The sequence below is a fragment of the Eublepharis macularius genome, chromosome 4 (genome assembly GCF_028583425.1).
Source record: "Eublepharis macularius isolate TG4126 chromosome 4, MPM_Emac_v1.0, whole genome shotgun sequence".
NCBI classification, from domain to species: Eukaryota; Metazoa; Chordata; class Lepidosauria; order Squamata; family Eublepharidae; genus Eublepharis; species Eublepharis macularius.
The window spans coordinates 101118847-101231427 of NC_072793.1; the positions used below are offsets into that span (position 1 = coordinate 101118847).

The window sequence follows — 112581 nt, forward strand, 5'->3', positions numbered from 1 at the left end:
TCCAGGACAACTGATCTTGGTAGTCTGGAGATCATTCGTAATTCTGAGAGCTCTCAAGGCCCTACCTGGATGTTGGCAAACTTATTTAATGCACAGGGAATTGCAAAGCTTGGATGACAGCTGAAAAGGCACAGTCTGGTATCATCTTACCTGTGGAAAACACTTGAAACTGATCTCAGAGCCTCAGCAGGCCCATAGGAGTGGAGGCACTCCTGATTCTAATTCAAAGCCAGCATTTCAAATTAGTCCCAGAAACAAATTGGCAACAATTCTCCTGGAATGACCACAGCCGTTAAACCAGTCAAAGCTGATTCAAGTTAGATTCCTAGGTGTTGCCACCACCACTACCACCACCACCTGCTTCTCAGGCTAGAGAAATGGATTCAGGAGTAGATATGGGCACAATCCAAAAAAATTAACGATCCAGCTGTTCATGGATCGGTGCCGGCGACGATCCCAAATTAATGATCCACACCAATCATCTCCCATTCCCAAGCCGTGGATCGTGGAGGCCAAAGCAGGCCGCGCTGCTATTCCCAGCTATGTGGGAAGGTGGGTGGTGGTGGGGGCCGCCGGGCCTGGCGGGCACGGGGAGGCAGCGACGAGCCACACTTCTAACAGCTGTTTCAGGGGGGCTTCCAGCAGCCCATGTTGGGGCTCTGTTCACCCTCCCTCACAAACACGGTTTGTGTTTGGCCATCAGAGCTGACTATCAGGATTTGCAGGGATGAGATTGGAGTGCCCATGGCTACAGAACACCCCCTTCCCCCTCCCTCTCCTGGGTGTCTTCTCCCAACTTGTGACTGCGTTGCTGCTCCGTGGTTGGAAGGAAGCCCTGCTGATCAAGGAAAGCTGGGCTTCCATTCGGGTTTCCAGGGCGACAGAAGGAGGGCAAACAGAGCTCAGGCTTTCCCCTGGCTCCGTTGCCAGGGGAATAGATTGCTGGCGCCTGAGTGTCTGGATCCCCGATCCAAGCCCAAACGCAACAATCCAAGCCTCTCCTGATCGCTGGATCGTTGGCCGTGGACGATCACGATCCGCTGGGTCACGATCGCGCGATCGCCATTATCGTGGTTTTTTTTCCGATCGTAATGTGGATCGTGCCCATCTCTATTCAGGAGTAATCCTGGGAACTAGGTAATTCAGGGACAGTTTCATAAAAATGTCTTGCATTCTTTTTTCAACAACATGGAGCTTTGCCACCCCTCAAAGGCCAAGAGGTATATATTGTTAGTTTTCCAGCAGTTCCACCTTCTAGAATCTGCCATCCAACAAAACTGACTACTAAACACTGCCTTCAGTCCCATCTCTGCTTACTCAGTTTTTAAATGGCTGAGATTTCCAGGAGAAATAACTGACTTGCTCCCCTTATCAGCTACCCCACAAAAATTATGAGCAAGGAAACTGATTTATTTCAGTGTTGGTATCATGCTTTCTCCCCATAGACACTCAAAACAACTTACAATAATAAGGAAAAAAAACAGGATAAATCAACCAAGCAACAAACTCTGCCTCCGGCTGTTCCTAGAATGCGGTTGGCTCATTCAAAGTTGCAGACCATCAGGGGCTAAGAGCAAAAGGCTAACAATGAAATCCTAAGCAGAGTTGCTCCAGTCTAAGCCCATAGCTTAGGATTTCACTATAAGAGCGGTTTCTGTTTCCTAACTCGGATGGAAGCCAGAGAGCTGGTCCAGATAATTAGTGTCATCCCAGAATTGCTTGTATATGCAGAAGACAAGTCACAAGAATGAGCCTGAAGTTTTGCATGTTGCTTTTGCTTGCAAAGTTCTCATCACCCAGGAGATGGACACAAGACTCTCCTGCAGTGGGAACTGTTCCGGCAGAACTGGCAAGTGAAGCTGTGGCAATTTGCTGGACGTACTCGCTCACACTCAGGTGCACATATGGCTTCTGTCAGCTACATAGTTTACTTTGCTCTCTTCTGAGGTAATAGCTCCTGCAGAGTTCCAAGAGAAAGCGACACCTGTGGAATAACAGCAGCAATTAAAGTATTTTGGTTATGTAAATGCTTCCTGCAAACCTTGAGGGATGTGACATATCCCTGCATTGATTATCAGCCCTACTTTAGAGAGTCTACTCTGACATTTTACAGAACCAATTTCACTAGGCCATAGCTATTTTTTAGACCAAGCACTCACACAGAAGCCACTAAGCTCTGAGACAGGGTACCATGTGCCTAAACCTTCCACAGCAGAAGAATATCGAATCCTTTCCCCTCCCCGCCTGTGGAAGTATAATCATGTCCACAGGCTATGGGAACTGACATCCCAATATAGAAATGGAGGTACAGTGTTCGGCTAGACCTCTTGCAGATCTGGCCTGCTCAGGTGCTTTCTGCATTGCTTTTCCTCACCTGGAGGAAAGTTGGGCTGCCAGATAGATAGTTTGGGCAATGCTCCTGTAGAGAAAGGAAATTTGGCAGGCTCAGTAAGTCATGCAGCAATAGGAACAGCTGCACCTGCCAAAATCCTCTCTTCTGCCCACTTGTTAAAGATCCTGGGACATTGTCATCTTCTGTAGCTGGTCTCTTGAGAGGGAAGAGATCTTTCCCCCTAATGCCTCTTTTGGGCTAGGTTTAAATTACAAGGAAAATGTATTGTCGAAGGCTTTCACGGCCGGAGAATGATGGTTGTTGTGGGTTTTCCGGGCTGTATTGCCGTGGTCTTGGCATTGTAGTTCCTGACGTTTCGCCAGCAGCTGTGGCTGGCATCTTCAGAGGTGTAGCACCAAAAGCTACACCTTTTGGTGCTACACCTCTGAAGATGCCAGCCACAGCTGCTGGCGAAACGTCAGGAACTACAATGCCAAGACCACGGCAATACAGCCCGGAAAACCCACAACAACCATACAAGGAAAATATTTGAAAGTTTTGGGTACCAGGTAACTTTCACTGACACAGAATAAAAAGCTGAGTTCACTGCAGCATGAAAAGTGCATCCTCCCAGCTGGAAAATTTCCCATTTAATGGTAGGACAGAAGGATTTCAGTTCAACTGAGGTCCATATGGGTTAGGATGTGTATGTTACATGAAAATGGGAGTGACAGATTTTTTCCCACAGGGTGGGACTGACTTGTGGCTTTTTTCCATTTTCACAATTTTAAAGACAGATTTGTGTACTAATAAATCAGTCCTTGAAGTATTGTTAATCCTGCCCCTCCCAGCCATGCTTCAGGTGAGCTAGCTGCCAGTTTTTAAAAATCAAGCATTAAATATATGTTTATTAATGTAAACATTAATTGGTTTTTTTAAAAGAGCATAATCAATTTTTAACGTTGCAAAACTACTACAGGGAATTGGGATGTATAGGGGAGATATGGGTTTGTGATGTCACAGATGCCAGCCACTCAGCATTATTACACTCAGCATGCTGCAGACTCATGGAACTCTTTTCCCCCCTACACCTGCTTTCAGTCCTGGAGAGAAGATGGTTAATAATGTACAGTCAGTATGCTTCCAGACTGACCTAACACTGAAATAATATTGGGTGCATATACAACTTCAGTCACTACTAAGTCCTATCAAACCACTTTCATTGGGCTGTATTAATATGCATGCATAGCTTTAACTGAGCCCTCAAGAGCACTTAATTCCCCCCAGAGACTTGTAGGGGGGCCTCATTTTAGGCTTGTGCTTGGCATTGTATGTGTAGTGTGTGCTAAAGCCTTGAGGCACATCAATATTTCTATTTTACCACTAAATAATAAGGATGTTAGAACACCCACCAGTTTGGCTCATGCTTGGGAACAAGGAGACAATTTTTTGCACATCCTCACATGGCCCAAATGAATTCTATTGCCCGCCCCCATCCTTAATGCATAACTACTCCATTCAGCAGGAAATTGTTTAAATAGACCATTAAATCAGTTACAAATCATATAAATCAATCATAAATAAATGTTGCATCTTAATAAAATCCTACCATTTGGTGTCTGTGTAATTAGTCCATAGTGGCAGTAAGAACTGCTGAACAGAGTGAATCAGCAGCATTTGTTTGGCAAGTGTATCTGGCTGTTTGGACTGAACTAAACAGGGTGGGTAATTGGCTCACCTCTGATCAACACCATCAATCACAGTAAGTGTCAAGAAAGAAAGAAAGAAAGAAAGAAAGAAAGAAAGAAAGAAAGAAAGAAAGAAAGAAAGAAACCTGACCTCCCCTAAACTTGCCTTATATGCTACCTGTTGTTTTAAATGCGTGTTCCTATGAGCTACTTGTGCTTCATGTGGTCTGATGTCAGCCCTAGAATTGCTTATGTTCTGTTTCAGCATTTCTTCAACTCTGTATATGATTCTTACTACTTTGTAAAATTGTGTTTATTTATCCGATGGCATTGTTTATGGAAATGTCTTCAAAACTGACTGTACTAATCTTACACTGTGTAATCCACCTTGAGTCTCAGTGAGAAAGGCCGACTATAAATGACATAAAATAAATAAATGAAAATGACCTTCCGAGAACCACTGAGAAAGTACAGACTGATCAGAGTCTGAACACAGGTCCTCTCAGTTCCAAAGATTAAAATCATCTAGTGAATTGGGATGCTTGGTATGAAGGACCCCCCTTCACTCTCCCCACTGTGAGGTAGATTTTCCCACCAACACTCAGTTTCTCTGCTTTGACTGAGCAGCCCCAAGGAACGTGTTAATATTTGTGATTTTGAAAGTCTGCCTGTCCCACCCTGACATGCAGATTTAATTTTGGCTTTTTAGCCCAGCCCAGGAACTTGATGAGGAAAAGCTGGGAGCCCTCTTCCTTTTTGCTGGAAATGGCACTAGAAACTGGATAACATTAAAAAAGAAATACCAACTTTATTTAACAGGCAGAAATTGAGTGAGTATAGTTAGGGGATGGAAATGAGGAAGTAAAATGTTGTTGGTGTTACAGAATACACTTCTTGTATCAGGCAAAATAATATCCTTGAAACTGGATAGGAATTAATCTCCTCCTCCTCCTCAAAGACACAACCCTTCTTCTTTTGGCTTGAAAGAGTCCCAACCCACTACCCAATCACTCTCGCCAAAACACATGCCCAGTTCTCTGATGTCTATATAAAGTGTACTTCAGCTTATGCTGATACTTAGACTTTGAATTTTTAGATAAAATTCTTCCTCAGGGCAGTAATACTACAGTTAAGGCAGAGAAGTCTCCTCCCTTCACTTGAAAGGTGAACTTGTCTGACTTTTCTTGTCAGACTCACTGATCCCAAAATCCTGTCAGAAATCAACTGACTGCCTTCAGAGTGGTTCTAATTGACCAATCAAAGAAGAGGGAGCAGCCTGTCACTCAAACTCTCCATTCTAGGGGATAGTTAACCCTTCTCCTCCCAGCTTTCTGATTTTGACCTTGGAAACCTGCTGTTAAGTGCAGTCTGGGTACTACATGTAACAAATAAGTACAGGACTGTTATAAAGATGACTGAGATAGCTAACATATGCAACACACTATGAAAAGGACTCCTATGGCATGGAGTGCCTTTTATCAGCTCCTACTGGTTGATCAACTATGATTATTCCTCAAAAAGCGTGATCTGGCCATGGTGATCCACACTCTGATTACCTCCACATTAATTTACTAAAATGCATTCTAAGCAGGGTTGCTTTTGAAAACAGTCCAGAAACTTTAATTGGTCCAAAATATAGTGCCTAGGGGGTTGGTTACAAGGACTGTATCACTCCAGTGCTAAAAGATCTGCACTGGTCACCCATCTGTTTCCAGGTATAATTCAAAGTGCTGATTCTTTCCTTTGAGGCCCTAAATGGCTGAAGGACTCCCTCCAGCCCACCAGTTATGATATATCTCTCAAGCCCTGCTCTCACCTTCAGAGATGAGGTTGTTGTTGGTGACTAGAGAGACAAGGCATTGTCTGTGGTGGCACCTTGTCTCTGAAATGCCCTTCCCCTTGAAGCTTGCCTAGCATCTATTTTACTTTCTTATAGGTGCCAGACCAAAATACATATTTTTTACCCAAGCTTTTAATTAAAGTTTTTAACTTATCAGCTTTTTGAATGGCCTGCTTCTGTTTTATGGATAGTTTTTATACTGTGTATGTCCAATGGCTTGTTTTTATATTGTTAATGTTGTTTTAATTGTAAGCTACATTGAACAGGACTCTGAAGAGGGAGCATAGAAACATTATCAATAAACAAACAGTAAATGAGAGGTAGTCTTTCAGTGCAATCCTAAGAAGAGTCTTTCTAGTCTAAGCCCATTGGGCTCAAACTGGAGTAACTTTTCTTAGGATTGCACTATTTAGTGTGTTTGAAGAACTGTGGCTGTGCACTGTCAGTCAGAGTGCTACCTATGGTCAGGCGTCAACTTCAGCTTGGGAAATTTCTGGAGATTTGAAGTGATACCTAGTGAGACCAGAGTCTGGGGATGAAAGGGAGTTCAGTGAGGGTGTGATCCCATGGAGTCTGCCATCCAAGGCTGCCATTTCCTGCATGGGAACTGATCTTTGTAGTCTGGAAATCAGTTGTAATTCTGATGGAACTGCAGGACCCACCTAGAGACTGGCAACCCTACAAAGGCCCTTCCACTCTCCCATCCCTCTTTCTTAACTGTATCTCTTTTATGCTGCCAGGAGGGAAGTATGATAGTGGGTATGATTGTTAGATCTCAGGCTTTGGCCCAGTAACTCATATGCAGGGAATCATTTTCATCATCTCAAGACGGCTGTTTGAAATCTCAGGGTAGTCTTCCAGCTCATACTCGTTCTGGTTTCCCTTAAGGCTTCTGTGCTTGCCTTCTTGTGGTAACAAATGCACACGCAGATTGCGGATGGGAGGCAAGGGCCTGGCACTAGTGCCTCAAATATCATTTATGTTTAGCTAATAATTAATTTCCACATAGCTTATAATGTGTTTATTTTTTATGTTTAAAAATGTCCTGCTCTTCAAAAACTACTCATGTTCATAGATAACACATGATACAATTCCAAGTAGTTTGTGGATTTCTACCATTAGTACTGCTGTTCGATGTGACATCGCCCGACCTTGCCCCCATTAGTCTGGGATGAAGGGGACCAGGCAACCCTAGCAGTGGGCGTCATGCGTTTTCGTTCGAAGCCTCTTCATTACTGAGTGCTTTGCAAACATTTCATTAACTGTACAAACAGAAAGGTCTGGAGGAAAACCCTTTCTTACATGCAATAAGTGATACTAAAAAGCAGAAGAAGCAAATGAGGACAACTGCTTCTTGAATAAGCTAGGTCCCAAAGGGTGGCTTGGGAGACAATGGAGGGAGAAAGAGCAGAAAAAAAATCTTTTGGCAGTGTTAAGTTGCCAATACAGGATTGCACTGGTACAAGGAAAAAGGAATAATAGTTAGGGCTGTGGCTCAGTGGTAGAGCATCTGCTTGCATGCAGAAGATGCCAGGTTTTATCCTTAGCATTTCCAGTTAAAAGGCTGACTACTGATTTGGCTCCTCATTTAGGGCAGCTCTGTATTGTTTCTTTTCCAAGCTCCATCGAACCTGGGCCTGAAAGAGTCTGCATGCGGAAAACTGTCTGATTGGGAAGAAAACTCCATTTGAGGATTGCATGCTATGGACCTTGGCGTCACATAAAATACATTTTTGACAATGTTAGCAACATTGATGGCATATCAACAGTGATATTACCTAATGGTGAGAGGTTGCAGATGAACAAGATCTGCACCACTGTTAGTATAACTATAGAAGCTGCTTTGGGTGGTTTGGTGAAAGGTGGGGTATAAATATTTTAATAGATAAATAATGCTTCATAATGAGAGGATTGGGAATCCATTCACACCTCTACAAAGCACTAACCCCTGTACAAAGATCTTGGCCCATAGACATAAAGTTGGTGTTGTTGAGTCCTACTGAGGACAGCCATCATAGTTCAGCAAAAAATAGGTGACAATAGTTCTGCATAATTAACATGCACAACTGATTAAGTTTATTAAAAGTAATTTAATTAAACTGTACTATACTGCCTCCATGTCATGCAACATTTATTAGGGTGGCCAATGAATGGCTGAGAATGTTTGGGCCATCCTGTAGCCTAGGCTTAGTTAAGTTCCATCGAGTCCAGTTTTCCATTCCATTCCCATCTCAAATTAGTCAAATGCCTCTCAAAGCTCACAGAGTCCTCTCCATTTTTTGTCTGCAGTACCTGTAATTCAGAGAGATGCTGCCTCTGTACATGGAACTTACAATTCATTCTTATGACTGATAGCCATTACTAGACAGTAGAGATGGGCACAAACCGGAAAAAAACCAAACCATGAGGTTCGGGGTTCATCAAATTTCAGCAAAAATCCTGCCCCTGGTTCATGAATCAGTTCATTTGGTCTGTGAAAACGGCACATCCAGGCCAGAAAATCATCACTTCCAGGTCAGCAGAAGGTCACTTCCGGGTCAGCAGAAGGTCTGCAGGAAGTCCATCCCCTGTTGCCTAGGAAACTGATTGATTGGCACCAGGCTGTCTGCAGTCACCAACCAAAGAACGAACCAAACGAACCAGCCTAGAGTTCGTGGCGGTTCGTCAGAAATGGGATCTGACGAACTGCGTTTCGCGAACCAAGAACCAGTCTGGTTTGTGCTTAATTTTGGTTCATATTTCGGTTTGTGCCCATCTCTACTAGACAGTAATTGTTATGCTAACATTTAAATTCCTTTGGGTATGGGTCTTGCCAAGCAATGAGTCCACAAGTTTACAAGACTTGGGCCATTGCTGTGGAAATATTACTATTGTGGTGTCAGAGTGGTGGTAGAGACAATACCGTGACCCTGCCTTCTTAGCCCCCCACATGGTCAAGCCCAGCAGTCACCAGGCCTAGTGGGGTGACTGAGGCACCTTATAAAGAGCTGCTCACTGGCAGCTGTCCCTTTATTTATTTTTTATTTATGCCACTTATAGTCCGCCTTTCTCACTGAGACTCAAGGTGGATTACAATCAATTTCAAGGACATTTCATAAACAATACCATAGGGTAAATAAACACAATTTACAAAGACATAGCATTAGTAAGAATCCAATACAGAGTTGAAGAAATGTTGAATCAGAACATAAGCAATTCTAGGGCTGACATTAGACCACATGAAGCACAAGTAGCTCATAGGAGCACATATTTAAGACAACAGGTAGTAGGTAAGGCAACATAGTGTTGAAGTCCATGGTCCTTAACTCATTAGGGAAGCATTTGAGAGCCCCTCTCTACAGTACAAAAGCCTTTTTCTATTATTCGGTTATGCATTGTTTGCGGAAAACTAGGAGAGTGGAGGCTCTCCTGACCTCCTCAGGCAGGCCATTCCACTGGGTAGGGGCCACCACACCACCGCCACTTTAAAAGTTAGGCAGCCTCTGACAGCTGACTTTTAACAGCAGTTGTCCGACAATCAACTGTTGGAAAGCTCCACCTTGGGGGGCAGGGAAGTGGAGTAAGAATTGCTCAGGAGGCACTATTGGTCCATCATAGGCTGGCCCACCCCCTCATAAGGCCTCTGGGCAGAGGGCCTGCCTATGCTAGAGGCCTGGTTAAGGCCTTCAGAATGTTTGAGGGAGAAGGTAATGGGGGACAGACTAGCTCTGGCTCCCAGCTCAGAAGGGAGTAGAGCAAGGGGAGAAGAGATGGATTGAGGTGATACCCAGCCCCTCTCTGTCTGAGGCCAAGAGAAGGACTTCAGCCAAATTAGGCCCTGGCATATGACAGCTTGGGCCAGGATTCTTACAAGTGGTTTACATGTAGATTCTCTAGAGAAGTGTACACAAGACTGGCATGTGTGTAAATCCTATTGATCTTGTTCCCCTACCTTCAGAGACTGGGGTTTTCTGTCACCTTACATTCAAAAAGAGAACACCACACTTACCATCAAAAGAGAGACCATATAACCCCCCCCCCCCACTTCAATTTGTAGAGAAAGTCCCTCATGACATCTGGGTTGTACTACAAGCCAAACACTATAATACTGTTGCCAAGAAAGAGCCGTCACATATTTGCTGTGTTAATTCATGTAAATGTATGCACATTTATAATTGCCCACATCTACCTCAGAGGCTCTGTGTGTGTGTGTGCGCGTGCTCGCACAAATGACTAGCAATTTGTAGATTAAAACTGCCCTGTCTCCTTTTAAATTGGCCAGGCAGAAGCCCTGCATTTAGCAATGCAGCCTTGGTGAGCTGACAGGGAGCTGTCTTTGCTCTGCATTCACTGCAGGGAAAAAGACCTCTGCATCATGCTTCTTTTTATCTCCGAACTAATGCTCGTTCCATCTGAACAGGCCAATCCTCACCCAGCAGAGAAGAATTCCTGCAGGGCAGTTCTACAGTCCCCTTCCCTAATCAATTGCATAGTGGCCCAGGGTCGTCCGGTGTGCATCATAGTGCGAGTTGCTTAGGACCCAGTAGAATTCTCCATGTGAAAGACAGACAGTGCTTTAAAAGGCCAGGCATAGCCCAGATGTGACAGCCTGTGCCATCCACAGTGAGGGAATCAGCCAGCAGTCATTTCTGCAGCAGCTTCTCAGCTCCATTCCAGGTGTGAAGAATCTAACGGTAACATCAGGACAGGCAACACCCTCCCTGGGATTTTGTGCCTCTCAGCATCCTCCCCATGTTGAATTAGCCTCAGGATGCAATAGCTACCTCTGCCTAGGCGCTCTTCTTTGTACAACAGGAAAGGACTTTGATTCCACAAACAAAGCCGGTCATTGTAAACAGGACAATAGTCTCTGCTGTTCCTGGGGCTGGAACAAAAGCAGGAGGGCATCACCAGCTTGCTGTCCAGGCACATTGGAGCATGGAACATTGCTAAGACTGCCTTGGTTAGCATGAAGGGGCAGATCTGCCCATGCAGGGAAGTTATGATGAACTCGCTGACCAGGAGGAGAAAACAGTTGGGGTGGCTGCTGCTGGCCACTGAAGAACCTCCAGGTGATCTTGAGTCAGGTAAGTTACTTATTTGTAGGAGTTTCTGGGGAGGGGGCAAATATGAACAGAATTGTGTTGTAGGTCAGAAGAAGTGCAGTACAGCCTCTTTCTGATGGATGGGCCCAGGTCTTCCGTGCGAAGCCATATCCTCCTCTTTGCAATTCCTGGATGTATCAGGGTGTGGCATTCCAGAAGGAGAAGGGAAATAGAAATGCTCTTGTCAAAGGGTGCCGCCAGTTGAAGTGCTGGGTTGAAGTTTGGTCACCTTGTTCAGGAAGGGACAGCTCACATGGAAATGAATGCAAAGAAGGGAATGAACTCTGTGGTGGAGAATCTGACTCGTCACAACAAAATGAGGAAGGCAGCTTGGGACTGGTAAAAAAGAGTTTGCATTCTAAAAATATATTTCTTAGTACAATAGTTCCAATTAGTTGAAAGAATGTGAAGCTTTAGTTTAGCTTAATCTTTGCAGTTCAGGAAAAGGGTCAATGTAGCATGGAATATAGTGTTCAGGGGGCAAATCTGCTCTTGTAGAAGTTACAAAGGTGTCTCTGATCAGGAGACCACAGTCATGGTTGCTGCTGCCCACAAAAAACCTCCAAAGGCACCTGTTTTATTTTAGGCAGTATGCCTCTGGACATGAGTGGCTGGCAGGGCAAATAGCGCAGGGAAAATCTATTGTAGGGGTAAGCAACCCTTCATGTGCTGAACAGTGGTATGACAAACTGTTTTGCTCAGGTCCCAGAACCAGCAGTCTGCCTAAGGCGACAAGATGAGCCCCAGGGCAATGGCAGTATTACAAGGGTCTTTGGCATGGAAGAAGAGATGGGCATGACTTATGTCCATCATGTCCTGGATTTGAGCAGCCACCAGTAGGGTCTGAGGTGAGCCCCTGTGGTGCTGGTAACACTGCTGGTGCTTGGCTTGTCCCAAGTATGTCTAGCCAATTATTACCTCCCTCATCCATTCCCCCAATTCTGCTGCCATACCAACAAGTGTTGTGGTTCTTTTGGCATTTGGGCCTATTCCTGGGCTGTGTGTTTTAATTTTCTGCTTCTGAGTTTCATGGAAATATCAGGCTAGCTATTGTGTGAGGAGCAGGGTGTGGGATTAAGCAGGCTGTGGTTAGATCCAGCAAGGCTATTATTATTTAAAAAATGATATTGGTACAAAAATTATTTCCTATAAGCAGGCAATGAAAAGAAGGGTTCTAATAGAAGTTGTAAAATATCACAAACAATTGCCTTGGACAGCTGCAAGAAGAAAAAAACCTTACTGCTTTCAAGAGAGCTAGAATTAGGGCTTTTTTCATGGGTACAGAGTACTAGAACCCCACCCCGCTTTTTAAAGAATGAAAGCGGCAATATTATTGATTGGCTTACTTCAGGCTTGTTGGAATTATGTTTTCCCCTTTCCTTCATATTCCTTACATTCTGTGTGGAGAGCAGTTCTGCTATCTTTCTTCCAGTATTTGAGCTTTAATTTTTTGTACTTTTATAAGGGTGTTTGCTTGTTCTTTGTGGACAGCCCCATTTCCTGAACTTATACCTATCAGGCAGGAAAAAGCTTAAAAGGTTTCTGAATTTAAACTCACATTGTCCACTGTGGTTGCAGTTCACCAAGGCTTTGTGAATGTAATAGGGAGAACTGTATATAGAACAACTGGTAAGAACAACGAAAAGGGGAGAAAAAACAATAACCCTGCAAACCACGGTTAACCAAGGAGGTTGGAACGAAAGAAAAAAATTGTTAAAAAATAAAAATATGAATTAAAAACACTGATATAAAATTTAATAATTTGATTAGAAATACATAAATTGGATTAAAAGCATCAAATAGTTCTACATATATGCATTAAAACCTTGTATATAAACAAAATAAAATCACTAACAGAGGTATAATAGTATATTTCATTGCCATAAATACAAAACCAAACAAAAAAAAAAAAACTCAGACAACTTTCGACCCAAAGTCCTTCCTCAGTGGTATCACAGATAGCACTCCATCTATAACATACATAAATGAAACATGCATGACCTAGCATACAATGAATGCTGAGATGAAATATATGATAACTTTGAGTGAGTTCTTTAGAATTCTGCCCCATAACAGCATGAAATAAAGTCAGGGCAATGTGTTTTAATAGAAGTTGTAATTCCTTTGCCCATAAATCTTATGTAGCCAGGTCAAGATGGAGTGCTGGATACCGACCAAAGATAAAACTGAAATGTTTCATCTTTGGTTGGTATCCAGCACTCCGTCTTGAATTTTGTATTCTAGAACTGTATAGACAACCAAGGGTAGTTTCAGCTACATCTTTTACTGCTGTAGAGGCAAGCTGATTTTCATTTTAAATTTAAATTGAAAACGAGCTGCCTTTTCAGTGTGTGGTGGAAATGTCAAAGAAAACTCTGGTTCTTCACTACTTAATTCTCTTATTTTCATTTGGTCAGGGACTACCACCATTTAATATGGCTCTGAAATCTTCTCCATGTGCACAGTAAGCAACATAGGAGCCACTTTCATGTCTGGCCATTCCCTGCTCCATTTGAACTGTGTAACCAATGGAACCAATGTGAGTGGGATCAGCTGCACAAGTTGTTCAACAGGGTTGTGTTTTTCACAAAAGTGGTCCTGCAGCATCATGCAGGAGTGGGTCTCACGCTGGAGGCCATTGTTAACCTATCCTTAGGCTCTGGAGTTTCTCCTGGGCCATTAAAGGAAGCTGTGGTGAGGCCTCTTTTAAAGAAACCATCGCTGGACCCCACCGACCTGGTCAATTACCGCCCAGTTTCAAACCTCCCATTTCTGGGAAAGGTGATTGAGCAGGCGGTGGTGGAACAGCTGCAGGGCTTCCTGAAGGATGTCTCAGCCCTAGACCCCTTCCAGTCCGGGTTCCACCCAGGACATGGGACGGAGACGTTGCTGGTTGCCCTCACAGACGATCTTCGTAGACATCTGGATCAAGGTGGCTTGACGCTGCTGATATTATTGGATCTGTTGGCAGTGTTCGATACAGGTGATTATGATCTTCTGACTCACTGCCTCGCCGATGTGGAGATACGAGGGACTGCCTTGCAGTGGCTTGTCTCTTTTCTTCTTGGTCGGGGACAGAGGATGGTGCTTGGGGAGAAATTGTCATCCTGCCACTCTTTGGTGTGCAGGGTCCCACAGGGAGCAATACTCTCCCCATTATTGTTTAACATCTATATGCGTCCCCTTGCCCAGTTGGTGTGAAGTTTCAGACTTGGGTGTCATCAATATGCAGATGACACCCAGTTGTATCTGATGATGGATGGCCGGCCTGACTCAGCCCCAGATGTCCCGGAACATGCTTTTGCAGCCATGACTGGTTGGTTGAGGCAGAGTCGGCTGAAACTGAACCCAAAGAAGATGGAGGTCCTGTACTTGAGCCACGGGGGATTAGGTTCGGGACTCCGGCTCCCAGCCCTCGATGGGGCTCCATTAGTGCCAGTTCCAAGGGTTAAGAGCCTAGGGGTGATCTTGGATGCCTCCCTAAAAATGGAGGCACAGGTCACAGCAGTTGTCAGGTCCTCTTTTTTCCATTTGCGGCAGACCAGGCAACTTGTCCCTTACCTGTCAACCCATGACTTAACTACAGTGATCCAAGCAACGGTCATCTCTAGGCTAGATTACTGTAACTTGCTCTACGTGGGGCTGCCTTTGAGCCTGACCCAGAGATTACAGCTGGTACAAAATGCAGTGGCATGTGTTATTATGAGAGTGCCAATTAAGGCGCATATAACACCATTCTTATGTGAGCTGCATTGGTTGCCAGTGGAGTACCGGATCAGATTCAAGGTTCTGGTATTGACCTATAAGGCCCTGTGTGGACTGGGTCCAGTGTATCTACGGGACCGTCTCTCCCCATATATTCCCCGGAGGACACTCCAACCAGGGTACAAACAGCTGTTGGTGGTCCCTGGCCCCAAGGAGGCCCACCTAGCCTTGACTAGAGCCAGGGCCTTTTCGGTCCTGGCTCCCACCTGGTGGAACGCTCTGTCTGCTGAAATCAGGGCCCGGCAGGACCTACTATCTTTTTGCCGGGCCTGCAAGACAGAGTTGTTCCGCCAGGCACGTGGCTGAGGCTGGGCCTCCGATGGCCTGGAAAAAGGGGTGTATAAAATTCTAACCCTCCCTGTGAAGGCTGTCCACCATCCTGTTTTAAATGTGTATTAATAGAAATACATTTCTGTTTTAATGATGCCTTAATGTAGATGAATTTTTATTGTATTTTAATATGTTGTTATCTGCCCGAGCCTGCCCACGGGGAGGGCGGAATAGAAATTTGGAATAAATAAAATAAAATAATAGTTGTACAAATGAAGGAGGCCTCAAAATATGGAATAATACTGGGAGCAATGAAACGTAGCCACAAAAAGAATGGATGGATGCTCTTTGTGAAATGGCTTTCTATTAACCTTGCCAGGTCTCCCGCTTCAGCAGGAGAAAACAGGAGGGAATGTTCCATTCTCTTTTCTACCTGAGAAAGGAGGTTTTCCAGGCCAGTGCTGGCAACCTCTGAAGGATGGGGTGCTGAGTCTGGATGGTCGGCATTGCACGGGTGTTGCAGTTTCACTTCCAGCATGTACCCAGAATGGACATGACCACATTGAGGCTTCCAGGTCCTCTCCAGAAGTGATGTTGTGGCACTGGCACAATACCAATTGCTCAGGACCCAATACCATTGTGTCCTGGGATTAGCAGCATTGGACTAGCAACTCTACATTCTATGGTAGGAAAGAGAAGGGAATAACTCCTCCCACAGTCTGGCTGCTAGGGGGATTCACAATCACTTGCCATAGCAGACTCAGTAAATTACAGTTCAACATTTACAAAGGAGTACAGAGAGATGGCTATAGTCAGGCCCAGTGGGAACAGGGGGACAAAAGTTGGGATGCTCTGTTTTCCCTCAGATTCTGACAAGGTGTGTAAGTCTGTAGTAGCAAAATAGAAAAGAGTTCAGTAGCACCTTTAAGACTAACCAACTTTACTGTAGCATAAGCGTTCGAGAACGACAGTTCTCTTCGTCAGATGCATCTGACAAAGAGAACTGTGGTTCTCGAATGCTTATGCTACCATAAAGTTGGTTAGTCTTAAAGGTGCTACTGGACTCTTCCTCTGAACTGTAGAGACGTTTTCCATATAGCAAGGTAAGTTCCAAAAGACACTAGGGTTTGCAGTACACTTTAGCATGTAAGGAAAAAAATCTATCCCTAGAACAACAAAGACAGAGCTAAAACTCTGCAGAATTTGCCATTCCCTATGTGATCTATGCTTGGCATTGGCTGTTCTTGTGGGGTCACAGGAACAGTGGAGGTCACGCAGTAGGAAAAAAGTACTGGCTTTCCCGAGCTGTGTGTTCTTATCCAGACAACTTTACAATTTATCCTGCCTTCCCAGGTGGTTGCTCTTGGAAAATCCTGGGATTTGGGAACACAGCTATTGCTCTAAAGATGCACAGGAAAATAAACTATTTTTCTCTTTCTCTTTTCACCCCAGAAATCCCCAAGTGTACACTCTGGAAAGCACTGCTACCTATGATTGTGGCCATCAAAATATTAGGTCTCAAAGGCAACAGTGGGTTGTAGATCAAATCAAGCCTGAATTCTCCCTAGAAGCTAAAATGACAAAACTGAGGCTATCGTACTCTGGTCACTTCATGAGAAGACAAGACTCACTGGAAAAGACAATAATGCTAGGAAAGGTGGAAGACAATAGGAAAAGAGGAAGACCTAAAATGAGATGGCTGGACTCAGTAACAGAAACCACAGCCTCCAGTTTGTAAGATCTGAGCACAGCTGTTAACGATAGGACATTTTGGAGATTATTAATTCATAGGGTCACCATACATCAGAAGCAACTTAATGGCACTTCACACACACAGCAATAATGGTCAGCCTCAGCCTTTCCACTTGTCTGGCTTCTGCTGCTTCACACAGTGTTAATGTTGCCCCTCTTTCTCATTTCCCCTTTCCATGCTTTTGCTTTGAGCTCAGGTCCCTTTTCCACACACCATCAATGAGGGATTGGGGAAAGCTTTCTAAGGGGCAGGTGTTCCTTCCAGGGGGATTTCCAGGGAAGGTGCATACAGAGTTGTGCAATGGGCCTAGCTATAAAAGTACAAACAGAAGCTGCTGGTGATGCTTTCAGAGCTGCTGGACTGTTTAGTTGCTGGGGTGCAGCTCCCATATAGCCTTTTCAACAACAGTGGGGTTGCCCGGGCAACTCAATCTAAGGAGGAATCTATTGCTGTTACCAGGGAAGGAAGGAGGAAGAACACAGAAAGTGTCCTCATGCTTTTCATGAGAATTATCCTGTGGATCAGACCATCCGCCATATGCCTCTTCTGCATGGGGGAGAAGAATTGTAATTTTATCCTGTGTGTCTGCCTGTGTGTTTAAAATAGAAGCATGCTGATAATTTTAGAAGCATGCTGATAATTTTAGAGGAGGTGGGAGAGCATGCGTATAACTGTAAATAAGCAATCATGCTTCCATGTACGTCTAAAAACCTGTGCTATGAGTATTAGATAGTATGCACCTATCTCAGTGGCAGAGCACATTCATTGCATGCAGAGGGTTCCAGGTTCCGATTTTCCCTGTTGTCTCCAAGTGTTGAGAAAGACCTCTTGAGTACTGCTTAGTATACTATGCGGGGTAGACGATCTGACTAAGTGGTTTCCATCCTGCCCAGAATTTCTGTGGGTACAAGGGGAGTGAGTTCTGCCAATTCCTCGCTCCTGCAGGAGACCCACGCTTTCCCCAAGTTACTTCTGGGAAGTCCCCTACCCCCCGAAGCAGCATTTTAGGAGGTTTGGGGGTTGTCACAGAAGGGGGAATTGACTAAAATTGTTGCCTTTCCTGCACCCATGGAAATCTAAATTGGGTCCAATCCTATATAAGGTAGCATTTATTTATCTATGTATATCCTTCCTTTCTTCCATCATGAGACTTCAAGGCAGCACATACACATGATCAGGCAATCTCCCTTCCAGGCACTAATCAAATGCAGACTTGCTTTATTTGTTTTTTTTAGTCCGCCTTTCTCATTGAGACTCAAGGCATATTACACAGTGCAAGTCAGTACAATCAACAGCTGGGACATTCAATTAACAATACAATAAGGTATGGGATGCAGAAATTCATAAACAAGTAGAAATCCAAATACAGAGATGAAACATTTAGTTTCAGCAAGGAGGCTGAATCAAGTGCCCTCCAACCATGCCCTGCTTCATTTATGGCCGCATACATGTGCATGTCTGTACATTTTGGTGCAATCCCACATGATTATAAAATGGGCAGTATGTTCTTCAGGCAATAAGCAATAATGAGACTGAAACATACAGTCGGAATGAGCTTTCAGATCATAACTAATCAAGAACATGCCCTTGTTCCTTGTTCATTAATATCAGAAGGGCAACTAATCCAAAGCGCCCTTCTGAATTCTCTAGGCTAGATCCAGCTGTTTTTCTGGCAGTGCTGCTGCACTCAGTTTTCTGTTTCCCTCTGCTGTCCTTAAGTTACTGTTTTCCCCAAGGGCAGAAGAGGTATACTTAGCAGATGTATGCCTGACAGGCACACTGACCAACCAGAAACTTAGCCCATGTTCACACAACATGGCATCAGTCACTCCTGACTGACATTTCCATGCACAACACTTCCCCCCAATTTCGTTATTGGCTCCATAGCTTATGCTGTACAAGCTGGGAAGCACTGCTTGGCTGAACTATTCCAGCAATTGGGTGTCCTCTGAGAGTAGCAACAGATGCTCTGCTTGCACTCTCTTGGGAGGGGTGGGATTGAGGGTTCTACATCTACCAGGACATTCCATCAAAGACTTAAAGGTCACTGTAGTTCAACAGAAACCTTTCAAAAACAAAATCCAACGGCAGGCTGCTGAACTCGTATTCATATGCAAATTTGACTCTGTCAAGCTGGGACTGAATAGGGACTATGAATGGTTATCACATTACCACAGGTAACAGATTTCCTTTACAGAGGTGGGGTCTGGGGGAGCTCAGTGGCACCTGGCGTGGGCTTTCGGGAACCACAGATCTCTTTGTCAGATGCATCTGGCAGGGAGAGCTGTGGTTATCGAAGGCGCATACTGCATTGGAATTGGATGGTCTAGCTGTTTGGCTGCTACAAACTAACAGGGCAAACTCCTTTGAAGCCAACTGATACACACACTAAAAGGAGATGTTTACATATACTAGCAAAGGAATGTTTTGATTGCACCCTCCCACTTCCTCCCCCTAATTGCCTCTTCTCTCTCCTCCTCTTCTGTATTTGACCAGTCTCTGTATCAGGCATCTGACGAAGAGAACTTGATGCTCGAAAGCTTATGCTACAATAAAATTGGTTAGTCTTAAAGGTGCTACTGGACTCTTTTTGATTTTACATCCTTCTCTAAAACCGTCCCCCACACCTGGCACCCTCACTCAGGCTTTGCTCTCATAGTCTACAAAGGAAATCAGGGCTGCTGTCCTGCTTGGGATGGGGAGCTGGTCCTTTTGTACTCTGTCCTCTCTCCATTGCAAATTGATTGGCCACCCACTTTGCTTTGCAGAGCACACTTCCACCCAATAGCAAAGAAAGACAGACATGTACACACCCACAGGGCAAGGCAAAAGATGGAACAGGTTTCTCTGTGTGAGAGGATCTCTCAACTCATCTAAAAGCAGCTCGGGGAGAATCCGGTTGTGGTTGAGTTCACTCATTTGAGTGTAAAACAGGCCAGTGATTTTTATTTACAAAGTCAGATCATATAGGTAAGGGGAGGCAAGCCCTCCACGTACACCTCTTACCTTGCTGTGCTGAGTGCATGAAGCATTTCCCTCCAACTGTGGCCTCCATGAGAATTTTAAATGTCTTTAGAACAGGGAGGCTTTCTCCTGCCTGTCTAAGTGCTGGGGAGGGAGCATCCTTTATCCAAGTACTGTTAACCACTCTGAAGACAGAAATACTAAAGTATTCAAGTGAAATATGTAATGAACATAATGAGCCAAACCCAATAAAATTTCTGTATGCATCCCTAGAATTCAATCCAGGGAAGTAAAACCTGTAGCAACCAATGATGTCACTGTGCAGAACAAGTAGCACCATTTCCTCCCAGCATGCTGAATGCTGAGAAGACGTATTAGGGAGATTCCTCTCAGGGGGATGAAATAAGTCCAGGGCGGTTCCCTTAGTATCTCCTGGATTTATTTCTGCCCTTGAGTAAGCAATGATTTCATAATGCAGGCTTCTTAGGTTTCGTTTTCTTTCTTTAGCATTTAAAGGGGCTGGTCCTGCAACTGTGAAAGTCATTCTCCTCTTCACATCACAGAGTAAGAGGCTTAGATGGGATCAAATTGTGGAGGGAGGGGCTACCTTTCATTGTCTTTATTAGGTATGGGGTTAACCTTCTAGGAGTAATGAGAGCCAGGAGAACTACTCTGGAGAATGGGCATGGGGAGCTTTAGACCTGGAAGATTTGGTTCAAGGGACTTTGTTGCCTTTGGAGAAGTGGAATACAAGTATTAGTATTATTTTTACTGGTACAGATGACTTGGGGCTATGTCTTCTGAAGATCGGATATGCTTTGATCCCTGCACCTTGCACTCAGCATTCTGAGATAGATGCCTATCTCGTCTCCACTACCAACAGGAATGACAACAGAGCGAAGTCCACTGTCCTCATCATCTCTCATGTTATCAGTGTGGAAGATTTTCCATCCATACCGTGTTGTGGTATGCCCACCATTTCAAGATCTTCTACCCTGCATGTTCAGTATAGTGCTAAAGGCCAAACTGGGAAACCAGGAATTTCCCAGACACATGTACCCCTAGTGCAATTAGACTGTCATTTTTAGTGCTCTCATTAAACATAGAAAGGTAGAACTCAGAGGCTGAATGGTATGGCCTGTCTTCAAAATAAGATCCTTCTCATGATTCTGGAGCATAATGGGCTAGCTGCCCTCCGAAATCTAATAATGATGATATTCACCATGTTCTAGCCCTTTATTTGCCTTAAAGTGGGACTTTGAGAGCAATCACTGTCGTCCTTATTATGACTGGGGAGACCTGGGTTCAAAGCCCCACTCGGAGTCTAACTACAAGATACGCTGCTTCCACACCTGTTGGTGAAATGTGTATGTACCGATAGTCTGCACATGTACTAGTGGGCTACACATGTTTCTCCGGCATGGCAAATAGCAGAACTCCTGTCCTGGGCCATTTCAGTTTGGGAAAATGGTGTGAAGGCTCCTTCTCCCCATTTCTCGCAGTCCCAGTCTAAATTGGCCCCCACATACCTGAGAATCTAACTTTCACCCAGGAACTCACAGAGCAGCTCTGTTTGACAGGACCTAGAATGGACCTGGAGATGGACCCAGAAGCCCTGTATTGTGTAGTTAAGCCCCAATCAGCCACGAAGGTCACTGTGTGGGCTTGTGCAGCATTCTCTTTCAATCTAATCTTATTTTCAGGATGAAATGGAGGAGGGGGAAATGCATAGAAAGCTATGCAGCATGAGCTTTTAAAATGAAAATATACTTTTGTATCAAGGTAAGCAAAATTCAATGCCAAGAAGAGCTTGATTTTGAAAGATGCATACCTGATGCTGAAACATTTCCCAACACAGCCTATGTATTTCCAATGCCACAGCTTCCAGATTGTTGTTAACTCTGAATGACGTGCTATGGTCTCCTTGTCTGTTTGCTCCTAGCACATAACATTCATCCATTTCTCATTTACTAAGTTTTACTTATCTTTTTTTTCTCTGCAGGGATAAAGAACTACCAAAGAAGATGGCAGCCATGACAAATTGTACAAGTATCCCTTGTCAGTCCATACAGCCAAGAAGGCACTGACCACTTTGAAACAGACCTCAGGGACAATGCTCAACAGAACTCAGATGAATTCTAGCCAGGGACATGATATATTCCTTTCAACCGAGGTGTCCCAGTTCCAGGAGGCCACTGGCATTTTCTTCATGGTCATGCTAAGTGTCATTGCCTTGGTTGCCAACACAGCAGTCATGGTTGTCATCCTCAAGACACCTCTTTTGAGGAAGTTCATCTTTGTCTGCCATCTCTGCCTAGTAGATCTATTGTCAGCCATTTTTGTAATGCCACTGGGGATCATCTCTAGCTCCACCTGCTTCAATAGAGTATTATATAGCATTGCTGAATGCCAGACGTTAATCTTCCTGAATGTCTGTTTCATCAGTGCCTCCATCCTCACTGTCTCTGTCATCAGTGTGGAACGGTATTACTACATTGTTCATCCTATGAGGTATGAAGTCAAGATGACAACTGGACTAGGGGTCACAGTGGTGGTGTTCATTTGGATTAAGTCCATCCTGGTTGCTGCTTTGGCACTGGTGGGCTGGCCACAAGACAATGGTGCCAGCAGTGCCAGCAAATGTACTGTCTACTGGAGCCCTGGAGCACACAAGAAGATATTTGTGATTATCTTCAGCACTCTGTGCTTCATATTGCCCACCTTAATAATCTTTGCAGTCTATGGCAGCATCTATAAAGTGGCCCGGATTGCTTCCCTGCAGCATGTCCCTGCCCCATCCTGGACTGCCACACCCAGACAAAGATCGGACTCCATTCACAGCCAAGTAACTATTATCACAACCAGGAATGTGCCTCCCAGACTGTCACCTGAACGTTTGTTTGGTGGGAATAAAGCTGCCCTGACATTGGTCTTGATTGTAGGCCAATTCCTCTGTTGCTGGCTGCCATTCTTCTCCTTCCACCTACATTTCTCCATCAACTCCTCCTCTGTGACCCCTGGCTATGGTGAGATTGTTGTGACCTGGCTTGCCTATTCTTCTTTTGCTATCAACCCATTCTTCTACGGGCTACTGAACCGTCAAATCAGGGAAGAGTTAGCTAAGCTGGGGCGACACTGCCTCAATAAGCCTCTGAGTCAAGAGCTGTGTGTCTCTAGCCCAGAGGGATCCATACAGGAGAACTTCCTACAGTTCCTGCAGAGGACCAGTTGCACAATGGAGACCCGTTCCAGTTTCATTAATTCCAGCCCCAGGAACACTTTGGACCAGACTGCAATGGGGTTCAGAATTCCAGGCCAAATCCCAGAAGAAACTAACTGAGGAAAGGAAAGTAGGCTTAAGTAATTTCCACATCTCTTCCCACCTGACTCTAAATTAAGAGGAAGAAGAAGAGGCTCCATCCACTAAAAGAACGAACAGAGCCTCCTTTATTGGAGGAGTTGGTAGTTTCTTTTCTTATGAGTGTGGAAGTAAATGTAATGAAAATGGATAGTCTCTCTGTGGTTGACTGGTTGTTCCTCTGCTGAGATCAGAGCTAGTTTTAGGCAGCCATAGCCTGGGTTACCAGGAGCAGTGCTGTACACAGCCACCCTTTAAACAAGATTTGGAGACTGTACTTTGTAAGAAAAAGCATTACGAGTAAGGGCCTTTCTAGACAACCTCAAGAGTGCTAAGTATTGTAAGCACTAATGTACTGTTAGCCCCAAGCCAGCACCAATGGTGCTATACCTTCCTCCACTGTGTAGTGGAAGGGAGCAATAGCCAGATTTGTCTTCTAAGTTTATGCACCAGTGCCAGAGAGGAGTGCACAAACTCTTGAAAGGATTGAGCGCTGTAAATCTATTAGAGCAGTTCAGATGTGGTGGTGGTTATGGTACTTACGATGAACATCCATAACCCACACAATTCACTATTACAATAGCTGCAGTTGCCAGGAGAAATTGGATTTTTCCAGCAAGTCAACACTGCCGTTTGAATCCAAGGAAAATTTGATTCCTCCAGCAACTCAGGGGTAGGTAAGATATTGCTATCTGGATCATACTCAGACATTAGGGTGATTTCTGGGGGTGGGTGGGTGGGTGGTAATTAATATCTTCTTTGCACCTCTATGGCAGCACAGAGCCCTCCCCCAAGAGATAATCATTTACAATTGATCCATAACTGCAAAGAGAAAATCAGTCAACTCATAAGAGAAACAGGAGTTAATTAATTAATTAAGATGTAAGAAGAAGGCAGAGAAAATTCAAATGGGCAATAGTCCTAAGAAACTTAAGTGATTCTTTTGTTATTGACAGGCAACTGCTTTCAAAGTTCTTTAAAAAATCATTACAAGTATGTATGTGTTTGAAATCTTTATATCCCACCTTTCTTATTTAACCCAAGGCAGCTTACAAACATTACCACAAGGCCAAGTTGAAACCATGATACAAAAATACAGTATAAAGCCACAACCTCCAAACAGAGTAACAAAGCACTGACTGCACGTCAGAAACATTAGCTCATGCCTACTTTGGCTTTCTCTTGACGGGTACATGACCTATTAAAAAAGAACAGTCTTGAAAACTTTACAAAAGCCCATCAGATACAGGGCCTTGTAGACTGCCTCTGCAAGTCCATTTCATAATACAGGAATAACGGAAAGAGCCCAAGATGCTTGTATGCAAGACATGCCACACAAGAAGGGGAGACTGACAGGAGACAATTCTGTGAGGATTCGGAATGCATGAGGGGAGAAGTGGTTCTTTTTACAATTTAAAAATGTACACAGAAAGTACTTGAATGTAACAGGTAGCCAATGACATTATCTGGACTAACTGTTAACTCAGTGAACAAATAATGGCAACTGCAAACTAATTGGCTAGGGATAATATAGTAATTTTCTATATTATCAGGGTAGAATCCACAGTATTTGAGAGTGCATGATTAAAGGTTAGTATGTGTAGCATCTGTGTATGTACACTGAAACTTTTCAAGGGATGTTTAAGGAAAGTTTGTATTCATTTTTCATTTAAAACTTGAATGAGGGCAACAGTAAGGAGAAAGGAAGGCCCATAGTAAAGGAGAAAGACAACAAAGACATTTTGAACCAAATGGAAAGGAGGGGTATAAATGTTTTAATAAAAATAATTTTTTTAGAGTCAATGCTGGTTTTCTCATATGAGTTTCATAGAGTTTTTGTTAAGAACATAAGAAGACCCTTGCTGGATCATCCAGTGATACATCTAATCTAGCGTCGTTTCACACATTGGCCAACCAGTTGCCTTGGAGGGGAAACAAACAAGGCCAAGAGGCCAAAGCCTCACCCTGCTTTGATGTTTAGAGGTTTGCTGCTTAAAGCAAATATAAGTAACACCAGGGCTTTTTTCTGGGAAAAGAGGTGGTGGAACTCAGTGGGTTGCCAGCACAGGGAGCAACTCTTGGTGGGAGGTAGTACCCCTGGTACTACATGCATGTGCGCAAAGTGCACACATGCTCCCAGGACCACACAATGATGTCACTTTGGGTCACCTGGAACAAGGGGGAAGTTTTTTAAAGTTTAAATTGCCCTCTGTGAAAATGGTCACATGGCTGGTGGCCCCGCCCCCTGCTTTCCAGACAGAGGGGAGTTTAGATTGCCCTCCGCGCCACTCCAGCGGCGCGGAGGGCAATCTAAACTCTCCTCTGTCTGGAGAGCAGGGGGCGGGGCCACCAGCCATGTGACCATTTTCAAGAGGTGCCGGAACTCCATTCCACTGTGTTCCAGCTGAAAAAAAGCCCCGATATAATACATGCCTTCAAGGGAATCTGCACTCTACCCTGGCCTCTTAGCTAACCGAAGTAGTGGGGCCATAAATTGGATTAAACTATACTTCATCCAGATGAAGAGAAGAACAAACTTTTTGTCACCTATTCATGTACTCTCTGGCAAACTCTGCCAATGCCACTGTCATTATAAAGTGGATGGATATGATTTTATACAGTCACAGATTCCCCCAAAGAATTATGGGAACTGAAGTTTGTTTAGGCCTCGGAGGCAGCTTGACACAGGGTGCTGACTGAGGTTGCCACATCCTCTAAATGGAATAGCTAACACTCCTTCCTTTCCCATCTTCCAAGCATCTTTCGGTACAAGAAGGCAAGCCACGTATGCCCAGATGCTCACAAGATTAATCTCATGAGAATTTGGGAATCTGTTGAGCATGTGTGTCTAGTTTAAAAACACCTGAGGGAGAGAGGATGAAAGAAGCATTATTTGCTCTGGCACTAAGGGCAGGCACAGTGACAATGAGGCAAGGGTAGCAGTGAAGCCATGTACCATGAGTCCCATCTGAGGCTAACACCTCACTCCACCTCATCATACAGCCAGCCCTGTGAGGGCTTGAGAATTTTTTTGTTTCCTTCAGAACTACAGTTCCCAGGATTCTATAGGAAGAGAGAATGACTTTTAAACCAGGTTAAGCCTGTGGAGTTAATATGCCCAGTCCTGGCTGCCCTTTGTTTAGAATCAGGCAATTTCACAGATAGCGTTCTTTCAGTATTCTTAATTGTGGATGAGTGGCAGGTGGCCACTGATGGTTTCTGTGGAGAGGAGTGTTTCCATGGCTGCTGTATATAATCCTGGGATGATCAGAGATAAGGCCATTAAGGGGGGAGGGGGATAATGAGGAAGCCGTCCTGCAGGTCTTGTTTCCCCACTGAGGCAGAAAGAGAACCAATTAATTCCAACCGAGCAGAGCTATTCGTCCTCTGTAGCCCTATCACTAGGTGCATTATGACCTCAAAGAAAGTGCAGATGAAATAGACGTGGAAAACTGTGACAAGGGAGACTGCACACAGCAGTAGGCAGTGGTGCACACAGTACCTGCCTGCCTGAAGGCTCTTCTAAGGAGTCAACCTTAATCTAAAGTGAAAGTGACCTTTTGACTGGCTTGATGCGACAAATACAGGCTGTCAGAGTAAGATGGAGAATTGTTATGCCAGAGCATTACTTGGGACTTGCTTAGCTGCAAGGGGCAGCTCAATTTATTTCAGGGGCATGCTTAAAAGCCCTGCAAAATAGAAGTGGTGATATATACAACAAAATAATACTGCTTGGTTGAGTTCTGCTGAGTTTCACTCCAGCAATGAATTTTCATAACCTGTCTCAGGCAATGGCTAAGATTGTAATTGTTGTCTAGCTTACCTGGAAGTAGGATTTAGTAGGATTGGCTTCTGTAACATGAATAGGACAGGGCTCCAGGCAGACTGCTATAGCATAAAGTTGAGAGGATTCTCTGTGAGAAGAGCCCACACTGAATATGAAGTCTGTTTCAGCAACAGTATCTACATTTGTAATTCAAGAAAGAAAGAAAATCCTGGTATTTTTCAAATTCTAATTATTTAAGACAACATTCTGTTAATAGAAGAAAAAAGTTGACATACTCTGAGAGGCTACTGTTTGGAGTTTCTGTGTTTAAGGAGCCCTGTTGTCCCAATCCAGCCAGAAGATCTGAGTAGAGGCAAATTTATGCGTGCATGGTTGATATGTATTGGTATGTACATCATCGCTGACATGACCATGTTCACCCATATCTTATGGGCCTGCATATTTGCACCATAAGGTATGCATCGTCGTTAAGAAGAATGACATTGTATATAACTAGTTGCTCACAAGCAAAGCTGAATTGGAGCCAGTGTTCCCATGTGATGGTTCTATTCCAACCACTGGAGTGAATCTTGATGTTATGGGAGAGAAAGGAATGAATGTTAGGGCTTTCTGTATGGCAAGGCCCATCAACCAGCCTCATCAGGGGCTTGGAAACATAGAACAGTTACTGTCTCTCTCTCTCTTCTTACTCCCCCCAAAATGCTACTGATAGTGTAGTTTCTAGTGGAATTTGTTTGGCACCTCTTGAGAGGGGCTTAGCAAGACCAAATCAGCATAATTCTGTATTAAATGGTATTTGAGCTAACTAACTTACATGGAACTTGGGGCCCAGCTATGATTTCAGCTGTTTTGGTGGAGGTGGGTGGGTGGGAATAGTTGTGGTTAGAGGAGAGCAGTATCCCAGATTCCAAATAGGAAGCTTTACCAGCTGCTGTGACAGCAAAAGTAGGGTGGAGCAGTGATAACAATATTATTGAAAGTTGATAGTCTGCCAAGGATCTTCAACAGTGGTGAGATTCCTCCCACATCCAACCATGGATTTAACTAGTCCTCCTGGGCCATTAGCAAGCTGGTTAATTTTTTCTTCCTTAGTAAGCTGGGACTGTGCCCCTCACATACCAAAGCAGAGTCCCTTGTAGGCTAGATATGAATGGAGTCTTATGATGTGCATACAAGTGGCGTTCTAAGAATCACTTTCCTTGCTTCATATGTCCATGTCTTCTTATCTAGGTTAGGTACAATCACCAGAGTGGCATTCTCAGAGAGAAAATAATATGTGTGCATTTCACTGCTTGACTAGGTTGGCTGAGTAGCAAGCAACTAAGGTACAAAAGGAGGGTGTAAGGGTCCAACCACAAAGTGGCTTCTATGCTTAGTTCTACTTCTTATGTACTAAACCGATAGCACAAAATGCCATTTAGCAGATATCTCTTTCTTGCAGCATCATAGCATAACTCCTGCCACCCAGGGCACACAGTTGCAAGCAAACAGATAATGTAGGTAGATCTCCCCCTTCAGAATTGCCGTGTGGATGGGCCCTTGAAGTCTGTGCTCAAGAAGCACTAAGGACGTTTTGCCTTGTAACTTTGAATCACCCTAGGATACTTTCTATATACACAGATGTACAGGAGGAACAGGGAATGGAAGAAGGATGCTGTTAGTTTGCTAAGGAATGGACTATATTATTACACTGCAAGTAGATTCGCTTTGAGTTTGATAGGCATCTTAACTCCCAATCAGTGATTGCCTTTGAACCTTTTAAAATGAGAAATCTAATATCTCTAAGAAACATTTAACAAAAGGGAAAACGCCAAGCAAAAATAAACTTCCAATGTTTTTTAAAATTAAGCTGAAAATATTGAGTGATTTATTTTTTTAGTTGAACTCTGCCCCCGTTCTTTGAAAGCTGTGCAACAAAGGGAAGGGTACCCAGTTGAGAATGTCCCCTGGCACATTTAAACCACAATGACTTCACTTCTTCCATTACTAATCAAATAAAAAAGAGATTAGATAAGAAAATCCACTGTATCTCTGAGCTACTGGATATCCTATCAGATCTGTGCAGAAAAAACTAAAGTGACAGCTGCTGGTGCCCTTGCATTGAGGATCATGTAGACTCATAACCAAGGATAGAAAGCTCACTGTCAATAGAATTTTCTGTGTGAATGGCCACATGTGTATGTAAATCCCATTCCACGCAAATTCTCCACCATTTTGTGAGGTTGTGTAGGTAGGACATATATACGCAGAGATGTGCACATGGTCATAGCTGATCGCACTGCCTATTCTGCCTACAAGGGTGAAGGGTAAACTTGAGGCTCACTTCCGTGTCTCACCAAGAACACAGTGTACCTTCCAGGTCAGTCCTTGCTTTTATGAAATATGTTTAGATTTAGGGCAGAAGGGAAGTAAAAGTCAATTATTATTAAGATCCTTGGCATATTGTAGATTCCTTTTACTCCAAGATAAGTTCAGGCATGAAATGATGTCTCATACTCTCTCATCATTTCACCCTTTCACATGATGTGCATCCATTTGAAGATCCCATATTGGGGGTGGGGGAGGTAATTTCCCCCCAATGCCTTTGATTATAAACAAGCAAAATTGCATTCTCTGTCCTCCACTGCCCATGAAGCTTTTTTGTTCTAAGGGATTCAGCCAATGTAAGTGGTTTGATCAAAGGAGTGCCTGGCTTTCATTGTCTCAGTGTCTGCTGGTACATTTATTAAAGCACAGTGCCCAGGCTATTGTTAAAAGCTTACAAAGTGAATTCTTCCCAAGATAAATATTGCAGAATTTCTTGGCTGGTATGGAATTACTGTGTCATAGGCAGGGCCAGCGCGCCCATTGAGGCAGGTCCGCCCCCCGCCTTGAGTGCTGAGGCGCCGCCGGGGGCACCGGAGGAGGGGGCATGTGCCACAGAGCTGGCGCGCCTGGCCTGCAGCTGCTGCAGCCTGCCAGCCCTCCCGCCCCGACCCACCCTGTGCCGCCGCCACCAACACACACCCCCAGCCAGGCGCAGCAGCCATGGGCCAGGCGCGGCAAGAGTCCAGGGCGGCGTGTGGAACCTCCTCAGCCACCCACCACACCCTGACCTCCTCCAAGAGGTTGTTCCAGAGGCATGGGGAAGCCTAGACTGTTGGTGAGCATGCCTCAGGTTAGGAGAGACATTGCAGAGAAGGAAGCTATTGCACAGAAACATGCAGGGATAAACGGTCCTTGGAGTCTCTCTACACACAACACTTCAGTGCGTGTTCAAGTGTAGGGAGACGCAATGTTAGCTGGGAAGTGTAGTTTAAAAAAACAGCAGTTGGAGATCATTCCTCAGAGGATTTGTTAATTTCATCTTCACCTCCTCCAAGGCTCTGTCAATTTCACCTCTCCAGTCTAAAATTGTGTGGGATCACAACCAGAGGGCAGCAAGGAATGGAAATGGACTCGAGCTGCCTTCCAGAACCCGGCTTGGACCTGGAGAGATAGTCTCTAATTTTGCTAATTAATGGAAACAAGCAATGTTTGCCCGTTTTTGTTTAGGATTTCACTTCAGTCAGTGGAAGTAGAAAGTGGCCATCATGTTTAGTCAAAGAAATATTAGAATCCATTTATCCCAGAATGAGCACCAAAGCTTCAGAAGGGGCTACTGCATCCATATTGTATTGGCCTAGATTTGAATGGGAGCTCTGACAAAGTGTCCCACAGAACACATGCAGGCAAATGCAGCATTATGGCAGTTCTGACCACGATAATTTCACTTTTTTGCTCGATATCTGTTGCTGGCCACATGAGCTCAGCATGCTGGCAAATAAATACCCATTTTGCAGTTGCTGTGGAAACCAGGAGTATAAAGCAGGGAGAGCTCCCATGTTTCCCATTCACATAGCAACAGGCCACGCTCCTTAAACATGGGCTGACTTAGGACACATCAGCTCAGTGCCCTGTTAGGCCAACCTTGCTTCTGGTATGTTTCTTTTGCTCTTGCTTGCTGCTTGCCTCATCTCCTCATTTTTTGCACACGGATAGGCACATTATTGTGATTCATAATGATGGTGTTCTGCTGAAATTCAATATTATTTGGCCAGTGACACAATGATTATCCCCTTACTTACTTGATTAAATCACCTGTGACTTTCAGACAAACTATTTTTAAAATGCTGGGGATCCATGAATATTTTTCTGTGGAATAGTCTCATTGCAATAAGTAGTCCTGTCTGAGCTGAGGTGGCAGCACTGAACAATGGGAATTAACTGCTCCCCACCCCTCCTCCTTGGGCTCTGTTGTCATGATAAAAAATGGCCCTTCCTCTGGGCTGCTTTTCAGTTCCAGTATGAAAAAAGACAAGCACCATATTAAGCCTGTATTCTTCTCCTCTGGACAGAGAGGAGGATTTCTGATTGGAGGTGCCAAGCAGGGGGAGGGTTGCCTGGAGCTCTTCCAGAATTATAACTGATGTCCAGGTGACAGCTCAGCTCCCATGAATAAAAGGATTGCTTTGGAGGGTGGACTCTATGGAGTTATACCCACTGAGGCCCCTCCCCTCCCCAAATTCTACCCTCTCCAGGTTCCACCTCCAAATCTCCAGGAATTTCCCAACCCAGAGTTGGCAACCCTATCAGGGCAATTACTTCTCCCGCCCCCTCCTCCTCCCAACACCACAGCTCTATTTCGTTACACACACATCCCTTTTTTTTGCAACTAAGCTTCACCATCTGGGTTACAAAGGCCTGTTTATTACCTTCACCAAGTTATGTAACAGGCGCTGTAGCACTTCCAGTACTGCTGGTAACATGAAAAGCAAACAAAGAGAAGGGCTCCCCCCCCCCCCCGGACAAAACTACAAAGGAAAGCAGGCCACCGCCCACCGGAGGGTAACAACGACACAAATTTAAACACAATTCGTGTCAATCTGAAAACTTTTTAAAGTGCTGGAAGTGCTCTATGATATAGACAATGAATACAATAAATACAATCTTATGTATACAATATGTAACAAAAATTTCTAGGAAGAGTTCAAAAAGTAGCTTGACATTGAACACCAATTTTCAATAAACACACCATATATAATATAATAAATCCAAACAGCTTATTGCAATAAATACTGGTTCCTATACAAAAATATCAATTGCTAGGAGATTTCTTGCAAGTAAGTAATAACTTTTCTAGTCCATAAACATATTGTGATGGTGTTATGTATGGTGTGTTTATTGAAAATTGGTGTTCAATGTCAAGCTACTTTTTGAACTCTTCCTAGAAATTTTTGTTACATATTGTATACATAAGATTGTATTTATTGTATTCATTGTCTATATAATAGAGCACTTCCAGCACTTTAAAAAGTTTTCAGATTGACATTTATGAATGCTGAGCAATGCTGAGCAACCGTAAGATCAGTGGCTCCCACATCTATATGGTATCCTTTAAATGGACTAATACAATGTAGTCGATAAGAGCGTTGGATACAGCTGGAGAGCCTTGAGCTTAAATCCCTACTCAGCCTTTGAACTTTGAACTTAGTGGGTGACCTTGAGCCAGTCAATGATCTTGCAGCGTAACCAGCCTCACAGGCACATGCATGTCGTACTGAGTTATTTGGAAGAAGGGTGGGATACAATTGGGATAAGGAAAGAGTAACAGCCTCTTTGTTCTGATGATGAGTCCAGAAGATCCAGCCAGATCCTGTTATACAGCAGAAGGATGGGCTTCATCTTCTTTGGGGTCCTTTTGGAAAAATATTTAGTTCTTTAGAAAATGTCTGTGCACACAATAATGATAGTAAGAGGACTGTTTCCCCCCTCCCCTCTTTCAGTGTGCCATGCTGTGATTCTGATTAATCTGAGTGGAGAATCAGGGCAGAATCAGCAGTAATAGCTGTTGTGACTCAACTAAAAACATAAACCTGAACATACTTTACAGCTGTCACTTTTTTCTGGCAGGGGAACCTTTTCACACCAAGTCAGCAGGTGACCCTTTTTGTAGCATACAATGCATAACCTATTGGTTTTCTGCCTGTTGTGCAGCCAATAAATATCCAGTAGCCCTGCCTGAAAAAAAGTTGGCAACTTTAGCTACCCTCAGTTCTTTTGGTAAAGTGTTACAAAAGTCTTCCCTCTTCCATTGTAATAATCTTACAAAGGATTGGCTTTGTTTGCCTCATTCAAATATACAAAATTCTAATAACTATACTACTGAGTTGTCAAAGTTTACATTTTTATTGAATTAGTGATAAGTTATAAAGGAGAAAAAATATAGAATTATATGTACAGCATTTTCAAAGACAAACCAAAAAAGATCATGGGATAATGGGAGGGAAATTCTTGAGAGCAGCAAAAATAAAATAAAGAAACAAAAATGAGAACTTTTTGCCTGTGAGTGATGGAGATAAACACCAGCTCCACCTGAAAGCCAGATGGTTGGACTTGCATGCCAAAGGAGGAATTCTTGTCTCTACCCCTTCCTTGTGGAATCAAAACTTTGGGGCACATCAGTGATGATTTATGACATATTAATAGAAGATGAGTTCCATTAGTGTAGACCACTGCCTTAGTTATTGGTACAACTGTTTAATTTCAAGTGATCAGTGCTTCAAGTGGCATAGATGATCTGTAGTTCAGGGTAAATTAGATATTAAGATCCCATTGCCCTTTGAACTTCTAAATGGTTGCAAAGCTGTAACTGCCAACATTTTACCAACATTTGCCCCTTTAACTTCCTTTGCTGACTTTGGTATGGTACGCCAATTAGTAATTGCTCATCCAGAGCTGTGCGTATACTGTGTGTGATTCCACAGGAGCACAGGAAAGTACAGAATGGGGCAATGAATGCAGAATTCAGCTTTGTGAGAATTTTAACTTTCATTTTACAAAAAACATATTAAGCTCCAATCCCTTAGGGGTATAAAGACATACTTGAAAGTGCATCACCTATGCCTGCTGAAATCTCAGAAGTGAGGCAGAAAGCAAAATAAGATTTTCAATGGTTGAGGCAGGGCTTCAGTGTCCTTGCTTTCCCTTGACTAGCAAACTTGAATATATTAAGCAATTTAACAAAAGGGAGAATAAAGTATACAAAAAAGATGCATTATGCATATTTGCTTAGTTTGTATATTTTAGAATTTAGCTTTTTAGGCATCACATTCAGATTACAGAGTATACACAACTGTGTGTGTACTCTGCAATGTGTAGATAAACTTTGCTCATGGGAAGCCAACTGGTTTACTAATGGGCAGGGCAAGAACCAAGGTGAGATATTTAACCAACAGTCATAATCCATGTAATGCTTTATAATGATAAGTGTTTGCAATTAATTAATTGAAGAAATTCAGTATGACAGTTTATATCAGCTGGCAAGCTAACCCACTTAAGTGGAGATACATTGGTTTACACCAGCTAGAAAACTGGCCATATCATCCTTTGCTATGTGATACAGTTACAATATTTGGACAATTACCGAACACAGCAATGTGACTATGTGAGTCATATAATTTTGGGACAACAGCCTCTTTACAGTCCTGTTCAGTCATTACAATTTTGATAATCCAACCTTGCAGAACATGCTGCCTTAAGTCATTCCAACAGGCATGGTGGCTGTTTCGTATGAATATACAAATATACAAAAATATGCATATTTTTCATATTTGGTACACAGAAATGTATACCTGTAAAAGTCTGGATTTCCAGTCATACATACCAGCCCTGGAAAACAGCCATGGTATCCATTTGTACTGAGAATAGTGTGGCCTCTCCTTATGCATGGCTGGGTCATCAAAATCATGACGACAAAATGTCAGAAGTGGAAGTGTCAGACTTGCAAAGTTTTCAGTCAGAAGTTATTAGGGTGGGCATCTGTCTCAGCCTGAAGTTTCAGAGTATTCTCTTTCCTCACATATGCACTTATCCCATCTAGATGTGCCTTTATGATAATATATTGGCTGAAAATAGGAAACTTTTCCAGAGAATAAAATATTGCAGAATCTACTGAGTGGAGTCATTGAAAGGCTAGAAATAAAAATTATAGACACCAGATCATGACAGCAAGCAATAAATTCAGAGATGTTTTATTGGCATGACAGATATTACAGGTCCTGCCAAAATATGAGAAGAATCGAGTTCCTGAGATATGGCAGAAAGCAAAACATGGGGCAAACCTGGGAGAACATGTCAGCCTCCTATAAGCTCGCCAGCTGATTGGAAGCCAGTGCTGGAAAGTTCTAGTCCAGGTATTTATGAGTAGTCAGTGTTCAATTTTTCAATTGGGAAAGTTGCAAGAATGAAAAAATATCTCTGTCACTGCAGCACTAATCCCTGTTAACTAGAGAACAATGCTAGTAAATCCCTTCAGTCCTAGCAAGCTCTCAGGAGAAAGTATAACTCTAAATCCTAAGCAATATTAAGGGCTGATGTACAGTTGTAAAAGCTTCCCATCCATGTTCTTATTCAGCTATAACAAGATCTGGCTGGCTTCATATTATAAATAACTAATATAATAATACTTGATATTAGTTATTTATCACCTGCCTTTCTTCCATCATAGCCCTTCTCTTCATATTAGAATGTCCCATCATTTCTAGGTCCTACATAGCTTCCAGTTCTATACAATCAAATTCCTTTCCCAGCCCTGACCTTAAAAATACAATGCATGGGAAACAGCAGCATAGCATATCCTCTAGTGTCATCACCAAAGGTCTAACAAGCTCCATCTACTGCCACAATCAAGATGGGACCTTTCACAAGGTCACCAGCTCCTTCAATACAGTACAAAGAATTGAGGGGAAGGATAACTTTTCTTTAAGTACCTGGAAATAAGATGGCATGAAGTTCTTCCCAGAGGATACAAGATAGGTTTGTGGAGGGTAAAGGAAGATAATACTTTCTAGTGTAGGGCAGCAATTGCTCAACAGAGGTAAAAGCATGAGGCTGAGATAGCCTTACCTACCATAAACATCTCCTTAGCCAGTGTCAGGTGCAATCTATGGAGACAAACCAGTTCCCTGTCCGACTCTTGATTATCTCTGCTCTTAATGACTGTCCAGTTTGTTCTCTCTCCCATCCCCCTGCTTTTCTACACATGGCTTTTCTCCTCACACATTACCTAGCCTTTCCCCATGTAGTCTCCCTTTGGAGTGAACCAATGCTGATGGCATCTTGCAAAGAACGTGAGGATCCCTAGAGGTTTCCTCTCCTTGCCCCCAAGCCCACATTCCTCTTTCAGTATGGGGAGAACTTCTGTCTCTCAGCCTTCTTGGTGGCATTGGCTGTGGAGATCTTGGTCGTGTAGGTGGCAAGGCTGCCATTGTGCCCCGTGGCTGAGGAAGGGGGCAGAGTCAAGAAAGGAACAGGTTTCAGGCCGATGAAGTTGGAGAGGGAGATAGCATAGGGGGCACCAAGCAAGGTTGGGGGAGGTGCAGCCACTGCTGTCAGTGCTGGGGCTGGTGAAGGAGTGAGGGGCTGGGAGAAGGTCATGCCGAGGTCAACGGGGGGCGTCTGGGAGGTAGATTTGGCCGTCTCTAAACTGAAGAACAAGAAGGGAGAGAGAATGAGATCTGAGCATGCACACATATTTACACAAACACAGACATGTATGGACATACTTGGATGTATATGCACTGAAGTATGCACGTACAAGGTTGAACGCAGAAAAATATGGCTGGGTTGATAGGTACAATTTGCATAATGATTATACATATGCACACACATGGATATGTATTTACTCTGTCATGAAAGACATGAGCAAAAGAACAGGAACACAGCAAGACTGGAGCTGGTAGTCTGAATAATTTCTGCATTTTCTCTCCAAGAATCCCCTCTCTTTTGGGGATTCTGCTCTACCTTTTTTTGGAAAACCTCTGCCATGTTGTAGTGAGCAGGCTATATTCAGGGCATATTTAAACAATCAAGATTGAGTCATGGGCTGGTTCTGTAGAGTCAGACCACACATGATGTTGAGAATGTTGGATCCCCAACATGTAACTGAGCAGCTATGGGGTGACATGCATCAGAGATAGTATTTTTTCTCTATTGGGCTTAAAATAGCATTGGGGGGAGGTTCTAGTCTGGGAAATGGCATAGGGGGTTATCTCCCCACCGCCGTTGTAGCTAATTTTTGTTATTCAATTATATATAAGGGAATCTGAATACAGATCCACAACATCACATGTGGATTGGCCCTACTTACCTCCAAATCACCGGGGTGTCTGAAGAAGGGAGTTCTGACTCCTAGAAGCTTACACCCTGAAAATCTTGTCGGTCTTTAAGGTGCCACTGGACTCAAATCCTACAGTGCTTACACTGTCATAGTTTTCCAATGTTTGGGGGCCACACACTCCTCCCAGCTTTCTTGGGTCATTGGCTGTGCTTCTCTGTGCAAAAACTAGAACTGTATCTTCCTAAAAGAACATCCACAATATTGTTTATCTGCTTACTAATTCCAGGAGGAAAGAAAGGATTTTTAAAATTCTTTTTCAGGATCTTTATTCATGCTCAATTCAGCTCCTTGAATATGTAACACATCAGCCACTGAAGAGAGTTCTGGGGTTATTACTTGTAAGTTTCCCCCTAGTTTTAGAAGGAATATGACAAGGCAGAAAGAGTTTAAGAAGCCCCTCTCCCCCCCTCCAACCCTTTATAATTCATAGCCCCAGTGGGCTGCATTTTTTAATAAATCTGTACAAAGACATAATGTGCGATTCTTCCCTTTAAAAGTCTCAGTTTCAGTGCATCCTTGAATTGATAATTTGGCAATATGCTTAGACTTTTCTCCTACCAATAGTAGTAATTGTGAAAAATGATCACTCCAATATGTCTGGTCAGTACAGACACTTATCTTAAAGCCGGATAACAGCAGGAGCGACATGCTGGTGTGTCTGCTCAGGACGCCATCTTCCCCTCACCTCCAATATGTCTGGTCTAAATAAGCATCATGCAAATGCCAACTTATAGTAGTCATACATTTCTGACTACCTAAGTAAGATGATCTCTTAGGATGCATAAAACAGATTCACATGCTCAATGGTACACAGACATTCCCACACATAATGGAGTGATATTTCTGTGGCTTTCAGCTGCAAAGGAAATTTGCAGTGCCAGCTCAAGATGGACTCTGCCCAGAATATTGTAGCAAATGCGATTAGCACGATGTGTGCTCATAAAAGCAACAAGGCTTTGAGGTTTTCATCTGAGTCAGAGACAGGCTGTGAAATCCTGGTAAGGGAGCAACAGAAATGCTGCATGATTATCCTCCTACTATCAAGCAGTAGGCAGAGTATTTGCAAACAAACAATTCACCCAGCATGGCAAGGTATCCCCACTAGATTCTCACAAAATGGTCCATCTAAGAACCCCATGGCTTGAGCATTAGCACAAAGGAGCCATACTGATACTTCCAAGTATCTGGATAATTACTGAGTTACTTCCCTGCCCCCGGCAGTCATAATGGCTCTTACCAGGCTGTGATGAGGTACTGAGCCAAAGTAATGCTGACTGGGGTGCCCGTGATGGTCACATGACGTTCAGCAGAGCCTTCAGTCTGATTCCCAATCTTGATGTGTGCTCCAGACATCTGTCGGATCTCACTGATCTTGCTGCCCTGGCGGCCAATTATGCAACCTATGAGCTGGGAAGAAGAAAGGAAGCATAAACCTCAGTAAAGGAATGACACTTTGTGGTCTAAGAACTGAACATAGGCTAGCCACATGTTCAGTCTTTCAGAGCTGTACTTAATTTGGTGTTAATAAAAAATACTCTTGGAAAAGCATCCTAAATGCAAAAAGGGTAATCTATTAAAGTATCATTAAGAAACAGGTGAGTAATGCAACACAATATAGTATAAAATTGTCTATTAAATTATTACACAAGACATAATTCTGAGCCAGGTCTTGTCAAGGCTGAACCAATGATCCTGCAATCTGAGCAAGGTGCTAAACATAATACTCAACAGAGCAGCAGTAATATGGAATCAATCATGTTATCATGTGGGTGTGTCCAGGGATGGCACCCTGAAACACAGGCTATGCCCTAAGCCCAAGATTATATAGAGCAGCAAGCATCTTCGTTCTGAATTTGTCTCTGTGAAGAAGCCTGAGAGTTGGTGGATGAAAAAGCATTAATTGGGTCATGCAGTTCCAGGTTTCCACCACACTGTGGCAGGAACTGACCTTTGTTAATAAAAGAGTTAATTTGGTAAGAGTTTTCCTTTAAACAAAATCCTTGAGAAGGACTCCGGTTCTCATCTGCAGCTGGAGAGCAGTACAAAGGTCAGTGTTGCTGCTGTCGGCCCACTTGTTTTCTGCCTTTTGAGGTTACATAACAGAATCTGCTGTGTGCCTGGCTGCATGTCAGCAGCTGGGCAGCTGACTGCCTGTGGGGGCACAAGAAACTCTGGTGCATTCCTCTCTAGTGCTTGCTTTCACCCTTTCCAGGCTGTAACTCGTAGATGTAGAGAGAGCAAAGGGTAGCTCACACGAGGCTGAGGGAGAAAGTCTAAACCTTTTCTGTTGCTGATGATATTCTGTCTCAGTGGACTGCCCACTACAGCCCCCCCACCCTTTCCCAGTTGTGATTTTCCCAGCATTTATACGATATGAAAGGTTTTGTCTTTTTAATGTCTGCATATTAAAGGCTCAGGAGAAGGGTCCATAAAAGTTAGTAACTTTTAGTTTAATGAGGGGCTGTGGGTAAGTGGTTGAGAGTCTGCTTTATAGGCAGAAGGCCCCTGAGTTCAATCTCTGGCATCACCAGTTACACAGATCAGGTAGAAAGTGTCATGAAAGACCTTCTCCTGAGACCTCTGGAGAGCCACTGCTGGTCAGGGCAGGCATTACTGACTTTGATAGACCAGTGATCTGATTCAGTTTATGGAAATGTCATGGGATTTCACGTGAACCCTATTGCCAAATGATAACTTTGCAGAGAGAGAGAGAGAGAGAGAGAGAGAGAGAGAGTAGCTCTTGAATCTGGAATTCTCTGAGGAGGGGGAGCGTAACTTGGGGTTTTGCTAAATTCCCTCCCTCCCAAATCAGGGGCTGACATCACAGAAGAGTTGCTTCTTCTCCTAAGATGGCTGCATGACAGCACTTGGTGGTGTGAGCCCCTTTCATCGGCAGATGTTGGCCATTGACTAGATTTCTACATCTAGGAATTTTGAGATTTGGATTTGTGTGAATGAAGCCACTCTCTAGTAATATGTGTCAGTGTGGGCAGTGGAACAGTATGTGGTGAACATATAAGGATATGACTTTCAACACAGAATGCCTCTGCAAAGTTCAAATCAGAAGGTATCTCACTTGAAGCGGATGCAGCTGCAATGTACAATTTAAAAAGCCCAACAAACCAACTTGGTAACTTGCATCAAAGCTTGACTTACATCATTGGGAATCAGGAACTCCTGAGAACTGTTCTGAGAATTTGTGTCCAAGCCTAAAAAGAAAAAGAAAAAACAAGACAATGGGCTCTCCTGCCTCTTGCCTGGCTGCTTCCTGGGCTGGCCTTTTGTAATCCTGCGGCTGCCTTCCCTAAAGGAGGAGGACTAAGTTGGTGCATCCACAGTCCACAGCAGAAAGAAGATGTCCAGCCTCCACAGAATCCTTTCCAAGCACAAAGGCATGGAAAGAGCAAGGAGGACAGTGAAGGGATTGGATGGATTCCCAGCTACTGCAAAGCAATCAACATCTCCACGAAGAGGCTTTTGTTTTATGTCATTTAGCTTAGGTCACATTACATGGGACTAATTTTAGATAGTCCCTGTAGAATTCCAGACAGAGGGAGCCCATCCCCATCCTCCTCCAGCTTGGTGAGGATTCCCATTGGCTAATAATGCTGCTCTTCTAATGCTAAAGGGAATAATCCCAGGGCTTTCCTAGATGATCAACAAATATGCATTTCTTAGCTTTTTATGTCAGTTTTTTTAACCAGCCTTTACCTCTCTTTAGTCCTGGTGCAATATTCTTCTTCAGCTTTCTGAGCTATAAATTTGCTAGCCTTGATATAATAATTTAAAAACTTTAGTGTTTTATTTAGTTCTTTGAAGCCCTGCTCTCCCTTTTACAACACCGTGGAGCTCATCTATTCTGAATTCTTCTTTTTTCTTAAGAAAAATGTGCCAAAAGCAATACAATTATCTCAAGCAGAAACTCCATTCTCCTCCCTCCCACTTTATGACTATTACACGTCTTTGAATGGGGACTTCTAGGAGTATCAGAAAAGGAGCCACAGCACATATTCACTGATCTTCTGGATAAAACCTGAGGTGTTGGGGGTGGGTGGGATTTTGGTATCTTATTGAATATTCAAGAGGGATTTTTACTTAGATAGGAGGGCTGTACTGTAAGGAAGTGGCCTCATAAAGATCCATTGGTAAAGGGATAGGGAGGGACCACAAATTTTGCTACTATTGCTGTAATTATTGATGGATTCCATTACTATTGCTATAAGTATGATCCTACTGGATAGTTCCTATGTTGCTTAATATGTCAGTTGTAGAATTTCTTATGTTCTATTTAAGCATTTCTTCAGCTCTGTGTCAGATTTCTGTGGGTTTTTAAAGCTTTACAAATTCGCATCTATAAACCCTATAACATGTTTATTGAAATGTCTTTGATATTGACTGACTCACACTGTGTAATCTGCCTTGAGCCTCTGTGAGAAAGGCAGGTTATAAATAACGTAAACAAAACAAAATAAAGTGGTTTTATGGATCACTATTCAGGGACTGTAATAGGTTCCTCTCACCTGCTACTATAGATGGAGTTTGTCCCAAAGAAGAAAGTGAGACAGGGTGCCCAGAAAGCTGCTGCAACTTCGTCACCTGCACAAGAGGAAGAAGTTAGCAAAGTGAAAGGAAGCTCTATTTCACCTTCTCTCTGATGAAGCGTAACTGTTAGGAGGCTGAAGTTTCCCTAAGCCTAGATGGCAAGAGAGCAAGACCAAAGCAAATGTTTAGCGCTGTTAAATCAGAAAGGAGCAAAGGACTGCTGTAGGTAACATCTGGCAATGAGGCAGGATCCTTCAGAGGAAGCCATATTTAGGATACTGAGGATACCAAACTCTGCAATGGAGGGAGCACAGAAGAAAAAGTAGCTTCTGTACAGCTGCCATTGGAATTTACTACAGAAACACGAGAGCAAAGATCAGCTGTAGTCACCAACTTCTGGATTATCTGGAAGGCCAGATGTGGACTTTGTAACACTTTTATCTAGCCTCTCTCTTGATTGAAAAAAATGCTCAGAGTTTCACTTGTAAATTTCACTTACGAGGAAAACACTGTGCCAGTATTTTACAAGGAATGCATTGCTCTGCAATATTTTACACATTCAGGAAAGGCAGAAGGGCCTCATCAATCTGCCTCTTATGGGGAATCTTCCAGGAAACATTCCTGCACTCTCTCTGCCCCCCACATGCCAAACCGATGACCCCATAACACCCAAGTGCATGTGATCCATATATACAGAACCCTTACTGCTAAGCAATGCTGATCACACTGAAGGGTTCCAGCCTACTGACTAAGTGCTGGAGAACAGACTGCCCCCAAGAATATAAAGGCTGGCCATGCTAAACAGAATAAACATTTTTTCCTGGTATTATTGCTTTTGGTCATGAACTTGCCGTGCTCTGTGACCTTGATAATAGGAGGAAGAGAATGAAAAGCCTAGGGAGCAAACCCAGAACAGAAAACAGGCATAAGAAATTAGGGATGGTAAAGGCCTAGAGGAGGAACAACTGGCCTAGACCTAACTAAATATGGAACCGCTCAGCAGAGTGAATTCAAATGTAAATATTCATTTAGATAGAAATGTTGGACTTACTTCAGCTTGAGACAAACCACTGTACTGTCCTTGCATGGAGAATCCCTGCAAGAGGAGAAAGGATTTCAAATATGCATACTAAAGTATGTCCCAGGAAATCCTATGTTCTAGTATCTAAAATATTCACTGACCTATTAAAGGGGAGAAAGGACCATCAAATCAGAAGAAAGATGATATAGAAATCCTACTTGCATCTTCTTCATCAAGCCCAGACCATCTAAGCAAACACTATGACTTTATTTATTTTATCACACCATTCCTCCATGGCATAAATCAGCCTCCACTTCTCCCCTTCATCCTTACACCAACAACCCTGTGAGGTAGGTTATGCTGAGAGACGGTAACAGGCTCAGGGTCACCCAGCAAGCTGCATGGTGGAGTGTGGATTTGAACACAAAGCTCCCAGTTCCTAGTCCAATGTTTTAACAACTGCACCAGGGTTTCTTCAATTTCTTTCTAACGGTGAGGCTCCTCCCTCACTGGCACCTCCCCGCAACTGTCTGCCATCCTGCCAGTTCCCCATGCAGACGTCCTCCAGCCTCAGATGATCAAGGAAGTGGGTTGCACCACCTTGTTTCTTCTCCTGCCCTGGAAATGACAGCACACTCCAGCTGGCTGAAATTCCTCCTTGGCCCTTACAGGAACCTGCCTTTAAAAGATTCTCCTTACCCCACCTCCCTGGATCTTCTCCCAGTCCTCACCCATCCTCCCTCAGTGGCCTTTCTCCCAGCCTATCTGATGGGAGGGCAGAGTCGACGCTGCAGTCTCCCTGCTCCACACTCTCCATCCACACTCTCCATCAAGCAGAGGCGTTTGCTCTGTTCGCTGCCTGGCTGGCCCCTGCTGCTTCTGAAGCCTTTCCAGGGTTCCCTTGGCAGTTTGGGGCCTGTGCTTGCCCTGCTCATGCTGCCAACAACCTTCTAGAGGCCTGGCTGAGGTTGAGTTGCCTGGGCAACCGCAGCAGAAGAGTTAGTCAGCTGGGTGGCTGGATGCTGTTGCCCAGGGTTGTGCCTGGGCGTTGGCTGCTGCTGTCCCAATGGTTAAGGTGGCCTGGATTTGTATGGGCACCTGCAGCTGAGGTACTGACAAAGGCAGCACTGCAGGGCCTGAGGACAGTGCCTGGTGCTGCAGGGGTGGGGGTGGGGGTGGTGGACAGGAGGATGGCATCACCGGACAATAACATAGTATACAGAAATACATTTAGCTGTAATTTGATTTTATCTAGCCACTTAGTACTGCATTGTTTCTGTAAACTACATCAGTTCATAACATCTTTGGCCAAAGTTTAAATTCTTAACAACAATGAATTTCAGTTTTTCTATAGTAGCAATATTAATTCAACCTGTCTCTGAATGCATTATGGATGATAGGGCAGAATTTTGCAAGGAGAACAACTTTAAGAAAGCAAGGGTTTCTGGGGACTTCCGGTTTGGATTAATGGAGACCTGATGTGGTCCAGGGAGCTGGGCTATCAAAAGCGACTGTTTGGGCAGGCCAGGTGCTTAGAACGCCTGCTGCCACCCCTCTACGGGTAGAAGAGGGGCCGGAATGCTATGAGACCCTGAAAGTGAGTGATCTCGGCAGTGGGGGGGGTGGGTCCTAGATAAAGGATTTTCCTCATCGCCTTGAGGTCCCCTCGGAGAAGGGCAAGCTAAAATCTCTGCAGTGCTCTTTGAGTCATTTGCTTGGCATAAGGTCTCCAGAAACCAAGCTTCAGTACCAGATTTGGCCAATTAGAAACGAAAGAAACGGCACGAAAGACCCAAATGGAACAAACTGAGGTAAAGATCATTATCTTGCTTTCAGACTTAATTAGAAGAGAGATCTAAATAAAAGCTAATATTGTGGACTGAGCTGATAGAGCAAGAAAGAAGCAAGGCATTTTGAAGGAAAAAGTGGAATTCGATAGACTATAAAGTGTTAAAGAAGAGAAATTAACTTTTGTTTATGCATACCTGCAGTTTTGGAGGAGATAACCAGCATTGAGAAAGGGGAGCAGGCTGAGAAGCTGTGGAGCAGATATCGCGAGAGGGCAGAATGCATGGAGAACAGCGAGAGACACTGCCTAGAGAGGCTTAATTTGGAGAGCAAGAAGGAAGTGGAAACAGCAAAGAAGACCACAGAAGGAAAACAAAGGAAAAACGCAAGACAAAGCAACAAGAGGACAAAAGGAAGTAGATACCCACCATTCCGAGAAGAGAAAAGGACGAAGAAAGATACCATAGAGAATCTCCGCCCGGCATTTGGTGAGGTTAAAGTAGATTGGATTTTTAAATTAAAGAAAACAGACGATTTCGACTAAAATAAAAATAAAGTGGAATACAAAAATGGATATTTGGGGCGGGGAGAAAAGCAGCTTAGGAGCATGAAGAAAGTGGAAAAAGAATGGCAGGTTGCCATAGGAACGGCTATAGAATCGCTGGGAAAAAAGTTATAGAGGGCAATAAAGAATTGAGCCAATCTATGCAGAAAATGGAAGAAAGTTTGATTAAAAACATAAAGGATTTAATAAAAGCAGAAGTGGAGGTGAAGAATGAGTTACAATTAACAACGCAGACAGCTCAAGAGATGGAGCAAAAAACCACCGATTTGTCACCCAGTTTAAAAGTTGAAAAACAAGCATTTCAAGATCGTGTGGCAGTAATGGAATATAAAGCTACAGAAATTCAGCTGGGAATTCGCGATGTGTTAGAGAAAATAACGCAGAGCGTGCAAGAACAAATGATCGAAGCTATGGCAGAATTTTTAAACAAGCAGTCAGAAGAGATAATAATAAATTTGGATTTGGCATACAGAGTCAACTCCAGTTATGTACAGCAGAAGAATTTACCAAGAGTTAATTTTGCTCAACAGATAACCAGAAGAGCGAAAGATGAAACTTCGAAGAAGCAATTTGAAAGTTCTCTGTTAACGGAGGGAAGCAGAGTAAGAATCATGAAAGAGCTCCCTAGCAGGATCAGGCAAGAAAGAAAGAAGAACAGAGAACTAGCACAAAAGCTGAGAGACAGAAATACCAAATTCAAGCTACAGATGGGAATTACCTGATGGACTAAGTTTCCAGCTTCAAGCTACAAGAGCTACTTAAGGGACTGAATCTACGGCAAATATGTAAAGCTATATTTAATTGGTTAAAGAAGCAAAATTGTAATATGTTGAAGACTGGATTTAAATGTTGTATATGGCAGAAATGAACAAATTGATAAGAAAGTTATGAGAACAAAATTTAAGTTAATTTTTTATAGATTGGGAGAAATTCAAAATCTATTTGGAAAAGAAAGGGGATCTGATAGGATAAGAGTAGTCTATTGATAACTATAGAAATGTAATAATAAAGAATAAGTTAGAACTTTGCCTTTAATAATAGGGACAAATGAAAGTAATGTAGAGTTAATGATAAGAAATAAAGGAGTCATAGTGCTTTCAGGAGTCAACATAGAAAAGGGGGAGGGGGTGGGGCACATATATCAATACAATGGGAAAATATGCTGTAAAATGATTTGTGGAATGTATGTTAACCCATCCAATAAAATTTATTTTAAAAAAGAAAGAATTTCCCTGCCGCACAAAAAACAGACTCCCCCTGTCCCCAGCATCTAGTGGTCATATGGAGGATGCATGGACTCTCTGTAATAAACATGGATTTGGTTTTTGCTCTATAAAAAAGATGAATTGCGTAAATTGCTTTCCTGTCTCTTTTGATGAAGGATAGAAAGGAGAAGCATGAATGGAGAAACAAGAGTGATGGTCATGGTTCAGATATGTTCCATCCTGGACTGGTATTTTATGTTCTAAGTTATGGGGGTAAGGCCAGAACTAAAGACTTGGTCCACTCTCCTCTTAATCTGAACAAAAAATTCTCTCTTGAGGTTTATGTGTCCCTTACCTGATTGGCTGAGAGGAGAACTGGTCCCAAGGGGAGGCTGGGATGATAAGGAATGGTGGCTCCTTTTGGTGGTGACTGGAGGAAATCAGAGAAGGAATCAATGTGCTTTTTAAGAAAGACCATCCAACTCAATACCCATTTTTTATCCCTCCATCTTAAATGTATATTTATCCTGCCTTTCTTCCAAGGAGCTCAGTTTTTATCAGGAAAAAAATCCCACATGCCAAGTGTTACGCATTCCCTTCCCCATCCTTACTCTGATTTTATTTGCTGCCTCTATTTCATGACTGGATTCTAGTCAAGAAAGAAGACTCTTCTTAGATGTCTTCCCCTATAGGTTGACCCTGAGACTATCAAACTGTTGTGTGTGCCAATACCACAGCAAACTCAAGAGGGCAAATAAATAAATAAATAAATAAATAAATAAATAAATAAAAATGTAGCTATTTTTATGATTTTGTGTTGCCAGGCCAATATGAAATGCCAAACCCAGAGTCTGATAAATTTCACTCATTAACAATTAATAGAAAAAATGGATAAAATATAGGTGTTCCTAAGGAAAAGAGTGCAGATAGAGTTTAGAGAGTGGGGATTGGAGGAATGACTGGTGGTCACAAACGCACGACTTTTCCTGTGGTTTTGCATTTCACTAGCATGGCCACTAAGATGGGCTACAGCTGGCTGGGACCTGAAACAAATATGGAAGGAATAAACGGAGTATGAAAAAACAGCAGTGGAAAGTAAGCATGGCAAAGTCAATTAAGAAAGGATGTCACCAGCTCTTACGTAATTCCACTATCTGGAATGGGTATTCCACTAACATTTATATAAAACCAAAACCCTAAACTATGTCAATGAAAGTTTGGAAGAAAATGTAGACCAGTCTAATCCAAACACAAATAAATACTCAGCCTATTCTTCACAGTGATGGAATATGAGGGCACATCATCAAGTGCTGTCTCTACCTGATTACAATAGGACAGCAAAAATAAATGGAAAGGATAAGAACCGTACCTCTAGGATAACAGCACAGATCTGTCGCACACACTGAATGATGGCTTCCGGTACTCCCGAAACTGTCACAGCCCTCTCTGTGGAGTTGGGGAGAAGGTCTCCAGCCACCTGGACTTGCGCTCCTGTGGTCTGCAATGAAAACAGGGGCTGGAAACACACCCTCAGTCTTTCATGGCTAATTCTATCCACATGGAGTTCTGCCCAGTCAGAAACAGCACCAAAGACAGATTGACCGCTGTAACAAGGGTATTTAAATGGCCAATCCATTTATTCAGAGAATCTAAGGGCTCCTTTTTATATCACAATTCCTATGCAATTTCCAAACAAATAAATTCATTTGATGAGACTTTCCAAAAATAATGCTGATGAGAAACTTGTAGTTAAACCCCAATTCGAGCTGAAGAAGAAAGAAAATTATATTGGAGTAGTCTCTAGAGCTCAGACAGCTTTTTAGTATTTTAAAAACAGAAATTCAGGTAGAGTGGAAGTAAGAGCAACTGTGAAAAATCATTAAGATACTGAAAACAATATAAAAGACACTGGTTTTCTTGACCATATAAGTAAGTTACAGAGAAGAATGCAGTAAAAGGAATCAGTCATAAATTGTTTACAAAGTCCTCACCTCTCGAATTTCCTTTATTTTGGCTCCTGCTTTGCCAATAAGTGAGCCACACTGGCTGGCTGGGATGACTAGCCTAAGTGTTACAGGTGGTTTGGATATAGTGCCCCCATTGGCAGGTCCTGTTCCCAGGTCCTGGAATGAAGCAAAATCAGTGGGATGAACTTCAAAAGAACGGATTCCGTCACAGTCACCTTTAGAAACTGGCAAGTTTATAAAATTTTATGTTGCACCCTTTGTTCCAGGTACTCGAAGAAAGTTAATGGTTAGTGCTGGGCTGAGTTTCCTTGTGGTTATCTGGTTCTTCTTTCACAGATCCCCAAGATAATATCATTTGATTGATCACTAGAATAAGACAAGCAGTTAAGAATATTCAAGCTCAGAGCAGATACTATACTGCTACAAATCAAAACATGGTTAGGTGTGCTAATTGGGTGGCTGATAGAATTCCATCCATATATTTTATTTCTCCACTAGTAGACAAAGCAGACATTTCTCATAATGAGCATTAGCAAGCCGTGTTGCATAGAAGCAGGAGCTGGTGGTTACCATACCTCTTCCAGCTTGAAGGCAATCATGGAAACAGCTCTAAAAACAGCATCAGTTGATCCTGTAATAGTGGTGATCCGCTCTGGACAGGTTCCTTCTGAAATGGTGATCCGGGCAGTACTCTAGGAACCAAACCAAGGAAAAATAGTAATTGTAGGTGGAAGATATGCAACACTTTCATTACATGTCATGAGAAATAGAAGAGTTAATAACACTTATGTCAGATTTGTTATCAAAGGGGAAACTAAACCTTTTCCCAATATAAATATAATAGTTCATACTTCCTTCCGTATTTTGTATTTCCCAATCCTATTTTCTTTTTTTCTATGTGATGGGCTTACCCCAAGTCCATGCTTAGTTGAAGCCGACAAATCCAAGAACAAATCCTGCCTCATTTATACTGGAAATATCTGTGTAGGAAGTTGTGTTTTGTGCAGACCAGCTCTAAAAAGTAGTCAGTGTTCTCAGTAAAACCTGAGCACATTCTCCAGTGAGAGATATAGATCTCATCCACTAAACAGCATTCATAATTATTAAGTTTACTATACAACAGTGGGGAGCTAGAGATATATGAATTCATTATTTAAAGACAACAAAATTTTATGGAGAATAACAAGTTAACTTTAAAGAAATATTGGCAAATAATGCTGCGCCAGACCACTGCCCTCCCCCACCATGTGTCCTTCATGATTCTCTTTCTGGATTCTCATTTCCCCCACAATAGCTTTCTGCATACAAAATGACCAGAATTCCATATGCATTCCATATCATACCACATCTGAAAACTATCCAGCTGGCAGCTGTATGATTGACATACCACCCTGGTTGAGAGTGGGGCTGCTTTCTCTCCATTGCACTTACTTGTTCTCGTATCTTCTTCACTGTCTCTCCTTTCTGCAGAACAAGAAAAAATGGTTAGAGTTGGTTAGACTCACACAGCTTCACAGATATAACAAACAGCCACGACACATAGCAACAACATTAGCATTACCTTGCCTATAATACTGCCAACTTCCTGCAAAAACACAAAGAAAAAAAAAGCTGAATTAGAGAAGATTTACACATTAGCAAGTGTTCTGCAATGCCCCAAAATGAGTTACTTGAACTCTTCTTCCTCCAAATGTCAGCATGGGTTATTCTGAATTTGAAACCAGAATGAGAAGGTTGTCATTCTTGCTGGCCATTGGCCCTTTCACACATTCATTATCAGAGCCTTTTCCTATTTTTTTTTAAAGAAATCACTCAGGTGAACTTGTACTTTTTAACTTAGATATCTTGATCATTTCACTTGCAAATTTATTTTCACAAGAGTTAAAACTGTCTACTTCCCATTGCAAGGCTCACCACATACTGCAAAATATTATTTGCGTAGGGGATGTTTATGCATGGGAGGAGTGTTTAAGGCTCCTCTTCTGACTAGCCAGCAGGATAGCGCTCATTAGGTTTTGGAACTTGGAGTTGAGGAGTAACTAACGCTTTTAACCTAGACATTATAGTCCTGGTGCAGTGGAAATTTGCTACTGACTACAATGGGATCAGGATTACAGCCTAATATGGCAGTCCCAGTGCATTTACCTTTCCATGCATAAGCATCCGGAGAGTGAGAGTGATACTGAGCTCTGTCTCATCTAGTCCATTATCTGAGCCACTCATCCTGTCTGGTGATGCCATGGTGTAGGAATGCATGGATCTACTTCTAAGGAAACCAACACCCAGCGTTTAGGAGGTGTTGATGCAGCCAAATCTGGAGAGAGAGAGAGAGAGAGAGAGAAATAAAAGAGCCTCATAGCAAACATCACTTGTAAATCAGTCCAACTAGCTGGCAGGATTGCAGATTAGTGGTTGAGTTTCACTCGACATCCTTTGATACTTTGTGTTCCAGAGCACTCCAGAATAATGATTGTGATGATAAAAGAAAGTATCATATGAACAAACACAACAGCTTTTCCAAATGTAACTCTCAAAAAAACCCTTCCTGAAACCTCAGTGAAACATAAAAGGTAATGTAGATACGACTGAAGTCTATTCTTCCTATCATCCAGCTTTGGTCATAGGACATCTTTCCAGAGATCTTGGGGTTGATATTGTGATGGTTGGAACCTTAGGATTATTATTATGATTATTATTACATTACATTTCTACATTTCCCCGTCAGACGGGTATCCTTTCCAGCTGGACAAACACTCCGCCGTCCATATAGTTTTAATAGATGTATGGCAATATATGTTTACTAGGTTCCCTTATGGGACTTGATATATATTTTGCAGCTGTGGGGCAGATTACAATACCTCCTTTCCAGCCATTTTGTGTGAGAAAGATGGATCTGAAGGAGGAATGATGGCTCCAGTCAGTGCTGAAGGCCCAAAGATAATTCCTTCTTGGCTTTTAGGTCATTGGCACATGGCAATGCTGTGAATGCAGAGGTATTTGCCGTGACAGCAACAGAGTATCCACACACCAGGCGTCCCCACATTTCTCCTTCCCCAGTCCCTCACAGTGACCATTCTCCTCCCTCTCCCCAACAAACCACTGGAGGTCTTTTTTCATTTTTTCAAAGTTGGTAACTACTGTATCCCTATTGTGTTATCACTATAGTAATATGCCATTACCGATTTTTTTGTTTAAAAAATGAAAAAGCTCTCTGGTGGCACTAGGGGGAGTGGTGGCTGTGGAGCACTGGGCACAGAAATGGTGCCCATATGAACAGAACTGGGAAAGATTTGGACCTTCCCATCCAGAAGGCAACAACCCTGACTTGGCTATACATTTTCAAAGAAAATGGAGTAAGCACGTTTAGGAAAGATCACAGCAAGGCCAAGGGAAAGCTAGAAAATACCTGAAGGCACCATATCGGTATGTGGAAGCAGGAAAAAACCCCACTTACTATCCATTTCAGACTGAATACTTCGTGTGGAAGTGACTTTAGGCTGCCAAGTCCTCTGTGTTCAAATCCATGGTAGATAGGCAGACACACAGCACCAAAGTTTTGGCTTGTTTTGCTTTGAACATGGTCAAGATAATTTCTATTCCCTTAACAGCTGCTGTGGTTTAATTGAATATTTTATTTTTTAAACAGCCACAGAAGTATAACAAAGTATTGACAAACAACACATAGGCAGAGATTTGGGGTGGTTTTGGCAAGGAATTAAGTGAATGGGTACCTGCCTTCCTTCCTGCTGAGAGAATCTCTTCTAGCCTGTCTCCTTCTCTTTCTCTGCTCCATTTGCCCATTTTTTCTTGGTCACTGCTCCCTTCAAGCCTTCCTGCTAAAGCACCTCCTGCTAAAAGGGCTAGTGCTTTAGCACTCAGTGCTTTGCTGCTACAAGGGTCCATTCTGTGGTTGCAGTTCCTGATTGGCCCTCTCTATAGCTGCTGCAGCACTAATATCACAAGGACTCCATGAACAGAGGGATCATCCTCTGCCCTTCCTCTTGCTTCTCCCTAGTAAGGGGACCCGGGAAGGCTGAGCAGCTTTTTCTGTCCAACATGCACAGAAATGGGGCTTGAATGAGTTATTATTTCACACGGGGCATTCCAACATTAAGGGGAAACTACTGGGAAACCCCTGTTCCTCACAGAGAACAGTCTAGCCACTGAATACTGGAAATTGAACAGGGCCTCCAGTTTTTTGGAGGTCCTTGTAAAGTGATCATTTTTTGTATATTTGATTGCTTATTTCAATATTTGCTAATCATCAGTGAGGAAGTGTCTGATGGCAGAAAGGCCTTTCTGTTCAGGAGGTTACTGTCAGAGAAGCACACCCAGTAGCCAACATTAATGCTCTGCAGTTTGTGTGTGTGCTTTTGGGCATGTGTCAGAGAGAAAATCATATGAATGTTGCAGTGCAGCAAAAAAGAATAAATAGGTCTGAGTTATCCAATGCTATAGGGAAGTCTTGTTGCTACTCCCCTTCATACAGCCCCTTCATACAGCTTCAGAGTAGAGCAAAGCCATTGCCCTGCCCTCAGCTCTGTCTTTTTAAACTACCCTTTCCGGCTAACATTGCATTTCCTGACACGTGTTCTTCACGTGTCAAATGTCTCATGTAGAGAGAGGTCTCATCCTCCACGTTTAAATAAACAGATATCATAAAGTCATAAGTCTCCGTGTTGTCTCATTCAAAGAAAATGAAATCCTACACCTGGAAATTCTCATCTCTCAAGAAAGTAGGTGGTGTGTAACAGTATTATTTAAGACCCCTTCCTTTAACATACTCCATAACGTGAAGAAGCAGAACACTGCTACGGGGCAATGGATTTAGAACTAGGAAATCCTCCTTTTGCCAGCATGTGTACCCTACCATCATAACAAAGGCAATCCAGGTGTTAAAAATAGAACTGAGTATAAGATAAAAGACTATTTTGAAACACCAGGCCTTCCAGACAATCTGGCGTGATGTTACAGGGTGGCCCAAAAGACCATGTTTATACCCTTTGCAAGAAGCTAGTTTCAAGAGAGTCAAAGAATTAATCCCCTCCAGAACTAGTATTCATGCAGCAGATCCCCAATCTGTACAGTGTGCTAGTAGGTTAAACAGGGTAAGGTGCTATCTCTTTCAGAGAAGTGGCAAACACTGTAAGAGTAGATGAGCTAACCCAGAAATTCCTTATGCTGGTGGATCATGATTATTTTACAACCCAGTCGTTCAATCAATTAATCCAGTGTTCTAATGAGAATAAAATAAAATTGATTTGATCAAATGCAAATGCTTCAAGCTTAAGTGGGTAATTCGATTCAGTCTAAAGGTGTTCCTCACCAGAACCCATCACTTTACTTGTAATTTTTTACTGTTATTTAAGGTTTTACACAGGCAATTCCAGGTCAACAAACCTATGGCTCCCGGACAAGGCCACCAACATAAGCTCTTTTCAGACCATCAATCCATGTAGAATGAATGTACACTGGGGGTGGGAATGTGGCACTAGGCTTATTATTCCCCCTTTTGGTGTGTGTATGGGGGGGCGGGAATCTTCTGCTGCCATCAGGTGCTTCCCACTGCAACTAAGTTGGCAAGTATGGGGGGGTGGCAGGAAATAGGGGGGGGGACATTGGCAGCATCTGGAATTGACATCAGTCATGTACGGTTGCCAGCTCCAGGCTGGGAAATTCCTGGAGATTTTAGGGGGGGACTGTGGTGTTTGGGGAGGGGATGGACATCAGTGGGGTATACTGCCACAGCATCCATTCTCCAAAGCAGCCACTTTCTGATCTTTGTGACTTGGAGATAAGTCATAATTCTAGGAAATCTCTAGTCACCACCTGGAGGCTGGTGACTGTACTCACAGCATTTCCGGGGGTCACTGGGAACAGTCTGGTATTTGGGCAAAACTCTAGAGAGTCACCCTGCAGGCCCTGTAAGCCCCACCCCCACTCCCCATGTTGCTGAGGGGAATCTGAGAGCCCTAGGTCCTGTTCTTAACTTACTGCATTAATTTGAAGACCTGTTTAAATCCTAAGTGAATAGACATACGTGGCTCTCCCGATAAAACTGGGAACCTGAAAAATGAGGGTTTCTAAACACATGGAGGGAGCTCCAAGATCTAAGTAGACCTTCCAGTGAACATGGGGTGGGGACCAATGCTTCCTCACCCATCCCCAACATGTTCATACTGCGTAAAATGGGAGTCTGAAAAAGATTCATTCTGTAGGTATGAAAAAGGATGAGCTGGGGCTACATTGGATTTGCCCCAGCTGGCAGTAGATTTCATAGCTTGAAATCAACAAACCAGATTTGGGAGAGCCAAGTGCATAGTTACACATAGGAATTGTAGAGTTTAACTTCTAAGGGGTCAGTGAAATTCAAGGACAAACATTTAATTTTGAAATAATAAGTGCAGTGTTACACAAAAGCACTTGTCAGACTGGTGAATAAGATTTTAATCTCGGCAAGTGCCAAATAAGGGAGGGGATGTGGTTTAGCAGTTCTCCATCTGCTTTGCCTGAAGAAGATCCCAGGTTCAATCACTAACATCTGTACTTTGAACTTGGGCAGCCACTACCACGTATAGGGCAATCCTAAACAAAGTTACTCCAGTCTAAGACCATTGTAATAAGTGGACTTAGACCAGAGTAACTCTGCTTAGGATTTCACTGGTAACATAACTGACGCTTATTTAAACGCTTTTTTAAAATTCTCTTTTGATCCATGCTATACAGCAGTAAACCCTATTAACCTTAAATCTACCCTCAAAAACCAATGGCTCCTGTATCATAGGAAGAAGCTAGATTATTGCACAATGTATTATTTTTTCATAGGCAATATGCTGCCTGAATATGTCCTATTATTAAAAGAAATAAATTTTGCTCCAAAGTACCTGAGCACTGGCATTTTGCTACCACAAAGTAACATAACTGTTCATTTATAATTAAGTCAATGGGAGTTAGTGATTAACTTCAGTAAGATGTAGTCTCAACTTCTGGAATAATAGATAGGGGAACTTCACTTTCTGCTATTTCCACACAATGAAAATACTCTCATGTTGCTTTGATCAGCAAATGCAGAGGCATGCATGTTGGCAAGAGATTTCACATGAATTTTCTGTACACTTTGCTCTCTTTTCTTCTGACCTTTTCTCTTTACACAAACTTCACAGCAACTCTGCATTTGTTTTTATCACAGTCAACACAGAGACTCAACAGTAGAGATGGGCACGATCCGCATTACGATCGAAAAAACCCCACGATAATGGCGATCGCGATTTGGCGGATTGTGATCGGCCACGGCCAACGATCCAGCGATCAGGAGAGGCCTGGATTGGGGCGTTGGGGCTCGGATCAGGGCTCCAGACACTCAGGCGACAGCAATCTATTCCCCTGGCAACGGAGCCAGGGGAAAGCCTGAGCTCTGTTTGTCCTCCTTCTGTCGCCCTGGAAACCCAAATGGAAACCCAGCTTTCCTTGATCAGCAGGGCTTCCTTCCAACCATGGAGCAGCAAAGCAGTCACAAGTTGGGAGAAGACTCCCAGGGGAGGGAGGGGGAAGGGGGTGTTCTGTAGCCATGGGCACTCCAATCTCATCCCTGCAAACCCTGATAGGCAGCTCTGACGGCCAAACACAGACCTCCTGTGTTGCTGAATGAGACCTGAGGGGAGGCAGCTCGTTGCCACCTCCCCGTGCCTGCCAGGCCCAGTGGCCGCCGTCATCACCCACCTTCCCACATAATACCAGCATGCCCCACTTTGGCCTCCACGATCCACAATGCACAGCTCAGGAACGGGAGATGATCGGCGTGGGTCGTTAATTCGGGATCGCCGTCGGCACCGATCCACAATCCGCTGGATTGTTAAAAATTTTTGGATCGTACCCATCTCTACTCAACAGCCCCTTTCTGTGTCTTTTTCTATACACATGTGCTATAGTGCCATAATGACATAACAAATAGCATCCCTTTGGGATTCGGTTTCGTTTTCCATTCGGTTTCATTTTCCCGGCCATGTCGGATGCTCCTCTCCGCAGGTCCGGGAGGAAGCGCCCGAGCAGCCTGACCGGGTGGTTGACCTGCAAGGGTTAACCCCCAGGACTCCCAGTGAGGGGGTCAGGGTCTGGAGCGCTGCGGGAAGAGCCCCCTGAAGTCGATGCAGGGGGTAAATTGCCCGTCTGCTCCTACGGAGGCCGGCAGACTTGCGCAGCACATCGCGTGCTGCCAGGCCATGGAGAACAGCAACAAGCAGATTTAAGGTGAAAACCTGTAAGTAAGAGAATCCCTTCTGTCATTCCAAGCGTATGCGAAGGATTGGTGGGAGTTGAAGCTAAGAAGGTTCGGATATCTTCCCAGTCATTGAGTTTTGGAACTTAGTTGGCGAACTCCCCCCCCCCCCGCTAAGATGGCGACGAAAAAGCAGAGCCCTGCTGTGGGCAAATCTGTTTTGGCTGCTTTGCAGGGGAAAGGAAAGTCTCTTGAAGAGGTGGTTAAACGGTCGGTCGTTGAAGCTATGAAGCCCTTTGTTGATAAGCTAAATGAAATCGGTCAAAGGGTTGGCTCAGTCGAGCACGAAGTGAAAACCATTAAAGACGTAGCGTCTGGGGCAGAGCAGTCTGCTCGGGAAAACGCAGTACTCATGAAAGCAACAAACAAAGAAGTAAAGCTTTTGGAGAATCAATTGATAGGGTTACAAGTGGATCGTGCTCAGACGGTATTGTGTCTTCAGAATGTGAAGGAGGAGGAAAGTGAAAACTTAAAGGATTTGGTGTCGGAACTTTTGGCGTCATCTGCAAAGGCAACTAAAGAAGAGTTAAAAAGCGATATTCTGGAAGTCCGCCGGACATCTTCAAAATATGCAACTGCCTGTCAGCTGCCTCGCGAGATTATTATCGATTTTTCATCTAAGAAGACTCGGGACACCATCTTATATAATTCGTACAATGTGGACTTGGACTTTCTGGGTAACAAGGTAAAAATATTGAAGGACATTCCATTTTTAGCTCGGAAAAGAAGATTCAAATATAAAAGGTTTGCAGCTCTTCTGAGGAAGCGTGAAATAAAATACAAATGGTTATTTCCAGAAGGCATCTGGTTCAGTTATAAAGACCAAGCCTACAAGATAACATCGGAAGTACAGCTGAGGGAATTTGTGTTTAATCATCAAGAGTTCCAGCAAGGAGAGGATTTAGAATCTGAAGGGGGGAATGGGGAGGAGGGAGTGAGCGCAGCTACTGTAGCTGTTCAGAGAGAACTGCGACCGAGACGCAGGGGGGGGAAGAAGACCTGATCCTGACTGTAGTTCGTATTTTGTAAGATCTACCAATCTAATAGCATATTAGAAAGTTTAACTTTAAATAATTGTATTATGAAGGGAATGCAATACTTGTAGATGTAGTGTGTGTTTTTATATGTTGTTTCTTCCCCTTCCCCCTGTTCCCTTTTTCCCTTTTTTGTAGTTTTTGAGGTTAGTAAATAAAAATAAAAAAAATATATTAAAAAACAAAAAACAAATAGCATCCCTTTGGCTGTCTTGCAGTTTTTCCTCCCAACTGTTTTCCAGACAATCAGAATAAAAACTGCCTGTACGTCTCCCTTATATCTCTACAACAGACTGGTAAACAAATTGAATATGTGATATGAGAGGCAGGGAATTTATCAGCCACACATTAACAGTACCAAGAAATAAGCTGCTGTTAGAAATCAAAGAATGTAATCAACTAAGCATTCTCTGAGATAGTTCCACAGATAAGGTGACTACATAGGAACTTGTTATTTATGTAAAATAAGTAACAGATAGGAAATTTAAGGGACCATATTTATCTGTATTTCTCCTAGAACAGCATGCAGGTGTTACTTAAAAGCTTTGGATTAGGAAATGGAAAGATTAGATCTAGACAGGAAAACTAGAAAAACTGACCTGATGCAAAACACAAAGGAAAGAGTGGGTGGCCCAATACTGTGTTGCATACAAATTATATCTAGCACTTTTTAAAAAAAGTTTAAAATATTGAACGCCTATTTGAAGTAAGCATGATTTTGAGAATATTGTACACATTTTACATTCACTCGCCCCAGAGGTAGGCGATATGACTACAATTTATGAAACATTGGAAACAAAGATCAAGGAATACTAATATTTACATCAAGGGGAGTTGTGAATAAGTTAGGTACCCTGGAAACATTAGCAAAGAACCAGAAAAATGTTGTTTTGCACTGATAAGGCATTTTTGAAGGAACAGGAACAAAGACACTGTGAAAGGACTACTGAAGTTATTGAAATCACCCCATTTCAATCAATGCTGCTGGAAGTGCCAAGGTGGTCAGATCTGATTGGAGCACCTGACCATTCCAGAAGCAGAAGCTCAATCAGCAGTTGGATTGGGACAGGTAAATGTCCTTCGGGAGAAAGAGCTGAAGAGGAGCAAAGGTTTAATGAAGCAGGCCTGACATTCTGATTGCCTCAGAAAGTATCTGGTTTGAACTCAGACATGACAAACAATACAAATCTATTTACAGAGTAGATTAGTACTGCGATTAGATTTAACAATCTGAGGGTCTGCAAAGTATCATGGGAGGGGGCAAAAATCTGAAAATCCTTCACTGCTCAAGATGTAGAGTTCTCAAGGCTTCTTCTCCCACCCTCTTTTTCCTTTGAAGCTCAGGTGCCCTCAACATTTCATGATCCTGGAGGATATTAAATCCTCATTAAGGTGATACATATCTATTATACAATAGTTAATTAGGCATCATCAATATATCTAATTCTCAACAAGAGAATTTAATGCTTTTAAATGTTTTAAAATGTATTATTTAATGCTTTTAAATGTTTTAATGGTGGGTGATAGTGATGTTTGTATTTTGTTATCCGCCCTGAGCCTGCGAAAGCGGGGAGGGCGGAATATAAATATAATAAATTAAATTAAATTAAGACCAAATCTAAGAATACTAAATTCTGTAGATAGGAGCCATGAAGGGACAAGACAGATCTTTCTACAAATCTGAGAAAAAAGCCCAAGTTTGGCAGAAAAATCTGAAATCTAAAAATACTCCAAAACACAGGTGGTAGGAAAGAGTTAAAAAAGTAGGAAAAGGGGTGAGGCAGTTTGTTTGTTTGTTTATGCTATTTATAGTTCTTTCTCATTGAGACTCAAGGCATTACATAGTGTAGACCAATACAATCAATGGCTAGGATATTCAATAAACATTCAGTAACCAGTACAGTAAGGTATAGATCCAGAGGAGTTAGCCGTGTTAGTCTGTAGTTTACAAAATAGTAAAAAGTCCAGTAGCACCTTTAAGACTAACCAACTTTACTGAGGAATAAGCTTTCGAGAACCACAGCTCTTTTCATCAGATGGTTCTCGAAAGTTTATGCCTCAAAAGTTGGTAGTCTTAAAGGTGCGACTAGACTTTTTACTACAATACAATAGGGTAGGAATTGCAGAAATTTGAAATAAGCCAAAATTGGATACAGAGCTGAAAACAATGCAGAAACAAAACATATGTACATTGACAGGACATATTACACAATGCAGAACTTGCCAGGAGGAGCATATTTTCAGGGCTGCCATGGGGGCGGGGGGAGAGGAAATAGTGAAGGAGGGGAAAAGAAATGCCCTCTGCAAGTCCTTGTGGGTCCCTGACTTGCGTGGAGACTGTCCCAAGTTACTTAGCTAGAGCAATTAAAATTCACCTGAATGGTGGAAGCACATAAATAATGCAAACAAACTGAAGGACTCCCTTACTTGTGGGGGTTATGTTTAGGGCAGGTATGAGGGTAGATCATGAAGTAGGAGGTCCTCCTCAGCTTTCAAAGTATCTATTTTTTAATCCCACTTTTCCTCAAAGGAGCTCACAGCAGCAAATATGTTGTCCTCTCTCTTCCATTTTATCCTCACTAGAAGGCTGTTAGGTAGGTTAGGCTGAGAGAAAGTGATCTGCTCAAGGTCACCTAGTATGTTTTATGGCTGAGAAGGAACTTGAACCTTCCTCTTTCTAGTCTGAGAGAGAAACTACTATACCATACAAATCAGACTTAATTTGGGCAACACAGTGACTAAAACTGATATGTCAGAAGACTTCTCAGTGCCCTCCCAAGTTGTACCTCTTCTTGAATAAAGTTCAAACTTTGCTTTGTGGGGGGAAAAAATCACAATGAGGCATATACACAGTATCAGATCATGTGAGCTAAAAAGTACTAGTTCATTATGCAATTTGCTACTGGAAAACTGTCAATCTGGATGTGTCTTAAACTTATTTATGTCAGATTTCCTGTGACATGAGAGAGAACAGCTGGTATCTGCTTTCGTGCCATGAATATGTCAGTTTTCTCAGTGGCTACACACTGAATGCTGTGCAGACATCACCTTTTACCCTTTCCTTCTGATGGAGCATCAGTGTGCACAGCTGCTATGAGAGGCTTTTTTCCTTTCTTTATGTAGCAGCACATTTCAGACTGCCAATCAGACTTGCAGTGAGTAAACGGTTATAAAACCAAAGCAATTGAGTTAGGTCTACCCCTCAAATATAAATGAGGGAAAACCTAAAACACACAATATTAAAAATGTTTACAAGCAATTCTTGCCGAAACAATTACCACATAGCAAGGAACCCAACAGACATGTACCTTCATCACACTAGCAATTCTAATAAGCTCAATGCCCAGGGGGCAGCCAGATGTCATAATAGCCTCTATAAACCCCACAAAGGGGAAATACAAGACATCTCATCATGTGTTTACACATGGTTATTTATTTACATTGTTTATGGACTGCCTTTCTCAATGGAGGGATCTCACTTTCTCCATAGTGGGATCTCACTTACAGCAGCAGGCAGTACAAACTATACCCAGTATTATCGACCACAGTCCCTAACCCTTTACCCAAGTATCTTTCCGAATAATTTTGTGACAGTACAGCTCTATCATTTATGTAGAAAAGCCCTCTTGAAACATTCAGTTTTGCATGGTTTGCAGAAAGCTGGGAGAATGGGAGCCTTCCTAACATCATCAGCCAGGCCATTCCCCAAGGTGGGGACTACAATAGAGAATGCACATACACAGGTAGTTGTTAATCTTGCACATTTTCAGGTTGGCACCCACATTAGAGAATGCAGATATGACAGGTGGAAGCCACGAAGGGCTTGGAATGTGATAGCCAACAGCACCTTAAACTGAGACTTGTATCTGATGTGCAACTAGTGGAGTGACAACAGAACAGGAGTAATATGCATGCTTTGCCTAGCTCCCAATAATATCTGAGCTGCAAAGTTCTACACCAACTGGAGACTCCAAGCTGATTTTGAGGGCAGACTAGGGCCCCCTGCTCCCACCCTCTGTCCCTGGCAGCAAGGGGGAAAGGTAGGGGAACGTGCTTTCCAAGATGCACTCCTGGGCAGCGTGGCATGCTCCTGGGCAGTGTGATGTGCTCCTGGGTAGCATAATGCGGCATCCTGGGAGCACTCCTGTGCTCTGCAGCCAGCTGATTTGGGCCTGTTTGGGAGCACTGGAGCACTGCTGGGAGAGCCCTGATGAGCTCCTGAGCTTCACAGCAGGCCAATTTCAGCCCCAAATGGGTCCAAATTGGCCCACTACAGAGCTTGGGAGTGCTTCCAGGGGCAGCATGAGGCCCTGCATGATGACATCACTTCCAGGAAGTGACATCATTGAGCTGCCCAGAAGGACTACACCACAAGTGAGTGCTGGAAAGGTTAAGGGGACCTGGCAACTCAGGGGAGACCAATATAAAGTGCATTATAATCGTTTAGTCTCAATGTTACTCTGGTGTGGATCCAGGACGCCAGATTGTTGGATCAAGGTAGGAAGCCATCTTCTCAGCTAGATTGAGTTGGAAGAGAGTGGTTTTTTTTCAGATGTATTAGTCTGCTAGTATAAACCCTAGGCAAGTTGTTGTGTCTGTGGGGAGGGAAAGGATCAGTAGTGAAGGCAGCAGTGATCGCAAGAACTATATTTATTAGAACACACTAGGGTTGCCATCCCCCCACTTGGGGCAGGGGATCCCCCAATCCCACCCTTCCCCCCCTGCACCCACTTACCTGGCCAGTGGGGGAGGGGCGCACAGTGCGCCCCCAGGTGCAGTGCGTGCTCCCACACCACAAGAGTGGGTGGTGGTGGCAGAGAGAGAGCAGGCAGCAGTGGCAAGAGCAGGCCACTCTCACTGTTGCCGCTGCGGCCGCCGAGGCCTGCTCTCTCGCTGCCCCTGTGCAGCCCGCGCCGGCAGGGACAAGGGGTGTGGTAGTGGTGGTGGTGGCGAGAGAGCGAGCTGCAGTGGCCATGGCCTGCTCTCTCGCCACGGCTGTCCCTGTGCAGCCTACACCGGCAGGGACAATGGGTGCGGTGGCGGCGGCGGCGGCGAGAGAGAGAACGGCCTGCTCTCTCTGCCCCTCCCCAGTGTACGTGACATTGTCACGTGGGGTGCCATTTGACCCTGCATGATGATGTCACTCCCGGAAGTGACGTCATCACGCATGCATGCGCATACACACGCACATGCAGTCACAACATCAAGAACAGTGACATAGTAGGAGCTAGCATCCTAGTCCCCCATTGGGAGGCTTGAGGGATCTGGCAACCCTAGAACACACACAGGCGACTAACTGAGCAAGTTAGATCTAGGTCTCTACAACTCTAACCTCTCTTCCAGCAATGGTCACAAGACCTGGGCTCCTTCTGAAGGCCTTTTGGGAGTTATCTTTAAAGCAATAGTACACATATATCACACTTTTAACTGAGGGCGAAACTAGATATTACAGCAGCTACAGGCCTAGAATTTGATATTTTACAGCCACAGATATTTTGCTGTACATGTCAAGCAAATGCAAAACTCTGCAAAAATGTCTGAATTCACTGGAAACAAAAACAATTAGATTGCAGAAACCTAAAATTAAACTGCTTTTGCTCTAGGATTACCAGATCCCCTTACCCTCCTAGTGGAAGGGAGTAGACTTAACACTCACCTTCCTGAAGTCTTGGCATGCGCATGCTCCTGGCATGGTGTGATGATGTCACTTTCGAGAGTGACATCATTGCACAAGCTACAGGAGAGCCAATTCTTAAAGATCACTGCTTCCACCAGGGGATTTCGCCTCCACCATGTGACCAGCAACCCTATTTTGCTCCCAAGTAGATAGTACTTTGCAGGCTGCTTTTGGCCTGTTTAGCACTGCTTCCACAGTGATAGATGCATGGCTCTGGCCAGTCTGAAAGGACACAAAAGAACAGCGATCCACTTCTCAGAACCTTAACTCAGCTGGAAAGAAAACATCACTCCAAAGGGCCTCAACATAACTCTGGCGGTTTACCAATGGGAGGGATGTCTGCCAACTGGGGGAGAGATGGACTTCCAGGTTCTTCAAACTGAGGGGCAAGACTCTCCCCATTTAAGCTGCTTGGTTTGGAGAACAGTGTTATCACCAATGGTATAGTCTCAGATTCCTGAGTAACTTGTCTGGTGAAAATTCATCCCCAAGTTCAACAACTTGGCCATCCCTACACTAAATTATCAATACCGTAAATCACAGCACCTGTACCATTCCAAATGACAACACTATCCAATAATACTCATCTTTGCTTATGAGGCCCTATTCTTTAATCAATATGAGCTTTCTGCTTTCTCTCCCCCCCCCCAATTCTGGAATGAAACCTCTTTCAAAAGAGGTCCATATTAATGTTCCACATACATTTCCGACCTCCAGAATCCATGCTTGGTCTAGCATTGTCCTCTGTGCAACCTCTACAATGCTACCTCATTCCCAACCTTACTGCTAATAATCTGTGACTTTCTCTTCAGGCATATCAGAAGCATCCATGGAATGCAAGCCCACACAGGGATGGCAGCCAGCCAGTGAGCTTCCCCTCCTCCAATAGGGATCCTACTCACTCGCTTCTGTGGGAGAGGAGGGGCATCGAACAAGGGTGAGGGCTATGTTTTGTTATTTTGTTAATAACCTGAGCTAAACTGGTATTGAGTCCCTTCTGAAAATCCAAAAGAAAAACAGGCTGAAAATTCTAGTTAACCCAATGATGAGGCGAGAAGTCGACAGCTGTGTAAATGCAGACTTGGACACCCCCTCCTTTCTGATCTCTCTCAGCTGTCCCAGGCGGCAACTGTCCTATCAAAGAGTCTCAGGGGGCTTATTTAAACTCCCTCTCCTTTATTCTTGACTGGGAGATTGAGTGTCAGGAAAACCTGGGGCTTTGTTTGGAAGAACAGCATGTTTTGTCAGGCAATACAACAGAAAAGAAGCCATCAAGTTTTTTTAAAATATAAAAGTATACACACACACACAAACACAAACATATATTAACGCAAAAACATTAATAAAATGAATAAAAAATAAAAAGGCAAACAAGAAGGAAGAAAAAAACATTGGCAAATCTATACATGGATATCTAGCAAAGATTTTCAAATATCTACAAATAAGTCTATGCACAGTTGCCTTCGATATGCGATATATTCAGTTGTTGATAAGTTTATAAGGTCTTCAATCCAATGATTTACAGAAAATGGGCTTTTATTTTTCCATTGCTGAAGTGTAAGCCTTTTACAGTGCAATCTTAAGCAGAGTTACTCCAATCTAAGTCCATTGAAATTAATGGGCTTAGACTGGAGTAACTCTGTTTAGGATTGCACTGTCAGCAACTGTAAGGGTACAGAGGGTCCATTTCTGTTTACTATCAGTTAGATTCCAAGAGACAGGTAAGTAGTTTAACAGTGTGTTAACATCCTCAAAAATAAATGAGTTTTCTAACACAAAATTGATATATGACTAATAAATTCCTCCCAAAAGAGCTGAATGAGTGTAGAGTGTAGCGTGTCCCCAGGCCGTGTGGTGCACCCCATGGCCTGCCATGGTGCGCACCCGCACCCCGCAACAGGCCCATTTCAGGCCAAATTGGGTCCATGGGGGGGCGATTCAGCCCTTTGGTGAGCACAGGATCACATGCCGGGCCGCCCTTTGACCCACATGATGATGTCACTTCCTGGAAGTGACATCATCATGCATGCCAGGAGCGCGCGCAAGAGAAGAATCATCGAAAGGCAAAATTAAATTTCCAATACATCAAGTGAAAGAACAGCAACTTGATCAGATCTCTTTCTACTAAATGCAATTAGATCAGCTACCAGTCATAGATTATCAGATCCTTGCCTTCCTTGTATAAATTCTTAAAATGTAATCTTCTCTACATGCACCAAGATTCTAATAACCTTTTGAAGTCTGTTAGCAAGAATGGCAGTTACTATCTTAGTGTTCACATTCATCAAAGAAAGAGAAGCCATTGTTTCCTGAGTCCCACTTCTACACCGTGAAAAGAAATCCTATGAATCTGAATCCTTGGTCCTTGCTATTACCATAGCAGTTGTTACAGGTCCCAGTACAAGCTTGGCACTGGAAGTATGGGCCTTGCTCTGTAACACACAATAATGAATAAGAAGACTCTAAAATGGTGCAAACTAATATTGATGAAAAAATCTTGATGCATTTGGAGTCTTGGCTCTTTCTCAGGAAACCACTTACACCTCCCCCCTCATAAATTTTTAAATAATAGGGTGGATCCAACCATTCTCCAAGGAGATTTCCTCCAGCCTATGGAGCCTGCTTCCAACTTAAGTGACACTTCCTCCAATGGAAGAGCCACTTAAGTTGTAAGAAGGCTCCTTTGGCTGCTGGAGGGCTTCAAACTTTGCTCAGTGGAGAGGTAGAATAGGGGCAGGATCCACCCCCCAAAAATGATTTTAAAAAAATCATTACAAATTTACCACTTAATGGATATAGCAGTATCTAATATAGATACAGTTGCCCTACTAATAAGTGTTTATTAAATAGCAAGCAAAAGTCATTTCTGGCTCCTCGTTTACATTTTTTATTATACTTTATCTGCTCACTATTAAGGCTCAAGCATGACATATAACATACTTTAAATACATCATTTATTTGTATTTGTTTCTTTAGGAAATGTTTATGCTGGTCCTCTAAGGACCCTGTATATAAAAGTATGATTTTATTACAGCTCTGAAACAGCTCTTAAAATGGGGCAATTTCTTTAAAAGAGAATTGCTTGGCTTACATTTTAAGATTTAGATAGCATTATTGTCGAAGGAGTCAGATAATTTTGCCTTATTTAGATCCAGTATGATATAGTCGATAGTGCTGGACTTGGAGCATGGAGTCTACATTAAAATTTCTACTCAGCCACAAATCTCCCGGCCTGGAAGTGACATCATTGTGCAGGCCGCGCTGGGAACACTGCTGTGCTCTGCAGCGGCCCTATTCAGGCCCGATCTGGGCTGATTTGGCCCTGATTCGGGCCATTTCAGCCTAGATTGGGCTGCTGTGGAGCACTGGAGCATTGCTGATTATGCTGATTCAGCTGATTTGGCCCCAATTCAGCACGGATCAGGCCACTGTGGAGCACGGGAGCACTGCTGCACTCTGCAGCAGCACAATTTAAGCCCAATCCAGGCAGTTGCAGCACACAGGTTCCCCCAGGGAGGACCCCAGTGGGAGACTGGCAACCCTAATTTTAGGGGCCCAAAATATATGTAAGAAACAAAAACAAATGCTGGTGCCTATAAATACAAATCAAGCAGCTAGATACAAAAGATCTAGATACAAAAGGGATCCCAGTCCTCTGGGGACGTGGGAGGTATGATGGTGGGAGCTGGTCTCAGTGGAGAAGGGCACAGAGATATGGAATGGCTCAGTGCCCTTCTAACCTGCGTCCCTTACTGAGAAACGCTGGTGATGGAGCTGGGAAAAAGAACCTTCTTTCGACACTGATGTTGTGCAATACCAGGTCCATAAATAATAAGACCGCAGTGCTGCAAGATCTCTTTGCAGTGAGTGATGTGGACCTGGTATGCGGGACCGAAACCTGGGTGAGGGAGGGTGAAACAGTTGCCCTGGGAGAACTGACCCACCCACCCCCCAGGATATTTGGTCCTCCACCAGTCCCAAATAGAAGGTCGGAGGTGCCCGAGAGTCTCTCTCTTTCAGGCCGCTCCCCACCCCTGAGATCTCTGGCATTGAATGTGTAGGCCTGGTGTGGGGTGATGAGGAGAGTTTGGCTATCTCTCTGCCTAGCGCACCAGCAGATAACCTGTCGCGCCTGCTAGAGGTGATAGCGGGGTGGGCCTTGAAGTACTCCAGACTGATGGTGCTGGGGGACTTCAACATCCATGTCGATGATGCCTCCTCTGTGCAGGCTGCGGACCTGGTGTCTTCCATGGCAGCACTGGGACTCTCTCAATTTGTGTCGACCCCCTACACATCAAGCAGGCCACACGCTAGATTTGATCTTCGGGATGGGGTTAAACGTAGATCTGGAAGTGGTAGAACTGGTGCCATAGTCAGACCACTCGGTACTGATGCTTTGTGGGATTGAATGCTCCACAGTGGTTCATTAAATGAGCTGGTGGAGGACTGGCAGTGCTGGATCTCCGAAGCCACGATGAAATCGCTCCCCGTCACCCTCTTTGCCCCTGTGCAAGACGGGCTCCCTGGTATACAGAGGAGCTCCAACAGAAGAAGCGGGAGCTAAGACGGCTTGAGCGAGTGTGGCGACGATCTCGGGACGAAGAGGCAAGATCATCTTATAGGATGTTTATGAAAGCCTATGAGGTGGCAGTGAAGGCTGTGAAGAAAGAGTTTTATGCAGCCTCCATCGCATCAGCTAGCTCACACCCGGTAAAATTGTTTAATGTGGTTCAGTCATTGGTCACCTTGCCAGAGGGAGGCCGTCAAATTCTGAATTCGTATATTAGCTTTTGGGAGCTTTTTTGCTGATAAAATCTTGTCTCTGCCGCAACTTGCCAGCCACAGTTGATTCAGTGAATGAGCTAGAGACCCCTTGGCCGTCTTCGGGGCCAATATTTGATCATTTCATCCCACTGTCTGGGGAGGAAATTGACAGGACCCTGTGATCAGTTAGGCCCACCAACTGTCCCTTGGACCCATGCCCTTCATGGCTGGTAAAGGCCAGTGCCGAGGGGCTGCGGTTCTCGCTGGAGGCCATTGTTAACCTATCCTTAGGCTCCGAGGTTTTTCCTGGGTCATTAAAGGAAGCTGTGGTGAGGCCTCTTATAAAGAAACCATCGCTGGACCCCACTGACCTGGTCGATTACTGTCCGGTTTTGAACCTCCCGTTTCTGGGAAAGGTGATTGAGCAGGCGGTAGTGGAACAGCTGCAGGGCTTCCTGAAGGATGTCTCAGCCCTAGACCCCTTCCAGTCCGGGTTCCGCCCAGGACATGGGACGGAGACGTTGCTGGTTGCCCTCACAGATGATCTTTGTAGACATCTGGATCGAGGTGGCTCGGCGCTGCTGATATTATTGGATCTGTCGGCAGCATTCGATACAGTCAATTATGATCTTCTGACTCACCACCTTGCCAGTGTGGGAATATGAGGGACTGCCTTGCAGTGGCTTGTCTCTTTTCTCCTTGGTCAGGGACAGAGGATGGTGCTTGGGGAGAAATTGTCATCCCGCCACCCTTTGGTGTGCAGGATCCCACAGGGAGCAGTACTCTCCCCATTATTGTTTAACATCTATATGCGCCCCCTTGCCCAGTTGGTGCGAAGTTTCGGACTTGGGTGTCATCAATATGCAGATGACACCCAGTTGTATCTGATGATGGACAGCCGGCCTGGCTCAGTCCCAGATGTCCTGGAACATGCTTTTGCAGCCGTGACTGGTTGGTTGAAGCAGAGTCGGCTGAAACTGAACCCGATGAAGACGGAGGTCCTGTACTCGAGCCACGGGGGATTAGGTTCGGGAATCCAGCTCCCGGCCCACGATGGGGCACCATTAGTGCCAGTTCCGAGGGTTAAGAGCCTGGGGGTGATCTTGGATGCCTCCCTGAAAATGGAGGCACAGGTCACAGCGGTTGTCAGGTCCTCTTTTTTCCATCTGCGGCAGACCAGGCAACTTGTCCCTTACCTGTCAACACATGACTTAACTACAGTGATCCAAGCAACGGTCATCTCTAGGCTAGATTACTGTAACTCGCTCTACGCGGGGCTGCCCTTGAGCCTGACCCGGAGATTACAGCTGGTACAAAATGCAGCGGTGCGTGTTATTACAAGAGTGCCAAATAAGGCGCATATAGCACTGTTCTTACGTGAGCTGCATTGGTTGCCAGTGGAGTACTGGATCAGATTCAAGGTTCTGATGTTGACCTATAAGGCCTTGTGCGGACTGGTACCAGCATATCTACAGGACCGTCTCTCCCCATATATTCCCCAGAGGACACTCCGATCAGAGGACAAACAGCTGTTGGTGGCCCCTGGCCCCAAGGAGGCCTGCCTAGCCTCAACTAAAGCCAGGGCCTTTTCGGTCCTGGCTTCCACCTGGTGGAACGCTCTGTCTGCTGAAATCAGGGCCCGGCAGGACCTACTATCTTTTCGCCGGGCTTGCAAGACAGAGTTGTTCCGCCAGGCATATGGCTGAGGCTGGGCCTCCACCGCCCTGGAAAAAAAGGGGTGTATAAAACCCTCCCTGTGAAGGCTGTCCACCATCCTGTTTTAAATGTGTTGTTTTTAAGGAACGTGAATTTTTAATTGTATTTTTAATATGTTGTTATACGCCCTGAGTCCGCTCGCGGGGAGGGTGCAATACAAATTTGAAATAAATAAATAAAAATAAATAAATAAAGAGAACAAAAGAAGCTAAAGGAAATTAGCCTGTGCTCCAATTTTTCAAAACAGACAAGACCTTTCTGCAATCAGGCAACAATACAGGCAGGAGAGAAGCAGATGAACAAAATCAAGTCGAAAATTATTGCAATGTAGAAACTGAGTTGGTGGCAACAAATTTTCAGTTGAGTGTGTTAAGCCCTTTGGATTCTTTGCACACTCAGAATGCCAGGTCCTGCCTGGCAACTGGCAGGAGGTGGGAGTGGGAATTAACCAGGGTTAGGGTTGCCAGCTCCAGATTGGGAAATTCCTGGAGATTTGGGGGGGTGGGGTGGTAAAGCCTGAAGAGGGCAGAGTTTGGAAAGTGGAGGGACATCAACAGTGTGTAATGTCACAGAGTCCACCCTCCAAAGCAGCCATTTTCTCCAGGGGAACTGATCTCTATGGCCTGGAGATCAGTTGCAATTCTGAGAGATGCCCTCCCACTGGGATGGGGAGGGACCTGGGATGGGGAGGGACATGCAAGGAGTGTGGTGCTCCTTGCACATGCGTGCCCCAGTGCCTGTGCAATAATGTCACTCCCGGAAGTGAGGTTTTCACGCTGGCTGCATGAGCAGTCATGTGCTCCATGCGAGACTTATTCTGCCCATCTGAGGCCCAAATCAGCCTGAAAGAAAATACAGGAGCGCTCCCACAGCTGGCGTGATGATGTTACTTCCAGGAGTGACAACGTCAAATTCCTGGGGTGCTTGCTGATGGCAGGCAACCTCTGGGAGCTTGCCACCTCCCACCAATCACTGGCAGGTCGGCAAGCAAGGAGGCAAACCCCCGGGAGTTTGCCTGCCACTGGCAGGCAACTGGGAACCCTAACGTGGAGGCTGGGAACCCTAACTGGGTGAGGTATTATCCTTATCTCTGCATTATGATGTCACTTTTGGTGTGTTCCAGATGCAACATTATTATTGTGCTGGTGCCAGTTCTTTATCACTTGGCCAAAAACATGGCGTTTTAATGCTATGTTTTAATGCTTTGTTTTTGGCCAAGTGATAATCATGACACACACACCCCCGATTCTGGGTTGCACCAGGTGTGACATCATCATATAGATATGAAGCTTGCGCCCCTCCCCCATTTTGCCCGCCCACCCCCTTCCACTGATCAGCTGATTGGCAGTCAGAGGCATAAATTGCCAGGAGTCTGTGCACCTAGCAAGCCTATTTCACACTGCCAATGACTGTGGAAGAAGCTGAATCATTTATTTATTTATTTATTTATTTATTTATTTATTTATTTATTTATTTATCAAAACATTTATACCTCATCTTTCCACATAGTTCAAGGCAGCTGAAAGAAATCTGAGCAAGCACGCATTCATCTAAAATTGCAGGAGTTCTACAATGGGGCAAGAATGGGTAAGCCACCTAGCCATCTTACCTGCTGAGTATGAACTTGCAAGACAAATTGACATCACTAGAAAAGATAGCTCTAGAAATTACCAGAAACTGTATGTGCTGATGTTGTACACATTCCCCTTTGTCCCTGCCCAGAGACCTCACAGCAATCCTAGTGTTATTATTAAACAGACATAGCAAAGTGGGCATTTTTCAGAAATATATAATATAGAACAGTAATTTCATACCTAAAATAAATATTTGAGACTATATGTATGGGATTGTGTAATAGGATGAGGGATTGTGGCATTGGTGTGTGTAGTGGAGGGACCAGTTTTATAAGTTTGTACTAGACCCCAAAAAATAAAATTTGGCCGCTGACAGTGCCATCCTAAAAAACAGAATTACACCCGTCTAAGCCTATTGAGGTCAACAGGCTTAGAAGGGTGCAATTCCGTTTAGGATAGCACTGGAATATATTAAATAATTTCTGTCTTGTTCAATATTGGGGAGATTATGACAGAAATTATTGTTCCAGAATAGACAGTTTGAACATAATCGTTCGCTCTAGCTGGCTTTACTGTTTTGACCACAGTACAGTCATTTTGTAAAATATGACATCTGCTACTTGCCAAGAGTTAAGCTTTCAGACTGAGAAGAGTTTTACTCCAGAATGTTTAGAAGAACAATTCACACCCTTTGTTATACTATTCTGTAAACTGTTCAGTTACACTGTTCAGTCTGCCCAACAGGATGCAGTGGGAAACTTATAAATCTCATCCGCCTTCTCCCTATTTCCTGTCTGGGACTAACTCTGTACATTAAATTGCTTCATCACATTTGAAGTGAAGATCAAAATGTTCTTGATGTCTCAAAACCATCTGATTTATGAGGCTACTATATATATATCTTAAGCAGAGTTGCTCTGTACATACAAGTGTGGATTTTCCTTGAAAAATAGAATGTTATACAATAAATGCTGGAACATTAGATATGGCGGGAAACAGGTACTTGTACTCTCTTTCAGAGAGAAACAAAGGCTATCTGCAACTGTATAACTTTTTAGAAACTCTTCTAATTTCTGAGCATTTTGATTTTTACTTCCAATGGATACTAGCTCAAACTCCAAAAACTCAGTACTTTTGACTGATACTCGTTTTTTAATTTTTATATGCCCAAATGTATGTTCTCTCCCATTTTTGTTTTTTTAAGCATAGTAATTTTGCCTTCGGTTATTCTTAAATTTGTGCAGCTATTAAACTGCTTTCTGCTTGGAACAGAGGTTGGAATGCTTCTGTATTAAATCAGTACATATGCTTTACGTAATCTAGCCTTGTTTGTGTTAACCAGATTTCTTTACCTTCGTTTATGTACATCTGTGGTATTGTGATGGCAGCTATTTTAGTTAAGCATCACTATAAAAGTCCATTAGTTTGCAGTCCAATCCTATCCATTTTTTACTATATTCCACATTTTCCCAACTGTTGGCTCAACTAAATCAGCCTTTAGTTTTTCGACAGACAGTAAATCATAGTGAGTAAAGTTCATGACATGAGGTGAGGAAGCTCCATGGTCAAGAAGGTGGTAGTTCTTGTTAATAGTGCATGAGTAAGTGGAGCTGTTCTACATCGTCATCACTAATCTGATGAAGGGACTCTCAAAAGTTCATACTCCGGAAATCTAGTTGGTCTATAAGGTGCTATTAGACTCAAGTCTCGCTTGTCTGCTACAGACCAACATGGCTGCCCACCTGAAACCATCACTAATCTAGTTGGCAAGAGGTGCTGAGGTCCTCTCTAAAGGTGCTAGGAACAATGCTTTCCCTTACAGCATATCCATAGGAGGGAAGGTGGTGTTTCTGGGTGAACACAATGAGCCATGTGCTCTATGAGTTGATTTGCTGCCTGTCTACATAACAGTTGAAGGCCAGAGCACAGAGATGTCTGCTTGACTCTGTGGGCCCAAGTAGGGATCTCCTGTGTCACATCATACCTGTACTTTTACAGAAAGCTCCTCCGGAACATCAGGCTAGGTGTTAAAGCCTCAAACTAGGAATAAGATACGTAGCCTCTTAGAAGCCCACCCACGTTGCCCCTATGAAGTTTTTAAATGTGTACAGATAATCAAGGTCTTTATCAGTAACTTCAAAAACAAAATTACACATTCTTGAACACAAAGTCAATAAAAACATAAAATCTGTCAAACGTTTAATATAAAAGATGGCCTGTTCAAATAAAATTTGTTTAGTCGTTTCTACGAATTTCAATGTGAAATTTATTTTTACCCTTACAGTTTCCCAGAAGTTCTCAAATGTGTTCCATATTTCTAATTCTTCCATAGGGATTAGTTTTCTATCTTTATATCAAATATAAAAGCCAACTAATAAATTGTTTTCCATCCTCTAATAGCCGGCAAGCTAATTGGTAGCAGTGATGTCAGTTTCCAAAACTGTGCAATAAGTAATTTAGCTGCCAAAATATTTCATTATACAGTTTGTGTCCTAGCCAAAGATGATCTTAAATAAATAAATAAATCCTGGTAACATTAGCATTCTTCTTGTACCTTTTACTTAAAGCAGAGGTTTCCACTCCACCAAGCATCTGCAATTATTATTGTCCAACAAGGAGTCTGCAAATCAGGACTGACATATTGGCAGAGCAAGAACACCAGAAATTGTGGAGGAAAGGGAGCATATTGCAGATAGTTAACTCCAATTGAAATGTTTCCAGGCTAATTCCCCTACCTGCACTTCCAATAACATTAATAGAGAAAATAAATAATAAAAGATAATGCTTTGATTGGCAGCAGCACAGCAGCTATTGTCCATATCAGTTTACCACACACAGATATGCCTCAACCATAGTCCCTCACATGGTCTGCACCATGATGCTTTGAGGAGAAAAATTTCTTCCCTTCATTTTTCCAGAGCAGGTGATCAATATAACTCTGTACATGTGACTGAGACACAACCTCATTAAGCATTTAATCCCATTTATGCCCTGATCCTTTGCTGGTGACCACAGTGACTGGGCTGAGACCTGACTTAGTCTGGACATTTCTGAGGTGAAGTCCATGATGTAATGGCATTGAGTATTGATTTGGTATCTGCCCTGTTGAGCCTAGAATCCTGGGGCAGGTTTTTTTTTGGGGGGGGGGGAGTGCCAGAGTAACTTGCTATGAAAAACAAAGGGCTCTCAGTAAACTACACAAGGCTGACTTTTGTTTACTTCTGTCATAAAGCAGTAGAGATGAATTTTTTTAGGAGAAATGCAGCTCTGTGGTTACAGAAGGAGGACACTGGAGAGTCCCACTCCCCCGCCCCTGATAGCCCTCAGAAAGAAGGAACATGAGAAAACTGTGGTGGGAATGCCATTGAGTTTTGAGAGAGAGAAAGAGAGAAGGTCTTAAATGAGCAGTCCTTTTATAACAAAACTAAGAAATACCCCTCTAGAGAAGTGCTGTAATTCAAGAATATGTGAACATCCAAAATACTAAGAGATTACCTAGGATACCTGATGCTATCCAAATAACCAATCCCGCAATCCTAAGCTTATTTACTAGGGAGTAAATCTCTGAGACAACATGCTTCAAGATGTGCTGCATACATGATAGATTTAGCTTCCGTTTTGATGCTGATCTGTATAATGTTGCAGCGAGGAGAAATTTTCTATTTCCTGAAAATGGGGCAAAGTAAGCTCAGCCAGAGGAAAAATCTCTACTCTGGCTGCAGCTGAGTTCTCAAAGAGTGGAGGACAGGGAGAGCAAAGATACTGCTCATAGTATGAGCAACTAGCAACTTGAAAAGAGAACAGATGGCTTGGGTGATGAGATCTGCCAATGGAAGGGATCATCAGCCCACGCCTCTTATTAGTGCCTGATCCATTGGCAGCCTTTTGGCTCCCGGAGCTCAGTGCAGCTCTCCATCAAAGCACTCGGCTTACTGTCAGAGGCTAAGCAAGCATGAGGAGAAAGCCATATTTCTTACAGCTGAAGAGAAAAACAGGCCACATTGGGCATCCTTGAAAGCCCTATAGAGCTTGCTTAAGTACTAGTTCTGAAGCCTCAAGGACAGGCTCTCATTTCCCATCACAATAATACTGAATTATTCTAGTTAATTTATTGCTAATGCACACACTATTGATTTAGTACGCACACAAGCTTATGCATACATTGTACACACACAAGGAAGCCAATCCACAGCTCCCTGTTGCATGTATTCCAAGTAGAGCAGGTATATAAACCCCCAAGTGATAATGTACATATTTATTTATTTAGACTTCTGTATCCCATTTTTCTCACCAATGAGGACCCAAAATGGCTTACAACATCATTCTCCCCTTGTTCAGATTGATCTTTATAACAACCCTGTGAGGTAGGAGAGGCTGACAGAAGTCATTCCAAGGTCACCCAGAGAGTTTCCATGACAGAGGGGGATTCAAACCTGGTCTCTCAGATCCTAGTCCAACACTGTACTACAGTGTGTAGGTTACAACAACACATTCAGTCTTGGATCTGTATACATGCAATGTACATGCATCCTTCTTTTAGACAAGTTTCTGAGCTGGTTTAAGGAAAGGGTGAGGTAAGAATTCTGACCCTCTAATGAAGAACTTCTTTTATAAGAAATGACTAGATGCACTGCCTTAAGTAGTTTCTCCTAAACTAGTGGACTAAAATTAAGGGCTCAATGAAATCATTTCTCTTTATACCAGGGAGGAAGGTTTTGAAGTGGCTTTTATTTTTAGCTTCATTCTGAAATGTCTTAAGTAAGCTTCTAGAAAAAGTGTGCATCTTTGCAGAAGGTGCACATAACTAGCAGTCTGCAAGCAGTTTTTTAAACAAATCCCAACACCAAAGGGCAAGAAGTTTAGGTGCTCAAACATAAACATCTGCAGAAGGTCCCCAAAGGAGGGACAGGGTGGGATCCATTCCAAACAGTTCTTGCAGTATCACTGTAACCTACATGGATAACTGCTATGCACATAGTAGCAACATAATGGTACAGCAGCTAGAGTGCCTGAGGCCATTGGTATTAAATGTTTCACAGGGAGCATCTGTAAACCTCTACAGCACTGAAGCATGAAAGGAACGTCAGGCAGGGATTCCTGGTCATTACAGGGTGCATTACCCCTTCCGATGTTCAGCAGCAAATAAGCCCTTCAAGGGTAGACCCTGGCAACCTCAGCCTCCAGGGCCAGAATGATTGGGATGTGTGCAGGGTTGGGACACCTGCAAGAAATCCCATAACCCTCCCCTTTATTGTCAGCTACATTTAAAAAAAAAAGATTTCTAGCCCTTCTTTATTTACAGAGTTGTTTAAAAATGCAGGCAGTATTCTGCTCGGTTGCTCAATATTCAGTGAGCCTACTCTCATCTTGTAGAATTCTAGCCAGTGAGTGCAAAGGAACTCAGAGCCATGACAAGCAAAGGAGGCACAGTTATGTCCTGGTTAATTCCTTTCTATTACATGTTCTTACCATGGGAAAAGGGAGAAGCGTTACTGATCTTGCATGCATTGGCAACTGCAGTAGTTGTTTTCTCTAAAACAATTTCATAATTTTCCTGGCTGACAGAATGGTCAGTGGTTTTTCCAATCTGTGAAAAAATGTGGTCAACACATGGAGCTGGATCTCACAGATCCTTTCCACTAATGGTAATGCTTGCCTCTGGCACAAAGAGTGTTATCTTGGCTAAAGCATTTCTTCCGCAGAAAAGCATCTTTCATCATGGGATGGCTCATTGTGCTGGAAGAAAGCACCATCATGAGTAGAACAAACCTGCAGTATCTGGGCCATGATTCTTGCATTTCTTACTTGGGAGGGCACTATGCACTTATTTTGCTAGCTTAAGAACAGAGAGCAAGAACAGAAGGGGGATACTTATATTTTAATATTACTAGTGATAGTATTGATACTAATGATGCTTTCATTTTAACATTACTAAAATGAAAAATACGAAATTTTGTACGGCAGCTTCACTTATCTGAACAGGGCCTTTGGTAGATACCACCCTGCAAATGGGCAAAATCAACAGCTGCCCATACACGTACTTTCTCTGTGGCAGCTCCCTCCTTATGGAATGGCCTGCTTGAGGAGGTCAAGAAAGCTCCCACTCTCCTGGTCTTCTGTAAACTGCAGCACTGAATTATTAAGGAGGGCTATTTTAATAAGGTGATAGGGCTGTGCAGTAAGGAAATGGTTCAGAGAGATGTTTTGAAAAAGGGCAGGGACTGTAGAATATACTGCTGGGTACTATCTGTTGCTGCAAGTATGCTCCCATGGGGTATTTTCCATGTTGTTTAATAGGTCATGCTGAATTACTTATGTTTTGTTTCAGCTGTATTTCATCTCTGTATCCCTGTATTTGTATTTATGTTTTTTTTTCAAATTTCTGCCATACATACCCTATTCAATAGGGCTTATTGTACTGTTTATTGAATGTTCCATCTGTTGATTATATTGACTTATACTGCATAATCTGTCTGGAGTCTCAGAAAGGTGGGCTATAAATAACAACAACAACAACAACAACAACAACATTTTATGTATATACCGCCCTTCAGGACAACTTAACACCCACAGAGCATTTACAAAGTGTGTTATTATCTTCACAACCATCACCCTGTGAGGTGGATGAGACTGAGAGAGCTGTGACTGACCCAAGGTTACCCAGCTGGCTTCAAGCAGAGGAGTGGGGAATCAAATCCAGTTCTCCAGATTAGAGTCCTGCCGCTCTTAACCACTACACCAAATTGGCAAACGAACAAATTATTGTAAATATATGTATATTTAGATTTTGATTTATGCTGTTACATGGACAGTTTGCCTATTGCCCAGCTCACAATTTCTGATCATGGGTCTGCCGTTTATTTTGCCAATCAACATCAAACCAACACTCCACTGCCATCTTCACCTTCCTTCTGTCACAATACTCTGGGACGGGAAAGATCTAATACTCTGGGAAGGCAATGCAATTTATGATACTATCAGAAGGAGAGATACTTGTCACTAAATTTTTTTACAATCCAGCTGCCAGACTTTACACACCCCTCTCTGTCCCCCCTTCAGGTCCTTGTGATTACTAGAAAATTCCTCCTATAGGAAAGTTGCCTATCAAAAAATAAGCAACAACTCGAACTATGCTTGGCTAGTTTCTTTTCTGTCCTAATTCCCAGAAAAAGCCCTATTTATTTATTTATTTGTTCATTTAATGTATTTGTATGCCATCTCTTAATACATTTCCAAAGTGGAAAAAAAGTTCAAAATGTTTAAAAGCAGTACAGTAATAAAAATGATATCCCTGAAAGAGTTCTTTGCCTTGTTTGTCTTGCGTACTTTCAGTTTTGGGTCTTGTCTTCTAGGATGGATTACCATAAATGGAGAATTAATGCAACTGTAACATTTAGGAAGGAATCCTGATGTAGTTTCTTTAAAATATTTTTGGGGCTTGTGTTGTTTTTAAGAGCAAAAGAGAATCTACAATGTGAAAAAATGAGAAATTTGCAAAGAAAATCTGGTATTAATTTAAGTAATTTACTGCTGGGGACAAAACAGGATGATATATTATGTATTTTCCTGTGTGTACGTGCATGAAGGACTTTTTGTTAGATATTGTGACTGATTTCTTTTTCTATGAATTTTTAAAAGATTAACTTTATGAACACGTGCTTGGTTTTTTCTTCAGTATATTCCAAGCATGTTTTGTTGTTTAATTTTCTTTAAAACTTTGGTTATATATATATATATATATATATATATATTCCCTTCTGTGGTTTGGAACTCATGATATGTAAAAAAAAAAACCACCCTCCATAAAAAATACCAGCAAAGACAGGAAATGACATTATTTAGAGCTGTCGACAGTAATGATGCACTCTAAAAATATCAGTTTCAACATATTAACCTTTATCTAAACATATTAAAGCAGCAGTGCTCAAAAGACCACTTTAAAACAACTTTGGAGAGTCACCTCTAAACAGGGTAGATCTATTAAGTCAAGTAGCTGAATTCAATACCATCCAGATTCTTTCCAATAGGAAATACCAATATCATAGCTTACTCATCAAAAGCTTTTTAATATTATAAATGTACACACAGTTTTCTTGTGCCTAAAGCAAAAAGTAATACTGACATGCAGTCCCTGGAACTCATTTTTAGTGGTGCACATTGGCGTTTTGAGCACGGGCAATTTTTGCTGTTTTTGGCTCCATACCTTTTTGGGTTTTCTTCTGAATTCCAGACACTTAACTCTCCCTTCAGATTTCAAAGTGGCTTTTCAAGGGTTCTCTTCCCAGTTTCCTGCTTGGCATGGGTATGGGGGCCAAAAGAGTTATGGGGCCAAAAGCAGCATAAAGGCCACAAATAGATGTGAGAAGGAAAATGGAATCTGATATGAAGAATCTGATATCTTAAGCAAGTATTTCACATTTCCAGGAAGAATCCTGCATCTTCACTTTAGCATTCTGCAACTTGATTATTTCACTCCACCCCCCTGAGAAAACTCCACCCAGCTTCATGACATCATCAATGTCATCATCATTTGGCTAGTCTTCTATGAACAACATCCTTCTAGCTTCTAAGTGCCTTGAAAACATTTAATCAATTCTAAGGATCTCCTCCTCCAGAATACAGAGAGAAACTGAGACACAAAAGTAGAACCACTGATAGTATATTATTGCAATGGTAGGACCAAGAGAAATCTTTAGTAGTTTCTGGGCTTTAGCTAATCATTTGCTGCTACTAAACAATGGACGGTTTACAAATCATTCCAGCTAGAGCAGTCCTGAAGTGTGAATCAAACATGAACCCAATGATTGATTGAGATAATTTAAACTAGAAACTTGGAGGGGAAGCGACAGTTTATTGCACTGGAAATGGCCATCAGCAGCATATCTGCATCCAAAGATCCAAGTTCTGTTCCTGGCTAACTCCAAAGTATTTGGTGGCTTTACCTTGTCTTCAAATAATATATGTATGCAAATGCTTCTTTGAGGCGTCTCTTTCACTTCTTGCATTGTGGCTTTATACAAAACTATTCTAAATCCTCTTCTTTCATTTTTTACAAACTAAGCTGGAGTGTACAAAGAATAACATAGTTCTAATCGGTGGCCAATGGAAGCTTGCGTGGGTAGTATTCTCATTAAGCCTCCCCAACGCACCCCCAGCTTTCGCATGAGAAGGCTCTCTTACTGGGACACAAGAACAATTCCTGGTGTGTTCCATGAATGCTGAGGAGGAGAGTATAAGCCCTTAGAGAGCTGACCTCATTGCTACTCTGAATATTGATATTTAGTTCCCAAAATGCTTGGACAGGACAGGGTAGCGGGTGTGTGGATGTTAAGGACAAAGAACAAAAAGGAATGTAGACAATTCCGCCAAGGCTGAAAAAACACCATAGCAGAGGGAACAGTGCTGTTACTGTACAGAATGCCCTGCAGACTTCCCTAAGAGATGCCATTATGGAAGAGGTCACAAGGAAGACACTGTCTTAAAATGTTCTCCTTAATTAGGAAGGTTGATGAAGAAGGATACTCACTCTGTTCCTAAGGGAAAGGAATCCTCATTAAACATTTTCTTTGAGTTGTTCATTAGTTTCCTTCAAAATTGTTTGCATCTGCACACATCTATTGGAAAATTCTGCTTTTAAACTAAACATGCCTCTCTTTGAAAGATCATTCTGGCTGAGAATAAGGTCTCACTTTGGAACCTTTCAGCAGAGCACTGCAGCTGGAAGCATTTTGTGTGCTTCCATGGTTGTCTCAGAAGTATTTGCTCCAACCTGAAGGATGATAAGTGATAAGACTGTAATAAATCTATACTTCTTGAAGGTCTGAGAATAATATTTGGCCTCCATCTCACTGGCCTTGTGATTTAGGAACCTTTAGCTGAATAAGGACAAACAAAAACTCTGATTCAGGATGTTGGCTTCTCTTAATTTTTGCTTGGAAGGATCACACCCCAATCTTAATGTGTTCACACAACTTATTTCCAAACAAAATGCTTCAAATAGCCCAAGCTCTGAGGGCCTCTGAGAACTTCTAAAATGCCCACACACATCCCCCCCCACACTCGCATACATCATCTTTGGGCAGCCATACAGACATTAAAACGTACACCCTACAGAATACCATGGAGTTGCCATTGTAGTCACATAATGATGCTATGAACAATTCCACATGATAAAAGGAAGAGTCTATAGAGTGGAACCCATTCCAAGAAGCTCAGAATGGCATACATAGTTTTCACCTCTTCCATTTTATCATCACAACAACCCTGTGAGGTGAGTTAGGCTGACAGTGACTAAGCTAAGGTTTTCCAGAAAGTTTCGTGGCCAAATGGTAGTCAGAACCATGGTCTCCCCAGTATACTTTGTCCATTGCACCATACTGACTCTAGAATAACTTTTGAGACTCAAAAACGATGGCATTTTTACTACATTGTAAGGCTGGCTGAGGCAATGCCCATCCCCCAGACTACTCCAGGCCCCCACATCATTATTTTTGTATGTTGTACGTGATGCTTGGATCCTGTCATTAAAGTGGCCAGAAATGACTGGGAGGAGAATGGCATTTGGTAACGGTTGGGAACAAAAGGATGCATGTGTGTTGAAAAGAATGAATGCAATCTGCTGCCAAAGAGAAGCAGGTGCTGAAAACCAAGGCTGTATCACAAATGGAATGAACTGGGCAGATTCATCACCCAACTTGTCCCCAAGGGCCTTACCACAATAGCAATCTGAGCTCAGAAGTAGGCTGTGCCAGTTTGGAGTCGGGGTGGGAAGATGAATGGAGCACAATAGGAATCTGGAGCTTGCACAAACCGAGTTATGGAGACCAAGAGTTGGAAAAGCAGGTCATCCAGTGGGGAGTGCCAGCTCAGTGGTGCCATGACATAAAACATACAGGAAGCAAACCTAAGGGTGCAGAGTGATGGACTACCAGGATTAGAAGAACAGAGGGTGCTGAAGGCCTGGAAGGGCCACCCAGAGTCTGCCAGGGGATCCAGAAGCGAAACAAAAGGAACAGGCAGGCAGTGACGGTTAGAGCATTAGCTGAAAATGGAGTGACCTGAGAAAGGTCGGGGAGGGTAGTGGGGCTGCCCAGCTAAGGCTGATAGGTTTAGCAGAGCGGGAGCTGAAAAGGAGAGACTGATTGTCTGGCCGGTGGCTGGTTTAAAGGAGAATAAACAGGACTCCTGTGGCACTTTAGACTCACCACATTCAACATAAACTTTTCCGGGCTGAAGCCCCTTTCTTCAGATTTAGCGGGAATAAAACCGTGTTAGTCTTCCAAGAGCCCCCAGACCTCAACAGACTAGAGGGCCGCCCGCGGGGCATTGTTGTTTTCAACTTGGCCTCCTGCCTTCCCGGGACTCCCAGGCTCCCCAGTGCGACGCCGAGGGATTTGAGCGGGGGTCTCTCTGTCTCTCTCCCGGGAAAGCCAAAAGTTCTGGCCGGGCATCGTCTGCTTGTCTCCAGCCTGCCGGATCTGCGATCTCGGGGCTTCAGAAGACCCCGCGGGCGGGGGCGGGGGCGGGGGCGGGGGCGGGGGCGCGACGGTGCTTGGAGGACGCTGGCCTGGCAAGTGGAAGGACTAGACGGCGGAGGAGGAGGAGGAGGAGAGCATCCCCAGCCTCCTCCAAGTTCCCTCCTCTGCCTGGTCCAGGCTCAGCCGCAGCATCCCTCGCCTCCCTGAAGGGGCTTCCAACTTTCGACGACGGGCAGCAAAACTTTATTTCGCGCTTGCCTTGCCTCGACTTCCCGCCGGCGGAGCTGCGCGCCTGGCCAACCTCGCGCCCGGCAGTGCACTGAGTCCACGCGGCGGCGACGCTGCTCGGAGCGCGAACTGCGGTTGGGGGTTCTGGGGGTCCCGACCCTTCCTCAGCCCCTTGCCCCCCCCCCCAGTTCGGGACGGGGCAGCGCGCGCGCGCGCGCACTTTCGCTCTTACCTGCGGGCTGGGTCCAGAGGGCTCCTTTGTGCCTCCTAGTCCCACATTGTCACCCGGCGAGGCGTCTGTGACAACTGGGAGTGACATCAGCCCGGAACAATGAGATCAAATGCTTGACAGGAGAGGGAGGCGCAGGCCAAAGCTGGGGACGCTTCTACCCCCCTCGGCAATCCCGCCCAGCCTCCATCGGTCCCTCCTTTGCGCGCTGGCTCCCTCCAGGATCCAATTACAGCGGATAAAGGAGACACCACAGGAACAATGCACACTGGGTAAGACCATCTGCCAAGGACAGGGACATTCCACCCCCACCCCCACTGCCACCCTCCTCCCCTTGCAGTGGAGATCCCTCTCCCCCTTTTGTGTTTGGCATTCTTTTCCTGGAAACCGACCGGCAGACGGAGTCTGCCTGCAGTCCACCACCAAGGGCGGGGAAAACAGACGGCTGGTACCTTCGCTCCCTCCTTTCCCCATCCCCAGACTTCCCCTTTTGATTTGTTTGTCCCCATGTCTAAGTGGGTTTGGGTTGCTTGCGGCCTAATAAGAAACTTTCATTATTTGTTTATATAACCAGAGGAGGCTGAAATGGGTGGGATCACTCTCAGGTCATCATGTGCTTGATGTGACTAATGAATTCCACCCAATTCCTCCAAAAAGAGAGCAAGTTTTCAGTTATCCTGGATTATTCAGGAACTGTTTTCCATTCTTTTAACTTTTAACAGTGTATATGATCACCCTGTGAGGCTGAGACAAAATAAAGTGCAGTTATACCACAGGGTATCATATATTTCCCACAGACCTCTTTTTGATGCCAATGATCTGGGAGAATGCCTTTAATACACAGTGCAGTAGACATGGACAGAGGTATTGGTATCCTGTGTGTCTTACCTATAAGATTGGTTTAGTGCTACAGTGTTCAATTAAAAGGGCAGGTGTTGCAATATGCATGTGAGGATTATTCTGCGCTTGCTCCATCATCACTCCTTGTTTTCTTGAATTCTAAAATTGCCATTGTACAATTTTTAAAAATAAAATACATAAAAATGAAAATGCAAAATGTGGCCTGGTGCTTTACAAGACATCAATATATATGTCTACAGGCTGGGCAAGGCCATGGAAACAAATTACAAAGGCCAAGGAATAGAAGTGATATAGCAGGAGCTTCTAAGACAGTAGATGGCGGATTGCAAGAAGGAGAGCAGCTTCAGTGATAAGCCAAGGCCAGTTAAATAGTTTGGACAGACACTGCCTGTAGCTCCAGAATGAGAGGTGGTTCTTGTGGCAGCTAATGATACGGAAAAAGGAATGAGAGAGAGGCTTCTGAGGTAAATTGCCCTCTAGACTTAATGGCTGTCCATGCCCACACTCTCTAGTCCCTTCTTTATTTTAAACCCTAGCCACCCACAATCAGTAAAAACGGGGGACACAAGCTTTGATTGACTGGTTGGTCATTTGTAAGGTTTGTGCTCCTTAAAGCATTCTGTTTTAGGATCCTACTAGAATAAGGTACTTAATTGTGAGGTAAGTATAAATTATTTTTCACAGCTGTTTTGACTGAACAGACAAGACACTGATAGTGGTGAAAAATGAAGATTTATTCACAGAAAATACAGTAGGTTTGGAGCTGCAGGGCCTGTTCCCAATGGACTTGCCTGGGTCCCTGAGAAGAGTAGTGCCTGCCAGGGTACCAAGGCCGAGGACTGGATCTGCCACACCAAAAACGCCAAGGCTGGGGAGAGGTGCCACAGTGCCAAAAGCCACAGGAGGAGCAAGTAGCAGAGAAGCTGGTCAGCAAGCAAGGCCCTGAGCCACACTGCCCTGCTGCCATGCCAAGGCCGCCGGAGAAGCAAGTGGCAGAAGGAACACCTAGCGGGCAGGGCCCCAACTATGGCAGCAGCACCATGGCTGTCAAAGAAGCTCCCCAGCTGGTGGCTGCCCTTCTCATTGGCAACGGGAGCGGCTCAGCCTGCAAAATGCTCCTAGGTGTGCTGCCACTGCTGGCGGCCAAAGCAAAACCGCCACAGCAATTTAATGTTGTCATTGCCTGAGTCTGAGCAATCCTTGCTGCAGGAGCCGCTTGGCTCAGCTTGCTCCATTCCAATCTGCCCCTGATGGAGACACCTGACCATGGCAGGCTGCAGCCTGCACTGCCGTTGGGCCAGGCCTGGCAAGTTTGAAGGAGGCACTGCAGTGGCTGGCAAGGAATCAGGGGCAGTGGTGTCATGGGGGGCATCAAGTGCAAGCACTGCCAGCTGTGGCCCTCAACCTGCAAGGGTTGCTTCTCATGACCAGGAATTTCCTCAAGAATTGGATGTGCCTGGCCATGAAAGCTGTGGTTCCTGCTGCTCTTAGGCTGGATGCTGGTGAACACGAAGGGGACATCAGGGCAGCTGGCAAGACATCAGGAGCATTGGTTTTGTGGGGCCATCATCCAGTCACTCCATTGTCTACCTAAACATTACCACACTCAGTTCAAGGTATTGGGTATCACATACAAAGCTCTTCATGGCCTTGGTCTGGCATACCTACAGGACTGCCTCCCTCCCTATGTTCCTCCACAGCAACTTTGCTCATCAGAACAAGGTCTCCTGCAAGTGAAATCACATGAGTGAAATCAACAGCAGCTCGTACGCTGGCTTTCTCTGTGGTGGCCCCTACCCTGTGGAACAGCCTGCCTGAGGTCAGGAGAGCCCCCACTCTCCTAGCTTTCCGCAAACACTGCAGAACCGAATTAGTCAAAATGGCTTTTGTATTGTAGGGAGGGGTCTCAGATGCTCTGCTAAAGAGTTAGGGATCATAGACTTCACCCATAGGCTTCACCACTATGTTGCCTTACATACTATCTGACGCTTTAGATATGTGCTCCTATGTCAGCCCTAGAATTGCTTATGTTCTGTTTCAGCACTTCTTCAACTCTGTATAGGATTCTTGCTAATACTATGTCTTTGTAAACTTGCATTTATTGACCCTACAGCATTGTTTATGAAATTGTCCTTGCTACTGACTGTACTACTCTCACACTGTGTAACCCGCCTTGAGTCTCAGTGAGAAAGGCAGACCATAAATGACATAAATATATAAAATAAATCCTGTGCACATTTTACTTGGGAGCAAGACAAGACGGTCTACTGTTGAGTAAATGTGCTGGCCACGTATAATTTTGTATGTGCATTTACTGGGGAATAGTTGCCATTGCATTTAGTAGTTGGGCTGCATACATATCTTTTAAAATTAATCTGATCTTTAATTAGAGTTTTACTAAAGTAACCCCCCTCCCCCATTTTCCTAAAGCGTTTAGATGAGTAAATGATGACAGATGTATGTGGAGTGGGGAGAGTGATTAAAGCAATGATGAGATCTAAAGAAGTATCAAAAGGAACTGGGTAGTTTTTGATCGTTCAACGTGCAAGCCAGTTTTGGCAACTTTTGCAGTAGATGGAGGTGATAAGCAACACTGTCTTAATAGCTTATATTTAATTCTTGCTGGGCAAGTGCGGGTGGATAGGGACTGTGGTGAATGAAAAAAAAATCACAAGTCCTGTCTCTAGATTTAGGGTTGTGTAAGAGGCTTGATCATGTCCATACATTGAAATGTGGTATCCTTTTGACCCATTGCCCAAGTCCTTAAAAAAAAGGACCAAGCACAGAAACTACTATAGAACCTTCCTCTTCGAGCACTGCAGAAATTCTTCCAGTTATGCTCATGCAAACATTTAATAGGATATGCTATGATTGCCTAGGATTGCAGCTGTCCAGTGCACTCATAGTACACTCACAGTAACAAGCAAGGCTGCAAGCTTGTGCACTTTTGCTCAATAGTAAGTCCCACTGAACATTGTAAGACATGTACATATTTGCCATCAAGTCACAACCAAATTATTGTAACCCCAGGAATGTGCCTTCAAGGCAAGTGAGAAGCAGAGGTGGTTTGCCAATGCAGAGTTGTCCTTAGTAGTCCCCCATACAAGTGCCAGCCCTGCTTAGCTTCTGAGATCTGATGAGCTATGCCATCAGCCTTCCCTCCCACTGAGATTTACTAGGATTCAAATTTGTCATTTCAATAGATTAATCGACTGAAAATATATACAAATAATCAATTAAGATTTCTTTATTCAAGTGACTTGGGTAGGTTGTATTGCTGTGATCAGAAGAACACAAAGGTCTGCTTTGGGGTTTTTTGCCAGGGCCATTTTAACATCCCAGGCCACCCTTACCTATTATGGCTAAATGTTTCATTGTTTAATCAACAGAGTAAATCCTTCAGCACAACTTCCTATTTGCAAGATCTCCAGAAAGAATAGGAGAGGACCAAAAATTTGCAGTGGAAATAATTAGGGGAACCTCCTGTAATATTGCAACAGATATTTAAATGTGTTCATCTGCTTTAGTTTAATTTGGAGTTGGCATCCGAGAAAGAAAAGAATATAGAATGGTCATTCACTCATGCAAATTCATTGTTTAATGACTGCAGCACTGTAGTGACGTTTATGTTTGAATAAATCAAGGATCAAACACCACAGAGAACATTTTCATATCTTCCAATGTTTGTTTATTGAAATTATGCTCTACCTTATCTTAGATCAATAATGAAAATTCAAAAACAGAAAAATAAGCATCACAAGTACTTCAAAAAAGGTTTAAAAAATCCCAGATGAAAATAGTTAACAAATCAATCACAGAGCATCAGAAAAGAAGCCATATGGCAAAAGGGCTGTTTCTGTCACGGGCTGGGCCAGCCCAAGCAGAGTGGTGCAGGTCCAAACCTTGATACCAAGTCCAGAGGGAGTTTCAGGAGCCAAAAGCCAAGTCAAAGCAGTGGTCAGAGCACAAGCTAATGCCAGGGTTGAGTCCAGAGTCCAAGAGCAAGGTCAGGCACAGTCCAAGGTCAGTTACCGGTAGTGTCAGGTCCAACAGCAGGCAAGGTGCACGGAGTGGTTGCAGGCAGTAGAGACGTTGCTTCCACACCTGGCTGTTGCTCCTGACTGGCTTTTATAGCCAGGCATGGTTTTCAGCCAGCTGCTGGGGCTCCATCCTGAAGCTACTCATCATCACTCTCCAGCAGCTGGCGTCGGCTCAGGAGACAAGCACTGCGCCGTCTCTCCTGCAGCTCCAGTCTCTGGCGCTGTCTGCGGCGTTCTCCGGGTGTGGGTGAACCTGGGGGGGTGGAAGCCTCTGGCTGGGCTTCCCCTGTGGTGCTGGCAGTCCCTGACTGAGCTTCCCCTGTGGAAGTCCCTGGCTGCACTTCCCCTGTGGTGCTGGGGCTGGAGAGTATTGATGGCTCTGCTTCAGCTGCTGGCTGTAGGCTCCGATTAGCCAACAGCTGTGGCTCCTGATTACCAGCCTCTGCTGAGTCAGGGCTGGCTGCATGGAGCTCCTCTTCTCCTGAGGAGTCCTGGCTGGCTACACGAAGCCCCTCTCCTCCTGAGGAGGAGTCCTCGCTCTCACTGAGCCCAGGCTGGGCCATGACAGTTTCATAGGTTCTACAGAATGCTGCTAACAAATGTCATCTCAAATACAATACTGAGATGTGAATAAGAAATTGATGTAGGTGTGAACCATACCTTGGATGATAAGATATCTTTTGTGAGTAAGACTCTGCAAGCTTTGCAGGGCACTTCTTGAGGCGAAGAGGCATGGTAGTTGTGATAGTTCAGGACAGCTCTCTGCTCAAGGACTCAAGAAGGGGGACTGCTGTGCATGGTATATCGCAGGGGTGGCCAAACTGCGGCTCGGGAGCCACATGTAGCTCTTCTAGACATATTGTGTGGCTCCTGGTGGTCTCTCAGTATCACTGTGGCCATACATTTTATTTTAATTTCCCTCCCTCCCTTTCCACCTTTCTTTTCATGCCTTTCCTTCCCTCTTTTTCCTTCTTTCTTTCCATGTCTTTCCCGCCCTTTTCCTTTTTTCCTTCCTTCTTTCCATGTAATTCATATTTTTAATAAAAATGTTGGGGTTGCCGGGTCTGACTCAGAAAATACCTGAGGACTTTGGGGGTGAAGCCTAGCAAGGATGTGACATCACTTCCAAGTCAAAGGTCAAGTGATGGCTCTTCCCAAGCTCCACCCCTTCTGATGATGTCACTTTCAGCATACTGCACCAAACCCCACTCTTTCCTGTGATGTCACTTTCAGGACAGTCCCCCAAACCCACCTCTTCATCTGAAGTCACTTCAATGCATCATGTCTTGCGGCTCTCAAACATCTGACGTTTATTCTATGTGGCTCTTACATTAAGCAAGTTTGGCCACCCCTGGTATATCGCTTGGGAAACAGTACAGTGCTCAATTCTAAATGCATGAAGGCAGCATGCTTTCTATCTTTTTCCTTAGAGTAATAACTCACAAATTTAATAATAGTGCCATGTGCTGCTGTCGCTAAAAGGAATAGCATGGACTGCCCAAACATGATACTGATTGCTGGCATGGGGAGAAAAGTATGGTACAGAAAAATATTATTGCAGAAAAATATTGCAGTTTTGGAGGACCCTTTGAAAGGAATTGAAATGACAAAATTGAAAGAATTTGGTGGCTGCTTTTAAGGTTAATAAGTGGAAAACCAAAGTCTTAACTAAAAATATGAAAATACAAGATCAAATGAAACTTGAGAGCATAACAGGATTTAAAGTTAAGAAAAAGGTAAAATACTTGGGTATTACTTTGTCAAATATGAACTATATGTTATTCCAAAATAATTATATTAAGACTTGGAAAGAAATTAAAAGGGATATGCTAAAATGGGATAAAATTCAATTACCACTGTTGGGAAGAATAGCTACAATTAAAATGAATGTCTTACCTAGAATGTTATTCCTATTTCAGATAATTCCTGTATTGACAACAGAGACACCATTTAAGCAATGGAAGAAGGATATATTGAGATTATATGGCAAGGCAAAAAGCCAAGGGTTAAATATAAGGTTCTACAGGATGCAAAAGAAAGAGGTTTGGGCCTCCCAGATTTGAGATTATATTTTGAGGCTGTTTGATTTGGATGAAGGAATGGATACTGTTAAAAAGAAGATTACTGGACCTGGAAGGGCATGATCTAAAATTTGGGTGGCATGGGTATCTATGGTATGACAAAGTTAAAGCCAACACAGAGTTTACTAATCATTATGTAAGGCGTGCAAACCTGAGAGTATGGATTAAATACAAATTTAGGTTTTGTTCAAAAATACCTCTCTGGCTGTCATCGCAAGAAGTTCATTTTAGAAGGGAAATGGTTAGTCCACCTAAATGGTTAACTTATCAGGATTTATTGGAATTCTCTCAGGACCAAGTTAAAATTAAATCAAGAGAAGACTTAACAGCAGAAGGGCACGCCTGTCAGTGGTTTCCATATATGCAGTTTTTGGAGAGATTCAAACTAAAGAAGAGTCATTATGACTTTGAGAAATCTAAAACTGAATTTGAAATAGTCCTTTGTACAAATGATGAACATGTTATTTCTAAAATGTATAAACTTTTGTTGAGGTTTGAGACGGAAGACGAGCAAGTAAAAGAATATATGATTAAATGGGAGAAAAATTGTGGACATGATATATTAATGGAGCAATGGGAAAATATGTGGACAAGAGGGCTGAAATTTACATTAAGCTCCAGTATTAAAGGAAATTTTTACAAAATGATATATCGTTGGTATATGACTCTTGAAAATTGGCTAGAATGTATAAAGGGGCGTTAAATGTATGTTGGAAATGTGCTAAACAAGAAGGGACATTTTTTCATATGTGGTGGACATGTAAGAAAGCAAAGAGTTTTTGGTTGTAGATACAATCATCGATTCAGAAGATTTTGAAGATTAAACTTCAGCTGAAACCAGAGACTTTTCTGTTGGGAATAATGAACAGCCAGTTGGGGGAAAAAATTTAGAACACTGTTTTTATACTTTATTACAGCAACAAGAGTACTTTATGCACAAAAGTGGAAAACTACAACATTGCCTACAGTGGAGGAATGGTTGACAAAAGTTTTGGAGTTTGCATTAATGGCAAAACTTACTGCATTAATTAGAGAAAGGACATTAGTTAACTTCTTGACTTAATGGAAACCATTAATAGACTTTTTGCATGAAATGGATAACAAGGATTTGATGACATCTGGATTTAGGGATTAAGTAACAGGAACAATAGAAAAAAGAGGGGGTTTGTGACTAACTTAGAATAAGTGGGACTCTAGAAATGATATATACTTGTTGGGAGAAAATCGGAACTCAACTTGTAGTGTAATTTAGGTGGTTTTTTTGTTTTCTTAATTTTATAGATATATTTATATATATATTGTTAGTGTGTTATGTTTAGAATTGTGTTTTTTTCTTGTTCTCTATGTTTGTTGTTTATTGTGTTGTGTGTAGTTTATAGTTTAAATAAAGACAAATTTAACGGAAAAAGAAAAATATTGTTGTGTAGCCAGGTAATGTCAGTGTAGTACAGCAGACAGCTTTGGACTGGAGAGGCCAGAGATAAATTCACAAATCCGCCATCCACTAGGTGATGTTTGGACAGTTACGATCTTGCAACCTAAACTACTTTACAGTGTTGCTGTGAAGACTTGAATCTTGCTGTTATACTAAACTTATATAACCCTTAAGACAATATACCAATATAATCCATATAACACCTACCAGGAAAAGCAGGTGAATTTCAGGGAGATGCTTGCAGAACAATTTAGATCTCTTAGTGAAGTCAATGGGCTTAGACTGGGGTACCTCTGCACAGGATGACGCTGCTGCTCAAGCAGGAGTATCCTACAGAAAAGGGCAAAACCCAAAACAGACTAGTAGCAAATCTGACTGAAAATTCCTTCTCACGGTAAATAGTACGATCAGAAAAAGTCTTGGCACGTCAGCAAAACTCACTAAGCCATTCCAAAGGAATTTCTGTTGGGCAGCACCTCCGTGATGCCTGTTGCTTGCTGTGACAGTGCTTAATGGCATCAAGAAGCTGGGGGAAGGGTCTGACCCGCCAAGATCATATGCAGGAAATTCCCCTTCCTCCCAGCCCCCCCTCATCCACAGCTAAGAAATCAGAAATCTGCAACATGGAATGAAGAATGCAATTTTCAGTCAAGAGCAATGCACTGTGATTCCTTTTCAGCCAATGATGGCACAGCCTTGACAGACGAATGTGATGCTTTTGTGAGATGAGAGAAAAGCTGCCCAGTAATGTGAGCTGCCCAGTGGCTACCCAAGCAGAGGCACTGGATGCAGCTGATCACATGCCAGATTGTGCGTGCTCTGAGCAAAAGCAACAACTGCTCTGAGGTTATAGGGCTGGGGACGGCAGCCATTGTCAGCTCTCTACCCCATGGGTACATTTAGGGCCTAGTGCCAGACACCTGTTGGAGCTGAAGTGCACTAGCATTGAACCTACTGAAAGGTGAGATCTTAACCATCAAGGCAAAGCCTTATGTTGAAGAAGGAGCGGTGTGGATGCCAGGAATGTCCCTTCTTTGTGAATGGGATGTATGAAATTGGGCCACAGAGAAGCGGTAGCTTCTCAGCACTGGAGAAATAAAAGGGGGAATGTGTGAATATAGGATCACAGCTACTGGGAGCAGATTTTTTGGTGGACCCTCCCTCCTAACAACAGACTGGCCACCAATGATGTGACCAGGATATTTATTTATTCATTTAAATCGCCTCCCCCCGGAACCTAATATGGCTTACAGATAAATACAATTTATACCCCAAACTCCCACAAATATATATATTGATATAGAACCATTCCAACTGCCAGGCTGGTCCTTGTGCCACTGGGCATGCTCACTTAGGGCAACAGGATGCTATCAGTCCTTTGACTCCTGCGTTTTTGTCACTCTCAAGCTCCATACCTGCAATAGAGGAGGGACAGAAGCTCAGCCCAGATCTCATACGGCTGACATAAAGATGCTCCTGCCCCTGCCATTACAGAAAGCCAGCCTATGAAAATGCATAAATTGATGCATAAGGGGAATGGCATGAGAGGATCATCATCAGAGTATGGCAAGAAATTAGCTTCGGTGAGAAAACAAAGGTGAAGGAATGAAAGAGTGCCCTTTTCAGGCCAAGAGACACTGGCTGGGCAATTCTTGTTTTATATTCCTTTGCTCCTATGCTCAGATGCCTTTTGGAAATGACTGGAGGGCTGCGTTGCTCAGTGGTCATACTCTATACAGCAGGTCCCAAGTTCAATCCCTGGCAGCTCCAGTTACAGGTAACAGATGGTAAGACCAACCTTTGTACTAGAGAAACCCTGGAGAGCCACTGCTAGTTGGAGTAGGCACTCAGCAGTACTGAGCTAGATAGACCAATTGTTGGACTTGGTATAAAGCAGTTTCCATATAATCATAGCAAAGTACATGTCATTGAAAGCTGTTTGATTGGGAGTCTGTTGCTGCTGATTCTCTCCCTTTCTTTTTTATTTTTAAGGTTGATTTTCCATATATATTTAAACATTCTCTTCCTTTCTAAAGTGACAACAGACACAGCTGACTTCTCACACAGGCAGGCAGCAAAGTTCACTTTCTAGCTGTCTTTTCACGAAGTCCTCAGAGCCTACAAAACGTTTTAAGCAGTTTGCCTTCCCCTACATATCTATGTGTAAGTCTACTGTTGTACTGTAGACTGATGCATGGAAAAGGGTGAATAAACCACCAGCTCTTGCAGATCACAAGAACTTCCTTGCTCGGTTGCCTGGAGGTAATTAGTTTGCAAAAAGCAAATAGCTATTTGCAAACCTGTTTCCTGGAGATGCTGCTTCAACTAAAGGGCCCCTCCCAAGAATTCTGCTACAGCTTTCCCCAAACCTACTTTGATACAATTGAGTGTTTTGGGAAAATGGAAGGCAAAGTGTATACAGGGCCATCCCCACCCCCCCAACCATTCCTTCCCTCACTACCAGTAGGCTTTTTGACAGGATATTTCACTATAGCGTTAAAACACTATACAACCTAATGATTTTTTTTTAAGCAGCAGCAGAAGTCCGCTGGAGATGGCTGGGGTAGATCTCCCTGGGCAGAGTCTCTGTACCTTTGACAATGCCTTTGCATTCACAAAGGCTGTGAGACCAAAACAAGGAATTGTCCCCATGCAGAAGCAACCCAAGACTTACAGTGCAATCCTAAACTGAGTTATACTCTGCAGAATGGGCTCAGAACCTCACGGGGAGGGTGGGCTAGAAACTGAATAATAAATAAATAAATAAAATTGCCATGGGGGAAGAGGGGCTCCTACCTCTTCCCATGCTGTTTTTCTGCTCAAAAACAGGTAAGAGGGTAGGGGGATTATTTCCCTGGTTTTGCTGCTCAGAATATTCCACATGTAGCAGCAAAAATGGGAAATAATCCCCCAGCGCCGTTTTGGCACAGGAAAAGGGCTGGAGGACAGGAGCTCTTCCTCCCCCTGTGGCAGTGTTCTGAGGCTGCTTGAGTTCTTCTTTATTCTTAAAAAGCCATTCTCCACAGCGGCTGTGTCGCAGCAGGGAACTTAAGTTGGGTCCAGGAAACCTAGAACCAACTTTTTAAAAACTCGAACACGTAGTTTGATATTAAGATGGAGGAGAGGATCATGCAAGTTGGTTTGGGTCCCCACTGGGAGAAAAGGAAGGGCATAAATGAAACACACGTTTAAAAGCTGGTATTAAAATTCGCACGAACAACAGAATGGCCCTCTAAATTTTGGATTCATTCAGGTAGGAGGTATTTCACTGAGGCCGCCCAAAATTCCAATTACCTTGATGTGGTTTGTCAGTTTCAGCACTGACCTACTGAACATGGATCTGCCTGAGCTCATTCCCCCCCTTCGCTTGAGTGTAGTCAATCCCAGGGCTTTAGATCCCAGATATAGAAAGAGGTTTCTGCCTGTGTCGGAATGATTCCTGAGGCCTGGTCAAATCCTTGCCAGCAAATCCTCTGCCTAATAGGATAAAGTCCAGTGTTCGACAGCCTTCCCAGCCCTCATCTAGTCAGTGTGCTGTGTGATGATTAGAGTCCTCCTCCATACTTCTTATGGCTGGTCCCATCTGCTTGGCCTCCATCTACAGAAAAGCAGTTCAAAGAGAGCAGGCCAGGTGGCTGATTTTAATGTGCTTCTCCCACATCTGTTCACCTTGGTCATTAAGTTAGTAATCCCCTGGGCATTTAAAGGATTCAATTTCTGCAGCAACTCCAGTGAGCTGGCATTTTTCTCTTAAACTACAGAAAAACTAGATGATCTAATCTTCTCTCTCAGAGAGTAATACAAAATGGGAAAAGACAGTGTGCTGATGATACAGGAAAGGTGCTGAGCAGAAGGCATCTGCTCTGCTATAGCTAATGTGAAAGTAACTTGGAAGATAAATTCACAGTGTGACAATGAGATATCAGAGAAATCCACTTTTCTCCAGCACCCACTCCTGTGGTTTGCCTTAATTCTGCTTGTAACATCATGAACACCCTCTGGCACAAGTAATGCCAGAGTTCTGTGGCATAGAGATTAGAATATTGAACTAGAATCTGGGAGATTCAGGTTCAAATACCACATTCTGCCATGAAACTGACTAGGTGACCTTAAGCGAGCTATTCTCTCTCAAGCAAAACAGCCTCACTAGGTTGTTAAAGGAAGACCTATCTATGCTACTCTGAACTCCTCATAGGAAGGACAGAATAAAAATGTAATAGAAAGATAATTGCATATAAAATGGACCCATTTCCTTGCCCAGCATTTCAAATACATCCTTTATGAAGCCCATTTTAATTATTTATTTAGTTACTTCATTTATACTCAGCTTTTCCCCCCACTGGGGATCCATAGTGGTTTACATCATTCTCCTCGCTTCTATTTTATTCTCACAACAGGTATCTGAAGAAATGAGCTGTGACTCATGAAAGCTCATACCTTACCACCAATTTTGTTAGTCTTATAGGTGCTACTGGACTCTTGTTCTTTTCGACTGTCACAACCTTGTGAGGGGTTTAGGCTCGCCCAGCCAGCTCTCCTGGTAGAACGGGGAAATCATCCTGATATCTAATTCGAACTCAAATATTTACTAATACAACACGTCTAATTCCTTTTAAGCCAGAAGTAATGTTGTTGAATTTCTTTCAAAATACAGGTATACCCCAGTTAAGACTTAACCAAATAGCATTTTTATGTGCCACAGCCTGCTTAGTCATTGCAGCAACTTGGAAGAGCAGTAAACTGCCTTTGTGACCTGATTGGTACAAGAAGATATGGGACATATTTGTAATGAAGAAAATTCTAGATCAACAAAGGCATATCGAGTCAGATTAATGTATCTCTGATTTTGCTGAAACATGGCAACCTGTAATTGACTTTATAGCAAGAAATGAGGCAACATTTCACTTCACCCACCCCAAACAGTTCGTACTTTTATGATGTAGATATATTGCTAGCTCCAGAGGAGTTAGCCGTGTTAGTCTGTTATAGCAAAATAGTAAAGAATCTAGCAGCACCTTTAAGACTAACCAACTTTATTGTAATACAAGCTTTCAAGAGCCACAGCTCTCTTTGTCAGATGCATCTGACAAAGAGAGCTGTGGCGCTCGAAAGCTTATACAACAATAAACTTGGTTAATCTTAAAGGTGCTACTGGACTCTTTACTATATTGTTAGCTGTAGTTCTACCCATGACTGTAAATTTAGTTGACCCATTGTTCTTTAATTACTTACTAATTCTTGTGTATACTTTAACATTTAGTGTCTTTCAGTGTTTTGATTTCTGATGTAAGTTGTTTTTAAGACGTTATTGTACAATTTTTCTGTTTTAATAACGTTTATTTAAAGCTAAAAAAAGAGAAAAAATCGGGTTTTATTTGATCACAAAATATTTTGATGAAGAATAAATTATTCAGCAGGAACTAACCTGGATTCTCTGCCATATATATAACCTACTATCCTGTACCGCTGATTTAATTCATTTTCTTCTCCAGATTTATTTTTATAAGTCTCCCTGTATTAACCCAACAGACCCTTTGATTCTGTCCAAGAAGGGTTTGAGTATGAAGCAGCAAAGGAACAGTCTCCTTTCTGTTTTGAAGTGGATTAGCAACGCTTCTCCTCCAGAGTGCCCTGACCTTTCCCTTTCTTTGGCAGGACTACAGAGGGTTTCGTCTGCTCTTTTCTCTATTTTTGCAATGCAGTCAAACAGTACTCAGATGTGTCCCATTAACCAGTCATTACACATCTAAGTGTCAATTAGACAACTGTCTAATTTACACCATGCAAGACAATGATCACAGTAACCATGAAATCCAAGAGTATCACAGAGAAATCGGTCACAAGTCTTGGACGGCCCAGGCCGCAGAAGGAGAATCTGTCCCTGAACTTATATGCACTGTTGAGTAACTCAGGAAGGGACAATCTAGGAGATGTTAAGAATTCTGTCACACAAAACTATGCTCTCTAAAGTCAGTGAGGGTGAAGTCAGCATGAGCTTCACTGATGGTTGTTCATCACAATCCAAAACACTGGGCAGCCCCTGCTGGCTCTTAGTTTCAGACTTACACAGTTTTACTGCCTCACAGCAAGAAGGTTCTGACACAGAGGTGCATACGAAGAATACAGTAGGGATACTGCTGAAGCTTCTGTCATTGAGGGAAAAGTGGGTCAGGAGATGAGAGGCAAAGGCCAGGGTGACTTGCTCTGGAAGCCTGTTCAGTTGGGGAAATATACCCTGGTCTGTCTTCATCTCACCAATCTTGTCTATTATAAAAGTAAATTAAAAAGAGAGAAACAAGCCACAATCATGGGTGAAAGGTGGGAACAAGGAAGAGGTTGATTGCATGGCTAGCAAAATCACAGCACTGGTCCTAATGGACGTAGGGAACAAATCCTAGCATGTTAATATGAAAACATGTGACCTAAAGCATCTCATGGACAAGAGAGACAACACTACACTCCATCAGCCTATGAAGTTAAGCAACAGGCACATTTTGGATGTAACATCATGCATTTCTCAGCTGCTTAGTTCTGGGATTATTGAATAGTCTAGAAAGGCTGCTGACCAAATTGGAGAGGGAAGGGGGGAGAGAGAGAGATTCCAATCATCTGGAAAGATGTACCAAAGAGACAGACATGGAAGTGACTGGTGATGGCCCAGAGGATGCAGAACTAGTTTATTCTTCACTCTAAGCTCTTCAGGAAGTTTAGCAGACCAAAGTGCCACTCTTCTGGCTTGTCAAGGTAACAAGCATGGCCTGCCCCTTCCATCCGCATCACTGTGTGATTGGGCAAGTTCTTCAAGTTGTTCAGGCTGACTTCCCCCAGCTGGACATCCTGGTCTCCATATACGATGAGTGTTGGTGTCTAGTGTGAGAAAGAAGAGAAGTCAACTGGTGTCAAATCTACAAAAAAAGTATGTCCTGCTCAGGTGCTACCAGTATAAAAGAACTCAAGTGGGATGACAGAGCAAAGGTTACCTTCTTGCTGGCAAGTTTCACTGACTGGACACCATCTAAAACAGGTAAAGTGCGCCTTGGGGTGCTCCTCATAGTGCCATTTCTTTAGATTGGATTACAGGATTACAGTTATGCAGGGGAAATGCCCATCTAGTAAAGAAGCCATGCAGCTGCCAGCTCTCTGTCTAATATATTGGAAGTTTAGCAGCTGGAAAAGTCTCAGCATATATCCAAATAGTTATGTGGGACAAAATATCGAACCCGTTCATAGAAGAAACATTTCTTGTACTGGTTTCCTCTATGTCCATAAGGCAGATCATGGTGAGTGCAAAACCAACAATGGCCCACCGCAGAAAAAGCAAAAAGATACCTACATTTTGCAGCTCTTGATTCGCTCACTTCCCTCCAAACTTGCCCTCTTTGCCTTACAACTGATTGCTTAGTGCTTACCTCTGTTAATGTTATAAACACATTAACTTTTGTGGCTTGGATCCCACCTAAAATTTCCTGCCATCCACACAGCATGGCTTCCGCCTTCCTCCTACAGCCCAAAATATCCCCTGAAATGCTCCTCCCATGGGGCAACGGACCCCCAGGAACAGCTCAGAGTGGGAGAGTCATAGATCTGCCACAGGAGTTAACAAAAATCATCCACCCTTCCATCCTTCAAACTTTTAGGCAGGCTTCAGGCCATTGGCATGTATCCTGTCTTAGGTTAGAGGAAATTCCTTCAGCATGATATGTCTTCCTGCAGCCTAAGTGGCTCTTCCACTGGGCAAGGATCCTTAGGATGGAGGAAGGCTTCAAACTTTGCTCAGTGGAGTTGTAGGATACATTTAATACTTTCCCAGTTGTAATACAACAGGAAATATCCTTCCAAGGAGGAGGGGACCTCTTCAGTATCTGCAGAGGTTCCAGGATCTCTGCAGCAGAGATATTCAGGACTCACAGAAGTACAGGGAATTCTTATTGTTGTCAAAGCTATTGCTTTGCCATGTCACACTGGCTAAAAAAAGTTTGCAGGTCACATTTGCAAGGGCAATGGCATATACAGGAGACTGATATTAGGAAGAGGCTAAAGTCCAAAGGCCAGGAATCTGGAGAAGGGTCAGATCATGTGCTCTACATCAGCAAGAATCATTATAAGGTAGTAATACACAATCACACTGGGATGGGTTGAGATCAGCATGCATCATACCTATCAGTGGCCAGGTAATTGCATCAAAATGCACATTTAATCCCAGATTGAAGCATTGTTGATCAGACAAAAAGGGAGTAGTCATGACTGTGCTGTCCTATAACATGCACTGCTTGGTTGTATAAGAAGATCTGACATGCTGAAAATGAAATGAGTGCATCTGCAACTCCCCCTGTACCATGGAGACTGCAGTTTAGATAGGCCCATTGCTCATTCATAGCCTGATAATTGTAGCCCATTAAAGATGGAAGAACTAAGTGCATAAGAAAAGAACTTGCCACTACTCTCAGGTAACATTTCATACACATCACAGATGACAGAGAGATTAGTTATGCATTCTTATGAGTTAGGTAATGTCCAGATATTTACTGCAATTAGAATTCACATCTCTCTCCACCTCTAATGCTGCATTTTCTTATGACTAAAGAAGCAGACCCTCCTTGCTGAAGCAAACAGCAGGGGAATTTACATCACCAGTCCAGTAATGGGGAGAGGCCTGTCATAGCAATGCTCACATTTCCATGGCTCCTCAAAAAAAGGGAATAATGAAAGAATTCCTGCATCCCACTCTCCTCACATCCTCCAGCAGTCCTTAAGATACTACAGCTAACCAGTAAAAAGAGAAACATTCTACAAGGGCTTCCTTGTTTGTTTATGTCAGTAAATAGGCCTGGATATAGTCCTGTTTTGCCTTTTCCAAAGTGTCTGACAATGAAGAGGTGGGCAGTGCCCTCTAGTGCTCAGCTGGGAAACCCCTATTGTATTACAAATCTGAGTCTGTTTACTGTCACAGGCTGCCACCTGTTCAGTTTACCTCATGCTATTCTGAAGTGTCTGCAACTTATCTCAGTTGCCTTCCAGTTTCCCTAATTACCATTAATTGAAATAAAATCTGTTCCTACTTTAACCTTAGAATCCCTCTCCAAGCCTAGCTGGCAGACCTACTTTGACAGCAGCGTACTGTGTGGCTGGGAACTTTTCTGTGCAGATGGGTGCCACCGGGATATAGGCCTTGAGCAGCTCATTGTGCTGGAAGAGGAATGGAAGTGAATACATCCCGCTGAGAGATGGGCTGATGACCACAGCTTGGTCTAACAGAAGGCCTTCAAATACAGACTTCAAGAAACTGCTGGGTGCTGGCTCTCCAACAGGAGCTGGAGCAGTTGCCTCTTTGGAATTACCCAGTCCTACACCACAAGAAAGAAGACAGTAGATGAACAACTACAATAAACTTCATATAGAGGTTCAAAGGCAGAAACCATCTGGTGACAAATAGTAATATGTTTTGCAGTGGAATAGTCCCCAAGGAATGAGAGAATCCAGAAGAAGCAAAGTGCCATTAACATTATTTGTCACTCAACAAGCCTCAGAATAACTGGATTGTGGTTCTGGCTCTAGAAATGGCAATTCCACATGCTACACTTTTAGGTCCAAGTATGAACATGAATGTCAGAAAAGGCCAGCACGGTCCAAGGGTACATAATAATGCATTATTAAAATTAAGCAGGCCCCAGACTGGTTAATGCTTAAATCAAAGACTGCCTGGGAGCCCCATGTAAATCCCAATATGATTTCCAAAGGAAATGCAAGATATAAGCACAATGAATAAATACAAATCAAGCACATTATGATGGTGCATGAAGCTCAGCAAAAAATCCTGCAATGCAAATATAAATATCGGGATGCTGGCTATTCCAAGCACAGAAAAAGTAAGGCTCTGGGTCCATCTCACATTTTACACTGGCAGGTACCCTACTACTGTTGGCTCCTAACAGGTTGTGTTATCTGCACGTGAGCCTGAACAGATTGTCATTCTGGATCAAATGCAATAGGCTTGTCTTCATCCTTCATAGCTAACAAGAAACCATCTTCTACAAACTACATTGTTTAAGGCCATAAGTAGGCCTGTTTTGCCTCTTCAAAGGTGTCCAAGATGAAGAGGAGGCATATCCTCCATTGGTCAACAAATCCTTTCCAGTTTTACAGCCTGTTGAATGTTATCACTGATGTCAGACTGTTCAGTTTTGCTAGCTGAGGCAAAATGGGGCTGATGCATCTCTTCCACAAGGAGCATTGCTGTTTTGGAGGGCCTAGCAGGGGAAAGGTGGGGGAGGAGGGATCCACTGCCAAGAGTGGCAAGGCCAGACCTAGAGCTACAGGAGAGAAACAGTAAACAGCCATGCTGTGGAGGTTACATTGGATAGGAGGGAACATAGTCCTTGGTTCTGATAAGACATCTAAGAGTTATGAACAATTTTATTAGAAGGTGTTGTAACAAAAAAGACGAGGAGAGGGTGAGGAGATAGGCAAAAGGATTTTGGGGGAACAAATTTTCTAAAATCTGAGCATTGAAGTGATCTCCTGAGCCACTGAAACATACCTGGTAGGTCAATAGCTACAGCACGGTATCCAGCTTCAGCCAGTTTTGACAAAGTGTGCAGGTTGAGCCAAGTCTCTGATGAAAAACGAATGCCATGCAGCAGCAAGACAGAGAGACGAGGGGCCTGCTGAACTGGCTTGGCTTGTCGGTAGAACAGAGTCTGTCCACCCACTGTTATGGTACTCTCAGTTAGTTGTGTGGCAGCCATTGCTTGAGGACTGTGTTTTCCAGGAAATCTGAAGGGAAGTGCAACAAAGAAGAAAAATGAGATAGAAAATTAAAAAGTGGAAAAGACTCGGACTGCCAGCTACTTTGAGAGGGAGAAACTGGATTCTTGCATCTCATACTATGAATACATAGTACTAGTTCTCAGGGTCAGTTCTTCATTTTACATTTTGAACTCAAGGATGGAGCACTGCATTTACAAAATACACACAGCTCTTTGTTTAAAGTGAAGGACGTGTAAAATGCACAGCAGTCCCTTTAAAACAGATAGAAATAAAGAAATAATAACAATAACAACATTCGATTTTTATACCGCCCTTCAGGACAACTTAATGCCCACTCAGAGCAGTTTACAAGGTATGTTGTTATTATCCCCACAACAAACACCCTGTGAGGTGGGTGGGGCTGAGAGAGCTCCAGAGAACTGTGACTAGCCCAAGGTCACCCAGCTGGCTAGTCGGGAATCAAACCCGGCTCTCCAGATTAGAGTCCCGCGCTCTTAACCACTACACCAAACTGGCTGGATCCCCAGTTCTGAATATTTTGAAGAAATGTGTGCCAATTTCTAAAGGCACATTATTTTTGCTGCATGTATTTTGTACCTGGATATCAACCCTCAAGACCAAAAATATGGATGTGAACTGCTTGTGAAGAGGCTGGATTGAGGTCCATGCAAATGGCACTAGAAAATCAGAATGTAAAAAGAAGTTTTACTTTATTTCAAACATGTTCTGAGGCATCCCCCCCTTAAAATAAGAAGACATTTATTGGAATTGTGGGATCTGAAGCATGGAATGCTGGTGGGGCTTTGCTTCCTCTCACGGTGAGATCTTTTTCATTTTACAATGCTCTTGCTGATGTTTCATCTCCCAGAACTTGTACCAGATGTAGGGGAGGCACTGGACGGCTTTCTGGACAATAGTTTAATTTTCCTACTGTCATGAAACAATTGCTGGATGTGACCAAGAAAGTCATTCAAGATACCTTTGCACACATAAACAGGGCTAGCCCAGCCTGGCCACAAAGAGAGACTAGCGGCCTAGAAGCTAGCAACCTTAGGAGGAGCATAAACAATAGGGTTATACAGTTGTATTGCCCTGTGTAGATTAGAAGAGCCATCTAACTCATATCAATACATACAATGTACCAAGGCCCAGGTGCAGGGAGTATGTGAGAATGGCAGGGATGTTTAACTTCATAGAGGCTGGCAACATTATTCAAGGATAATTGCAGTGGTGGAGGGATAGACAACTATTGTTAAGAGAAGGTTCTGAAACTCTACAAATATGACTGGCGATTCCAGAGCGTCTTCTTAGAAGGGACTTCTTGCCTGTGACCTTCATATCTTTCTGTAAGATACTTTTGGGGGCTCATATAATTGCTCTCTTTTAATGATCTATGTACTTATAATGGATGGTATAATTTTCTGTTGGTTGAGTTGATATTAAGAATGCTAAATAATTATTTTTTAGTAATAAAGGCTTAAAATGGAAGCAGAGACTCCATAATTGTATTACTTGTGTACAATACCAGGTAACGAACATAGAAGTCTGGCCTCTGTGTGACCACATGTTCTTGTGGAGTTCAGAAATGAAATGACATTCACTGAATGAGAGAGGAAAGCTACCCACATCATTCTTCAGCTGCCCAGGTTGCTATAAACCATCATGTATGCTGAATACAAATAAGTGATGGTCTGGTTGTGAATGGACCATTACAGTCATGAAAGTTCTATCGCCTTCACAAAAAATGCTTTTCAATGGAGTCAGCTTCCACCCTCACCTACCAGTAAGCAAGTACAAGAGAAATCAAGCCGTTCTCTCAGTACCATGCAGCAAGGAACAGATGCCAAGTTTGTTACAATATGTAGTTAGGGCAAGAGGACTTCAAGTACGGAGCAGGTGATCTGTGGGGCTCCACGGTGTAAAACCAACAAAACTGGTTTGCACCATTAGTTTGCCTGGCATCATGTGACCAATTAGAAGACCACATTTCAGCAGCTGCAGATTGTATTTCCATGAAAAAGCATAACATAGAGTTCAGGGAAATGCATGTGAATTCTGGGGGCTTAAACCTTCTCCTTTCAATACAATCCTAAACAGACTGACCACTAAAGTCAATGGGCTCAGAAGAATAGCACTGTTAATTACACACACAGATTGAGAACTCAGCCCAAATTTAATAGTGCTCTATATACCTAGTGACCGGGAAAGCAGAATGCAATTGCCCAGGCAAGATTTCATAACACACGGCAGCTTTCCTATGTGTACTTACGCAGGAGTATGTCCTATTGCAGAGGACCGTTCTGTACCAGTGAAATCTTAGTAACATTTTCTTGGTAGTAAGTCTTCTTGAGTAGGACCCTAAGCGGCCTACTCAGAAGTAAGTGCCATTTTATTGCAACCCAATTGCTTCTGGGAAAAGACAAGAATCAACTAGCTCTGTAGGAAAGAAGGTCACTCAGATTGTGGCACCTCCATTTTAGACCAATTGTGGCGGGGGACAGGTGAACCGAGCAGTTTTCTGTCACGGCCAATTCATCAGAATGAACAACTTTTTGGAATGCAGGCCGGGAGAAGGAAAGAAGTAGCAAGAAAATCCCACTGAAGAAAAAAGGTGGAAAGTGAAAGCGTTAGGAATGTGCTACCTGATGGAGAGAGATCGCAAAACGAACACTGGACGATTTGCAGTTTCTTGGAGCTTCCGGGGTCCAAAGGATCTGAAGGAAACGTTAAGAGAGAAAGGACAATAAAAATAAATGAAGGGGAAGTTACAACATTTCTAAGCAAAAGTTCACATGAACACTAGGGACACCTAGTGGACAGAAACAGCTATATGCTTTTGGCACAACTTGAAGTGAATTGAGTTGATTGCAGGTTAGATTTACTGATTAAAAACAACAAAAGACAGGAACTCTAACTGGACTTGGGGTTTTTTTTAATTAAAAAAAGTTCCAAGGCAGAAGCAAAATAGAAATGTTGGGGCACCTTAAAGATGAAAAGATTTATTGTAGCACCAACTTTCATGGAGAATACTGCATGCTCTAAATTAGTAAATCACCCTGTGTACATTGAGACAGTGGAAAAACCTGTAAACGCTAATGTGTTTGCCAACTGAGGACATACTTCATGCGTTTGATGAAGAAGGTTCTAGTCCCCAAAAAACTGTGCCACAGTAAATCTGTTACAGTTTAAGATGCCCCAGAGACTTCGTTGTTTTTATGAACAAGTACATGCTACATGCTTCAGTATCATCTTCAGGCTTTCCTCTTGTGAACACATGACACTACCTTACACTGAGTCAGATCATTGGTCTATCAAGGTCAACACTGTCTACTCTCTGGCTACCAGTGGCTCTCCAGGGTCTCAGGAAGAAGTCTTTCATATCACCTGTTACCTGATCCTCTTAACTAGAGATGCTAGGGATTGAACTTGGGACTGGGCAAAGCAGATGCTCTAGCACTGAGCTATTGTACCTCCCGTTTTCTGAAACCATGGGGACTAGAAACTTGGCTGTTCACACACATGTATTTTCTGTATAAATAAAACATCACAAATGTATTTCAGATTTCATGCATACATACTGATGGCTTGCAACAAAAGCGTTGAAATATCACAAGAATTTAGGAACTGTGTGCATACATTATGTTAGTTCATGCAAATAATTACTGAATAAATGGAAAGCATGACAGATTTCAGAACGCAATTAATATAATACCTTTAGGATCAACACAATGACACATACCGTGTGCAAGCTTTCATCAGTGAATGGCCTTCAGAATTTTTAAAAGAGAATTTGGAAATGGTGACACTGTAATATTGAACCTTTTTTTAAAAAAAAGTGAACGATTGCCTTGCTTGTGAAGTACAACATTATATGACTGGTATTTATGAATGCATGAACTCAGGTGAGTTCACAATAATGATCATACAACTTTAGAACAAATATCACCTGAAGTGTTTACATATAATACTGGGTCATTACAAAAGACTGGAAAGCTGCTATTCATATTATGCAAGGTTGAAATGCTAAAGCAATTTCTCTGGCTACCTGAAATACCAAAAATGGTTACCTATTTTCTACCCTTTCATTGTGTTTGTGGTTGACATTTTTCATGAGCTAGCATCAGGTGGGTAACTGAGTTAGTTTATAATAGCAGAACAAACTCTGAATCCAGTAAGCATCTTAAACTAAAGCATCTCCTTCCTCCGTGGCCGAGGAAGGGAGGACAGAGGGAGAGCAATTATCACCTCACCACCCCTTCGTGTGTGGCATTCCTCAGGGTTGGGCTGGAGTGTCATCAAAATGCTGATGACACCCAGCTCTATCTGTTGATGGGCGGCTGTCTGGACTTCACCCCAGATACTTTAGCCAGGGCCTTAGAGGCCATGGCTTGTTGGTTAAAACAGAGCCGACTGAAACTGAATCCCATGAAGATGGAAGTCCTGCACTTGTGGCGTGGGCTCTGGGATCCACCTCCCAACCCTGGATGGGGCACCACTGGTACCTGTACCAGCAGTGACAAGTTTGGGTGTGGCCCTGGATGCCTCCTTGACAATGGAGGTCCAGGTCATGGCGGTGGCCAGGTCTGCATTTTTTCATCTTCGCCAGGCCGGGCAAATTGTCCCCTACCTCTCAACCAACAACCTAGCTGAAGTGATCCATGTAATGGTCCCCTCCCGGTTGGACTACTGCAACTCGCTCTATGCTGGGCTGCCCTTGAGACTGCTCCGGAAATTGCAACTGGTCCAGAGTGCAGTGGCGTGCATCCTGGCCAGGACTTCAGTGGTTGAGGCGGGCAAGCCATCTAAGGTATTTATATCAGCCTCCTTCCATGGGGGAAGCATACCCCCCCCCCAGTTTCTGTAACCATCTATAACTGGCCACCCTGCCCCACGGGTTATCTAGGCTTAGTGGATGATGAAATATGTGCGTCACTGTTTTTAGAAATTTATATTATTATTGATGTTTATATTGCACCTAAATTTATTCTATTTTATTATACATTTTAAAATGTTGTGATCCACTCTAAGCCTGCTTGCGGGGAGAGTGGAATAAAAATTAAATAATAAATAATAAAGACCAGCCAAACTATCCCCCCAAAGCTCACTGGAACAGATGCCAATAGCACTCCGTCAGGGTCGGGAGGTGGAGAACCTATTAACCCATGCCCCAGATGCAGGATCTCTGTCTTCATGGGATTCAGTTTCAGTCAGCTCTGTTTTAGCCAACCAGTCATGGCCTCTAAAGCCCTGGTTAAAGTATCCAGGGCAGAGTCCAGCTGGCTGTCCATCAACTTGTTTAGAGCAAGCAGATATGCATAAAGGTGGGAAATGCAGAAATTTAGCATCTGTAAGAAGTACCTATCTATTCTGCCCTGGTGGTGTATGTGTTGGGGGGGGATCCATTGTCCTGAATTTGCTGATGAATTCAGGTTCAGCAATCTTTCATTGTAATCTCTCTGAAGGAGAACCACTACTCTTAGGTTAACAGAGGAATGTCCAGGAAGAATTAAAATGTTCTCACTAGACTTGTACACAGGAGTTTGTTTCATTTCTTTCATTTTTATTATTAAGGCCCAAAGGGATTGTTTCATTATTGGGTTGTTTCATATGGCTTTGTTTTATTATTATTTTATTTTCATGATTCTATTTCATTATTATTTCCTATTGGTTTCAATGGAAGTACTCCACCCCTTCTTGGGTCTGTACCTTCTTCGTCTCCTGTCTGAACTGGACAAAAGGAGATTGCAGTATCCTACTAGGACATCTACACTGCCCAATATCAGACAGATGGATTAAAGGGTGGGGGGAGCTTTTTGAGGCAATGAAATGTGTCCACATTTAACATTAAACTCTATGGGAGAAGTGATAAGAAGCAGTAATACATAAAGCAGCTTGAGCAACAGATACTGCAGCCACTTAGCTTGAAGAACCATAGCTTGAGTTTGCAAGGGGAAATTCCAGTGACAAATATACTGCTACTACTGTTGGTTGCTGCTGTTTTTTCAAAGTCACTCTTTCCTCTCCTTCTCCCTCTGCCAGACTGCCCCTACCATGCTGCATGTTCTTCCCACCAGAGCCAGAAGATCCTCTGCCAGTCATGATGTGCTGTGTTTGTGCACAGATGTCAGATAAGATACTGTAATGTGTGTATGAAATGTATGTAATTTTATCACTGGACTGGGCGTGATAAAATAAACAAGTGGTTGATTGTAATTCCCAAAGAACCACAGTAGCTTCGGGGGGTAGGGGGACAATTAAAAATTAAAAGGAATCAGTAGATATTCAGGTACAGTCAGGTTACACAGCCAGTCGCAGACTGATAAAAGAACTAATTAAACAAATAAGACGGAGGGGATTAAATAAAAAATTGGCCTCCAAACAACAAGAAGTTGCAGGAGAAAGCAAGACAGAAGTCAAAGCAAATAATAAAGGAGGGAAAGGGGAGGAGGCAAACCTCAAGCAACAATAGTAAATTCTTCATAAAGAAGACAGCACACACAAAACAGAACAAAACTATATTCAAGAAGAAAGCTAAGAAAATAAGAAAAGAATAATATAAAATACTACTACACTGTACAAGACGACTTGCAAACCATCTCTCTCTGAGGATTCCCTGCAGTCACTCTCCAGAATGTGAAATCAACTCTTATCTGATTCAAAGTCCCATCTATATGCTTCAGGATTGGACTGCCAATCCTGTTTTCTTTTTCATTACAGGCTATTTAGATAGGGAATTTGTTTTATTTTCATATTAATTACTATGATTACGAAACACCTAATTTTTGTAAATACTGTAATTAATAATGAAAGAAACATACATGTCTGGTACTCTCACTGGTTTCTGAGTAATTTAAAATGTCAGACATATGTCCATATATTATTTTGTGTAGAGACTGGCCTTGTTATCCAATGTGGAAAGTAGAAAGGTATTCGATATATTGTTGAAGGCTTTCACGGCCGGAGAACGATGGTTGTTGTGGATTTTCCGGACTGTATTGCCGTGGTCTTGGCATTGTAGTTCCTGACGTTTCGCCAGCAGCTGTGACTGGCATCTTCAGAGGTGTAGCACCGAAAGACAGAGATCTCTCAGTGTCAAAGTGTTGACACTTGATGGCATATATAAAGTTGTAAGATGAGCAAGTGAATGAACCTGTGATGTAGTTGTTAGTGGTACTAGTGTTGTTAGTTCCAGTGAATGTGTTGTTAGACTGTATGTGGGGATAAAGTTGGGATCTTGGTTTATTACTGACCCTGAGCCCAGAGTCCATGTCCATGTTAGGTTGTGCATTAGTGTAAGTGTTTAGTGTAAGTTGTTTAAGGTTAGGGGGCAGTATGTGAGCAAGAAAAGGTCTGCCTTTCAGTGCCTGGGAGAGAGGAATATCATTATCAAGATTAGGCTGTAGGTCATTAATGATGCATTGAACTATTTTTTTCCTTCCATGAGAAACTCTCTGCCTTTAGCAGCTTGAGCTCAGTAATGAATTCAACAGATACTTTGCTAACTTGATGCAGGGAAAAGCAGGTGCTCTTTAGTTTCTGTTTATCAGTGCATCAGCCAGAGACACAGAACCTTTATCAGGAAGACTCTCTCACTCCTACTAAGGTACGTGGATTTACCCCAGTCTCCGTGTAATCTGTTTTGGTCTCTACAGTGCAGTGGATTTTAACCTTGTTTGGGTCACAGCCTCCGCGGAGAATCTGATGAAAGCTATGGACCCTCTCCCCAGAAAAATGCACATAAACACATACACACAAATTGTGTGTCCAATGTATTTTCAAGATCAACAGATATATGTAGTTCCTTATAATAACTAATCTGGAATAAAAAATATAACAAACACTTGAAAAGACTAAATTTTTACCTTAAAATTCACTGTGACCTGATGTAAAAACAGACGTGCATAATAATAATTCCTGTCAATGGGAAACTATTCTAGATGTCCTCATGGTGACAATGACAATTATACATTACCTGACTGTGTACAGTAGCATCCTATGCCACCCTACAGTTGTTTAGAGTGACAGAATGCCTTAATAACATAATTTGACATTTAAAATTATTTTTTCACAAAGTCCATTTTCAACATAACAGGAAGGAAATAGAAGGGGGGAAATTGGGTTTTATGCCTGGTTCATGGACCTTCTGAAATCCCTTCGTAGACTCCAAAGAGGTCCAAAGGCCACAGGTTAAGAACCCCTGGCTATAGTGCATGAAGTAAATGAACAACATCTTCTCTTACTGTTTTCTTAGTAAGCCAGCAGGTGTTGATGATGATCTCTAAAATGCTGGAGCCAGACTAAGATAACATTATTCCCCTCGGAAGATTCTGAAACGTTCTAATGAGCTTTTGCAATGGAAACAAAATTGGTTGCCCTTGGTTGGAGCCTTGCTGTCTTCCCTAGGGTTGTCAGTGATCTGCAATAATTTTTTCCACCTAGGAATGGGGAACTTGGTTACTGATGTGTTATTTCACTCCCAGACTGACAGAGAGAGAAAAGAGACTCGGCACACTCTAATTTAAACATGAAAATAATCCTTGTTTAAGATACCATTCTGATCTTATATTTCAACATAAAGTCGACCCTGGTCCCAGGGTCCAGTAGACAAATTATTATGAGCCCCATGAGAAATTTCTGTTAAGGACAAGGCTAGGTTTATAACTAAGCATATTGTACTAAGTAATAAACATACTAAGAGATAAACATTAAGCAGGTCTATTTAGAATCAAACTCAGGTATATTCGATGGGTTTACTTGCCAGAAAGTGTTCTTAGGATTGCAAAACAAGTAGATAAAACTGAACAGAAGATCTGCTGATTTACTCAGACACATTCAAATATTTAACAAGCCATACTTCAGTCAAGCCAGCATATTGCAAGAGAAGATCAAGAGGGGTGGGGCTGAAAAAAGGGGTCTTCCACCAGCACTGACATTCTCACTGAGGTATTCCAGATCAACTTCCAGGGAATTCCAGGGTTTTCTGGGAACAAAATTGCCAGCCAGCCAGGAAAAAAACCTCTCAGTCCATTCACAGGGCCTGTATCTTGTCGTCTTATATTGGCTGTGAAGCTTTGGCTGATGCCAAATGTTATCCCTACTAGTTGCTTTGGAGTACATGGTCTTTAAAGGCCTAGCCACAGGAACCAATAAAAAAATGTCAACTTTACCTGGGACATAGCTTGAAAACCACTGCTGTGTTGCATATGGTCACCTTAAGGGCAGTTGGCTGACCATTAAAAGTCTCGTGGGATTCCCGTATCTACATATCTCATACCCCCAGGAAGGAAAAAAAAATACCAGCAGGACACATTTCCCCTCACATCTATTTCCCTAATCATATCTGCATCCTCTTACAGCTAAAATATTGGGAGATGTGTGGTTAGCTCTCCTGCGTCGTGTGTTTGTTGTCTTGCAGCATGATTCCTTTTCTTGACATTCTTAACAACATTCAATTTATATACTGCCCTTCAGGATAACTTAATGCTCACTCAGAGTGGTTTACAAAGTGAGTTATTATTATTCTCACAACAATCACCCTGTGAGGTGGCTGGTACTGAGAGAGCTTAGAGAAGCTGTGACTGACCCAAGGTCACCCAGCTGGCTTCAAGCAGAGGAGTGGGGAATCAAACCCGGTTCTCCAGATTAGAGTCCTGCTGCTCTTAACCATTATGCCAAGCTGGTTCTTCTAATAGAATGCAGCCATGGGGAGAGACAATCACCCATGAGATGGTTTTCACCTAAGCTGAATATATATATAGTGCTTTTCTTGTTTTTAAAAAAACTGGTGCAAAGTTTTCCACCAAATCCCCACTCAGGACTTGGGAGAGTTCCCCCCAAACATGCCAGTACTCAGTACTGGTGAGTACCACCACAAAAAAGGCTCACATGAATTATATTGAACACATTCTGCAGTCACTTCATTGGTTACTCATCAATTACTGGACTCAGTTCAAGGTTTTGGCTATCACATACAAAACCCTTCATGGCCTTGGTCTCACATATCTACGGGAGCACCTCTCTCCCTATGCTCCACCGCGGCAGTTTTGTTCATCTGAACAGGGCCTTCTGATGGTGCCACCTTGCACATAGGCAAAATCAGCAGTTGCCTGTACTCATGCATTCGTTATGGTGGCCCCACCTTATGAAACTGCCTGCCAGAAGAGGTTAGGAAAGTTCTTGCTTTCCTGGCTTTCTGCAAATTGTGCAAAACCAAATTATTCAGGAGCGTTCATACCCAGGTAATTGTGCTGTGCTCTAAAGCAATAGTTCCAAGAGATGCTTTGATAAAGGCATAGG

At 43.2% G+C, this 112581-nt stretch overlaps 3 protein-coding genes across 3 annotated transcripts; 1 reads left to right on the forward strand and 2 right to left on the reverse strand.

Annotated features, from left to right (window-relative positions):
* The first annotated feature begins 21809 nt into the window (after positions 1–21809).
* Positions 21810–23036, forward strand: GPR62 (G protein-coupled receptor 62). The gene has a single exon (XM_054978843.1). It carries the CDS (start codon positions 21810–21812, stop codon positions 23034–23036), a length of 1227 nt encoding a protein of 408 aa, XP_054834818.1.
* An 11840-nt stretch (positions 23037–34876) lies between these two features.
* Positions 34877–83183, reverse strand: PCBP4 (poly(rC) binding protein 4). The gene is made up of 13 exons (XM_054976981.1): positions 83105–83183; positions 50273–50441; positions 49689–49712; positions 49559–49591; positions 48703–48819; positions 48152–48283; positions 47530–47658; positions 46516–46590; positions 42633–42677; positions 41560–41635; positions 40196–40248; positions 38277–38446; positions 34877–36346 (listed from the first exon to the last, which is right to left on the reverse strand). The coding sequence occupies exons 2-13, from the start codon at positions 50381–50383 to the stop codon at positions 36043–36045; spliced, it is 1269 nt and encodes a 422-aa protein (XP_054832956.1). The 5' UTR covers positions 50384–50441; positions 83105–83183; the 3' UTR covers positions 34877–36042.
* Positions 83184–96869: 13686 nt separating this feature from the next.
* LOC129329161 (putative protein-lysine deacylase ABHD14B) lies at positions 96870–105042 on the reverse strand. The gene is made up of 4 exons (XM_054978601.1): positions 104928–105042; positions 102056–102291; positions 100621–100862; positions 96870–98385 (listed from the first exon to the last, which is right to left on the reverse strand). The coding sequence occupies exons 2-4, from the start codon at positions 102261–102263 to the stop codon at positions 98203–98205; spliced, it is 633 nt and encodes a 210-aa protein (XP_054834576.1). The 5' UTR covers positions 102264–102291; positions 104928–105042; the 3' UTR covers positions 96870–98202.
* Positions 105043–112581: the final 7539 nt, after the last annotated feature.

What these genes read in the sequence shown, in the direction of transcription:
- GPR62 (XM_054978843.1), top strand. Translation starts at nt 21,810, where the DNA reads ATGCTCAACAGAACTCAGATGAATTCTAGCCAGGGACATGATATATTC.
- PCBP4 (XM_054976981.1), bottom strand. Translation starts at nt 50,383, where the DNA reads ATGCATTCCTACACCATGGCATCACCAGACAGGATGAGTGGCTCAGAT. An exon ending in TTGGCAGTATTATAGGCAAG is followed by an intron (nt 49,592 to 49,688) that starts GTAATGCTAATG and finishes CTTGTTCTGCAG; the next exon opens with AAAGGAGAGACAGTGAAGAA. An exon ending in AACTCCATCTATAGTAGCAG is followed by an intron (nt 40,249 to 41,559) that starts GTGAGAGGAACC and finishes TTTTCTTTTTAG; the next exon opens with GCTTGGACACAAATTCTCAG.
- LOC129329161 (XM_054978601.1), bottom strand. Translation starts at nt 102,263, where the DNA reads ATGGCTGCCACACAACTAACTGAGAGTACCATAACAGTGGGTGGACAG. An exon ending in TGTAGCTATTGACCTACCAG is followed by an intron (nt 100,863 to 102,055) that starts GTATGTTTCAGT and finishes CTTGTGGTGTAG; the next exon opens with GACTGGGTAATTCCAAAGAG. An exon ending in CACAGTACGCTGCTGTCAAA is followed by an intron (nt 98,386 to 100,620) that starts GTAGGTCTGCCA and finishes TTCTCACACTAG; the next exon opens with ACACCAACACTCATCGTATA.